This window comes from Syngnathus scovelli, chromosome 1 (assembly GCF_024217435.2).
Source record: "Syngnathus scovelli strain Florida chromosome 1, RoL_Ssco_1.2, whole genome shotgun sequence".
Taxonomy (NCBI): domain Eukaryota; kingdom Metazoa; phylum Chordata; class Actinopteri; order Syngnathiformes; family Syngnathidae; genus Syngnathus; species Syngnathus scovelli.
Window position 1 is genome coordinate 16,017,112 of NC_090847.1, and position 142,602 is coordinate 16,159,713.

Below are 142,602 nucleotides of genomic sequence, written 5' to 3' on the forward strand. Positions count from 1 at the left end.
AGCCACTGTGCATAACCTGGAAATTTGTGCACAACCACTGAAGAAACGTGACTCGTTGAATTCTGAGGGTGGCCGTCCCTAATTCCCAGAGTGTGCAGTTTTCATGAGATGTGAATTTCATGGAGATCCATTTGGAAAATATATCACACTTTAATCGTGAAATTAAGTTGCGTAGTGGATCCGGAGGTTATGCTAATCATCACCAACAATATGTGCACCGCTCATCTAATTCTACTTTGAAGGAGCTTGTTTTAATTTTGCCCTCTGTTTTCAAATAATCCAATAAAAGTAATGTAATCAGAATACCGTGCTTAAGTCTGAACGTATGTTTAGAGCTTGTGTATCAAAAGAAAAGCAAATGCGTGTTGATGAGCGTTCCCCAGATGAGAATATTTGGATATTTTAAGAGGCCATGACCTCTGAACTGTAACATGGACTTGCTAACCAGTTGACTAATGCCATGCCTTTTGCGATTTAAAGGGGAAGTCATGTCAAAAAATTTACTGTACAGGAATATTTTCCATGTGCCACCACAATCAGGGCTCACACGTTTTCTGGGTTCATGTGACGTTCGCAAGCTGAGCCCTTCGGCACTGTGATATCATTTGCAGTCGACAGGAAGTGGCAAAATGCTTAATCCATCGTGATTGTTTTGAGTGTCCCCCTCCCTACTCGTGCAATGGACTATTCCATCGTTTTACCGCACAATTGCAGACTTAAATCAGAAAGAGGTAAGAAAAAAAATGTTTTAGCCTTTTTTACAGTGATGCTGAATATGCATAACAGACTACAAATAAAGGCCAGACGTTCTTGCCAATTGCAGTAGCATTGCTGTCAGTGTCAGCTGAGGAGGATGCAGTAGGGATAAAGAGGAGACTTAGACGAGTGACAGTTTTTATCAGGAAGATTTGAGTATTAAAGTGGCCGAAATGCTCAAAATCACCCCTGTTGAAAAATGGATGTAACGTTCTTACACCATCACATTCCTTCATGTTTGAGCCATCAAAAAAAACGAAACAAAAAAAACCATATACGTATATGTGTGTATATATGTATTTTGAGCACACACATGTGCTTAAAGCTTGAGCTTTACTGGAATATATCACACTGGGTCATCCCGGGACTTTCCATGCCACGACAACAGGCACCAGCCTCCACCTAGCTCTCAAGTCAACAGGCTTCCGGGGTATTTCTTGGCCTGGCGGACGGGCTCATGTGCAGCGTCACCTTCTCTTACTTGGGATTTTAAATAACGTCACCCAGCTGTTGTATAAATTTTTGCATCCAGTGAAAATGCATTGTTGAAGTGTGAGCATAGCTTGCTAGCTAACTGCATGCCGTGGTTGTAGGAATGGGCCTAGTAAATAATTATAAAGTAACTCGCAGTTGCACCACTAAAGCGGACAAAGGCGCTCAAGTGAGTCACTTGGATTGGCACCCCCTGAAAAATAAGGGAGACTGAAATGGTGAAAAACAGTTTCATGTTATATCTTCGCAATTTGTAACCTCATATTTCTCAGTCTGCACAATAATTACCTTTACATGTGTAATGTATCCTAAAACAAATCTCTGAGTTCACATTATTGTACTTATAAATGACAGTGAAAGTGTTGAGAGGATTCACATTAGCCAGATAACAATCATCAATCCTTGCTGTTGATGAGAAATATTCCAAATCTTTGCAATGCCTACATTTGCGCTTCCAAACGACTAGATAATGAACTTCTCATCAGGTGAGCAGTGCATGCAAGTCTGTGCGGTCCACTGTGACGGGATTCCCCCTCCCACGAACATAAACACAGAAACCCACTGAGCTTCAGTCTGTTCCATTCACCTGTAGGGCTCGTGTCCGGCGCTAGGACCCAGGGTGCGCGATTTTCATCTCCAGCTGCTGCAGACCCAAAGCTCGGGCAATAAGCGAAGATCGCGAGGACAAGCATCAACAATAACAACAAAAACATTTTCGGAGGAAATACCACCTCTTTTTATCCTTAGCAGAGAAGCAACCTCGGCGGGACCCCCGCTCGGAACCCCCACCCTCCCCTCGCTCTACACGGACGAAGGCTCGCTTGTTGCGCTGTGCACACGCAGGCTTTGCGGCTGCACACAGCTCAGAGCGCCAAGGTAAGAAGACGGCGCAATAGCGTGCGATTACTAATAACAAAGGCGTTACGGGTAGGGGAGGTGGGCGCACGCTGCACAAGGAGTACGAGGACTAGCCCAAACTCTGCCAAACTTTGACCTGGATGTGTTTTTATTGTCGTCGTCACCCCGGTTTTTATCTTCTCCCTGGCGACGTCTCGCTGCTATCCCGCGGCATTGTGTGGAAGGGCTCTCACACACGAGCAAGTTGGGATGACACGGCGTGTGTCTGCAAAAGCAAATGCATTTGGAGGTACGCGGTTAGGTTAGGGGGCGGGGAGGGGGTACCCAAACTAAACGAGAAGTGATGCATTCAGGTGCCGAATGCATGTCGACGAGCAATGCATTATTAACCCCGGCAAACATCAACATCAAGATCCCTTTATGATGTATTTAATGACTTTAGCCAAAATGGATACCCACATGCCCCGCTCCAGGTGAACTTAGACGGGACATCCTCGTTTGGTGAAGCCATGGCGGCCTAAAATAGTCTCCCAAGAAGGGGGGGGGGGGTGCGTACTTTGAAGGCGAGTGTCTTGTCATTTAAACACAAACAGGCCTTAGCAATAAACACAATTAACGCTGAATGCGTTATTTTTATTTATTTGTTCATTTTTGCACTTCCGACGTCGTTATCCGATGCCAAGTCACAGGTTCGCCTAAGCCCCGGAGTGGGCACGCACTACCGGGAAGAGTGCTGCCGCTTGCCCCGGTCCGTGGCAGCGGAGCTCTCGATCCGTAGTGTGTGTGCGCGCGCGCGTGTTTGCGTGAGTGCTTGTGTGCGCTTGTGTTTGCGTGCGTGCGTGTATGTGTCACTCCCGAGGCTTCCACCGTGCTCCGTTTTTCTGTCCCCGTCGCCCTCTCCCCTTTTCTTTCGTTTCCAAATGCCCCTTCTTGTTTAGTTTTATCATCAAAGCGATGGTTGCCATGTTCACATTGAGCAATCTGTTAGCGATGTGGCCGCCTGTGCGCAGCCATTACTAGGCGAAGGGCATGTCGGAAAGGCTCCCACATGCCGATGATCCACGCAGCCAAATAGTTTCAGGCCGGACCGCTGGCTTGAGCATTGCCTCCCTCCCGCCACCAACTGCACCGCCTGACACCAGGCTGGATGGGAAAAGGAGGCAAGCCCTCGAACATTTACACCGTGTGTATATTTTTCTAGTTCCTCACTAGCACAAGTGTTGAGAAAAGTAGCAAATGCCTTGAAGAAACCGATCCAGCCAGGCCTTTGGTATAATAAGACAAGTGGCCTAATTACAGCGAGGGCTGCTTAACTACCGAGACGAAATGTGATTATGGAGAAAGATGAATGCATGGTCATACATTGTGCTAATGCTTGTGTTCATTATGAGTACAGTATTATTATTATTATTGGTAGGTGTGCAGGGGGAAGGGACACAACCTGCTAGTGCAACTTTTCTCTCCAGGTGTGTGTTGAAGACTTGCTGTCACAAGCAATCGAAAGTTATGCCTTTTCAAAGATGATACTTCCCACTTTACACTTTTTATATAAGAGTAGCACATCTGATACACCGTTTTAGGGTTTGAGGTTTGAATCACTCATTTGGGTTCAAGATCTGGTGCGAATCTGAATTTCAGAGAGAAATCAATTGAAATGATGTTAACAGACGCAGATCGATCAACCCCATTTTGAAATCCCCCACCTTTTAGTGATTCGTAAAACAAAACATGAGTAATTGATGAAATTTTTATTGTCAGCTGTCAAACTATAGGCTACCACAAGTGATTACCCCGAATTATTTTGATGTAATTTGAAACTCATCATACAACACAAACGGATTAAAGGTGGGTTGCTTTTGAAAAAATAAAAATGCACTTCATGTGGTGAAGACTCTCCATAAATTCCAGGAACAACCCAGACAAAACTTAATTGCTCTCTAATGTGCAAAGCTCATTTTTAAGTTGAAAATGGGTGCGTAAATGAAATATCGTATAATATGTCATATTTTGCCCAAGCGTTATAACATTGCCACATTTTACCCAACAAGTGTCGATCCAAAAAAAGGCCTTATTTTGGGAGCTGACTAAATTTGGGATAGGCTGATTAAAAATAGAGCTTTTTCAATCACAGCCAAATCACTTCTGAGATACGCAACATTTCCATAGTTCCTGTTCAGGTGTTTCAATGTGGCATTTTCCCTACATTAGCCCAAAAACATGACACGCGATGCTCAACATAAGGTAAAATTGTAATGTCCATGCATATTCATAATATTAACACTTTCAATGATTATTTCATATTTAGTGTCTTTACACTGCAGTATTTAAGCATTTCAAAAAACATTTCTTCTGTCATTCATTGATCTATTTAACTGGTTAAACAGAAAATCTTTTTGGTAAGACGCAACAATGTGTTGATTGTATTGTATTTATTCGTGACAGTTGGCAGTCTGGTAGAATTGGGCTGCATCATACTGAAGAGATGCTTCTAATGCACAGATACTCACTCAAATAGGGCCACAAATGATTTTTTGCATGAGTCCATATATTGAAGTCGGTCAGGCCATACAAAGTCGCATTTTTAATATCCTTTTTATGTCAAACAGCAAAAACACAAACTACATTAACAGTCCATCTCTTATTTCGCCGTGCCAAACTCATCATAATACCTCACAAATACAATTAGCTGTGTCAGTGGACTCATTTGCAGCAAATCCAAAGCTTTTACTCAGCGAACCACCGAAATATCACTCGTGCATATCGTGCATTCATTTTTAGTCATCACCCCTTGTTAGTAGCCCAAATGCGTGACGCTAATTGTTACCGTTGTTTTGAGGCTTGTGTTCCAACATCTTCTTTGCGCAAAAGGGTGTAAATTAGTGATAAACTGAATTTGTGACTTTATTTCCAAAAGCCCTTTGACAAGCAAGACATTATAATGTATAATATATGTTGGAATTTGAGGTCGGCTCTGGCCTTCCTATGTGGAGTTTGCATGTTCTCCCCGTGCCTGCATGGGTTTACTCCGGGTACTCCGGTTTCTTCCCACACTCCAAAAACATGCATGGTAGGCGGATTGAGCACTCCAAATTGCCCCTAGGTGTGAGTGCGAGTGCAAATGGTTGTTTGTCTATGTGTGCCCTGCGATTGGCTGGCAACCAGTGCAGGGTGTCCCTCGCCTGAAAGTCAGCTGGGATAGGCTCTAGGGCGCCCGTGACCCTCGTGAGGAGAAGTGATTTAGACAATGGATGGATAGATGGAATTTGGGGTCTGTGGCGTTCCACAGCTGAGTTTGATGAACAAACACATCTGAAACACTCGTGGGATTTTTACCCAAACAAACATTTGGAGTAAACTGCTTGAGGTTTGGCAGTGGTGTGTAAAAAGTGGATAGATAGATGCTTGTTTTCAAAGTGTCTTCTTTAAATCCGTGTTTCTTGGACCTTGGGATCCACAACCAAAGCAGGTCCCAGTTGACATGTTTTAGTGTTAATTGTCAAGTTGGGACATGCGTTCCTAATCATGTTATTTCTGTTATTTATTGTAAGGTTATGTGTTAATACACTCGGCATCAACCACGAGATGGCCATGGACCGTTCTCGGTGGAAGAAAGCCATATCAAGAACCCAGTCCAACCCAGCGGTGCCTGGAAAACGGACTTTAAACCGATGATGATGATGACATAAAATAACTCAACCTGCTTTTATGGGATGTGGGATGAAATATGGATGGTGAAAACCCAACACAAGGACAGGGAATGATGCAAACTCCTCACAGGAAGATTCAAACCCAGAACCTCAGAGCTGTGAGGCAGATGTACAAAACAAATCACCATGCTGCTGCATGTAACCAAATTCGTGATTTGAATCCAGAGCTGAAAAAGTATGACAAAAGTACACAACGCAGGTGAATCTGGTTGGATTTCAGTGAATGTAAAGCTGGTGACATCAAGTTACAATTTACGTTTGGAAAGCCATCATAAAACACGCATGTGCTCTTTTCCTTCCCCCCCAAACACACTTGCTTCCTTATCTTCACCAACGAACCTGTCCCACACTTTATTTCCTCGTTTTACTACATTTCCCTTTGGCTTCCTGTCAAAACTCTTAGCTTTTAAATGACAGTTTATGCCTTGGTGACCTGCTCACATAAAGACTTTTCCCCCTTCAGTTATTGACTCGCACCACCAACACCGCCGCCGTTACGCTGTGGTCGCGATCCCCCCTCGTGCCTCCTGAAGCGGCTGTGACGCCGCGGTGCATGCCGGTACCCGTAGTCCTCATCCCTGCCTGCTCCCCCAGCGTCTAATCCTGGGCGTGGATCGCCGAGCACTACATTTCCCATAGGCTTCCCCCCCCCACCTCACTCGCTTTCTCGCTCCCACCAGACTGGAGATACGGAACGGACAGTCTTAACGACCCCCCCTCCCCTTCTCCCTCCCTAAGCACCCCCCCTCCCCGGACTTTGAGAACCGAAAACCGTCGAGGTTAGTGAAGAGACGCGGACCGCCGGAGGCCCGGGAGGCAGCCGCGGAACGGAGCCGTCCTCCATGCAACGTTCACGCACCATCCGGGTGAGCGGGGCTGCTCGTGTCATTGGACATCTTTTATGTGGCGACTAGAAGGGGAGAGAGGAAAAATAAGGTGGAGGGAGGGGGTGGTGCGTGTTGGGAGGGGGGGGGGGGCAGTGGTGCTGGTAGCTGGCGGTTCCGTGGGGTCGGGGTCCACGTACGGAAGCCTCGCAAGTGGCGAGAGAGGACGGGACACCCGCCGCTGCTCCCGTCGCTCCGTGCTAGGTCGGCTGAGGATAAATAACAGCAGCCCGGCTCTGCGTGCGAGCCGGCGGGGGAGCCTCGATCGCAGTCGCCACTGCCCGGCCGCGGAGTTGTCGGGCTCGGTCTTCTCCTCCTTCCTCCGTGACAGCGGTGACCGCTCCGGAACACAAGCTTGCGCATTAACTTGTGTCGCCCACCCCCCGTTTCTGACTTTATCCCCCTTGGCTTTAATATTGATTCTGTGCAGACAGGCGTTTGGGGTATTGAATAGTTTTTTTGTTGTTGCTTTCCTTCATGTGGCATCTAAATGAGCCGTTTTGGAGGAAGTGGATGGGGGGGGGGGGGGGGAGCACGGAACCCCCTTTGCTTCCACCACCCCCGTGTCGTTGCGGTGCTTCTCATCAGACTTGTGACTGATGGTCGCAGCATTAAGACGTTCCGATTGCACTTGCCCGCGCTCACTCGTCCTTCGTGCTGGACAGTGAAAGCCGAAAGTAGGCTGCGAAGCTGCGCGCTGCATTCACAATAAACTGCACCGCTCAGTGTGTGCATCTGTTGGCCCACATAGAGCGAGGAGAACGAATGCACCGTCCAGTGGAGATGGTCTTTTGTGATGTTCTTACTTTATTGGCTCACTCCAATATGTTGTATTTATCCCTCTCACCCCGAAAAAAATTTCCTGCCTTATTCTAGAACTGCTCCCTGAACTCACCCCTACTTGCTGTTTGCTTACTTGTGCTGCTGTTTTGCCAAGTGTCTTCTTATGAATGTTTTCCGACCTTTATTGAAACAAGGCACACATTTTACGTCAGTCAAAATCTTCCAACACACCACCCAAGAAAAATGCCACAAAAAATGACTACTGGGGATAACACATTTTGTGCCATCTAGTGTAAGAACATTCAGGGGGTTTCCTGGCTCAAATTGAGGCAGAGGTTGCACCAGTTGTGGTCATTAGCATGGCTTCAACAAACATTCACACTGAAGTGTTGTTTGCACGTGTACTTCATTGTTCATCGATATTTTGTTTTAATGAAAGAGCTTGTCGCTACCTCGTCTTGAAAAATATTTGGCAATTTTATGATACTTCCTTGTTCAGCCAAAAACATAAGGCATTTAATCCCCCGAGGAATCAGGTGGGCTTAGTTACACAAGCAACAAGATGTATCTGTTTGAAAATGAACAGAATTTTTAGCAGTGACTTCCATGTGTTGTCGGTACATCCGTCGGTGCGATACTATACTACAACTGCAAGTTAAAAATAACATCAAACTAGCACAACTCTGATCGGACAACGTCAGCCGTCATGTCAGAACTTCAAGAGCCAGGGATAGCCCAAAATTATTCGGAGGTGACAACCTCCAAACTATGCAGAAAACATAATAATATTTGATTGTTCTGTCGCTAATGTAGACACATTATTTGCTGTAAATAATGAACACACCTGCACACTCTCCCAAGGCATACATTGTTTGCAGGACACCGGTTAGAAATCGTATTCAAATGTGCTTGTTTGCAATTCTGCTTAACATTCTGACAATCTGCACAAATCTGTTCACTTTCCATGCAAGGCTTCATTCATGCAGAGAGCCTCGAGGCTATCTGTTTGTCAAAATTTAATAGGGGAAGGAAACATACCCAAAAAAAGAGGCTAGTTTTTAAAGCAATTTTCTCCAGCCCTGGCTGGATTCTGAATAATTGTGTATGGCGATATCTCTGTTAGTACGTGGACAAAAAATACGTTCCATTCTCCTTCACAAGTCTAGATGGCTTCAGTACAACATATGTAATGTAAACGAGGAGCGACACTTTGAAAGCGGACTTTTAAACATTCGATTTTGATTTACACGAGGATGGAACAGCACAGAAATGCCTGTTTTGTGTGTAACACTTAAAAGTGGACAAACGTACAGTGTGCTTTTGTCTATTTTAACATACAAGGCTCTCCTTGCTTTTATGCTCAGAAGCAATTTAGTAGAAAGGAAGTTCTCTCATTGTGAATCAAACATTATATATGTGGTCCTGAATTGATTTTCTCCTTGCAGCCTGTCATTGTATTTAAAGAAAATCAGACTGACACAGCGACCCTTTGAAGCATGTTGTGCTAAAGAAACACCTATGCAGGTACGCATTATTTTTATTACGCTGCTATATGGGAGTACCTTATTAAAAAATGGCTGCTGGAACTCTCTCCTCTATTACCTAGGTGGATTCTTCACTAATGAATGTAGGGGATGGAGGCACGGTGAGCAGAGAGACCAATGCTCCAAATAACGCGTCCATGAGCATGGTGGGAAATCCTCCCCAAACGCTGCCCCTCGAGTTTCGAGGCGACGTTACCCTCGGTCAGCAAAACAAGACCACTCCGACAACAGACTGTAAGACAGCGAGAGCCTGCGAGGACACCAGTAATTACAACCACAGCCCGGAGCTTTCTCCACCCCGGCAGCTCAACAATGAACCAATGTCGAGCTCAGCCCCCGCCGGCGCTGAGAAGAGGACAGACAAAAGAGCGGTAGAGGCCGCTAAAATCAAGGCCGACGGCACGGGGGCCTTCCCCGCTCCTCAGCGATCGAGTGGCATAAAAGTCAGCCGGGAGGACTCGGCCAATCCCAGTCACAGCAAGAAATCGCATACGCAAACACCATCTGCTCCACCTGGTTTCCAGTGCTCCTTGTTCAAACCAGCCCAGCCAGTTGCCTTCCTGCCTTCCACTAAATTCTCCGCCCCCCTTTGCAAAATCACTCTCCCACCAGCATTGGGCCAAATCGCGGCTCTGAGAGAAGCCACCGCCAGCCAGGTTCCAAAAGACATTCAACCTCAAACCTCAGGTGTAGCAGGGACGCCCCTCATGCGGCCCTATCACTATCCCTTCTCCGTGGGCCGGACTTCAGCTTCAGAGAAAAAAGCCTCTAAACTTAAGGCCAACCACTCGTCCAACAAGAACGCCAAATCTGTCGGGGAGCATAAGTCCCTGGCCTCGGTGGTGGCTTCGCCGGCCATCGCCCTCCCGCTGCAGCACCCGTTGCTGAAATCTTCGCCACCGACCCACTACACGTTGTCGCCCACTGCTGCCATTTGCTGCGGCTCTGCACTGGCCAGCATCGCCTCGCAGAATCGACTTCTTAACCACGTGGAAAAGAGCCTCAGCTTAGACACGATCGCCATGGGCACTCTGAAAACAGAAGAGCATCGAGTAGCGGGCTCACCGGAGCCGAGGGACCTACCCCTGGATTTGTCAGCCAAATCAAAACGTCCAAAATGCGCAAATGACCCTCCGGTTTCGACAAAGGAGTCTCAAAAGAGCGAGTCAAATAAAACAGACTTTGTGAACTCAAAGAGGACGCATAGCGCAGCTGGGAAACACCCCATTTTACCCAATACACACCGAAACGGATCCCATCAAAAGCAATCCATCCGCCCACCGAATCAACAGGTCTCTGATCTCAAGACGGCATGGAGCAAGGAAACTTCGCAAGAGCCCATTAAAAATATCCCAGGAACATACGTAGGTGTAGCAAGTCCCATACTGGCCTCTACGCTTCGAGGCAAAGATGGAAAAAGGACTTTTGCAGATGAGTTCCAGAGTTTTGCTAAGCAGGAGTTTATATCCATTATCGACCAAGGAGAACAAGTGACGTCGGGAGGAAAGAAGCTCACCCCGCTAAAGCAGAGTGTCAAGCACCCTAAAAACACGAGCCCAGCCATCACCAAGAACTGTCCGGCCAAAGGGGCCCTCATGACAGCCCTGTCAAGCGCCACTAACACACATCTGAGGCCTGGCAAATCAACAGGTCCTTACTCGGCGTGGCAGCAGTCCTCTCATCCTCCCCACCAAGCATCCTCGGCTCAGAGAAAAATCTCACCAGGTTCACCAACACCCAAAGGGAATGTGGAAAGTTCCAAGTCTCAGAGTCCATCCGTTCCTGCGGAGAATTCCTGGGAGAAACCGTCTCCACTCTCTAACCTCGCGTCCATCGTGAAGCAGCAAGACGTCGAAACAAGTGCACCGGCAAGTGATGCTCACCCTGTGTCAAGAAAAGACAATGTTCTGACTCTTCTCAAAGAGACCCCGCCTAAACCGTCCTCTCCATATGAACCCCCAGCATACTGGTCCACCGAAAAGTGGCCTGGAGCCTTGTCTCAAGGGGGCTTAACTCCATCCAGAAAGAAGCTGGAAAGGTTGAAGCCCTCTGAGATCTCTGAGAATAACGCAGAGCACCGCAGCCATCAGGGAGAACACAAACATGCTTTGTCCAAGCCCTTTGGACAGTCTCATAGCCTCAGAAGCAACGCATCAACAAATGGCAACAGGCTGGAGAGCAAACTAGCCCAGGTGTTAGAGGGGGAAGTCCTGAAAAAAGACAGCAAAGAGTCAGATGGTCCCCCGGATGAAAATCTGGGAGGTTTAGTTGCGTCCATTCTGTCGGGCCGAGGTGGCGAGAAAAAAACAAACGGAACCAAAGAGGAGTCGCCAACCAAAGCTGTTAAACAAAAGAAAGTTAGTCCCAAGAAGCTCTCAAGGGAGAAGTCGTTGGCAGAGTCGCCAAAGAAGACGGCAGGAGAAAAAGAAAAAGACGCGGCAGTCGTTTCCCGAAAGGTTAAGTATCTTTATATGTTTGCTTTTCATCATTGTATTACGCTACTCACAAAATGTTTTGGTTCGGGTGAACTCTGAACATGAACCTAAAATGCACCATAACCTTTAAAAGATTGGCTGATGCTGCTCTCATGAAACTCAATTCATTTTGGAAAATGGATCTACATAGCAACACTTTACAATTTTGGCCATGTTCAGAAAATGACCTAGCCAAGGATTTCTTTTAATATCATTTCTTTTGGTGGTTCTGTTTTGGGCCTTGGATCGTTTATTTGTTTTTTGGTTTCTGCTGAGAATTTTTGTTTCGGTGCATCCCCAACGGTGAGGCTTCAAACAGGAATTTGTCAAAGGGAAGTGGTGACTGAATTCAGAGTGTCATCAGCAGGAAGAGTCGCCAAAATGCGTCTAAGTGGATGTCTGTTGAATTTTGGATGGATCTGTGGTGAATTTTGCCTGTTGTGCAGAAATGTACTCAAACATTCAACAGTTGAACACTCGAAACCTACAGCGGGAAGAATAAGTGCATTCTAGGTTCATTCAGAAATTTTGCTTGAACTCCAAAATCTCTAATCATTTGTGGGTAGTGTGTGTCTGTGATAGAATGTATGAAGTTGTCATTTGGATCCACAAATAACATTGATCACGTCCTCTGGGCCCTCCAGCAAATGAAACAAAAAACATCCGAATTGGAGCAACGACTTTGCCCACAAAGTAAAGAGCAGACAAAGACGAAGAAAGATGATGGACTCCACAATAAAACCGGTATGGTCTTTGTTCTGATTTAATTCCACTTAGGTTTGTGTTGGCTTTCATTGAGCTGCTTACTCTTACTCTTCAGGTCAATAAGCTGAGAATGCGAATGTTTCCGATATGTCACCTGCACCTGTATGCACGAGCGCTGGTGGGAGAGTGACGTTCAAATGTGATTTAATCAGTTACAGATGGTGGCAGCAGGCCCAACGGTGAAGAGACCCGTGCCTTGAAGTCCGCTGCGGCCACCAAGGAGGCCTCGGCTAAGGACACTTCCTTTCCGAGGTTGAGGAGAGGACGGCGGCGTGCAGACGAGGCCAGACTGGACCTCTGGGGCTTCGCGACACCGTCGCCCCCTCCGCCGCCCCCGCCACCCCCTCAAAGGGCCCCTTCCCCCTCACCCCCACAGACGCCGGCCCGCCGCCCAAGAGGTAGGCCTCGCTCCAACCGACTATCGGAGCGGGACGTCCGGGACAAGGGCAAGGCAGGCGACGCGGAAGACGATGCTCCAGCACATAAAAAGAGGAGGCACTGCCGTAACAGAAAGTACCAGACAGGGGACTACATCACAGAGAAGGACAAAGTGGAAGAAGAAGAGCACCTTGATGAGTCAGACGGTGGAGTTACAGCCGGTAGGTTTATCATTTTCTTTTAAGAGGAGCATGTTTTGTTACCTGCCACCACATCAATCCCTGAGGTTTAATTTAAGCGTCTATACCAAGGGTGGGCAAACTTATGTGTTCACATTTGACTTTTTACGATGGAGCTAGATCATTCTTGGATGACGTTTTTTTTCAAGGTCAAAATATAGTAGCTGTAAAATACTGCATTTAAACAAAATAATTCACGCTCATTTAAAATTTTTACTTAACACACACTTGTGACCCTAATGAGGACAAACGGTATAGGGCAAGGGTCACCAACCGATATATCATGCAAAATCCATCTGAAGTCGTGGTTCTGCAGGTTCGTCGCTTTCACTGTCCTCTCACTCTGGGTCAGATTCTGGCTCGAAAATGTACAGTTGGATGGACAAGTCTTTTTCTGTTGACATCTTTTAATCAATCAAAAACGTTTGTGCGCTGAAAGATAATTGTATCTCTGCTATCAAACTACAAATATGTCCAACCGCTTACATTGCGGGCTGCAGGGGCGGGGTTTGAAATATCTCATTTGCATTTAAATTGACCGCACCAAGACGACTCGCGCTCTGCCGCTTCTCAGAACGGGTTAAAGAGGGGCCCGTGATACTTTAATAACAAGGAATTCAGACAAACTGAATGATTGAAATAAAAAAAGGAATGATTTATAAACCTATGTTCACTTAAAAAACTGTACGCTAATTATTGGTTACCGATTATTGTGATGGCTACCAGTTTGATACACGCGTATGTATGTACACACGCACGTACGCACGCACGCGTGCACACACACGCGCACGCACACACTCGCACATACACGCACACACACACGCACGCGCACACAAACACACACACACACACACACACTCACACACACACACACACACCTTTAGTTCAAGATGCCCACATAGTTATTTGTCAATGTTTCACCGTCCTTGTCCTGCGTGGGTGACTAAGCGCACCCCTCCCTCCCCCTGAACGCAACTGTTTACAATTTGGCTTCTATGGCTCAATTTACTGACTCAACGGCACATTTGAATAATGGTCTGAGTTCCCGAATAGAACGCGTTAAAGTGCCGTTCGGTTATTCAGAGTGCACCAAAACCAGAGTGCCGGTGCGTGCTGTAGCTGCGCCTCCAAACGACGACACGCTGCGTCAGTGCGTCACGCAGGCCAGATGAAAGTAATTCAAGCATGAGTTGCTGCTGGTAGGAATGGGTGAATATGAGACTTTGTAAAGCTCTTTGAGCATCATGCTGTCAATAAAAGTACAATATGAGTGCGCTCCATTTGCTGTTTACGACTCGTACGCTATAAATAAATAAATAAAACCGTTCCACCTTTTCTTCTCTGTTTTGTGGTCACGGTTTTTGGTTCGATACACTTGGAATTTTGTTCGGTAAGGGTGAAAGAATGACCACATACAGGATTTTAAAAGAATTATTAATAAACATGACTTGTTGATTGTTGAACATTATTTATATATTTTCACGAATCAGAAATGTATCTTTTGTTGTCCATCCATGCCAGCTGCATCTAGAGTCTAGAGCAGTGGTTCTTAACCTTGTTGGAGGTACCGAACCCCACCAGTTTCATATGCGCGTTCACCGAACCCCTCTTTAGTGAAATATAGTATATATATTTTTTTTCAAGACAGAGATGTTTTTACTGGTGCACAAAATGAGCTGTACATGAACATTACCTTGTTCAAAGAATAAAACCAACACAATGCATGAACTCACAACAAACAACATACCTGCAAATCAGTGTGACTTCTGCTGTTACCTTTGCGAGACCAGTTCAGATATGCATCATCACAAATTTACACGATAAATCAGGTGTTCGGACCTTCACAGTGGAGGCTCTGCCGAACCCCTGAGACCGACTCACCGAACCCCTCGGGTTCAATTGAACCCAGGTTAAGAACCACTGGTCTAGAGTCAGTTTAGATTCTCCACTGACAAATTGGGGCACCTTGGAAGAAAATCTCCACTGTAAAGAGTCCCTGGAACCAAAATATTTTAAATGGTAACAAAATACAACCTGATCATTGCAGATTCGCAGAAGACTCAAAGTCCTGCCGCTTCCAGTCCAGAGCCACCATCACGAAGACCCTCCTTCACACGTTCGGGCTCGCTCCGCCATCAGGCTCGGGACACATCGCCCGAGTCCAATGACAAGCCTTCTGGGAAGAGGAAGTTCAAAAGCAAACACTTGTGTGACAGCGACGAGCAAAAGGTGAGCTGCTTTGCTTCTAATTTCAACGAGACCTCGGAAGTTGAGTGGTACTGAAGTTACACTTAGATACCTTTAAAAAAAAAAAAAAAACACACACACACAGCAGCTCAGTACACCAGTGCTTAACACGTGTGCCGTTCGCGGTTTTGAGTCTCGGCTCACGTCATCTTTTAGGACAGGGGTCTCAAACTCAATGTAACTGGGGGCCACTGGAGGTATAGTCAGGGATGAGGTATTGGGTTTTTTTTTAGACTCGGATAAATACTTTCAGTGTTATCAAATGTAAAAAAAATATTTATCAAACAGTAATAAATAAATACAATGATAATAGTGAAAACAATAATAATACAGTAGATATAGAAAGCTGAAGAAACCACATATAGTAGTTGCTGACCTGAGAAATTTATTATTATTATTCCCATGTCTGTATTAACAGTTTTTTAACCTTGGAAGGAACATTGTTCTGAACATGGCTTCTGCCTACTTCTTGCTGCTGGCAGCGCTTCCTCTCGCATAGCTGAGCCACATTTGGCGTGAGGGAGGAAGCAGTTGAGACCCTCAGTAGGGCTTGAAGATGCTCATCAATAAGTCTGGACCTGTACTTGGACTTATTGAAGTTCAAGATAGAAAAGAGCTTTTCACACAAGTATGTGCTCCCAAAAAGATATATTCGAATCAGCACCCCACACAAGCATTCATATAAAAATCGCGGGCCACACTAATTTTAAACTTCCATATTAAGGCGAGGGCCGCAAGTTTGAGACCCCTGCTTTAGGAAGTTTTCATGTTCTCGCTGTACTTGCCTGGGTTTTCTCCGACTTTCTCCCACATTCAAAATGAGGCATGTTAAGTTCATTGAGTTTTCAAAATTGCCCATGGGGGTAAATAGTATGAGTGTGACTGATTGTTCACTATATCAAGCCAATATTTTGCTGTGGTTACCGTGTCTCACCTCTGCAAGTCTACCTGAGGGAAAAAAAGTGTGAGAGAGCTTGGGGGTGGGGGGGGGCTCATTAGTATGTACTGTTAATCAGACGATCTATGCAGTTTAATGGTTAATTCTTTTGTTAAATTGTTGAATGTTTTAGATAGCTTAATGCTAACAGTGTATAACGTGGGACTCCATCGATGGGCTAACAAATCGGCATATATGTTACAGTAATTGTAAAAACTTCAAGAAAATACCACTGTAACGAACATGGACACGTCCAAGTATACCATACATCAAAGTTCATATTCTCTATGCTCTGTAATGCTAACTAGCATGAGATGTGTGTTGAGGACGGTCTCTGTCTCTTCTTCTTGCTGTTAATTATGCTGCATCTCTTCCAGTAAGTTGTTGTTTGTTTCAGCACAGCATGGTACTACATTGAAAACGCAATTTTCAAAATTCTGAATTGTCAAACTAATGAAAAAAAAAACAAAAAACAATTGATTGCTTAAAAATCTGCAATATAGCACTGGTGCAAATGATGAACTTCACTTTAGCGTGGGTTTACTCTATCTGTGAAGAGAAACATTTATTTTTTCTATGGAAACTGAGGAAAGTTAATGCGGGAAAATAAAGGTTGTTTGGTATCAGAAGAAATAAAATTGGATTTTATTATTAATTAGAAAATTACAATTCAGGAATTGGTGAAAACAATTAAGAGTAGTCACATCAAAATGGCGCAAGTCAAATCTATTACCATCACCATCTGATGAATACCAAATCATAACGAGGGCAAATAAAATAAAATGAAATAACATGTAAAACAACAAATAAAATAACATGATTGTTCTTAACATGAGGACCAAAGTTGGTGTTGGAAATATTATTATTGTTGTTATTAAAGTAATTGCCAGGATGGTCCTTGATTACACCAACAATATATTTAAATTGAAGCCAAGTCGCTGCTCTTGCTTGCTTTCATTGCTGACACACATGTACTTAAAAATAAAAGCACCACATCCTTGATATTGTAGTTTGACTTCCCAAAGGCTGCAGGGACGCAGGTCAACTTTGGTTACATTTCAAGTCCCGTTTACGTTTGTATTTCTCAATGCAGCTGTTTGATGAATACGGTATATAATCCAACAGTGCCCCCAGGTGGCTCAATGTCTCTTTTTTTAATCCGTCTATTTCTTTGTTACCTATTGAACGAAATCACAATGCATTCCATTTGACTTGAGTCATCACTCTCGTTTTAGACGAAGACCAAGCGTGGCAGCTTGGGCAAACGCGGCGTCCCCGCAGCTCTGGATGAGGACGCAACCACAGAGAACAGCAGCCCCCCGCCCCTCTCCAAGAGCGTGCCCTCATCTCCGTCTGGCAAAAGGAACTCGTCAGGGAAAAACAGCAGCCTGGAGACTCCTGCCAAACGTCCAATTCCTCCGGAGGTGCGACGGCTGATCGTCAATAAAAACGCTGGGGAAACGTTGCTGCAACGCGCCGCCCGTTTGGGCTATCAGGTAAAAAGCTCTTTCAATTAAACGTTAAGTCATCCAGTAATTTTACCTTCTTTGGGGGGTTGTTTTATCAGGAAGTGGTGCAGTACTGTCTAGACAAAGACATCAGGGAGGTGAATCGGCGAGACAATGCGGGCTACACGGCCCTCCACGAGGCGTCCTCTCGTGGCTGGACTCAGATTGTACAGATGTTGCTCAAACATGGTGCTGATGTTAACTGCAGTGCTCAGGATGGAACACGGTAAGAAAAGGAAATGGACAGTATTCTCCGCATTTAATGGTTCATACCCCATTACTATAAACATATATATAAAAAAAAAACAAAAAAAAAAAAAACACCCTCACATGTTAACATGTCAATTGTATTACACAGCATTCAAGCCTAAATATAAGGCCAGCACATACTGAAGTGACATCACATGTGGGTGAACAAATATGCTCACTAGCATTTTACACAAATTTACACCCAAAAAGAAATGTAATGGAATACAGACGTACTGTAACAACGGCAAAATATTACATTTACTGGTGCAGGAGGAACACGATGCGCTGTCAAAGGGAAACTGAAAGTGAAAGTTAGTTTTTACATCATATCCATTTTTGATTGTTTTCATCCCCGACAGGCCACTTCATGATGCGGTGGCTAGCGACAACCTTCCCATCGTCTGGCTGCTCCTGAACCACGGCGCAGACCCGACTCTGGCCACCTACTCGGGACACACGCCGGTCAAACTGGCACACAGCACCACCATGAAGACCTTCCTCACGGGTGAGTGCCACCAGCCTTCTGCTTCACTCTGATGACATTTCAGGTTTATTAAAGGAATGCACATTTCACCTCATGAAACAGAAGCTAATTGAAGGCTGTTAAAATGTTGGACAGTTGCATATGAAAAATCTGACATTAGCGTCACTGCATCCCACATGAACCTTTTTTAGCCATCTTCTCACAGCAGTATTTTCTGCTGCATCTTGTCATTATTTGCAAAATAATTACTCCTTCCAGATGAACTTCAATTATTTTTCATTTGGAAATTTGCTTGTTTGTGATTGGCAGTCAATGCTGGGTTCTTTCTATAAGGCAGTATATACAAATTTATTGAGCCAAACATAGAATTAACATGTGAAATATCTCGTGTTGCACCACCCAAGAAAATTTTAACAAGGAGCATATCTACTGAAATAATAATGATATCTCTATTTTCATACTCTCAATTTCCAAAAGTACTTGCGCCATAAGAAATCTGACCTTATTTAGTTGAACACAAAACTACTTTAATATTCTGCTCTACAACTGACAACAGCTGCATACATAAATTTGTTGTGCCGTTTGTCATCTTGAGTAAATTGGATATAAGCTGCAAACTATTTTTAGCTAGTTGTTAGCGTCAGGATCTCAACAAGCTGTGTTAGCAAGCGTCAACAACAGCTAATGGGCGGATATTGTATTCAAATGATGGATAGATACTGCTGGATGGACATTGAAAGGGAAAGTGCTGACATTTTTTATCTAGCAAATTAGTTTAGTGCTGTGTTGAAGCTGGCTGTTCATATTGCAGTGTGCCAACTTGAGCCCAATCATCACATGAAGTTACACTATACCGAACAAAACGGCTCATTTTAACCACCGTGACCTGAATGAATTGCATGATTAAATCATGCTTCACAAACCTCTCGTCAGTCATGTGGCCTGCTGTTAGGGTTCACCAACTAATTGCAGGGCATGTCGTATAGACAAACAACCATTCACACTCACATTGACAGCGATGCACAATTTAGTCATCAGTGAACAAAATGTCCGAATTTAGGGATACTAGTTGTTTAGTGTACAGAATACTAACCGTATGTATGTGAGGTAATAGCCATGGTCAAATTAATTTCAAATAACAATTAGTGAGGCTCCAGATTGTCCCATAGTGGTTAGCACGTCTGACTCAGTCTTGAGGTTCAGCGGTTAGAATCTCTGCTCCGACTGCAGTACATTTTGCACTTCATCTCATTTGTCAGCCCCCCCCTCTCGTATCCATACTTGTCTGCTTGCAGAATTCAGTTGGCATGACATCACTGTCGTCACCGTTTTTTTTCGCAGAGTATTTCACCGACCTGGAAGGGCGCGGTGAGCAGGATCCCACCTTGTACTGGGACTTCTACAGCAGCTCCTTGTTCGGTAAGTTCTGTACCAATGTTGAAAAACAGGAAAACGCTCCTGTTTGGCAGTTTGACGCACCTTCATCCTCGAAAACAAGTTGGGGCATGCGGGAGTAGGAATCATGTGCGGGGAATGTAGAGGGAAAGTAATTTTGTCTGTTTTTTGTTTCTGTCTTTTCACAAGTTAGCAAGAAGCACTGCACTAACCACTTTTAATATTTAAAAGAAAAAATCTGAGCTCCAATGACAAAGGTACAACACGATTGCGGCTTGTGTTGCAGATGTGCTTCCTACTTTTTCTGATTCATCAGTGCAACACGACTCAAGCAACCTTTGCAATGTATTTTTCCACACATTTGATTGAATCGAATTCAGGGTGTTCCATCATGTTTTGGGGGAATAACGATTCGAGGCCTCCACCCCACTCCCTGTTTTTTTTTTTTTTTTTTTTTTTTAATCATCATCCAACACTTGTCTCCCACGCAGAGACAGGTGAAGAGCCCTGCTGGGATTTTTTGCTGTCGGAAAAGAGCCAGGAGTCTGCGGAGGGCGAGAGCGTGAATGCCGACGGGGAAACTCACAAAGACAGTCTGGTGTTCGAGTTCTCCTCAGAGCCCCTTTTGCCCTGCTACCATGTGCAGGTGTCTGTAACACAGGGGTGAGTTAACACAGCATGCCAAGGTGCTCTTTTAAAGTGGTTTATGGAAATCAAAGTGAAATAAATATTTTGTTCCTGTGTGTGAATTGACAAAAAATGCAAAAACCTTCTAGTTGAACATGAATAAGTATAGCCATTTTTTGCAAGGAGAGAAATATATTTACTGTGGAAAAAAGAAATTGCCCTGCGCATATTTTTCAACTTTTCATGCTGTCTTGGTTGTCGTCCGTGCAGCTTTTGCAACTGGTTCCTGCTGTCAGATGTGCTGAAACGTCTGAAGATGTCTGCGCGGATCTTCCGTTCCCGCCACCCTCACTTGGAAGTGGCCAGCCTGCCTCGCACCGAGCTCAGCCGGCAAGTTCTCGTCAGTCAGGTGGGCTTGCCTCCGGATTCCCCCATCAAGGACAAAGAGGAGGAGGATGAGGAGGACATGGATGAGGAGGGGGGAAACGAGGAGGAGGATGGGCTGGTGGATTTGGTGCGGTGCGTTCCAGACCTTCAGAGACTGCTGGGCTCCTCCATTCACATCCTACAAGATGATGGCGAAGAGGAGGAGGAAGAGGAGAAGCCGCAAGGTCGGTAGCCCCCCGCAAACGACGAACTCGAACACCTCCGTCCAAGCACTCACTTTTCAGGTTCCTGACTTGTCTCGACACGAGGCTTTTCAAGAGAAGTTGGTGGTCCGCGGAGACAAGACTGCCGCACAATAGCCAGACATTGTTCCCCTGCCCCCTTTTCCCAAATGCCTTTACTCCCCTCTCCTCTTCCTCATTCTCTCTGTGGTGGATGAACCTCAAAGCTGCAATGACACAGCCCCCCAACCTTCCCTCGCGGAATCACTTTTTTTGGGGACTTTTCAGGGGCGGACACGTGCGGCCGTGTTCTTTGGATCCGACGACACCTCGTTTTGTCGTGCTTTATTTAATATTCCTTAATATATTTGACCTCTTGTGTATGTATGAAAAGTTGCTTTGTATGGTCGGTGCTTCACGTACTTATTAGGATCCCTTTATTACACCCGACTTTGGTTTGAGAACAGTATTTGAGCAAGCGAAAGTACAGTTTTATTGTACTGGTGCTATAATAGATTTTTTTTTTTTTTTTTTGTGTATTGACAATCAAGGAAGTTTTGGTTTGGAGTCACAAACTTAATAAAAAAACTAAAAGATAAAAGATATTTAAGAGGCGTAAAGGTGGAGTTGTGTTGAATGGGGAAAAACAAAGAGTGTGTTATGAGAGACTTTAATTTGATTCTTTTATAAGGAATTAAAAATAAAGCATGGTTATAAATCATACTTTTATTTTTTTATGTTTTGTTAAGCAGGTTGGCTCACCAAACTTTTAAACTGCTAAAAAATACTGAATAAAAAAACTGGCCAACAAATGTTCACTAAATCTTTTAATAAGAAATAGAACTAAGCTTTTCTCAGTATTTTTTTTGTGCTGATTCAGAATCTGCTCTCCTTTTTTTCCTCAAGTGAGCTCATCACAGTGTGATAATAAAAACAATAATAATAATAATAATAATTAGACCTTTTTAGATACGCAAAGCCACCTCTGATTACAATTTACTGTTGACAAGTGCAATTTGGAAGTGCAGCATGGTGCTTTAGTGGTTATCACGACCTCCGCCCAGTTCCAATCTCACACTTTGCATGTTCTCCCCATGCTTATGAGGGCTTTTTCTGCGTACTCTGGGTTCCTCCCACATTCCCTAAACATGCATGTTGTTTGAAATCATCCATTGCCTTGAATGTGAGCGTGAATGCCTGTTTGTTTCTATGTACCTGCCGACCGTTTACACCACCTCTCATCAAAAGTCACCTCGGCTCAGCACACCCACGACCCTGAAGATGAGCGCAATTAAAAAAAGAGAAAGTAGAAATAATTGGAAGGGGAAACTTATGAAATTATTTATATGCTATGACAAACAAAAATAAAATAAACTGCAATATATAATGTTTGGGGGGGCGGCTCGGTGGCGCACTGGGTAGCACGTCCGCCTCACAGTTAGGAGGGTGCGGGTTCGATTCCACCTCCGGCCCTCCCTGTGTGGAGTTTGCATGTTCTCCCCGGGCCCGCGTGGGTTTTCCCCGGGCACTCCGGTTTCCTCCCACATTCCAAAATCATGCTTGGTAGGCCGATTGAAGACTCCAAATTGTCCCTAGGTGTGAGTGTGAGTGCGATTGGTTGTCTGTCTCTGTGTGCCCTGCGATTGGCTGGCAACCAGTTCAGGGTGTCCCCCGCCTACTGCCCGATGACGGCTGGGATAGGCTCCAGCACGCCCGCGACCCCCGTGGGGACTAAGCGGTTCAGAAAATGGATGGATGGATATAATGTTTGGATTTAAAATGTTGAAAATGTTAGTTTTTTTTTTAATCTGGTAAAACAATCAAACTAAATGGTATTAAAAGTTCTCATTACATCCAACAGAAATGATGCAAACTGGAACATTTTAAAATGTCTAACTTCATTTTTGAGCACTGATCAATTACTTATATTTTTTAATTCCTTCATTGAAAAGAGAACAATTATTATTCTAGTCTTTGTCATATGGTCTTATGGTGAGAAAGATAGATTAAATAAAAGACAAACAGAAACAAGGAAAAGCAGTTTGAAACTACATTACTTGAGCTCCTAATAAAATACTGTAATCCTAAATGATTTGACTATCATAGGTGGATAACTGCAACAAATTTTGTTTTGCTTAATTTTGTCCACTAGAGTGAGCCAATATCAAAGCTTTTCCCACCACCTTCCCTTCTCGTGGCTAAAATGCATTTTGAGCCTCTAAATTCTTCACAGTGGTTACAATTCGTACAATCTTGGCTATGCTTTAAAAAAAAAGAAAAACGAATGGTTGCATGCAGGCTGGATGTTGCATCATGTGAGATGTTGCAAATGGACTTTTTCTTGCCTGATGAGCAGCTGAGCCAGAAGAGGTTGAGCCACACTGATGAAATACACCACATGGATTGCCCGCTCTTCAACTTTTCTAAGGTGGTAGTGATTTTCAGTTTGACTGCACAACTTGACATGCCAAGGTATTTTCATGTACTACTCAGGTGAGACATTGTTAAAAACGACACAAGAAAAACATTTACAGACTTATTCATCAATTTTGGAATGGGCGAGTACCGACACAAGGTATCATTATCGGCTCAAGATCGGCTTTATTTTAAAGGTATCGGGTACTTGTGGAGGCTGCCGATTCAAGCTACTGATACTCAAGGTAAATAAGAAAATCTGATTAAGTCATCCTAAGAAGTACTTGATGCTGTGCTGTCGCAGTTTAACACATCTTTGAGTTATCTGTATCAGATAGAAAAGTTTTTTCTCATGATCTTTTGTCCTCATGTCAGATAAGTACTCAAAAGAGTGAATACTGTGGTACGGAACATCCCTAGTATACAAGTGTGATTCACCTGCTGAGGCCATCAACTTGTCTTTTAATGCTTCAAGAATGGGTTAGGAAGATGATCACTTTGGAAGCACAGTTTGACCTTTTGGTGTGAAACTGATGTATATAAATATATATTTAAGTGCACTGTACAGATGAGCCATGCCTATCTTGGCTCCATGAAACTCTTGAAACTGAACAAAGATGACATTGGAAAGGTATTGATACAAGGCTCAACATTTTAATCTATTTCTCCAAGCAGAATTTGATGATTTCGGCATATTGAGAAAATGTTGCTTGTGAAAGGAAATTCAAAGCTTTTAAACACAGATACATTTGGCAGCACTACTTATTTAGCCTCTCGGTGACAAAGTATGATGTTGAGATATTTCCGTGCATGGCACGGACGTGACAGACCCGTCTAGCCCCTTCACCGGGCCCCAATGTACAGTTGCGTTTGAGCACACTGTAACCGCATGGACTTCCTCGCACACCGCTCCCCTCACACAAAAGGTTACAGGAGTTCATACACATCTTTATCTTCTCACATTGATAACACGCTGCCCGATTTGAGGTTTATTTTCTGTGTTTGTGTACACGGATACTAGCTCTCGTTTACTCTCCTAAGTTGGGTTAAAAAGATCAACTGTGCATGTGATTTTAATGGAGGTGTTTCGGTAGGGATCTATTCTACTTCTTTGAGCGATAAAGCGTCTCAGGACGATTTGGATTGTCTCCTCGTGCCCATCCTGTAAGTTAAGACCCGATTACATCATACGAGGCCTGCGCCTCCTCCTTGCCGAGCCCCCGCCGGGCCTGGCTGCTCATTGGAGGCCCGCCTCGAGCCGGCAGCCACGTGATTGGCTTAATGTCTGCTCAAGACCTACTAACAGACTGACATAAAGAGGACAGAGAGGTCGCTCTGTTGTTATGGCTTCCTCGTCCTTCTAGGGGCACACCAAGTGGAGGACAAAAGGTTGAGCATATTGGACATACGTTAGAGGTCAAATGTCAAAGTTGACACTCGGGCTGGACCGACATGAATTTATATATACATATTTCCAATTTTTCTTTTATTCTCACTGATGACTCACAGTCGCCAACAAGCAAACTAGAACCTCTCTAGCAACTAGTTGCCTTTTTGGTTGTCTGTATTGGGACTTGAGCCCGTATGTGGAGCCATTTTTTTTTCCTGCTTTGACTTGCGAGCACAAACTTGAGATATGAGCGCCGTATGGTAGCGGTATCATATAAAAAGTGGCATAAAGCTGTTTCTTGCCAGTCAAACTGAACTTAAAAATGAAGAAAATCACACATGTATTTTAAAAACCACATTGCTTAGCCTGCTAGCCTAGACTGCTAGTATAAGGCTTATGCAGACACAAAACGTGCAGTAACAGAAAAATAAGAACACCACTCAGTGAAAAACTGTGTCCTTTATCCTATGCAAAAAAAAAAAAAAGACATTAAAAATGTTTTTGGGTGGTTGAACTTGTAACAAAAGGTCAATTCAATTCACTTCGAACGGGAAAGATGATATGAGATAAGAGTGATTTGAGTTATGCGTGCGGTCTAGCTACTCATATCTCAAGGCACCACAATATACATATTAGTGGCGCAATCAATGCTCTCTACTTGTGTGTTCGTGTGTTGTGTGTGTGTGTGTGTGTGTGTGTGTGTGTGTGTGTGTGTGTGTGTGTGTGTGTGTGTGCGTGTGTGTGCGTGCATGTGTGTTCCCGTGCGTGGAGTTCACAAGGGACATCTGTTAACGGCAATGAGATTGGCTTATGTAACAGCCTGCTCTAGGAAAAAAAAAAAAAAGAAAACGAAAAAAGAAACAGGGGTGGTTCAGTTCCCTTGGCCAGATACATTCTCTTTTCCCTTCTTAAGCTGAGCCTCTGAGCGGAATGTTAAGTTAGTGTCAACAAAACCTTGAATAAAAGAAAAAAAAAACATTTATTGAAAGCATTACTTGCTTTCCAAAGAGCTCTCTTGAGTGCTTCCATTCACATGTTTGCTCTTTGGCAACGTCAGCACGCACTAACGAATCAAACATGTCAGCCTCACCATTAATGCCTTGAGTTTGTGCAATGTCAGCGCATCAAATGGTGTGGAATCTCTCACCGTTTTTGACGCCTGATGTTCACGCCTCTAAATAAATCCCCCGGCACACACAAGACACCCAGTGAGGTGGTGTCATGTCTTGTTGTGCTCCCTGTTACAAGAAGGCGCCTTGACCTTGTACAAACAACACAATAAACACAGTTGGTGCACAGTTAAAATCAAGTCTGAATGGGCTATAATGGAAATACGATGGATTTGTTCCAGGGTCAAATTGTCATCATCAGAAAACATCTATTGACAACTAGTTACATCTTAATGTTAATAATAGGTCCTGGTCAATATATATATTTTTAGGCTGTTTATTTATTTATTCATTCATTCATTTAATCATTTCCTGTTGAGCTGAGCCAGAGGATGTTGAGCCACACTGATGAAACACACCACATGGATCGCCCGCACTTTTTTTCCACAACTTTTCAGATGTGGAAAAGAGATTTCAAGAAGTATTGATCACTTTGACTGCACAATTTTACATGCCAAGGTATGGTTGTGTCCTCGTTGCATCTTGGACTGGTCACCAGCCAATGGCAGATTACATAACAAAATATTGTTTCATGATTTCATCTGTAAGCTACTGATTAAATACGAAGGTGAATCAATGAAGAATCATGATTGTTAATTGTCATTCCAATTTCATATTTTTTTACATGATAGCTCAGCCCACCCAATTTTTGCACATTTTTTTTCCACTCAATGTGAATTTCTCAGTTTAAAGCCAACATTTGGCTACAAGCAGAAAAGTCAAAATGGGTGGGGTTTGTTCAACAAGTCCTTGAACAAAACAGGCCTTGCCATTCATCCACGTGCCCATTCATACACGCACACGCTCGTACACACACACACACAGGCACGCACACAAAGCCGTGCTATTGTTTCCTTGTTGTTGCTGCAGATTAGATTAAAGTGTGCAGCTGCCATGGAGAGGAGACCATTGTCCTGTGGTAAACTTTGTGATGTTGCTCATAAATATCTGATAACATGTGATCACTGAAAGAAGCGCACGCTGGAACAGAATCCAAACTGAACGTGTTCATGCGTGCGTTCCAAAGCCTCCTCTCCCATCTAGCATGTACGCCACGCCCAACATTACATAACCATGTACAATTTTTTACTTCCATTGTCCTGAATGCAATGTACAGAACCCAGGAATTTGAACCTCAGAAAATGAAATGATACTCTTGGGTTTTATTTTCCTCGAATGCCAAACTGATGGTAACAGCGCATGCATACAAGCTAAAAGGCTGCCTTATCTTCCCACCGCAATGCTGGATAGTAGACCGTTAATAGCCCACACAGATCCATCCAAACAGAAACACATACCAGCCACAATGACATTATGTCAAAATAGGAGCGAGCGAGATGGTGTAGTTAGGATTCGCCGTGATGGAGAAGAACACAATGTTCCAGCATTCTCCAGCTGCTGTGAGATGTACACTCGTATGTCATTCTCAGCACAGTAATGACTAATAGAAATCAGATAGTGTTTAGCAGCGGCAGGAAAAAGTACTTGGACCCTTCTAAAATTGTTTTATTTATTGCAATTTAATGTTTGGGATTATCAAACAAATGTAAATATCTGTTATTAAATGATTTGAATTATTATGTGAGAAAACAAAAATGCAAAGCTACCTGACACAGTGTGAACAAGTACTTGCCCCCCTTGGTAAATCGTGAATTTTCCATGCCTAATCACATTTTTTAATCACAATTTTCCATGCCTAATCACATTTTCTGGGACCGCACTCAAGCCTGAGAACCCGCCTATGAAGTTGGATGTCCAAAAGCTGCAACAAAATGTCATGATCCAAGGAAATTCAAGAACCGATGACAAAGTAAGTGTCACGTTTCAATCAGGAAAGGTTTACAAAGCAAATGGAGAAAGTATGGAACAATATATCCAGCCTCGATCACAACAACAACTCATCGAGGAGGTCACAAAAACTGCTGGCCTATTTCGCCTCGGTTAAGGGTCATGACTCAATAATAAGGATGAACAAATGTGGCAGATGTCCACATTCTGCATGAATAACTCCATAAATATAAACACTGGAAATTTATGTTAAAAAAATATCGCAGCAAAATCCTGCAATACAGAAAACAAGGTGCACTATAAATTCAATTAGCACAAACTGTTAAGCAGCGAAGGACTGTAATGGCAATCCACGGATATCATGTAAGCTGCATTCTGCTAACATAAGAGCGATCTGATTGGATGGTTTGTAAGCGCTTTGACTTGATGTCATTGCATTCATGAAGGTTTGCTTCGATCTTTTTACAACAAAGTCAAAAATGTCAGACCTCTCAGCGTCATCCCAAGTGGTATATTAACAAACCACATCCAGCAGAGGGCGTTCCACCTTCAGACTGGTCTTGTACATCCAGCAAGTAAGATTTTTCATCCGATTTTCTGATACTATTTATGGATGTCATTGGATTGTACTTCTAATAAGGTCAAGCGATTCATTAGTCGTTTGGCGCATTGGAATCGAACCTCTCATATTTGAGTGGGAGTGTCAGATGAATTGAGAAGTGTCTGGGGTGACAACCGCAACGTTAACGACATCAGTGCTGGTCTTCGTTACGTCTGCAGCACAAGGCGGCGTATTGTGAGGCCCGGCTGGGCGTGCACAATGACGCGTTCTTCCTCCATGCTATGAGACCATGTGGGTTGAACCATGCTGCTGGCATGCACTGTACTTATTAACACTGGACTGTGAGCTACCTTTGGAATAACTGCTGCACATGCTTTTATATTAAAACACACAGTCGGTCGGGTGTTGTTTACTCAAGCAGCCGGTTACCAGAGTAACTGGCTGGGGCTGGTAAATACAACAAGATAGTCTGCCCGCAATGTAAACCTGACTGCTCCAAAGGTATTGATTATTAGTCACACCTGCAGCAGGTTGACCTGACTTGACTCATAAAGTCATCATGTCTGCCTCATTCCAGTCCAGTCCAAAGCTCGTCACGTGTACACAGTAAGGTTTGACAGTGGCTGTTTTGCTTTTGGGGTTAAAAAAGTACACCAGACACAGAAATCGATGGACCAGCATATTTCACTCCCCTGATTCCTAACAGTCAGTTCTATGGGCCTACTGGAATTTTTTAAGACTAGTGGCAACTGCCGTTTTTCTCACCCACCACTCACTTATTTAGGACCAAGACGGGATATATATGAAGACTGTGTTGCCCTGTTTGACGGACCTCCCATTGCTCCACGAAGAGTAAGGTAGTAGGAGATGGACTTCTCAAAAGTCCTCTGTAAATTGGCCAATTAGAGAACAAGATGCGAAAACAACCTACACTAAAGGGGCAAGCGGTGGAGTGCCCCACCAGAGCCAGCTCTTTCTGGTACAGGAGGTGTCTATCGCTCGACTCTCCCAGTCCTTTCTCTGCTTAGAGTGGCAAGCAACTTGAGTGTGACTGGTGTGTGCTAATATTTTACTGGGCCACGAATTTAACCCAAAGACATTGCAATAGAGCTATTGCAATCTCCACAGAGTGAACTGCAGATGTGAGGAAACATGTCTCCGTTTCCGGCGACTTCACACTGCTGCTGCTGCCGTGTGCTGACTGACTGCTAATGTTTGCCCTCTGGTTTCTCAAGACATGAGCTTGGGAACCTCGTGCATAGAGAATTGGTGTCACGCTACTTGGAGGGCTGTTTTGTCTGGGCATGCAAGGGGATTTATGAGGCATGTTGTTTTTATTCACCAAAAATTTGGTGTGGCTGCAACAACAGGAAAAGAACAATAATATCAAACACGGTTTACCAAACTTAGCGATTCAAAACGGGTCTTCGATATTTTAATGACTGAATGTAATTTCACTGATCATCAAGCAAGCACACAACCTCTTAGCAAAGGACTTTTTAATCGATGTTTATCGTAATAAATGTATGTCTCAATGCTTTACGTAATTGTTAGGATCAGTACAGTCAACATCATTACGTTATTATTTTTGTATCTGGTTCATTGATTACTAAATTATCCAGCGTTTTTCTAAAGTTAGGATTGACGCCAGCCTACCTTTGACCTCAAGGAGAACAAGTGCGATGGACAAACGGACAAATTGAGCCTCTTGTCCATAATGAAAAACTTATTTTGTAACTTTGGCGCCAGATTTTGATGAATGTAAGTACTTCATTTAATAAAGTAGGAAATAGCCAAATTTGTGTTTTGGTTGCTTATTTTAGTTTAGAATACTGCTTTAAAATATAACAAACTCAAATTGTCACGGAACGGATGGATTAGAGCGACCAAGTGCAGCTTGGACCAGGGTTTACTGAAGAAACCAAACTAACAGACTCGGTAAACTTACATAATTTACTAACAAAACCAACAACAGGACTGACCGACAAAGACGTGAAACACAAAGACCTGACGACATTAACAATGATCCGAACGGGAGTGAGGGACAGACCTACATACAATAACACAACCGGGGACGAGTCGTGACACAAATAGTAAATGCACCAGAATTGTTCAGATCCTTGTTGCTATTGCTCTGCACCAAAGGAAATATTCGTAGCTACATGTTCAACTTAGGTCTTTGAAAGACAAATTTGAGGTTATTGACTGACTTTTTAATGAATTAATCCTTTTTACAACTGCTTCTCTGTATTAAATATAAACCGCATCCACGAATGCTGCCTTCCGCTCATAATGCAAAATTTGCTTTGATGAATAACTGTTGTGCCGTTTGTTCAACAGCTTTGACATCAAAGATTTGGTGGATTTACTATAGTTGTGGCTGTTGAACAGAAAATTGGGGAAAAGGCTGCTTTACAATAAAAATGTAAATTTTGAATAAATCCAACAGAATTGCTCAGGTTCTGCATTTTGTTTTGAGGCTCAATTCTTACGGATCAAATGGGAATCAATCCACCCCGACTTTCTGAATAACAAACACATTGTAATTGGTTCTCTCTATTCAAATTATAATATGAACTAGAAAAACGGCATTGTGTGGTGGGATGTTGCCTCCCTGTCTTTAATGCAAAGTTGTCTTATTTTCTTATGTCTGTCATACAGTAACTCTGTTTTGTACATTTGCTGTGAAATGTTGGTGGATTTAATGTTAACCTAGATTAAAATTGCGAAAGAATACAAAAGCTCATCTCTATTCTTGTGCACTGCTGGGCCAGCTGTCCCGAGTCTGGTTGACCCAGTTAACTTGAACAAGGAGGCTTGAGTGGCGCCGCCATTTTGCCTGGCTGTGCACACCAGAAAGACAAAGTGTTGAGAGGACTGCAATAAAGCTAGGCTGCTCCAAAAGGCCGCAGATGTGTTCGTCCTGACTTCCTGCATGCCCTTCATCAGACGGCCGTCATTGTCGCCCTTTCAGAGGGGAAAAGCAGCCCCGTGTGAGCCGATTGGCTGGCTGTGGCAAAGCTGTTGCTAAGGCACTTTGATCACCAAACTTTCTATTTTACCAATCAAACCTGTCATGTTTCATTGTTGAATTTGTATTGATGGTGACAAAGGGCAAGACATTTGTTATTCAAAAAAAATGTCAGGCTGCCTTCAAGAGCTATTAAAGGTCATGTTGATCCCTCCACATGATCAGCATTTATAAACCAATTTATTGCAGCTCCAAAATAAAGCCTTATCAGCGCTGATGTGTGGAGGCATTTCGTCTTTATGACGATTATTTGATCAAGGCGGGGAAAGAACTAAAAGAAATATTTGACTTGAAGCTTTGAAACACAGTACAAACAAGAATACAGCAAAGTCATATAAGGAAATATGCTCAGTCAGTTGGTTACCTTACTATACAACGGTAAACATTAATCTCGTTAAATTTGTCAGTAACAAAAGTAATGTGGCAAAAATGCCGGTTATCCCTGCCCAAAATATTTACAATGTTATGTCTGAAAAAAATCTGACAATTCATTCGTATTTTTAAAAACTAATAACTTTTTAGGTCGTATTTTAATATCAGAGTTGTACGTTTTGTATGTAGTATAGTGAAAAGCACTGCTTTGTTCTTTCACGACTTGGACGACTCATTGTGGTTGATAGAACCATGAATTTGGCTTTTTTTCAACAATCCAGAGGAAGAATGTTTGGCCATTAGTTTGTGTTGCCCAAGCTCAAGTTTACTTTAGATTGTGCAGCAGCGCAATGATCCACAACACACCAACGAGTCAACATTTGAATTGCTTAAAAAGTCCGCTCATGCTTGAAAACCTGTTACTTTAGTTAAATACTGCAAATAGTTGGCCAAAATATCTCAACCGAGATATGATTCATTGCTTCCTTCCCTATTGAAAATATTTCATTTGCTTCTGAGTGCAGTGAGGTTATTTGATTAAAGGGCCTTGTAGGGTTTTTTTTCATCTATTTTTTTAGGTTATAGCTCATATTTACATTTGTTTGATGATCTTTAAGCATTAAATTGGCGAATAAATGCAAATCAAATAAAAGGTAAAGTGACTGGCTTTGAATTTGAGTCAGGTGTACCTAATGTAGAGTCCAAGATCCTGCTCCACTTCTAAGACAACAAGCCAAGTCGTGTTAAGTCAGTATGCTAAATTAAGAGGCATCTTTTCCTGTCTGTAAATCCTCTGTAATTCCCCGATGAGCGCCACACAAAGCTGCTATACCTACCCCACGTAACAGTTTGAAAGCACTTTACACAATAGTCAAATTGCGTGCAAACTTTTTACACCAGCACTACTTTGCGAAAGAAAATACTTAAGTCTGTTATAGGTAGCATGAAAATTCAGTACTGAGCTTATCTAAACCACTTGGTACTTTAAAGCGCTTTCATGTTTTAAAAATATTTTAAGCCACTAACATTATGCAGTTTGAACATTAACTGTGAAAAATAATTTAAAACTAAAACAAGCATTTGATTGTAAGATACAGTACATAAAAAAAATGAATGTTATAAAATAACTTCCAAGTTATATTACTACAACTGAATTAAAAACAATTGTACTGAATAAAAAAAAGCCCCTCTTGTACCACACATTTGTGAACCACCACCACTACAAAGAGGAAGAAAAAGAATGCAAAGAAAAAGGTTCCAATTTATTTATTAGCACAATATAAAATCAATTTCAGGACAAATAAGATGAGCCGCAAGACCTTGAACCACTGAGCAGTTACACTACGGGCAAATGAACGGGGCCAAAAATAGTCAAGGCACGCGAAGTTACAATCACACCGAAGTGAAGAGAGCCCTTAAAGCTCAGCCTTTAAAATAAAATAAATAAAAGAAAAAAAAAAGGAGGGACAGAATAACCAGCATTCAACTTCTCCTACAGTCAAGCATTTTATTCATACACACACGCACGCACACAGAGAAAATGGTGAAATGTGCAGTAGAAATTAAGCAGAACTGCTGTGCTTCATCAGGACAATTAAACCTCCACCAAGCACTGAACATTGGGAGTCCTGCTCAGGCAGGACTGCAACGTGCAGCAGGCGTCACCGGTTTATGTCGGGAGGGGAGGAAACGGGGAGGACGTAGAGTGCCGACAGCCCCGCTCAGTTGCCAAGAGAATTCCCGTGACACATCCCATCACGTCAAGCAGTCCCGAGGGAGAGGAGGAAAAAAAAAAAAAAAAAGGCTTTCTATCTCATGAAGTTTCCACCTCCGATCTCTCGCTTGTATCTGTTGGTGAGGTGGTCCGCCTGCATGGTGAGCTTGGACAAAACCCCGAAGAGTCCACGCAGATGGAAGTGAAACTGGCGCTCCAAGTCGGCATTGTCGTCCACGGGCAGCGCCCCTTTGAGGGGTTTCTGCTGCTGCTCTTGCTTGACGGCCATCTCCAGGAAACTGGAACCGCTGCTAATCTCCCGCTTGAGCGGACCCCACTCCATGTCGTTCTTGATGGACTTGAGGAGCAGGTAGTGCTCGTACATGTCCCTCTGCTGTTTGCTGGGACACTGCACCTCCTCGTCGTCTTGGTGGTGATTGTAATTATTGTTGGCTTCCGTCTGGCTCACAGCCTGCTCCTCCAGGGGCATGTCACGCAGCAGGCTCGGCACCATGATGGTCTCGTCCATGTTGTTGGCCGCCGCGATGAAGCGGTGCATGACGTTAATAAGGGAGTGCTTGTTGGTGGCCGAATCGCTGCTGATCTGCATCATGGCTGAAGGCTTGGTTAGGTTACAGTGGTGTGGCTGGCAGGTGGCGTTTTAAGGCTTGAGCTGCGATCAGACATTCGATGTACGTATTACTTTCAAACGATCATGCTATTAATCCCGTTCAATGTGCGGCATGACCTTGACTTCCTGTATCGTAATAGTATGAATGATTCAACCCGGAAAATATGACTTACCTGAATTTGGAGCCTGCGTGATGAACTGCTGATGGGGGTTAAGAAAATAATCTTGTGACTTTTCGGAGGAGCTCCGGTGTCCACCTGCCTTGAAGGAAAAGTAAGTATTTCCTCGTCGGACAAACGGCTGAATTCCGTTTATATACCTCACAGCCGACGGGTTGCAATGCGGAAAGGCAAATCCTGCCCATCCGTCCGTTTCCGGCAAGCCCATTGGCTGGCGAGCCGGATAAGGGCGGGCCTGGAGAGCGTATGATCCAGTTTGAGCCAATCGTGAGTCAGCAGATGCGGGTCAATCAAAATGTCTTTGTTACGCGCAATTAATCGTCAGCACCTTTGAATATCGAACGCTTTGATACCGATATGCATTTTTCCTCCCCAGTTGTTATTTTGATCATTCGTACTATGGAATGAAAACGCATCTTTGTCACACAGGATGATTGTTGCCCATAATCGCTTTCAAACATTACGTCTCACGGCTTTGTAGGCCTCGAGCGCCACCTGGTGTTTTGCATGATCGTTAAAAGCTTCAAAGCTACGTCCCGTTTAAATTCAATTTACATTTTTGCAAATTACTCAATCTTAATCACAAAATATGAGGCGTGTCGTGTGTTCTGTTCTCGGACAGAACAGTGCAGTACAGTACAGTTGAATGTATTTTGGGGAATTTTGAACGTGGCGAGTCATTGCGTCATTAAAAGCTTAACTCTTTCAAAGTGACTGATACTACTAACTACTCAGAATATATTAGATTAGATTGAGCTCCATAGTAAATTATGTATTTAAAACAAACAGACACTTTCGTCTCTACATAGATAATAATTCTCGGATTTGCATTGGAACCCTTTGGAACCTGTTTTGGACTGCGAGTTGAGTTGATAAGTGTATATACGTATATTCCCTCCGTGTATTTATTTGCAGATAAATTAAAGATGCTGAAGACATGTGACTTCACCTTTTATTTGTTTTTTTCCATCAACATTTTACATGCATCCGCAGAAGAAAAGCATTTAAACTGATGACTGATATGAAAATGTGGGTTATTGTGGCTGGCATTTTATGTATGCCATTCCCCTCACAAGTAACCTCACGCACAATCTGTTGTCAGTTTGTCTTCTTACCTACGCACATTTTATTAAAATTATAAAATAACGCAACAGCATTATTTAAAAGCAAAAAAAAAGACATCAAACGAGTACTGAAGCACAAAATAAAGCGATAATACTGACACAATTACATCTACTCTTAATTATATTTTTTCTATGAAAACAAGAAACAACTTAAAGTTTAGATCAAACTACAATTTCCTTTTGAGGCTCATTTGCAATTTTCCCTTTTGCTCCTCTGCTGTGTCCTGTGAGTGGATAATAATAATTAAAAAAAAAGTGGTGAGGTTGTTTTTTCTAAAAAGTTTAAAAATCACAGGAGCGTCGGTCGTTTAGGTTGGGAGATGCATACTGAGTCACCTGGTAAAACAAAAGAGAAAGAAAGAAACAAACAAAATCCCCAAAATGCTGCTGAAATATTTTTTTGCTTAAACTGGATGTAATATAAATCGCTTTTTACCTGCATGAGGCAGTGGCTGTCTTTACACCATCTCGTACTGGTTGTTGGTTATGTATCGAGACAAGCAGCAGGCCAGGAATATCCCAATGAGCTGAGCACAGTTAAAAACACGCAAAAATACAGGTGTGTTCTATTGTTTTCATAATAAACATGTACTTCTGACAATTTATACCTTGACCTACAAGTTTGTTATGTCAAATCCATTTCCTCATTGAAATGAATTACAATGCCATTTATCTGTACAGCTCTCCCCAAACCCAAATTTTATTTTGTGTGTTTGACCGTTTGTCCTTTTCAATGAAGTGCTGCAAGTACATCAGTGACTGTAGCTCTCCTTCCCCACGTCCCAGGGCATTACAGTACCTTAATTACTCCATGTTATTTGCTAAATTTCCCTGAAGTGTTTGAAATTTGTCTGCAACTCAAATTTTAGCTGATGACAAATAATCAATTCCATCAAACAACGGCTCATAACTTGACAAAAAAAACAAAACAAAAAAAAAACATGTAGGCCAGGGCACTCGTGAGTATAAATACCACTGTACTCATTTTGTGGGGAGTGTCTACCAACTCATTATCATCACATACCTGGAAAAAGGCAATTCCAAAGGAGATCCCAGCAATGATGCCCAGGTTGGATTCCATCACATTAGTCACCAGTAAGAAGCAGCCCTGCACACAAAACAAATAATAAATTTAATCCTTATCCAACACTACCAAGAACGTCACGATTGCTTGGTAAAGCATCCATCGTCCATTATCTACCACTATTGTTTAAAAAGGGAGATTAGGTCCTAAAAATATTCACATCTTAAATCTGTGTTGTTAAAAGTGAAGAAAATTTGCAAGAAACATGAACCCAACCGACATGACTTGCCTTCGCAGGCCACATAAATAAAATGTTGTTGAGAGCTGGATAAAGTCCCCTGGCCTTTATTTTTGAAAGCTGTGATTTAGAGTTTTCAAAGACCCTAACATTAATGTTTTTCAAGACACACAGAGCACCTAGTGGAAGCTCATACATACAAAGATGTGGAGAAAATACAAAGTTTGATACAGGAAGGCTGGCGTGGACAAGTAGAAGAACTATGTGGTGGACATACTAATTTGCTACTCTACCATGCAACCACCAGAGGGCACAAGTGATTCAGGCCTGAATACTGCACAAATCCTTAGGTAAAAAAAATAAAATAAATCTAACTAACATCTTTTTAAGGTACCTCTAATATAGAAATGAACGCAAACAACAAAAAAAATCTATATAAAAAAGTTTGGGAACCTGACGACTGTGCAAACTGACAGAAAGTGAATGGCGTGAGGTTCTGCTTGGCAGTCAATAGTCAGTGTTCCAACGCTCAGTCCGTTGTTCGCTTGTTGGATTAAAACAATGACACAATTTAGTCGAAGCAGAAACTCACAGTGTTGTACACTTCGTTGCGAGCCTTGTCCAGATCCTTGAGGGTCTCCGGAGAGCAGTTGGTGTCAACTTTGCAGCAACTGGCAGGAATGCCCTGGTCTTTGAAGTAGTCGGTTTCTTCCCAGTCCGTATAGTTTTTCACGCCACAACATTGCAACTGTATTTACCCACAAAGCAAACAAGTTACGGTCATTCCAAAATATCATATTTCTATGTTATTTTACATCACTGATTGTGTTCAAACAGGCTCAGTAGTGAAGTCAATGATATCTGTGTAAGAGCCATAGGATCAGTCAAATCATCAATATTTACTACTTGATTTTTTTTGTCACAAAAGACATTTATTTCGATGGGGAGGGAAAATTTTACGGCACACCGCTTAAAACGATACACAAAAAAAGAGGATACACAGGTTATTTATTTACCTACTGTAATCTAGTGGAAGATTTGTTTGGTCTACATTTTACTAAATGTGGTTGGCACATAGTGAATAATGCCCCCCCCCCCCTCACTTTTTTTTAATAGAAAATAATTGTTTATCCAAATAAGTGATATTGGCTGATTTCCATGTCCCAATCTATGTGACTCACTCAATTAGAATCTTGACAATGGAGATGCTTGGTGGGCCAGATTAAAAACTCTACAACTACTTACAGTTCTTTGGATGGCATCCACAGCAGTTCTGCTTGTCTCAGTGCTGTTGTAGGACTTCACAGCACTTTTGTATGCAGTGCCTAATTTTTCCTTTATCTGCAAAAATCCAAACACAAAAAAGTCATTCCATAATTGTCTTGTGCTTTGTTTCATGTTGTGCTTTTGCCACCAATAACTCACCTCATGCCTGAAGATGAAGCCTGATATTCCGGCTACCAGCTCGGCCAGGAAGACCACAGTTAAGAACATGGCATACTGTACAAAGAGAGCGATTATGTGGAACATTAAAAGCAATGTGTTGGTTAGGTTAGGGGTTGGGGGGTTCTCCACTGACCAGTTTGAGCATCCACGGGCTACCCCGGCATGTGGCAAAGCAGCCAAAAAGCCCGAATATGATGATGGCGGCCCCGGTGCCGATGAGAACGTACGGCGCGTTTGTAGTCTCATCGGAGGCTAGTGTGATGTACGCCTCTAGGTTGACCTTCCCCCACACGCCCACCGCCAGCAGGATCATGCCTGTGAACTGAGGAGGAGCAGCAGCAGCCAATCAGCATCACCAAATTTGGATGCACCACTTTTTCCAGATCGAGTCTATGTACTTAATTGCCGATACCAAGACACAATACTTGATTGCCATTACATCTGGCAATTTATAAACGATTTTATCTCTTACATATTGACAGTACACTAAGTAAGTACTTTCTATGTGGGGGAAAAAAAAACTTTGATTCTAATTAATGTTAAGTTTGAAAAGTCTGTTTTAAGAATTATAAGTGTTTTAATCAATATAAATGTTTAAAGTTGTTGGAGATTCTATCTTGAAAATTTTAACCAAATGCTGGTGGGTCTGGAACATGTGATAAAAGAGAATCTACTACATTGAGAAATACTTCCAAAGTGATTCATTCCAAGGCTTCCAACTCGGGCTGAAATGTCATCATTGTTATTGTCCATACATCACGCGTGTGTGGATGCGTGTGTGTGTGTGTGTGTGTGTGTGTGTGTGTGGGATACTGGCTCCCATAAACAGAGAGGACAGATAAAAGCATTTTAGCGTGAACTTTGTGTTGGCTACAAATGGCTGACACAAAGATAAAAAGCAGCAGCAACAGCACTTAATCATTATCTTTAGTGTAAGTATGAGCGCAAAATATTCAAGTAGAGCTCTGAAATGTATGATTGATAGGTCCTGGTATTTTTTTCATATTCAAGTGTCTGTAAAATTATTTTCTTTAAATTGTTTTTAACTTTTCTTCTACTAATGTTAACTAACTGGACTAATTGGGTTAGAAGGGTAGAGCGATACCATCCATCCATTATCTAATGTAATTTAATAGCTTAAAGCACGCTCATATTGAAGTTGCTTTATTTAAAGTCGTTTTATTTAAAGTCGCTTTATTTAAATGTTCTGTATTCATAGCCCAGGCGATGGCACTGATAAAAGAGAAAACTTTATGAAAATTGTTTTGAGAAATGAGCAAGTTATCATTAATCCATCCATTTTCTGTACTGCTTGTCCCCAAGAACACAAAGTGTGGAAACTAAAAGGCCTTAACACTTGAGGACAACAACACTTTCGACTTTTTGGTGTCGCCAATTCATATTGTACCCTCTTGACTATGGCTAAACAATTTTGGTAATAGTGCTAAGCTCCCTCCCACTCCAGATTGCGATTTAAAATACGATTATTTCTTTAAGGTCCTCTTTTCAAGTGTTTGAAACAAACCCGAGATACAAATTAAAATGTAATAAAATACATGATTTTTTTTTAAAAATATGATTATTTTCAATTATTTGAAACTCAATTCTACCAAACAAGTTATACGTGTATAATTTGCTACCAGGTGATTTTCAGATACGCTTTATGAAAGAAAGGGAGGTTATAATTTTCGGGGTAAATTAGATTTAAGATACTTCAGAAAAACCATGAACACATTTTTAAGTTTGTAAAAGAAACAACTTTGTTGCTAAGAACTGCCAAGGTGAAAGATCATGAAAATAATGACATTCATTTGCAGTACATTTGTGATTTTAAGTGCAATTGATGCATACCTGTTTTGGATTTGGAAAAAATATTTTTGTAACTACGAAGGGTTCGGTGAATGTTGGTCTCTTTGATCAATCACTGTGGGTAGTAAGTATCCTTACATTTTTTTATTTGCCTTACACGTTCTACTTGTGATGCCAGCATAAACATTGATATTGAGTTTGAACAAAATAAAAACAGTAGGACTTCGAACGTGTGAGTAGGCAGTGACGTCATTTCAAGTCTTATCTTTGATTAATCACCGGAGACTGTGCTCGCAAATAACGGCAACAAAGTCCCCCGAGTTTATGGACGGGCATTATATAAAAGTTTATTTTCTTAACTTAACAACAACAAAAACGACCTTGTTTTATTTAATTAGTGCGAGTGACCCTCTTTTTTTTTTTTTATCCCATTGTTGGTATTAGCTTTTCGCCCCCACCCCCCCCTTTCTCCACATCGACATGGTCGCAGCTCACCCAGAAAATGAGACTGTAGGAGATGAGGAAAGTCTTCAAGCAGGTAATGACCGGCTTCGTCTGAAGCCGACGTGAAGGCGGCGACATGTCCGACTTCTTTCGTTTGTCTGTGAAGTAAAATGAGAAAAAGCTCACTTCAAAGGACGGCCCAGAGAAGAAAAAGTTGATGGGGGGACGCGGGTTGCGTACGTCCTTGGAGAGCTCAAGAGGGAAGTGACGTCATTGTCCAGATTTACTTTTCCCGTGGGAATCAGCCACAAAAATATAAAGTTAACTATGTTTAAACTTGTAGATCACCGGTACCGCGTTCAGAATAAGATCATTGATTTGAATCATGGCAAACTAGATACATGTCATTTGAATTATAATCATGAAGAAAGTTAGGTAGGAATAACCAAAGAAAAGCGTAGTAAGAAATTCAGCCTAATTTTATTGAGATGATACTGCACTAACTACAACAAGAACAACAGCATGAACAACAAAAACAAAAACTAAAGATTAGCTAAGTGGAAAAGAAATCTTTTTACTTTAGAGAAGTGTCAAATTTTTCTCCTCCTTGACAAAGTGTCAATGAATCGTCATCGTTCATCCTTTTTTATCCGGCGATGCTTTCAAAATAAAGTGATAGGCAAGAGCAATACTAGACAATACAAATGTAGTACAGGTTTATTCATGCGTTGTATTGAGGGATTCCTTAGAAAATGATAAATTCTGAAATCACTTCAGTTGTATTACAATGAAAATATCGCAACAAACATACTGAAAATTAGCAGTCTTTCAGTTTTTTATTATGAAAGTTCTCAAACTTTTTGTTGAATCTTCGCTATAGTTTCGCGCGACTGTCATATAATCACTCAACTGAAACACAGTAATTCCGTAAATTATTGAGAGCAAATGTATATCTGACTATTAACGCACATAGGAGCATTAATTGTTTTAAGAATCACTTTTTGTCTTTTCGACGCACTGGAACGTCATTGAGTGACACGAGACAACAGCCCCCCCTAGTGGATTTGTACTCGTCATTGAAGTAACAAGGAGCTTTTCGGCTGAGCACTCCCGAGAAGACGGAAAAGCTTATTTTTCACCGGAGACAAACCAGTGGGATTTTTTAAAATTCGTTCGAGTGTCACTTGTCAAGGTTTTGCAAAGTTTAACATTGTTGGGAGTTAGACTCCAGCCAACGCGAAGCTGCGCACAACGTTTTTCCTCCCAGCAGTGTCATCCTTTTTCCCGTCCAAAGGTTTGACTATGACTCGACCATTGGTGTTCTTTTTGTTCTCTTTACTTCTCACAGGTGAGTCCGTGAAGCTCTCATGATGATAATAATGGATAGTTTACTTATGTGCCTGTGAATAAGGTCTAGCATTGTCTCCCTGTGATAAGCCAGTCAGCTTTTTTTTTTTTTTTTTTTTTTTGCGGTATTCAGTAATAAGATATGCATTAGATACAGATGTGGTTAAAATTTAGACCTTACTCACACTTCAGGAAAACAACATTTGGGATTCCCCAGCATGTCATAATTAATTATAAATGAACCAGTGAAAATGATTACCCAAAAATGTTTTTTCCCCACTCAAGTATATATCACTCAATTTTTTTTCAATGCGTGAATGCTGTAATGTTAAGCTCCTGCTAAAGGAAGCTTGCTGAGATTCCTCAGTATCATCTTAACTGTTTCTACATCTTTTCCCATTTTAAAGGAGTTTTGTTCGTTTTCTTTATGCGTTTCTTTTTTTCTTGTTCCAGCTGTGTGTGCGACCATAGAGGATGATGGCTATGATGATGTTGCGGAGGAAGAGGATGAGCTTCATCGCTACACCAGTATGTATGGCAATAACGCACAGATGGGCCAGACTTATCTGTAAAGATCAAAATCACAGTGTACCAGTATTATAATACACTAACAAAATACAAGTAGATGTGTTCATTACAAATGTGGGGCTCTTAGTCATTCCTAGAGTTAGGACACACACCCACGGCGACGTGTCTTTCTGGCAGGGCCACAGAGAACGGTAATGTTTTTAAGAGCAGGCTCAAGACCAACCTTTTTAGTTGAGCTTTTAGTGGATACTAATATTTTTTTAATTTTTTATATTTATTTGATATTAATATTATGTATGTTTACATTTTGATCAAGTTTTGTGGCCCTGTGTGGCTCGGCGAGGGTTGGATATTCGCCTACACCTTCTCTGGGTACTATAGCGGCGCCCGGGTGGCTGTGGGTGATGTGCTGCTCTCGGTGCAGATGGCTCTTACGTTTCCTCTCAGTCTGCTCTTTTGACAACCGAGGATCTTCAAACTGCTATGCAAACTAGCTTCAAGTTTCTAGGAATTATTGACATGATAAATGCCCATATAACGCCCAGAAAATACATGATGTAATCTACGTACGTAATCCTGTCCCTGGCCTTTATTACACATACCGTACATACGTTACAAATGTTCTTTCCATCAGGACTTCACTGGTGTCACTCTCCACGTCTCCTCAACGGGGAGCTGTCCTGCCATTCCCCACAAGGTCGCGCATACCGGACCACACAGGGCACCCGCTGCACCATGAGCTGCGATCGAGGCTACCGCCTGATTGGTCGGAGCTCCATCCAGTGCCTCGCCAACCGTCGCTGGTCAGGGGTCGCCCTCTGCCGCAGTGAGTGGAAGTTACTGTTAACAGACGTCACAGTTCGTCTTGGGGGACGACAAGTTAATTGGAGATTGTAGCTCTGCTTTCCCACAGGCGAAGACATTACAGTAATTGAGTATAAAGCAAATGCTCGTCATTCATGATGGAGCCTACAAATAATTGATGCCCCGCCATAAAAGGTGTGGGGTTATAATTGCATACAGATGCTCCAAAATGGTTGCAAAGCACTTAAAAATGGAGATGATCATCAAGCATCAACACCATGTTTATACGCACAGTCCCCTCCAAAACAATTGGAATGCCAAGGCCAGTCCCTTTCTTTTTGTGGCATGCAGAAGACATTTGGGTTCCAGATTTCTGAAATCTTTGCAATGATGTTTCAAAAATAAAAAATGGTGTTATGTCTAGAGGTGTTTTACCCATCTAGATATACTGTAGATGCCTTTTCTTACTGTAAAACAAACTGTCTTCTGTATACAGCAGAAACAAAAGAATTGACCTTCCCTTTCCAATATTATTGGAGGGAACCGTAGAATGGACACAATCATTCCATCCGAGTATCAAGTTGATCTTGATTTTTTTTCCTGCAGAGATGCGATGCGGTGTGTTGCCCCTCATTCCGCACGGCAGATACACGTGCACTCAGGGCTTTGTGGTGGACTCCAGATGCGAATTCACCTGTAAGCCCGGCTATCACATTGAGGGGGAGTACACACGCACGTGTCAGCACGGGGGGATCTGGAGCGGGGAACAGCCCCTTTGCATAGGTACGCTTCAGAGGTGCTCGCACTCTGTGCTTAAGTAGAGGTACATATACTTAGGTAAAAAAAGACTGGTTAGTAAGTGTTGAAGTACTGATTAACCTGTACTTAAGTACAAGCTAAACAGTACAGACACTAAAATTTACTTGAAAGTCTCTTATATAACTTGATCAACGGGAATATTTTGTAAAACAGGAACAATTGAATCAACTTATCCAGTATGCAGGAAGACTTCCATGCTGGGTGTTCTAGTGGAGCAAGTGCGTTCTAGCAACCGAGCACAACTGAGATTTTGGCGACGAAAGACGACTATACTTTAGACCAGCTTGGCACAGGTCTTAGTTGTGGTACAGGTCATTAGGGTAGACAGTTTCTGTGGTGCGCTAATATGTGTGGTGGATGTTATTGTAGTTCACTCATAAATATGAAAATATCATGCATCAAACCCTCAATTAATTGAACACGTAATTTTTACTGTTATCACGTTTTCAGGCACCCGAATTACACAAGTAATTATTATAAGGAAGCAAATTATTTCAAGTTATGTATTCAATTAATCATTTCAGCAGTAAAGACCTTTTCACACTGCACTTGGCAGCGCAGCGCACCATCAACATACTCATTTTTGTGTATGCGATACAAGGCTACGAGGATAGAATTCCTTGCGGTGCACACTGATCAAAACCAAGCTCTAAAAATCTTAAAGGGTCCAGAGTTATTCTAAAATGAAATACAGTACTTAAGTACTGATAACTGAAAATGCTGCTTAAGTACAGTCACCAGAAGTCATACATTGAAAAAACCCGCAGTGATGAAGAATTTCCTTACATTTGATAGCTTCAATCTGCAGCCGTAAAATGGAGCTAAACTCGGCACATCTGCTTTGCTGACTTGCGTGTTTTTTTTTTTCACAAGCACAGCTCTCCCGGGGTTCACTTTCACCAAAGTAAACATATTTTCTCTCATGCTGCTAATGGAATCCAAAGCTGTGGTCTCTTCAGCTTCATGTTTCCTTAAAGTAGTGGTTCTGAAGCCAGGGAGCCTAGACTATTCTAACTAAATAAAGAATAAATACATTTACTCATCACTTGCCCTGTTAAATATAAGAAAAATATGTCCTTGTGTATATAACCGCTGTATTTGTCTACAATGAAAGATCAGTTTTCCATAAAATGTGTTGTGGGTCTCCAACTGATTTCAGATACAGAAGCTCCAAAAATCAGGTGTCCGCTATCCAAAATCAGGGTGGCAGAACCTGGTAAACTGACTGCCAGAGTAACTTGGGATGCACCGGTTGCCACAGACACAGCTGATAAAACACTTGAGTATGTCTCTGATTAATTTGAGGACCATTTTCTTGTTTCAAATGGAAAGACATGTTCGACTTTCTTGTCTTTGTAGTGTGATTCTAGTTGGCCAGCAGCCCGACACCGACTTTAACGAGGGAGCCAATATCATTCGCTACAAAGTGTACGATCAAGCCGGAAACAGAGCTGCCTGCAAATTTATCGTCCGTGTTGAAGGTGAGCAGATACTTGGAGCATGTTCTGCCTGTAATGAATGTGTCATTGAGATAGGTGACCAAAAGATACATTATTTATAGTGAGTTAATAATTTTGGACAAATTAAGTGTAATTGGATCATTTTGGTGACTCAGTGGTTGTGAATCATTGAATAACACCACACTCCTCTTTTTTCCTCCCAGTGAGGAGGTGCTCTGCATTGTCTCCGCCTTTGCACGGTTCCCTCACCTGCTCCTCCGATGCCACCAATTATGGCGCCGTCTGCGAGTACCACTGCGATGGCGGGTACGAGCGCAATGGCGTATCCAGTCGGGTTTGCCAGCAAGACCGCACCTGGAGTGATGAACCTGTGGAGTGCGTTCGTGAGTACGAAATACAAACTAGTGGGAATTATTACATTCAGAAATAGCGTCCAAGTGGTTCCACAAAATCAAATCATCTGGATCGAGATTAGAATTTTTTTGGGGGTAGATTTATAGTCTTCTTAAAAAACTGTTGCTGGAGTCATGATTTTATTTCATGCAACAGCTTGACAAAATAAAATTAAATAAAATTCAATACACCATTTTATTTGTCAATATTAGCCCTGGGTTATGAAATCTCTTAGCCGATGTGGCTAAACATTATATAAATCTCATAGCCACACCCGAGTGTAGTTAGCCACAACCTGCCCGTACTTATCTTTGTAGTAAGTGTTGAATAAAAAAAAAAAAAGACGTTTTAAGTTTTGAATCAACTTATGTTGAAGAATTTTTTTCTGCCAAATATTAGAATCAGGATTGACCCTAATCAATAACAAAGTGACCCCATTTAAATAGATGGGTCATTTAAATAAAGAAATACCCACTGGTAGAAAGCAGACAAAATACGTGTCGTCTCACCGTGGCCACTATCATGGTGACAGTGATTTGTGTGTTGTAGCCATGGAGATCGAGTCAAATGTGAAAACGGCGTCGGCTCTGCTACGTCAATTTTTCCAGAAGAGACGACTTCTCATCCTGTCTGCGCCCGACATAACCGACACAGACTACCAGCTGCAGAACATTATGATACAAGTGAGGAGAACTTTGAACAACTTGAAAGCCCCCCACAAAGGCGGTCAAGAATCTCTCTGCTTTCGTCCCACCCCCAGAAAGCAGACTGCGGATTACAACTGCGCCATGTGATGCTCATCGAGCTGCTGGACTCGCCCCCGCGTGAGATAGGACGCATCAAGGAGCACAACTTGACCTCGCTAGTTGTTGAGGAACTGAGGTGATGTTGAGAGAAATTTTAAGTGATTTCCACCAACTCTTGACTCGGGAAGTGCCTTCACACTCAAACGCTGAGATACAATACAAATAGGTTGTAAATCGTCAAGGTGTCCCAGTCTTGACATTCAACAACTGAACAAAACTCATTGTCAGTGCCCTGCCCGTCCAGTTCAGACATTAGCAAATCACAAATCAACCCATAATTTATTGCACTGAACTTATTTTATCAACATATACATACTATATACAAAGACAGACTTCCTATTAAGTTACATAATTCTGTAACAGAGCAAAAACTATGAACAGAATCACACCAGACAGACACTCAGTCATCTAAGTAGAGGCAACTATATATACATATATTTTCCAACGGGCAGTCCAATTTGTGTAAAGGCTCAGTTTTCCAGACTGGAAAATGCTTTCATTGAGTTCCCTCACAAGTCGCACTCGCACACATGAATCCCACATCTGACTCAGTGCATACTACCACCTAATAGGGGATCTCAACTGGATTTTAACGATTTCCCAAACAGGCTCACATTCCGAATCTCCAGGAAACATTTCAGCATGGTGCTGGTGGACAAGCTCGGGCAGGATCGGGAGCGCTTCATCACCCCCATGGCGTCCGAGGAGCTCTTCTCCTACATTGACAGCTTCTTGCTGGATGAAGAGGAGAGGGAGAAGCTGGAACTCCACAGGGACTTATGCGAGTCATAAAATAAATAATAAACAGAGTGGGAGAGGGACAAGGTGACATAAGGGCCAGGAAAGCCCAGACGGACGCAGGAGGAAAGGTGCACAAACCTCCCACGCTTGAGTGTTTCTGCTGATCACCAGTAGAGCCTACTTGAAAACACAATAGAGCACAAAACACATTGTCATATTGTCACAAGCACACACCGCACACACACGCCACCGCACACACGCACCGCACGCACGCACACACACGCACGTCGTATGTGTTTGTGCTCCATTGTTTTTCCACACAACAGACAAAATATATATACTATATACACACACACTAGAAACATAGTACAGTAAAAGTAACACTACATTTACAGTTACATTCATCAATACTTAGTAGTTTCAATGCAACACAGTTTTTTTTAATTTAGAGCATTTTGTTAAACAGTTTAACATTGAGCTACATTCCTATTGATCTACATTTGCTCATGTTATAGTTGGTCAGAGACTTCGGCCTTGGCCACTGCCGCATAGCGTCATCAATCCGTTAGAACTAACAGGTATTTACGATCACATGCAAAGGCTCTGAGGCTGCGTTTTCAAAGAGAAAATTCCATTAAATGTCATAACTTCGTTAAAAACAAAAGAATTGTGATTTAATTGCTGGTTTAAATAGATGTTCTTCATGCATCGTGGTTGGGTGTGATACGATGGTGTAAAATGAAACAATCTGTAATTTTAAATCAATATTTATTGTCAGAAGAGCATAGGTGAGGCAACTTTGAGGTAACTATGGAAGTAAAAAATGTCATCTGCATCTGCAACAAAGACTTCATAGACCCTCTACGAATACATTTGCTAAGACAGTGACAAAGCTATAAAACATTTCAAAAACAACAATTTGTTGGACATAGATGTATATCTCAATATATTTTGCATCATGACTGACGCTATTTCTGTGCTGTGTAGCTGTGGTTAAAACCAAGTGTGAGTGTTTCTAAATTAACTCCATCATTGGAGCATTTTTTGGCACATTATTCATCAAAAAACATGTCAAAACTTGAGCCATCGCCCTCCAAAAAAGAACCAGGCGTCCTCATTTGCCCTTCTTTTTCATGGTGGTGCGCAATGGAAGGGTGCCCTCTGCCCAAGAGTCTGGGTACTGCATCATTTTCTGCCACAGACTGACCTCTTCTCCAACTGAATCCATCCCAACTTCCTCATTTCCAATTTTGACAGTGCCTAAAAATGGAGCACATTACTGCATTTTAAGACCATACTGAAATGTACTATAAAGTACTGCAGTGTATCTACAGGTGCTTCTCAATAAAGTGAATAATGTAGAAATGTTTTTGCGTGGCGTCAATTCCCATGATACAACAGCGAAAATAAATTGAAATGCTGCCACAGGATGGGAGCAAAGCACCACAGGAAGCGCAACTCACCTGAGCATAGTTACTTGGCACAGAGATGACGCTTGTCAAACACTTAGATCCTCAGTCTTCTTTTCAGATTGAAATGGATTGGTAATGCCCTAATCCCTTCCGATTTCAACTAGCTCCTAAACCGTCAACTATGTTAACTGAGTATGTCAACTGCGTTCTGCACTGTTTGCTAGCATTAAGATAAACGCTTTCCTAAGGCAAAGGTATGTAGTTGTTTGAAACACACAAAGTGTAATTCTCTTTGTTTTATGTTAAGTTCGACAGTAAACATTAACCGGGAGTGCCATTAAACAGCCGGAAGTCTCTTTTTGGAAGAACTGTTTGCTAAAGTGCTACATATTGTGGAGTTAGTGGTCGCATCTCAAGTCTACTGCTTAGAAAATAAAGTCAATAAATAGATATATCTAAAGAAAAATGTCCAGTCATTCATATCTCAAGGTATGACCTAAATGAAGTTATCCACAATATTCCGATTGAGATGCACGTGCACAAAAGTCCATTTAAATTTGTTGTCAGTGTTTTACCTTCACCGGAGCTGAGGCGCACTCCTCCAAGGAATTCATTGCTCAACAGGGGTTCTCTGTCCCACACGGTAAGTTCCAGACACATGGTCCTCAGTTGCTCCAGCGTTAGCTCCTTGTACACAAATGTGTGGCCATAGTGAGGATTCAAGTTCTTCTTCACGACGGGCGTCTTTCTCTTGTTGGTCTTGGACTTGGACGGAAACAAGTAGCTGTGAAATCACGGTGAAAAGGATCTTCAAAAAGAGTTTTAACCATAGAACGCCTTGGAGTTTTGTTTCCTTCCGTCTTACCCTTTCACAAAGCTATCAGACATTCCTCCTCCCTTCATGGCCATCAAATTCTTTGCCTCCTTAATCAGGATGTGGAGCTCCCCACCTTTCACCTCAACTACCTTTTTGCCTGGAGGAAGAGACAGAATTTTTTATTTCACATCAGCAAAGTGCGGCTATAAATCAGATCTCCTCGTACTGTAGCTTTACCTTTGAATTTCTGTAGTGGAGGGCCTTTTGGTGTGACATACTTCAAGGAGATTACCAGCTCTCCTTTGGATTGGGTGAACGCCGATGTTGGTACGCAGCACGGATCCTTGAATGGAGAATGTTAAATGTATTATGTTCATGGTGTGTGGATTTTATTCGTATTTTCAGACACTGGAGATATTTTCAAACTAATACAGTTTGATGAGAAATTTTTAGTTTTAAAAGTTTGTCACACAGAATCAATTGAATGGCCAATGTCTTGCTAGTTCTGGTGTACCTGCCCGGGCCACCTGAGACGGATATACAGGTACTGTTAATTGTGATGTCAAATCCTTTTATCACTGCACTTTTGCACACAGCATCAAATTTGATGGTGATAGAAATGACATGATATAAAATTTCACAAGGTGATAAAATGCTGTTTACTGAAATAATTTACTTTAGTCATGAGGGCCATGCATTCTTCCTGTGGGGAGTCCAGGTCATAGCAGTCCAGAGCGATCTCCACCTCTCCTAAGAAAGGGTTGCTGCCGAGGTGGCCGTGATGCCACACCGATATCAGCATGCTCCGAGTTAACAGCTGATTGCGGCGAATGGAGTACTAAACATGAAGGAGACAATGGGACAAATGAGTACACATCCCCAAAAAACATGCTTGGTAGGCAGACTAGCACTCCAAATTGCCCCTAGGTGTGAGTGCGAGTGCAGATGGTTGTTCGTCTCTGTGTGGCAACCAGTTCAAGGTGTCCCCCGCTTAGTGCCCATGACTGCTGGGATAGGCGACCGCGACCCCCGTGGGGACAAAAGCGGTACAGAAAATGGATGGATAGATGTTTATGTAACTTAAACCAGTTGTGGTTTGCAATAGGCACACTGCACATTTTGGCTTCTTTAATATTATCCAAAAGTTTGGATGTTTTATGTCTTTTATACACTCTTGTCTCCTGACTCATGGTTGTTCCTCTGCAGGTGTGGAAAAATGATCAATACAAAAGACTATTTTAGAGTAAAAAATGCACTATACAAGTACGATTAAAAAAAAAAATCTGACAGATATTGACATATTTCACCAAAGATGGCTGCATTACAGTGTGGGCGCATTATTTAGGCCTTGATAGAGTGGTGCGAGGGAGGTAGCACTTGGGTTATACGTATGGTGCAAATGAAACAGATGCCCCCACTTCCCCCCACCACTGCAAATCAGGAACAGAGTCAACATTGACAAGCGCTACCATAAATCAATAGTCATCCTAAAGGCCTCACTGGGTGTGTTGATGTCGAGTCGCATGCAAGCCAGACCAAGTGTCAATGAAATCTAAAGAACAGGACGTGTTTGTCTCAAGAGTACCTTGAATGTTTCTTCGTAGACCGGGTTACAGGTGTGCCTCTTGATTGTTGTCTTCCTTTTGCTCTGACGAGATTTGTCCGGGAGGAGGTAACATTTGACGTAACTGAAAAAAAAAAATGAAGCAATAACTCTGTTTTCTCCTTGCAAATCTCTCACATGACTCGATTTGTGGATGTGTTTGTTGACATTAAATTTCCCATGCAGCACACAAAGTAGCAAAATGTGTACATAAGAGGGAAGGTGCATACATTCGCAAATATTGAACACAAACAGTACAATGGTCGCGCTCGCGGAGTGAAATGAAAAAGTGATACTTACGGGTTGGAAAACTGCCGTAGGCTATCGCCGCAGGCCAGCTTGCGGCACTCCTTGATTAAAACCTGCAGACTCTGGCTGGAGTCATCGTAGAACATGGAGAAGACCACCTCCCCTCTCACGTCCACGCTGTAACCGTCTCCAGAGTCACTGTAAATACTCGTCATGCTCTGTGAAGAAAAAAATTTATTGGGCAATTTCTGATCAAAACTTTCATGTCTTCAGGCACCAACTACTCATTAATAGTGCAAACTTCAAATATACCACAACATATGATCATGAAACATTGGCAATTGAAACTCATCAAACATTACCATTAAAAATAAAAGGGTAATGGAGGAAAAATGCCCCCAGAGTAAAACCCTAAAAGTAATTTCCAACAACAACTCAGACCAAAGTTAGTTTCTCCTCAACATCCAAAGATGTTAGTTTCTGAGTTCAGATGTATCCCTTCAACATACAGTTGTACCTAGAAGTGCGAGTTTGGGTGAGGTGGGGGTGCTTGACAGCCCAAATGACACTTTACTTCCTGGCAACGATGACTACTCGCGGGACTTTGGCACCATCATACCAAAAGCCCCCAAAAACGTCACAGTTCCTAGCAGAACAGTTCAAAAGCTTACATTAAAATATGAGAAAAAAATTACCGTCGAACTTGCAGAGCTGACCATCGAATTTCTATGAAAGTTAACCAAGCTGTCAATGTCCTCGTCTTCATCATCCTGCAAGTATAAACAACCACATTACTATGCAGATTGAGGTTCATTTTCTTCTTTTACATTTAAACATTAGCGTTTGATGAAAATACTCACTTGCATGTCTAACTCTGGTACAGATTGGCTCCTGTTTCCCATCGGTACGGTCAACATGTCCCGATTCTCACGCAAATCTAGCGTTGATAGGTGTTCTGTCATCAACGCATAGAGCATTACTCATGAACTAACCGACTACAAAAGAGGAAAACTGACAAGAAGATGCTTACCAGGAGGATTTTGAATACGACTGATGCTCTTCTTGAAAAGTTTCTGAACGTCCAACTCTGGGCTGGGAGACACTGGCTTTTTTTCTGGGGCCTATTGCAGCGTACACAGGCAAAAAAGGCAGCGTGAATTGCTGGGCTGGTTAACAAACCACAAGTTGCCAATTACACAAACAGCAGAGGTGATGGAGACCTTAAAAACTGGATGAAGTGCACCAATTTTTCAAAGCCTTGAGGTAGTTTATTTAAAGAATAGAACTAACATATTATTAAAACACCTGGGAACTCTTTCATATTGTGGAAACGCGCACTAAAATGTCACCTACTGTCCGACTTACTTGTGTGTCCAAACTTTGGACAGATTGGCGCTCTACGTCTCTTAGGATTTCAAACGTGTCAGGTTGATCACAAATATCCAGCTCGCATTTGACACTTTCTGTAATAAACATGAATTATGACCAAATTTGCTCTGCGGTGCAGGAATACAAATTACAGGACAACAGGAGGCATACGACGAGAATTCTCATTACTTGTGACGCTCTTCTTGAAGAGCTTGTCACCATCAAGCTCTGGGTTTGAAATGGCACGTTTCATTTCTGGGACCTAAAAGAACATACATGGCCAGTCATGTTCAAGAAAGTGTAAATGGAGAAAGCAGAGACAAAAACGGACCAATGTCTACTTGACCGCTCCATGACAGTTTTATCTCCTGGTTCCCAAAAGAGTGAGGGCCAAACGCGCACACACATTCTTTTCCACTGCATAGTACCAAATCTATGAACACACATTACTGATCTACTTACTTGCTTGCTCAGACCTTGTGCAAGTTGTCTCGGGGCAGGCACGGGGATTGCACGAGAGTCAGGTTGATCACAAACATCCGGCCCATATTTGACACATTCTGTCATGAGCATGAACTACAATCAAATTCTTTTTGCTTTGTGGGGAAAGGCTATGTCAGAACAGTATGGGGCTTACCAGGAGGATTCTCAGTGTTTGTAACGTGCTTCTCCAAAAGGTTCTCAACATCAAACTCTGGGCTTGGACTGACCTGCCTTATTTCTGTGACCTATAAGGACACACAACTAATCATTTTCAAAGAGGAGTAGATAGAATAGTGCTTGAAGTTCTGCCTCTTTTTGGAAAACACAATCACTCACTTGCATTAAAAAGAGAACCTTCCCCTAAAAACAAGGCTGACTTACTTTTATGGTCAAACCTTGAACAAACTGGCTCTGAGTGTCCGCCAGGTTTTGATATAATTGCGATTGGTCATCCAGCTCACAATTGACATGCTCTGTAATTAATACAATAAGTTATAACCAAATACACTCTGCTTTGTGGGAAAACAACAGCAGCACATAAGTGACTAACCAGAAGGATTCTCAGCATTCCTGACGCTCTTCCTGAAGAGCTTGTCAACATCAAAATCTGAGCTTGAACTATCCCGCTTTATTTCTGGGACCTTCAGTACAAGGACAAAAGGCTAGTCAGGCTCGAAGCGAGGTAGATGGAGAAAGCTGAGGCAGAAACAGACACGTCTATTTGACAGCACTTTGACAGTCATAGCTCCGATAAGCGTCACAGAAAAACACCATTCCCAGAATTATCACCAAAACACAAACACCACAACATTGCGTAAACCTGGCTTTTCCATTGAAGAGCACTGCCTCAGTTCAGCAGGCCTTTTCTTGCTTTGGGAGAAGCTGGTTTTCTACTTCAAAATAAAACCAGGAAAAAGTGCAAAAACAATGCAGTTTTCAATGGATCGGTCAGAAGATCAGGCTTTCTTGGCCTTTACTTCTTAAGAGGAGACAGAGGGCAGCAAGCAAATTAATATCAGCAGCAAAATGGACACTGCTCAGAGGCCCCCGCAAATGACATCAGCTCAGGATCCCTAGAAGCACCACTAACCAGGTAGGAGAGACACCTCCTCCTCCGTACCTGCATTAAGAGTGATTAGTCACTTTAAGCAGAATGGCTGGCTACTCAAGTAATGGGAAAGATCTCACCAAAGATAGGATGAATAAAAAAGCATAGTTGAAGCTCCCACCAGTCAATTAAGAAGTAACTTACAGATCTACTTACTTGCATGTCCAAACCATGCACAAATTGTCTTTTGGCAGCGACTGGGACCTCATATGAGTCAGGCTGTTCACAAACATCCAGCCCACGTTTGACACATTCTGTCATGAACATGAGTTACAACCAAACCCTCCCTGCATTGGGGGAAAATACAATGAGGACAATGCGGGGCTTACCAGGAGGACTCTCAATGTGCTTTACGCTCATCCTGTAGATGTTCTCAACACCAAACCCCAGGTTTAAACAGGCCTGCTTTATTTCTGGGACCTAAGGACAAATGGCTAATGATTTTCAAAGAGGAGCAGACGGGATAATAGATGAAGTGCTGGCTTTGAGGAAAAAGATTTAATGGTCTTTATGGGAACTAGCTTTCCCCCAACATTCTGCAATCTTCATGGTCGCGAAAGCAAAACTCGCCATTGGCACGGGAGTATTTGTGGCGGCCGATGTAGATAATTGAGCACTTACATGAGTAAGAGCCGGGGCTTACTTACTTGCATTTCAAAATCTTGTATAAATTGTCTGTCAACTGGGACTTCATAAGAGTCAGGTTGATCACTCACATCCATCCCATATTTGTCACATTCTGTAACGAATATGAGTTACTACCAAATTCTCTCTACTTTGTGTGGGGAGAATAACTTGCAGGACAAAAGGCATACCAGGAGGCTCCTCAATGTGTTTCACACTCATCCTGGAGAAGTTTTCAACATCAAGCCCTGGGTTTAGACTTGCCAGCTTTATTTCAGGGACCTATAAAGGACAAACGACTAATCGTTTTCAAAAAGGAAAACATGGAGAAGTGCATGAAGTGCTGCCTTCAAGGATATTTTTAAGGTGCTTCATGGGCACCAGTTTCCCCCAACATTCTGTGACTGACATGGAAGCATAACTCGCCATTGACATGGGAGTTTTTATGTGGCTTAAAGAAGAACGAGCCACCGCTCCCCAATAAGGGCTTACTTACTTCCGCTTCCAAACCTCGGGAAAGTTGTCTCTTGACACCCATTGGGACCTCATGCAAGTCAGCTTGTTCACTAACATCCAGCGGATATTTGTCAAATTCTGTAACGAACATGAGTTGCAACTAAATTCTATTTGTATTGTGGGGGGTAAAAAAAATAAAAAAAAAAAAATTAAAAAAAAATCGCAGGACAGCAAAACGCATACCAGGAGGATTCTCAATAGGTTTTACACTCTTCTTGAAGAGTTCATCAACATCAAACTCTGGGCTTGGACTGGCTTGCTTTTGTTCTGGGACCTAAAAGGACAAACGGCTAAGCATGTAGATGGCTTAATGCTCGAAGTTCAGCTTCTCAATCTAAAATACTTTAATGTCCTTGAGGGATGGACACTTGCTTTTTTCACTGAAATTCTGGGCTCTTTATGAAAATGCAAACAGGATTCACCACTGACCCAAATGTATATGGGGGGACAAGGTTGCTCATCTGGATGAGAACGAGCCAGTATCTGAAGGTGGGGCTTACTTACTTGTGTGTCCAAACCTTGGACAAATTGTCTTTCGATGTCCAACAGGGTCTCATATAAGTGATATTCATCACAAACATCCACCTCATTATTGACACATTCTGTAATTAACATGATGAGTTATGACCAAATTCTCTTTGTAGTGAGGGAAAACAACAGCACAACAATAACAGACTAACCAGGAGGATTGTCAATGTTTTTCTTGAAGAGGTCATCAACATCAAACTCTGGGTTTGGGTTGGCCTGCTTTATTTCTGGTAACTTTAATACAAGGAAAAAAGGCTTATGTTCAAAAAGTAGATGGGAAAAGCTGAGGTAGAAATAAAGCCTATAAAGCCTCTGTGACAATATCGTAACTGTGTTAGCTCCTTATAAGCAGTAGCGTGAGAAGGAAAACATTATTCCCAGTTCTATTGTCAGCACACTGGTTTTCTATTTCAAAACAGTACAAGTAAAATCTTAAAAAATGTCTTAAATGTCACATTGAAGGCATCTGTCAAAATAAGACAAGGATTTCCTGCATTCTCTACTCAAGGAGGCACCTTTAGTTACGAGTTAAAAATGGACAACACCAGCAAAGCGATCACAGCACGGATCACCCAAATGACATCAGCTGCGCACACCCAGAAGTCCGCCTGACTATGTATACAAAATGGTATACCATATTTTGCCAATTGAAAAGCATCAATAGCAAGGTGACCTGCTTTGAGCACAATTTTACTAATGCTGTGGAACATGTTCCTTTGAGTTCCAAAGTAAACATTTGAAGCTTTTACTAGACAATCTATGTGATAATATCAACGCTAATGAAGTACATCACTGTTCTACTTACATGCGTGTCCAAATCTTGGACAAATTGGCTCTTGAAGTCCTCCAGGCTCTCATATAAGTGAAATTGATCATAAACACCCAGCTCATCTTTGACACATTCTGTCATAAACATGAATTACAACCAAATTCTTACTGCATTGTGGTATAGCAATATCAGGGCAATATTGGGCTTACCAGGAGTATTCTCAATGTGTTTTACACTCTTCTCCAAATGTTTCTCAAGATCAAACTCAGGGTTTGGACTAGCCTGCTTTATTTCTGGGACCTATAAGCAGAAACGGCTAATCATGTTTAAAAGAGGACTAGCTGGAATAGTGTATGAGGTGCTGCCCCCTTGTATTTATGGGAGCTTTCTGTTGTTCCCCTTCATGTGCTGGTCTTGTCATGGTAACTAAAGTACAACAACATTGGCCCAGCATTAAATGTGATGAAAAGTGTGACAAAGTGTTGGCCCCTAAAAACAGGTTGATTCAGTAAAACAAGAACTAGAGCATGAAAACGGCACTATAACTAGAGTTATTTTGATGAAAGCATGTTGTACACAGTTCCCAAGTGTTTTAATGATGTTTTAAATTGTGGAAGTAAAAAAGATCATAAAATGTCTCCTTAAGCCAGTGCTTCTCAAATGTCTTTTATGCCACCCCACCCGGAAGAAGAAAAAATCCTGCACCCCACTACTCTCCGATACATACCATTTGTCTACACAATTGTAATAAGTACACCGAACATTGTATCCTAATTTAAATATCCGAACGTGCACGCAGTTTGAAGTGACAGTGGCAGTGAGACCAGAATTATATATATTGTATTTAAATGCATATCTAAAGCTTCTAGTGTTATTTTCATAGATGACACAAATGTTTTCTGCTCTGGAGAGACTCTCCACCAGCTAATAAAAGTAATTTCAACTGAGTTGGTCGAATTGAAATTGTGGTTTGACATAAATAAATCATCTTTGAATCTTAAAAAAACAAAAATTATAATTTTGGGAAATTGGTAAATCCCGGCATCTATAGAATTGAAAATAGACACCACAAACCTGGAAAGGGTATAAGAGAATAAATTCTTAGGAATCATTATTGACTAAGGTTTGCTGGAAACCACAAGTAAATTACATTAAATGGACTTGGGTCTTTCGAATAAAGAAATCAAATCTAATTACCGTGTTCCCTGGAGTCACACACTCAGTGGAGTCATACACACTCAGTGTCCGCCCCACCATTTGCGAAGCACTGCCTTAAGTGCTAATGAAACACATAACTACTGTACTTACTTGAGAGTCCAAACCTTGTACAAACTGGCTCTTAACTTCCCCTGGGACCTCATCCGAGTCAGGCTGCTCGCAAACATCCAGCCCATCGTTGACACCGACTGTAATAAACATGATGACTTATAACTAAATTCACTCTGGTTATGGGAAAACAAAAAGAGTCTTACCAGGTGGAGTCACGCTGGAATCATGGGATTGGTTGTAATGAGGTGGGAGAATCGCTCTTCTGGATGACACAATAAATCCATCACTTTGAAATGTTTCCAAATACACACAACTTAATATAGTCCGAGTTTATCTGACATTCCAACATCAGCACCACCAGCAGTGACTTTACCTAGGCAGGTCTGGGGATACACGACCAGAGTCGGTGCCTGTTTTGCCGCTCGTGAGGCTGGCTACTTCTGCCGACTCAGTGTCACTCTGCAATGACTTCAACAGGGCATCAATTCCTTTTCTTTCGTAGGACACCGTTGAAGCAACAGAGCCAGAGTACTCGCTGGAAGGACGATGATGGAAAAATTCATCCCCTTTGGTTTCCGAAGACGCCGTCGAAATGATTGAGCCTGAGTTCTCACTGGAGACAAGACAAAAAATTGAAATAATCTTTTGCAATTGTAACAGTTTGTTTGTACAATTGTATTATACACCACTCAAAAAGTTAGCGATATTTTGCTTTTTGCATTTGGGTGAATATTTACAGGGTTCATACACATTTGAATTTTAAAATGTTCTTTATTTCCCACACCCCAATTTCAAATTTTTCTGATTAAAAAGAAAAAACAAACAAACCATTGATTAACTAGATGCACTATTCAGATTCTTTGTATACCTTGTGGCCAAATGATTGTGATTTGGTGAAATTCATTAATCCTGAGTGTCCACAAATAGATTTGCTAGTTTGACGTTAAATAACCACTGCTTGTATTTTCACTTATGTTCGATATATTTCCAGTATGTGACGGGTGACGCAAGCTCTCAGGCTGGCACCACTGTACTTTGTCGGTCTTTGTTGACTCGAAGGCAAGTATGCAGCTTCTGCAGAGCCTTTTTCTTCTCACTTCCTATTCAGCATCCCAGTCATCAAAAGGTGTTGTAATTACCCCAAAATTATTGGATGAAATTTTCTTTTAATTATTACTGTTTTTTTATTAACATGATTAATACTGCTTGTGAAACATGAGTTTAGTGGCACTAAAATGGCCACTACCTGAAATGGATAAATATGGGTGAACTTTGCTAATTCATGTTGTACAAACGCAATATTAATAGGAAAGCAGAGCTTACATTAATGAGGTTGTATACAACATATTATTGTTAGGGACATTTTTGGGGTGACCTCCCCTTTAAGTTCACCTGTATACGTAGGTTATATTGCAATTAGGTTTACACTCAAGTTTCACCGGAAACCTTGATATCCTTAACTGTTTGTGCATAGTATACTTTATGTATAGGAGGAGATAGTTTTGCACCTTATGTTAGTGGTATCGACTTTCTGCCGGGGGACAGGAACGGGAGGACCTCGGGTCGATTCCGAATGTTTTAGTAGAACATCTCCCATCGTTACATACTTTTTTGCTTAAAAAAAAAAAAGAAAAAGAGTGAGTAAATCACACACAGAGCCATTTCCTCTTTTACTGTTTGATTAGGACAGCATTCCAGTTACTTTTGGCATCCCGGGCTTGGTGCGCTGTTTACATTCCTTGTCAAACAGTCAGAACTCACTTCCTCTTCCTGTACTCACCCGTGGGCCTCTTTCTGAGGCTGCTTCTCACCACCTCATGGCCAGGCATAGTGGAGAATCGGTTGACCCTCAGATTGTAGAACCAGTCACCTGTAGTCTTCCTTAGGTCGCTAAAAAGACATTGCAGTCGCACTTTTGTAAATAGTTTATCAGCCTAACAGATCTGTCAGCTTTTAATGCTGCCTACTCTTACTAGAAAGAAATGTTTTAAATGAGGGTAATTAAAAACATTCCCTTACGACTCTTTGATGCACACTCTGCACAGCCAGGAGCCATCGGGATGGCTGGCTCTGCATTTGCTGCACACAAGGTGATGGCAGCGTTGACAGTGGTCAGAATTGAACACCAGCAAACTCATAGAGCCATGGCATCGGGCGCAACTCCGCTGACTGTATCTCCTGCTGCCTCGTTTGGCCCCTTTCCTCTTAATTTCTAGCAACTCTGCCTTCAGCTTCCTGCGACACAACATGGCGAACAAAATGCAATCTAGTTGAAAGTATGATGGGGCAGCAAAAAACAAAACAAAAGCAATGTAAAATCATCATCAACAGGAGTACTGCATGCTGCTTTCTACTGCCCCCAAGTGGCCTAGGTGCACACGAGAATAAGTAGCACAATGTGCATCGAATTGAATGAGGGTGTGACAAAAACTGCTTAATTACCTTTCATTCAATTTAATTATGTCCTTACTTTATTTTTCTATGCTGCATAATGTTAGAGGTGCTATTTTTTCAAATTAGTAATAAATACAAAACGTTTGGTAGCTGCTTTATGGGGGGCTGGAACAGACAAATGGGATTTCCATCCATTTCAATAAGCAAACATTATCGAGCTAAGATCTTTTAGAGCTACAAGCACGGTCGAGGAACAAATTATACTCGTACCGCAAGGCACTACTGTGTTTGTATAGTGTCAAGTAGCAATTTGTGAGTAGCAATTATAATAGTAATTATTAATATTAAAGCTGAGTTTCAACATCTAAAAAATAATTTTAAAAAAATCAGAGCGTTATTATACATAGACGTTTGCCATTCAAAGCAGGGTTAAGGCTCTATCCCTACTCCACAGTCTCCACTTTACTGCAGGGTTCCATTTTTATTACCACCCTTTGTCCACTCTGAAATAAAATCAGTGCTCCAACTGCATCCAACAGTAAACACAGCAAATTCTCATTCTCCTCAATTGTTTGGTGTTTCTCCCTCAGACTTGATGCATTCGTTGTGCCATTGTCGTCATAGTTTCCGCTGTGCTGATTTTAGTGGAAAACAGGCTGCCCTAAAGTGACAGGAGCAGGGCCAGTACTTGGTGGTGTGGGAAAGGCACATAAACATGATAAAGAAACTTCTCACCGAATGCGCTGCTCCTCGGCCTGCCGGAGCTCCTCATCCCGCCGCAGCACCTCCAGGATCAAATCCCGCTCGGTGTCGGAGAGGAAGTCCAGGTCAATATTGTCAATTGAGTGAGGCATGGTGGCTGTTGCTCGGTCAACAAGATCAGTCACATCCAGTTAGCTTGATACTGGGAAAAAAAAATACAGGGAACTAGTATATGCCTTTGTACAATGGCACAATGGCAATTGAATTATGAAATATGAGTCATTTTGGTAGTGAAGGAATGAGGTCGAAATACAAAAAGTCCTGCCTCGCTACAAAAACAGATATGCTCAAACCTCATTGAATAAAGTACATAAGCAGACAAGTATATTCACATATTAAATAAATAAAAGAAACTTTTTAAGCATATAATTATACCTACACACCAAATCAATAACGAAGACATAACTAGACATTTTTGATAAGTGGTGATGAGAAAGGTTTTTATAACTTTATGATCTGATATATTTCTGAGGACTTTGAAATAACAAATGACTTTTGATATATTGCCTAAATAGCTTAATGACCCTTAAGGAACTGTGGAATGCATGCCTGATGTTTTTTCTCTGAATCATGGACACGGCCAGAGTCGTCTTGATTGTATCTTATGTTTTGACTAATGCTAGACGCCAGTTTTTGATTACTACTGAACGCTCTGCACAGAGGGAAATAGTTTGCCTAACAAAGAAAAGATACGGTTGAATGAGGTACGACAGTGTATGTCCGAGATTGGAGAAGAATGTTCACAGGAAGGTCACGTGGAGATAAAACCAGCAGGTGCCAGAAGGAGCCACCCGAGAACTCGGCCAAAGATGATCGCCAAGGCCGAAAGACGGGAGGGAAGACAACAGCCCCCACCCGAGAACTCGGCCAAAGATGATCGCCAAGGCCGAGACGGGATGGAAGACAACAGCCCCCTCCACACACACACACACCAACAGCCCCCCACCTACACACCGAATCGCCCATAACCAGCACCACTCCCATAGAAGCAGACTCTCCTTCGAACTTGCCCCACCCCGAAGACTCATCGCCCATGTTGCATGTTGCAAAGGTATGGGGAAACGTTTGCTAATTTGTTTGATGCACCAATATCATAACAGCTGCATGTGAAGGAGTTCAGGTTGCAGGGACAGCTTCTCTGAGAAACCTGCCGTGTGTTTAGTTTGCAGGGGTACTCCGGAGTGGCTCTTAATTTTGTGATGTCACAAAGTGAGGAGCCAGTTGTTCTCTTGGATCGGGCGGGGCTACTCGCTTGGATAAGAGGTATGAGCAAAAATGCTCTGGAATGAGTGAATGGAGGAAAACATCATTTTGTGGTGTTTTGACAAGGAAATAGTATAATAAGATGGCTAAAAACACAAAAAACATTGTTTTAGCGTGATAATAGTCCTTGAAGGGATGGATTAAAACAGGTAATGAGACATTGAAACCTTAGGTACCAAAAAAAAAAAGAAGACAGGTTCTTTAGGGTGGTGTTGTGGCATCATTTGACAAATAGCTATAGTACTTTAAGTATTGGTATTTGATTAATTCTATTCCATTGATAACAAGGAGAGGCTTCTTCAGTGTCATGTGACCAGGATTCAGGATGCAACAGTACAACATTCTGGTTTAACTAGCATTACTTAAAATGACAAATGATTTAAAAAGGAAGTAAACCAGGATGTGATATTTTGCACTGCCATGCTGAAAGGTTGTTTGGCACAGGGCAGGCAAAAATAACATCAACTTGGCTTTCAGTTTGGGTTCCCACCCTCTCAAGATACGGGGATCAGCAGCCATTTAAAACAAACAAGTTTTCAGCCTAAAATGCAAGGGCCCATTTAAATTGCCTCAAAATGAGCTACTTTTACAAGGCATGTATAAAATAGTTTGAAAGCCTAGGGAAAGGCAAAGAGGACATCAGGTAGAAGTAGAACAATACCTGCAGGGCAACTTGTCGACCCAGGAAGGAACGAAACTGCGCATACGCAGTTCCCTACCTTCCAAAAAACTACAAATTCCTTTTCCATCCTTCCAAAGTAGATTATCGTTGTTGCAAGGTGCGAGAGACATATTACGTTTAGTAGATAATTAAAAATGAGATAAGCAACCACTGTTTAACTTAAATAAAAAACGAATTAATTAATGACCAAATAAATAAATAAATAAAATAAAAAATAAACAAACAGCCACTGATGCAGACTCCGACATGGTCACGTTACTTCTAACTAGTTAGTCATTAAACTGGAATTTATACAAACAAAGACGTGGTTGCTTAATGTTTAAAACACCGTAGGAGAACTGGTTTCGCTCGGATTAATTATACGTAATTGTGCACGCACCTGTTGCCGAAAAGTCAAGTTTACGCCATCACAGTTTAGTTTACAGTCAAAGTTTTTATCCTCCTCGAAAGAAAATTGAGAATAATATATATTTTTTAAATGTACCTTGGAATAGTTTTTATAGCTCTGCTCCTAAGAGTAGTGCAGATCCACAGCCTTCGCTTTCCTCCACCTCAAGTGAGAAGAACCGCAGTGCAGAGTGCTGCGTAGAAAGTGAACAAACAGGAAGATTGGACACTTGACGCCTCTGTCCGCCTTTCCATTGCACGTTCATTCCACTGCCAACCGGAAGCACTGTAGTGACTTATTAACACACATAAGTGATTCGCACACTGTCAAAACGAAGTATCGGAACACTTCAATTAAAAAAGAAAAGGAAAAAAAAGAACAGAAATAGCCCAAGTGTTCAACAACAACGAGAGAAATCTTTCACCCGAAAAAGTAAACTGTAAAAACATATTTAATATTGCAGCCCTAATCCACTATAATTTAATGCAGGATTTGAACATTAACACTGGTTTTATGTAAAAGAAAATGAAGAACATTATGTGTCAATCAGACTTCAGTGCACATAAAAGTAAAAAAAAAAAAAGCTAAACTGCAATTAACTATCGTTACATATTATAGTATTAAAAAGTTACATACAGCAACCACTCATTTATCACAGGCTTACCTTTCAGACCACCCCGTAACGGACGAATATTTTGTTTAATATTCATAAACATTTCATCCAAATAAATATGCGCATGTGAGGTGCATTATTGTTTTATCCACTTGAGGTCGCCATTCTCATGTTCTTCGTAATATCTGTGTCCATCCCTTTCCCAGGGGTGTGAGTTTATGTTAAATGTGAGGTCATCAGTCATAAATAATAAATAGGTCATAAATCACATCTTACCCAATTGGCCTTCCCCATTTGCCATCTTTGTTTAATAATATAATTTGTGTTCATTACAAAACTGCACCATTATGACCTTCTTCTTCTTTTTACATGCATTGGCTCACAGAAAAGTCACCCCTATATTTTCACTCATGCATCATGGGAAATGTTGCATAGGCCATACAAGGCCAGAGCCTAGATTTTAAACATGAACTGCAGAATTGCAAGGTAGACAGACAAAATAACCACAAGTCCATCCTGCTGTCCTCCAACACTATCATGAAAAAACAGAAAAGTGAGAAATGTTTAGTCAAGGACCTGTAGCTCTGGGGAATTAGAGAAAATAAGCTTTTAGGCTGTTCGGAATCACTCACAAGCTATTATTTACGACGGTGCCTTGAGTTTAGTGGTCTGAAAATGAATCGACTGACAACTAATGAATTATCAAACTCAATTAAAACTATTCTGAGTGGATTAATCACCTTTGTTTACCCATTTAAATGAGTAGAATGCCCAAGAATCTGAAAAACACCTCAAAAACAACCAACAAAAATGTGTGAAGTTTATTTATGATAAAAATAGCAGTGCATATTGTACTTACAGTATAAAACCATACAACCTTTACATAAAAATAACAAAGCCGTTTTCATCACACTTTTATCATTTGAATGGGCATTGTGCTGCTGCCCACATAGGCCACCTAGAAGCAGTCCGATAGACTGAATTAACATATATGGACGGCAGTGCTGTAATGGAACATCAGAATACGTTTAAGGTCACAGACTAACTTGTTTTCAATACAGTGTGAAATTCTCCAAATTTCATTTAGGTTGATGATAAACTTCGACTGGGAGCGGCATTCAAGAGCTTGAAGCCTACTTTTTAGAATTGGTTCCTATTTGCTTAAGTGCTGCTTAATGAGAGATTAATTGATTTCACTGACACCAGACAACACTCATATTTCAAGTTTAAAAGCAAAAAATAGGACCAATGACAGCTGGTCTCTAAAAAAACTTAAGGCAACTCAATTGTATCTTGAAGCACCATACAACATAGTGCCCTGAATTGTGAGTATGCCAAATTGTAGTGACATTAAAATGTGTATAAGTAGAAGCTATGCCCTATATACACCAAACCAATCTGTTTCCAATGATGAAGTCAACTCAAATGAAACTGCTCATTGTCTCTTGAATGACACTAAACCTAAGTGCCAGGATTCAGTGTGTCTGTACATATCTATAATATCGTGCTGCCTGTAATGATTATGATCATCATTCAGACTGGTCTGCACTCCAAGTCCAGCACAACATGATGCACATGAGGTGCGTATGACTTTACGTGTTTAATGTGTTGGATGTTTGCTCTCCATGTCATAGTCGTGAGTTTCTTCAAAAGACACACAATGCGGTTTGCGGTGGCAGTAGCCCAGGCCTGCCACGCCTCTCTGTCCGCTCTCTTCCCGGACGCGCTGTAGTCGGCATCATTCTCTTCATGCCAGGCCATGGCATTTGCTGATGTAACGTTTTGATGAATGTGCAGGATACCACCAGTTGTTTTCTTCAGCAGGCGACAAGCGACTGGCCATCCGTCCTCAGAGCTCGGAATGAGGCCCAGGTTTATCCGGTCTGCAATGTCACACAGTTGGACCTGAACAAAACAAAAAGGATCCTAGTACTTTGAACCAAAATATACAGTTCCTTGAATATGGTAGACCCATCTGTTGACCGTAGCATTTATTACTGTTAGGTTCCAACCTTTCCTAATGTCAAACTTTCCTATAAGTCTCCATCCTGACACAGTTGGAAAGGCTTTTCACTAAAGTGCTTGTAGTTTCTGCATAATATTAAGCCTTTTTTCTCTATCATTCTGTCCCTCATAGGTTAGATAGCATTATCTATTAACACCTCGGAATAACACCGTGTACCTCCACTACTCCTCAGTATACTGTGGTACACTGTTGGTGAACTTAATGCTGTGTCAGGTGCGTGTTCAGGTATATTAAGGCTGAAGAGCACATACAAAATACATTACTTTTCGATTATCCCCTGGGTGAACCGTGCAGCGGTCATGTACTCGGTTGATGACTAGGTTTTTACGCAGTGCCTCAACCGCATGTGGGTTCCACTCGCAGGCGTGGACATGTGCCGCACCCGCATGGACCAGATACGGAAGCGTGAAGTATCCTATACCTAATAGCATAAAAATGAACAAAAGTAATTTCAATGATGCATGTTGTTTTCTTGCCGTGGACTGCATACTACTACTAAAAACTATGCTGCGCATAAACAAAACAGTTAGGAAAGATATTAACAGTGACTTCCTGTTTAATGGAAACCCAAACTACACAGACCATACAATTTGCTTACCTGCATATAAATCAACCACGGTCTCGCCCCTGCAGTCAAATCCAGCAACCCGCAGCTTCTCTGTTATATTTCCAGCAGAAAACATACATTTGGTGACATCAAACTCATACCTGCAATTAGACAGACAGACATTTAGAGCAATAATCTCCCCAAAAATGTCACACAGCTGCATTGTTTTTCTGGCTTCATTCATTTATTATGAAAAAATGCATAATAATGTGGTGTGCCTAATGTTCTGTGTGTGTTGAGCGTATGTATGGCCTACTAGTAAACAATAGGAGTAAATGAAATGATCCACACACACTGCGAAGGACTCACGTAATGCCATTGTCCACATGTTTGACCCAGCTTTGCTCTCCCAGCAGAACAGTCACTTGCGGTGATCGGAAACCATCACTGGATATTCGATTCATCGTTGCCAGTCGTTTTGCTCCAAGGCCTTTGGCTACAGTGTGCCATAGCTGTTGATCTAAAATAAAAAGAAAGAGAAAAACGTTTGTAAACCAACTGATGTTTGCTTAAACCAATAAGCACACTGGAATCTGGCAATATTACCAAATTTCTTCCATACAGGTAGGGAGAAACAGTTGTTCCCCAGCAGGACTAAATCTCCATGCCGCTGGAAGCTGCGAGGGAGATCGTCCCTCACCTCCTTTGTCCAACTTTCTCCATGAGATTTCAGCAACTCCTGGAGGAGATCTTCAAGCGTATCACCCCTCCTCCTGCATCTCTGCTTCTTGGACAGCGCAGAAGCCTGTGGATGATGTGAAGGCAAGTTGGAGCGGCATTTTAAAGTGAATTTCTTTAATTCAATACGTGTTCGTCACCTGGCACCAAACAACTGTCACATCTTTGAGAAAGTTTTGCTCAAGGTGTTGTAAACATGGAGGTAAAATGGGTATAAGGACAGTCCCAGTAGGCTCTTTCACAATACATACATTTCGGTCCAGGAAATCTTGGGACTGCAAGTGTTCTCTGTGTATTACAGACACAACAGTGACTTTTACATTACGACAAGCCAAGTAGATAAACAACACTAGATACAAACAATCGCTCATGTCCTCACTAGCAATGCTAACCACTAATAATTTAAAGATTATTTTGCTGGCGATTACCTTAATTTCTGTGCATGGCAATGAGGCACACGGAGACAAGGCACCCCTTCCATTAAGAATAAATAATAAACAAAATTTACCTTGAGAACATAAAACAAATGTCAACACAGAAAAATGCAAACGCGTAACGCGGACCACTGAGACCAAGGATTTGTTTCCAGCGGACGGTTAAGATCAACGGACTAGCTGGACGGAGAACTCTAAGGGCGATATTAATTGAAAATATTACATGTGTAAGGTTAATATGTGTATGTCTGTTTAATCACTATCAAGTAATTGCCGATTAATTAATTAGCTAAAAAAACAACAACCCCAAAACATTGAAAAAACATTGAACTAGTTGCGCATGATTGCCGATAGAGGCCGCAAAATTGCTCAGTGATGCTGGGAAACTTCGACATAATGGGCTTTCTACTCGTTGCGGAATATGAATAAATAAATAATAATAATAAAAAAAGAAAAATCCACCATATTTTATTTATCTTATAGATATAATTATTAAGCAGAACATAACAGTACTACTACTACTACTATTACTACTACTGCAACTGCTACTACTACTACTACTACTACTACTACTACTACTACTAATAATAATAATATAATAATGATGATGATAATAATAGTTAAATTGACTACATTTGTTATTTCAAAGATGTGTATCAAACTGGTAGGCCTTTGTGAGAATTAAACATTAGTCCAGTATCTTAATGCCTTTAGTCCACTAGGTTATAGTGCTGTAGCTGACACATACTGGGAAACACACAAAAAGCATTCTGGTAACTGATATATTATTTAAACATTGAATTCAACCGTATTCATAGTCATATTTTCTTTTTATATTCTTAGTTTATCCTCTGCAAGGAGTTGAGGGGAGTTGAGATGGATGGATGGATGGATGGATGGATGGATGGATGGATGGATGGATGGATGGATGGATGGATGGATGGATGGATGGATGGATTGTCTGCTTTCTATTTGCTCATATAGTTGGTTGAGGGGCTTATAGTGTAATATTTTTCACATGTCTGCATTCAAGTCAAGGTCTGCATTCAAGTCAAGGCCTGCGTTCTACTATATCGTTAATATTAGAAAACAAAAGCTGTGTTAAGCTGTCTGCAGTTTGAGCTTTCATTAGGAAAATAACACAGAAAAATCTTCAGTGTTGTTTTGCAAGAGAATGATTTGTCACATCCACCCTGCGTCGTTTAATATATCCACACGCTCTCATGCATTTAGTGAGAAAGCATTTATGGCTATTTGACTGAGCTAAACAAATATTGAACTTTCATTGGATCACTATTAAAGTCACTGTAGCTGTAACAGTAAATAATGCAGGCTCTGCAGCTACGAAAAATGACACATCGCACTGCTGTTAAACGCTTTTCAGTCTTTCCTAATTTTTCAAGTATACGTACATATTTGCTTTGTGTTATGCTGACCACGCCTAATGCCAACACTGCATAAGTAAATTTGGGGGTAAATTGAGACAAAATCAGCCTTATTTCAGTTTATGAAAAAAATCTGACAACTGTTTCTTCAATTTTTGTTCATATTAGACACCTGGTATAGTTAAGGACACATTTCTTTGAACAAATATAACAATGACATCAAAATATGGCTTGCGATTTAAATGCTGATATACCTATTTTCAATAATTTTGTTGATAATGACCAAAATCACTTTAGTTCTTCATCTTCACTAAGTTCATTGATATGGCCAAAACAGTAGTTTCAGGCATCAATGTTTTAGTTTCAATCTGTTTGTCCCCTGTGACACCTTTAGTGGTATCAGGAATTAAAATGAACAAGAAATTGAAGAAAACACGATGCTGCTATAATCATTTGAAAAGAACAAACTATCTATTAATTTTTTTTTCACAATGCGAGTAGCAGGGTTGCATAGGTTTGAGTGACACCCCATACTGGCCGAAAACATTGAAATATAATGAAAAGAAGAAGTGAGGACTTAACATCAGCTGTGATTTCTGCCGAGTTGCGTAACTCACTTTTTTTTTTCTTCCTATAGATTCACAAAGTGTGGTGCATGTACCACATGTAGTCCGATGGTATGTGAAATAAAAAAAAGAAAGAAAAAAAACCTGTGCATCATTTTTGATGGACATGACATAACTGTATTTTAATACTGGTCATAATGGTGGGAACTGGTAAAACTTTTAGAACCGCTCCTTCTGATGGCTAAAAAGGTTTTATAGGAACAGCATTGCCATTTCCAGACACACAAATGACTATAATTCAGAATATGCCTGTGATATAATTAATCAGGTCAACAGATCATCAAAATAGCACACCAAAAAGCTGATTTAAAAGCACATTCAATATGTGAATTGTGCAACAAGAGAAACAAGAGAAAAAATCATTCAATAATATTAAGGAATTACTGCAGCTACAATTACATTTTGTCTCAGGGAAACAGTTATTTAGACAACATGTGCATGTTCATTTTGTGCACGGATTATATCAAATGTCCTCCAATTCTGGAATGACCCACCTTTGGGGCATTTTTTCATTTTGTTTGATAAGAACATGAAACGAATGCCACGTTAGAATACCTGATGCAGGTGTACCTAATAATACGGCCCGCTTGTGGTCTTTGTTCCTTGTTGCTGTATATTACCTGTGCTGTCCCTTTAAGGAGAGACACTTCAATCTAGGCGTGTTTCCTGCTGCCATTGACTCAAACAGTGAATCTGGCATCCTGCGGGTAGAGGAGCAGCACACCAAAGCAGCTATTTTCCGCTTCCCCATCGGTCCAGTTGAATTATTTAATCTTAGATTTTTTTATTAGAAGATATCGAGCGTTTATTTGTGATTGAGGTGCATCTATTTTTCTGTTTTAAATTTTTATTATTTTTGTTCTCATTAAATCAATGGGAAGCTGCTTGCCCGATCAAGCGTTGACGAGTCGGCCGGGTCAAGGTTCGCTCCTGCACGGGTGGATTTATTATTTGTCGAGAGGCGGGGGAAACATCTGCAGCGAGCGCCCGTGGATGATTGTCTGATTTCTTCCAGCAAGGGCGTGAAGGAGCCGAGGTTGTTCTTCGCGTCGTCGTGGGAATGAGTTGCCGCAGAAAAAGACCGCAAAGTGGAAATCAACACTGCTGATGACAATGTGAGTGCAAGCCTCTTTCTCTCTCTGTGTCACGTTGCCCACTGAGTAACATCTGCATTTTTTTATTTTATTTTATATATATAGCTAAAGTGCAATCGTCATGTCGGCGGTGATGATAAGCAGGAAGGTGCGGAAATGGGAGAAGCTGCCGGGCAAGAACACTTTCTGCTGCGATGGACGGGTGATGATGGCCCGGCAGAAGGGAGTCTTCTATCTGACCCTATTCCTCATCATAGGGACCTGCGCTCTTTTCTTCGGCTTCGAGTGAGTCGCATGCCATTTTTAATATTATACAATATTATATAGACTATTATACAATATTCCAGTCAATGCTGAATTGAGAGGAATTCAAAGTTTAATGTTCTAAGAAACAATTTTTTACACATTTTAATTTAATCCAGGCACCTAATTAACCACTTTGGTGACTACTTTTTGGATTTTTTCTGACAAATCGCCAAAACACCCAAGCAATTACATTTGGCCTCCTACACAAACAAGCAATTATAGGGTTCATTTAGATAAGCAAATGTTTCCTATATTACACCCAAAATAGACCATTATTTTACTAACAAATTCCTTCAGCTCGTCACGCAAGTACACACATATTCTTCTGACACTTGGTTCTAAATTTAGCATTTTACCTGCCTTCTGATGAAAGTTAGTAAATTGTCTCCCCCTACCCCATCTGCTTGGAAAATATTCTGGGTTGAAACTCATAAATGTTAAATCTGTTCAAGATTGTTTGAATAGGTCACAGAAAGATTATCCTGAGGCAGTATTCTGTGATGTGGGGTGTGTCAACAGTATTTTTCCCCTCACTGAACTGCTTGGCCAACAATTGTCCATGAGTGATTGAAACTGTTAAAAAATATTAGAATCTATCTCTCAAACAATATCCTGAGCAATTCATCCTATGCTGTGAGGTGTGTTTTAAGTGACACTGAACAGCTGCCAGCAAGGTTCTGTTTGATATTGATGCAAAGTACTACATCCAAAATCTAATGTGAGCATTGTTGTGTTAAATGGGCACACCCAGATCAATGTCGGCGCCGTATTTCAGCCTCCTTTGCAGGCCAGCAAAGGCTCAATTCTTGTATATATCTGAATGATCATCTTGATTAATTACATTGTGGTGTGGGTTGTTTTAAGATTTTTTTTTCCTCGACGATCTGCTCAAACTGTTGAGGGTGACAATCGTAAGTGATGATGAACCTGTTCAATAGTTGAAATAAAAATGAAAAAAAAATATTCTGAGCAATTATCTAGTGGAATCGGGTGTGTTTAATGTGATTTTATTATTATTATATTAGTCCCTGGTCTGCTTGGAGAACAGTTTGAGCAGTTATATATGTTAAACTGATGGCAAATCTTGGTTGTTTTTGTCATATTCACTCTAGGTTGGACTTTTTTGCTCATTGCAGTTATGTTACATTTTTTTTAATGTACAATATTTCTCGGGGTTCTTTTTTCTTGTCAACAAAAGATAAGTGATGAGCTAGTAGTGGATTTGCTGTTCATGTCCACCAAATTCAGCCTCTCTGAAGGTTTATGCCTGACCACTCACTTTGTGTTAAATATTTAATCGCTTCCCAGTGAGACAGAAAGTCTGGCTTTTATTTGAATATTCTATCTTCATTCCAAGACAGTGAACTGATATTCCTCAAGCATAGCAGAATGCAAACTCTGCCATGTTGTCTTTAAAAAGATGAAGGAATCGAGTTATTAGATTCCCTCCCCCCAAGAAAAAGAAAGAATGAGACAAAATATGTATCTAAGTTGTTTAAACCAGAGACTCGTCAAATTGTTTTTGAAAACAAGACTAATGATCCAACAGTACTGTTAATTCCATAAACAAATCATTATCTTGTCAGGAGGTTTTGGAAAACAATAGCAGTGTCTAATATGGCTTCTTAAATTCCACAAACATCAGTTCAGATGGTGTCTGTAACTCAGACGTGATGGGATTATTTATTGAACAGAAGACCATAATCTCAACTGCATTCTTGGATTTCACTCACATAGCGAATTGTTTCAGATGCAGTATATGAAACCAATACCAATGAAGCGATGTAAATGTAATGCAAATATGGCTAATCGGTTCAAACGGAAGCTAAACGGTGTTAGCATTGATTTTCTATAGGAGAAAATTTTTTGATTGGATTTGTAAATTCAACAAAGGTGGACAATAGGGTCGTATTCTGCTCGTAAACTTGAGCCCCGTCAGGCAGCAAAGTCACAGTTGGACTCTTCTGTACCACAAAAATGGCCTACCGAGTCTTTAATGAATGCATGCTTTGCGAGCTTGGGATCTGCCCTGCTCATTCTGCTCTGCTCTGTAGTGGCCCCATGCCTTTTTTTTTAAATTTTATTTATTTTTATTGTGGACATCTGGATTTGTTGTGTGCAAAGGAGCAAGATGGTAAGGATTATGTTGCTCGCTCAGACTGGGCAAGGCTCTGCAAAGACTGATAGCTGCAGAGTTGTTTGCGTGCTGCGTTCATATGCCCAGTACAATCATCTTTGATGGAGGCATAGAGACTTAGGTGGGTGTAATTTTACAAAGTCATCAGTTTACTGTGTGCATAGACATTGGTGTGAAAACACCTCAAGGCAACTTACAGTGGCAAGGATTTGTTAGTTCCACACACTCAAATCCTAAATCGCCATTCCCATATGAAATGAGTGAAAATGCCATTAATCTGTTCCTCCCTAAAAAACAACACACCTTCTTGTGAAGTGTTATTTTGATGAAGAATAAATAAAGTGGTTCAAGTTATGAATGGATAACTCGCACTGTGCAACAGCCATCCGTCCATCCAATTAAATAGAATGAAAAGCATTTTTGGTGACACTTTGCATCAATTGAAAGTCAATTGTGCTGCTCCTGCCTGCCTTGGCCCTCTTGTGGCAGTATAAGATAGACAGATATACTGTACAAGGATATTTGTACAGTATAAACGTGCCAACTCCCCCTGAACTCCTTGCAGGGGATAAACAATATATGACTATTAGTAAAGGTAAATTGAATGTTCAAATATCAATTGTGAAAAGGCTTTTTTATGCGTTTCCCATTTTATAACCCAGTGGACTAAAGGCATTAAGATACTGGACTAATGTGTAATTCTCATAGTGCTGTGTTTAGTTTGACAGTTGAATTAAACATCCTAAAGCCACTTTTTTGAAGAAGAAGAATTGTTCACTATATGCTCATTGTGAGTTCACTTCTGTTCTTTGGAACTGATATCTCAAGTTTACGCTCGCACATCATAGTAAAAATATCAGCCGAATTATGCGTCATAGTTGCTTTTCTCGACCAATACAAGTGTCATAGAGTTCATCGATGTCTTGCAATTCAAAATGATCATATCAAGCCAGGAGCCCCACTGGGTCAAGGACAGTAGAACAGAGCAGACAGTGTCCTCCTGACTGGCTTTGATCCAATTGCAGGCGAGCCGACATCTATCAGCAGCTGGGCCCTGCTTGTAGGGAACCTCCTTTTAGTTAGTGTTAAATTGTGAAAACAAAAGGCTGGTTACAGAAGCTGATTTGAGCTATTTGCAACGGCTGAACACAAAAAGATGCGTCAAGGTTGTTTGCTTTCTGGGATGAATCGATTTCTTTGCAGAACTTGTGAGCTTAAACTGTTAGTTTTATATCCTCTGGCATCATGTTGAGCCTGAAGAGTAGTGATGCTATGTTCCAAGCAACTGGGATAGTCTCAAATTTCTGATCTCCGATTTAGAAAAATGCAGTTCGAACTTGCAAAATGGATTGACCTCAAATTTGCCATTCAAATGACACCGCTGTACTTTGCTGAAAACACCTCTACTTTTATTTACACTCGCGCCTTTTCACCAAAACTTCAGCAAAACGACGAATGGCATTTCCATTCATTTCAATGGGGAAAGGCAAGACAAAAATTTCTACCATGGAACGATTGAAACTCGTAATTCAAGGCACCACTGTATGTGCTCGCCATAAGTCTCAGATCTTTCAAGCAGTTCCCGAACTTCTCTGGCAAAAACTAGACAAGTCGAGCCCCTACTAATGAATTTCAAGCAATTTGAATCAAGAAATTGAAAAACTTGTGTTAAGCAAGTCATGAATCAGGTCACATAATCTTGCTCAGTAGTCGCATATTAATCACGGCACTTTTCTATCTGCGCTTAATTTTTCGTTATCTCGAAGAAGGACACTCTTTCCTTACAAATGCACTTGCTTTGGCAGCTGACGCGTTGACGTGAGACTTTAATGTCCTTCATGAGCATGTGTGTGTTGTGTTTGTGCGTGCGCGCAAATCATGTTGATGATCACATACAGCTCATGGCAGAAGGATCAAGCAACGGGTGCATGAGGACTGCATCATATGTTTGTCCGCCCCAGCACGTTAGAGCATATGCGAGGGTACTCATTTAGTGCGCATGTCACTGGGCGGAAACTCTCGCTGTGTCCGGCTGTCCACTCAGGGCGTGTTGCATGAGGAAGAGTGAAGAAGAGGAGGGGGAGGATGCATTCATAGCTGAGCCCGCAGAGAGGCTGCAGATCTTGTAACCGACACCAAAGCTTCCCTCAGCATCCAGCCCCACCCTGTCTCTCGGTCGGCCAATAGGAAAGTGGCGGTTGGGCTCGGCTAATTTAGCAATACTGTAACTTGATTTATCCCCCCATCAGAGTCCATGCTCTATTTATCTGACACACATCTACAGGCTTTGTCAGTGGTTGCCTTTGGAGATTTCAGGATAGTCAGATTTTTCAGTGAACCTGTATTGCTCGGTTGATTGGTTGATCGATTTATTTATTTTTTTTGATGGATGCCAGACAAATCGAGCGCATCTTTCCTCACTGAAAAGAACACATTCTTTTTTTCCATTGTGGGTTATATTAGCTGATCATTATTCTTATGATGCAACCACTCTAATCCTATATTTAATGCTAGTAAAATGCCAATGACCCTGCCTTGCAACGTATTATCACTCTCATATGGTATTTAAATGTTACATAACCAGCAAGACGGATTTAAACTGGGAGAACAGATTGTATCCTCTCTATCTACAGACTACCCACTTTCATATACCGTGGATTAGGTTTTCAAAGAGTTTTGAAGGGCACCTTCGGACGAAGATACTTACTTGATGGATAAAGTTTCAAGTTCAGGTTATTATTTTGTTCATCACTTGTGCTATTTTAACACTTGAGCTCACAAGAAGCATGACTAGAAATCTAATGAAAACAGTGTTATCATTTCATAAGCCTGACCGCTTTTATGGAGGTATTTCCGCAGTCTTTGAATAGTTCCAAAGAGCCATGAATACGAAAGGCACCACTTTAAAATAGAAGCGATGCATGCTGCAAGACAATACTCTGTTTTGAGGCGGTGCATTTAAACGCTAGAGATTGGTACAGTAATCGATTGATAAAGTTCTGATTAATTGGGGGCATTGACTCTTAATTCAATGTCTTGAATCATTTGAGGCACAATGGAGTGCACTATTTTAAATCAGAGGTCCCCAACCGGCGGTTAAAAAAAAAGAGACAATTAAATACTAGCTAGGATCAATCAAGGAAATGTATCGTTGACTGTCAATTCTAATTCTTTATTTTTGTTTCTATAAGGCAGTGAAACAGTGTCTGTTTGCAGTTGCGTTTCTGTGGAACCTATTCTCAACCGTTTCCGGAAAACTCTCACAAGATGCCACCAAAGCCCCAACTAATAGGAAAGTGGTGTCAAGGGAGTATTTTATTTTATAGCGAGATTTCGGTATATCAGGAAGAAGTTAAATTTAACCTGCCTTGTTAGATGACGGTAGTCTTTGCTGCATGTTTTTGGTCAGCTGAGTGACTATTAGTGTTCAAGCTAACAAATGATGAATGTCTCATTATCGCTTCATAATTGGTATTTGTACAGGTTTTAAGGTGACGTTCAAATGAATGAGCAAACATTGAGAGGTTTTAACTGCTGTTGTCTGCTCTCATGCCACTATCATGAAAATGATAGCTGAGCTCTTTGCCCGTCCCCCCAATTCTATTCTAGCCTCTACCCCAGAAACAAAAGAGGCCGTAAGAGTTTACAGATGTTTCCATGACACTGTTGGGCATGTTCCATCAAAGCCAGTTGCTTGCAATGGTGAAATAATAATGAAGGTTGATGAGCCACTGACAATATGATTTAAACCTTGGTTCAGTGAGTGGTCATAATTTCTTCTTTTGTGGGTTTATGTTTTGTTTGCAGGGAGAATGGTGTGATCAAAGTCCTTGGTAGACACACCCTAAAACACAAACAAACAAAGGAAGGAGCATAGAGGTGTCCATAATGGCTTTAATGGCTGCAATATAAACAGTTGGTTGCAGGATTTTCAGCTGAGTGGTGTCCATTACCTAACAGTAAAGTATTATGTCAGACGAACCATGCACAATGTTAGATAGCTAGACATGTGGACAAAAACTCCTGTACTATGCTTTCAAGTAAGCAGCATTAGCTTCACGTTAGCATGTAAGCCAAGCAAAGTATTAAGTGGCAAGTCAAAGCAATAAAACACCCAAAGATTTTAATTTTACATAATAAGAAACTTGAGTGCCTTTGTTCGAATCATTGGTTGTCCGGCGCAATTGCAGCGTGCCGTTGCGAAGGGGCTTCTGGCAGGTGTGGCAGCTCTAGAGCGCCTCATTGTTATATTCCGGCGAGTAGGCATTAGAATGCTGCTAGACAAAAGTAGCATCAATTTTTCCAGGCCTTAGAAGTGGTATTTCATCAACATTTGAGTGGGGTGTGGTTTCAGCGTATTCATGCCTACAGCATTTGAGACCAGAGACAATGACGTGTCATGATTTTGAAGCCTTGTGTTATAGGGCTGCATTTTATTTTAAATATTCAAATTTGGCAGGATTTTTAAGAGTACTCATCTCTGCGGTGTGTCTAATTTCAAGACATATTTATTTTCACTTGACAGTGACTCTAATGATGTTAAAACGACAGGTGAGGCACATTTGTGATGTGAATCGGCTTACAAATTTCACCGTGACGCTTAACTTGTGTTCGACCTTATATGTCAAAATGACTCATCTATAGTCATTTTCAGTATTGATCTGCCACTAAAGACATAGAATATGCTCTGAGCACGCAGTTTAATAAATTGATGGTTTGTGCCTCCTGGCTTTGCGCAGGAGGCACAAACAAAGCCTTAGTAAGCTGAGTGAGGAAGACGCTTCACTGGTGATCAGATCAATAAGCCTTGCAGATGAAATCATTCCCCCTCGGGTATCGAGCGAGTGATTAAGTTCAGTTTTCTTCCTCTCCCTCAGTGAGTGATGATGACCTCGCAGTGTCACTGTCCGTAGCATCATCAGCCTGCTCCTTCGCTGCCCAGGAAGCGCTTGCGTCCGTCCACGCAGGAAAAGCTGGCCTGATTGGAATCGATGATTACGTGCGACTCGAATGGCCACCAGTCAACCACTGGCTTTATGCTTCATCAATGGGCTACTCTGACAAATGGTCCATGGGCCATCTAGATGCTTGGTCCTTTGGAAATGACTTGCCATTAGTTTGAACAATGCTTCTTGTTTCCTATTATGGCAAAATAGAGACAGAGCAGACCTGTTCTGCAGGTGTGTGTACCGTATGCAAGACTTACTTGTTAGTCAGCACAAACAGGTGGCATTTTTGGTTTGCTGACTTAAGAGGGACATTGCTGTGTTCCTTTTAAAGTGCCGTTGATTAACCCCAATAAAGCTAGTGGGCTTTTTCTCAATTTTTTTTTTCTTCTTTTGCCGTCAGTCAGAAGCCTAAAATGTTTTGCGCTAATACAGACTGTGTTTTGCAAATGTTCACTTTGTCGAAGACCCCAGCTCCAGTTGAAGACAAATTAATTGGAACATAAAACAAATAACTGGAACACAGGCATCAAGATTTCTTATGTCCACAGAAGAGAGACTGTATAATTTATTACCCCTTCCACACACTCTAAACACATCGTTCCTGTATTTAAACGCACACACACAATTGCAAGCATAAAATGCTTGTGTTTTACTGTTCTCCCAGTGAAGGGCTAAAAGGTGCGACTGTATTAAACTTACCGCCCAAACCATTCAGTACACCAATTCAATACATTTTTATCAAAATATCTTAACAAAAATATAATCCTGTATTCGACCAGCGATATGTTAGTATGGTTCTAGCTTGCAGTGGCTGAACAAACTACACTGAACCATAAATGTATTATTAGCAACACTTTTAATTATGGCACAGTGTAATAAACATTGTTACAAATATTTACACAACCCGATGTGATAGGATAGCATTATTACACACAAATGCACCCTGTTTAATTAATCTCATGATAATGGTCAAGCGTGGATAGTGATGGTACAGCAAATTACAATGGTTTTATGGTTTGTCATGAAAACGTTAACTGTAACATGAGAAAATGTTTTTAAGAACATGAGAATTAGAAGTCAGTCAAACGGGAGTGTTTACATAGACTACATTTTTAATAGGTATACAAATACGATAAATGAATAAAGCGTTTATTTTGAATATGATAGTATACAGTGAAACAAACAAATCAATGTTGATAAGCAAAAAAAAAAAAAAAACGTAGCTTATTTTATTGTATCTATCAAAAATTCTGAATATATTTCACAGAATTTCTGTAACGTAACTTTCGAGTTTTTTAAAGTCCCACATTGATGCATCTTTTTGTGCTGCATATATATTTTATGACTTTTTTTTTATTTTAAACTCACTAGTCTAGCCAGATATTCACTTGTGTGATCATTAAATTTTCTCATATTCTTCTCCCCAGGTTGTCACGAGCACATAATGTTTAGCTCCTTGATGATTCTGCACAAAGCAACCTGTGCAGGATGTGGCAAAATAACTTGAAATGCAATAATAATTTGATAAATGATTCCAGCTACTTGGGAGGGAGCTGCTGTTCTTGGCATAGTAGCTGCTACCACAAGTGCAGATCTTTGTATAACAAGACTGGGGAAAAGCAGAAGTACTGATTCAACTCCACTTGCTATCAAAACAATTTGTTCCCAGTACGTGTACTTGCCACCACTTCGAAGATCAACTTTGTCAATTTTTTGCTATTTATTTTTTTGTGATGCTGTCATGTTGGTGAACTTGTTTTCAAAGTATTGCAGCTCCAAACACATTTGCATTACGCCATCATTATTCATAAGAGACATATTCTTTTCATAATTTAAGAGTTCCCATGTGTTTTAATTAACCTGTCTGTGCAATCATTACGTTTCTCAAAAGATCCCTGTCTCATGCTTACCAGAAGTTAACACTAATTTGACATAATAGCAGTTTTGTCACACGAGGATTTCTCTGCATGATATGTTATGTGACTACAAAGATTATTTTAGGTTTTGAGTATTATTGTTTGTGTGGTTACAGTCCAAGCATTCATGATATGTACTGTACACTCAAGGCTATTAGAAAAAAAAAAAAAAAAGGTGAAAAGGGGGCGTTCACAATATTAGCAGTATCTGCTGTTAATGTTGACATTACGGACTGAAAACTATTACTATGTCCAAACCGCTTTTCTTGGCAATCCTGTGAATCACTAAACTAGTATTGAGTTGTATAACCACAGAGGAATGGAGTCAAACAATTTGTGGCACCTTTCCGCTGCATATCATGAATGCTTGGTCTTGTTGGATTTGGGAGAATCTACAGAATCTTCTGTTCACTTGTTCTCTATGTAACAAGAAAAAAAATATTTGGAAAACCTCGGTTAATCTCTGTAGTCATTCTATCTACTATCATTCGGAACACTACTGTATATTAGCCCCATCACATTATGGAAACGTTTCCAATGGCTTGCTCGCAGATTTCTTCAAAACTAAGCAGATGAAGGAATAATACTTAGTTGTTTACTTTCACACTTGGTGTGTGTGGGCAGGTACTCCGGAGACATCTCTATTTCTACAGACATTTTTAAATAGTCAATTCTCCATAATAAGGGCCCTTTTTGCTTTTTGTCTTTTCTTTGTATTGACAGTAGTTTACTTTGTTACACAATTAAGAGCGTTAAATCAGGTGACCAGCATTGTGGAATGCTTTGTGTTTATTCATAGAGGTTCCACTACCTGGTGAATTATGCTAATATGTCTCCAGTCCTCCAGATTGTGAGGGCAGTGTGGCATGATGTTATTTAATAACAGCTCTGACTTTACATTGACATTTCATGACCCCATGTCCAGAACAGCATTTGACGATATGCACGATGTTGTGGTGTTCTTTTTACGGTTCATATTCATGGATGGGAAGAAAAGGTCTAATGCACCTCTGCTGCTCTTTCCTCCTGTAGGTGTCCGTACCTGGCTGTTCACCTGTCTGCCGCCATCCCAGTCTTCGCCGCTGTGCTTTTCCTCTTTGTTATGGCCATGCTACTGAGGACCAGCTTCAGTGACCCGGGGGTCCTTCCTCGCGCTCTGCCAGAGGAGGCCACATTCATCGAAATGGAGATTGGTGAGTTTATCTGGATTTGAAACACCACTATACGTTGGCCACAGGAGGCATTAGTGTCTTTAGCAGCTTCATAGTGAAAGAGACACAGCCAAGAGATGCTGCACCCATGATAGGCAGCACAAATTGGCTAAAAAATGCAGATATCCTTAACAGTCAATCCAGGCTTGTACGCAGTCGCATGTGTAAACGGACATTCCGTTGGCGATAAGACATTTCTTTGTCCTCTGCCACTACTGATATGCGTTTTTTTTTTTCAAATTTATCTAAGATATTTTAATCATTGTTCTTTATTTCCAGACAATGTTTAATATTTTTGAAAACTAAAAAATGGATAGTTATTTTGCTCAAATATATTTTTTAATGGGATTAAAAACAACATCAACGATACTATCATTTATCGTGATAGTTTCAGGGAAAATATATCTTAAAAAATGGGTTGTCGCAACAGGCCAAGTAATATAAACAAATGCTCGACAAATAATTCTAAGCCCCATGTCTCCCAGCAATTCTATTGCCCACTCCCTCGACTGCTCTTTATGATCAAGGAAGTAAACTACAGCGCCGTATTTCTGCAGCAGTCCTTATTGGTTTCCCCCACCCTTGCATGTGAGGTAGCTCAGCCTTTGTCTGTGTTAAAGATTCACAGCGTTATCCTTCAACAGCCATCTCGCTTCACAAAAGCGGTCGTGGATGGAGACTCGTGATAGGGGATGTCTGTTCAAGGCAAGGCTGAGCCACTTTGCTCCTCTGAGAGGGGGCAGCTGCCAATTGACGCTCCCCTCTCTCATCAGCACAGTGACTCATTCAACTCTTTGCATGGCAAGAAAAACAGTGAGCTCCTGTTTGGCCATTTTAAGAAACTGAGTCGAACATAATGTGAGTGTCAATTTATGTCAGTGAAATTTCCTTTTTCTGTATTTTATTTTGGTTTGGTTTGTACTCATTTCTACTGTAGAAATAACGTGCGGTATTCGATAATGTGAACTAGAAAAAAAATGGCTACCATTATTCTTTGGACATTTTCCCAAATTTAAAATAAGGTGATTTCACTTATAGAAGAAAATATTAAAGAGGAATAATTAAGAGCAGGAATGTGAGCTTATTTGTATGAAACCTAAATAGAATAGATCTGTACGTATCAGTCCTATGTCTAATTGGCTGTTTTGAATAGTATCATTAAAATGGTTACGAACCATGGAAAGAGGGTTCTTCAGTCACCACACCCTTTTCAGTAATACAGTACACCATCTAATGGGAACATATTCAAATGATTACAATTTGACTTTGCAAAGACCCTGCAATTCAGAAATGCCAAGCCGCAAGCAGCCACATCATCAGAATTGCAGGTAAATCTGCAGACTTGGTGCTTTGTCAGTGTGATAGCACTTGAGCTCCAGGGCGATGGCTAATATGGAGTATTGGAGTAGCATCCTCTTGGAATATGTGAGGCCACTCGCAGACTGAGCTGTGCTGCCTCGAGGGAGTGGCGCACTTCCTGTGACTGAATCGCTTAATGTATTCTCAACTGGTTTGTCCTCACTGCTACTGTACACTACACCACTGTAACAGACTCAAGATGGATAATTGCCTGAGCTCTGGGAGTGGAGAATGCCCGTTATGAATAGATAGGGCAAAAACACACAGAATGTCCACAATGTCACTTTTCAAAGTATGCTATAAGCACACGATTTTTGCCAGTTACCTTGAAAAAGTAGCTATACTGATTACTTGATTTGATTACTTCCTTCATTTTACAAGTTACTCAAATTAAGTTACTTTCTCAATTCGGTACAGCAAATACTGTCAACACTACTTTACATAAAAACGGCAACTGTTTTATTCCAATTCTTAATAGAAAGCAATATTCCCTCTAATTTTCCATGCTGCTGAGCATTCACACAAACTCCCTGACCATTCCTTAGACCACGGCGGGCCACATTCGACATGTATCATACCTGTCCAAAACCTGACATCATAATAAGTTGCACCATGTTGGGAAAATAAATCAAAACAGAAACTAGCAAAAGTAGCATGCTAGTAATTACTGCAACAAGAGCGTTACTGGCATCACTGATTATGAGCACCACCAATTAAATATATGGAATACAAACAAACATATAAGAGCAAAGCTTATTAGTGTGATGTTTTTTGGGGGAGTGGGACGAATTAATGGAATTTCAATTCGTTTTGATGGGAAACATTTACTTGATATACTGTACAACTAAAGTGAGTGACAAGCTTCACAGAACACATTAATCTTGCAAGTCAGTTCCAAATGCAAGTGGAACATCAGTCTCAATTGTAGATATTTTTGTTCCCCAGAGGCTGCCAACGGCAACGTCCCCAGTGGGCAGCGACCGCCTCCTCGAATCCGCAACGTTGAAATCAACAATCAAATCGTCAAGCTCAAGTACTGCTACACGTGCAAGATCTTCAGGCCGCCGCGAGCGTCCCACTGCAGCATCTGCGACAACTGCGTTGGTAAGTGTCAGCTGAGCCGCTTCATTGAAGTGGTTTATTTTTGTTGTTGAGGAGTTTGATGCTTTTGATTAACGTGGCAAGACAAAAATAGCCAGCGGTGATCTTGGTGTTCTTTTTGCTTTCCTGGTAGTGGCTTCAATTGACAGATTCATAAAAAGATTTACAAAAACTCACACAAGCTCTAACTTTCATCCAAATACCACAAAATTGTGCTTTTGTTCATTTCTTGAATCATGAGTGCCTTTTGTAAACCCGCAAACACAGATTGCTTTTGTATCCAAGCCTAACCAATCTCGATTTTCATGCCGTCAATTTTATTGTGCATTCAGTGTGTGTTCATATGAGACAAAGTCTATTTCTTGCTCTATATTCTTAGCACGCTAACAATCATCTTCAGAAATCTGTTTACAAAGTGTCTATTTGCTATATTTAAATGTTCTCTTGAGGAAATATTTGCCAACATACAACTCAAGTTAACGTATTCTAAAGAGGAAGAAGGCCAAGCAGTTTATTGAAAAAATGATGCATACAATTATTGACCATTTTAGGAAATAGTGAAAATAGAATTGATATGTTCCAGGGTCAAACTTTCACCATCATAAAACTACAGGCAGAATAAAGAGGTAACAGCGGGCGCAAATGACCCACAGACCTTAATGTGGACATCTCTGATTTAATTCATGTATACATTTTTGACCCTGTCACAAAATAAAATGGGAATTGACAATAAGTTGGAACCAGAATTGAAAAGAGGGACAACAAATTTAAACAATGGTTTAGAAGACTCTACCGTCATTGACAGGAAGTTACTAAACTCACCTTAAGTGACATCATCACTTGTTATCAAAATGAAGTAGTTTATTTTATTCATTTTTTCTCTCACATTGGACTTGCCTGCACGGTTAATAAGGAAGGCTAAAAGAAACATTTGACGCATCTTGTGTCATTCGCCTGCCTTGTTCTACACACTTACTTTCTACACTGGGTGCCAAGCCACGAGAAAAAAAAACGTCATCACACAGAATTCAGTATTAGGTGACGCCAAGCTCAGTTTATCCCCTGGTTTAAATAAGGACCTAACCAGGAACCCCTCTTTTTATTAACTTCGCTATGAATTTCTCACAGAGAATTATCTACTAATATCAAACCCCCGAAATTGAATTCAAATTTTGTGAATGCCTGGTGCTGCGGGTGTTCAAAAAACAAAAAAAACAGATGTGCTGACGTTATTGCATGACGGCATTTCAAAGTTGGCATATGTGACTTAAAGACGTAGATCTTGAAAATTTGTACACCCTCCTCTCAACTTTTCTACTTAAAGTCCAAATTACCTTCATAATTACCCTTCCACATTACTAAGTTAGTAATACTAACACCATAAATTGACCTGACCTATGAATCAAAATGTCAACATTAATAATAAGCGTAATAATCAGAACAAGTGTTCTCTTCATTATCAATTTCTCTGCATACAGTCAAGCCCTCCATGGAGTTTCATTTTAGTCAGCCTCATAGCTTTGATGCAATAAAAGCCTTCTTGGCAGAGGAATCAAAGGCCATCATCCTCTGCTCTAAAGTCATCATGGGTGTCAACACCCGCTGAAACCCGAGCGTCTGTAAATGAAGCTTATCTCCAACAAGCTGCAGTGACTGGTACCGTCTCCTCGCTACACTAACCTTGTCTCATACCTCGGGTGCACTATTTGATTTTGTGTTTGCCACCAATTGTTTTGAGAGTCTAGCAGGAATGTTTGGGCAATGAGCAATGCTGGTTTTATGATTTCGACCCAGACAATAGATTTGAAACCAAACAAAGATACGATTGAAATGTAGACTTTCTGGAAAAAGGACTTAAGATTTTTTTACGTCTGAGCCGTCGGTTGGACAATTTTATTTGCTTGATTTGTGAACAACTATTTGAGATTTTAGGCTTTTGCAAAAGAAAACAAGGGAACCATGAAATAATATGAAAGAGCTCATCTTTTAAAATAATCTTTTGCAATCTTATAGGTGTGACGTAACATAATTCAGTAGTCACATTACATCAATAGCGCGAATAAACGTGACTTATCACTTCAACTTTTGTGTTTCCGGAAACAATGTTATGAAAACATGATGATTGCACTTCCAAGCATTGAATTTATGGACACATTGTAAATAAACAAACAAAATATACATATACTGTATACAAAAATAAAGCCTACCGACTGACTGAATTAAAGCAAAGCTCCCCATAAATTGCCTTTGCAATTTAAAAATTGGATTCTACCTTATTGCGATGTTGATTTAAATTCAAGTAATTGTTCAGCCCTAATTCTAATGAGGAAAAGTAGTACTCCGTGATATTGTACTTTATAGCATGCAGTGCATTTTCATCTCTAGTCCATTTCGCCTTGTATCTCTCTTCCTAATCATACAAGAGTAGAGGAAAAAGGAAATGAACGCTAAACATAGCCCGCCGGTTTACAGAAAGCTCTGCACAAGCACAAGGCAATCTTTGAAGGAGCGGCTGATTTGGATGTACGGTATTTTTAAAACACTGTGTCCTTTGATTGCCCCAAAACTGGCTGACGCGCATTTCACATTTTCACCGTTGTTTTGATCTGTGTCCCTTCAGATCGTTTTGATCACCACTGTCCGTGGGTGGGCAACTGCGTGGGCAAGAGGAACTACCGCTACTTCTACTTGTTCACACTCTCTCTCTCGCTGCTCACCATTTACATCTTCACCTTTGACATCGTCCATGTAGTCATGCGTGAGTATCCCACTGTGAAGGAGGAGGAGGCGGCATATTAATGTAGGAAGGAATGTGACAAGACTAGATGGGCAAGGTTTACCGACAAACACATGCGCTATGACCTAAATAAGATCTTCTAAGGCAGGGCCCGGGGCATAGCATGATGTGCATGTGACAGATTTCCACACACCCCACAGCGATGATACATGAGGACATATTTGTTTTTCTCCTCATTATAGTAGTTCGAGTTGACCTAAGAAAATCAGCACTGTTTAGTGCATACAAAGTTTCACTTCTGTGTGTTGCTCTCTTCACAGGTTCAGTGGACGATGGCTTTTTGAGTGCTTTGAAGGAAACCCCCGGAACATATCCTTTTGTCACTATTGCGGAGAAAATACTGTCGAGCCAAGGACATGACATGGGGCCATTTTTGAAATTATTTTTTAAATTGTGTCTATACAATACAGTGGTGACTTGAGATATGAGTGACTCAACTCAACAAATAATCTGTTAGCATTTCCTTGACTCAAAGTCCTCACGGTGCTGGAGGTGCTGGTGTGTTTCTTCACGCTGTGGTCGGTGGTCGGCCTTACCGGCTTCCACACCTACCTGATCTCGCTAAACCAGACCACCAATGAGGATGTAAGTCTCAAAAACTCACTGCACAACTCAACTGTTGCTCTGTTGCTCTTCTCCAGTACATTCCAGTTAAACCACCTCTGACTACACATTCACAGTGTGAGACTGTACTTTACACCTTTATTTACATTTCACAGAAAGCATGCAATTTTGCACTCTGTGTGCTTCTTGGATCATTTGCCTTACATACCGTGGTTATGTATTACTTCAAATAGTTCATCCTGCCAATGAACTCCATGTCTGTGAGTTACGGTATACATGATCCAACTATGTCAAAACAGGCCTCTGTTTCCAAATGACTATTTTGTTTTTCCTGGATTTACCCATTAATTGCCTAATCCATATAATGTTAGCTACATGATTAACTTTATCCTGGAACCAAAAACCTCCTTTTAATTATTTTGCAAAAAATGCATCCCATACCAAAAATGCAATTACCTTAATATTTTTTTTCTGTATTTTCTTTATCTCTTCAAATTTTAACTATCACCTTATTGTTCAATTAATATCTATTTGTTTGACCTTATTGGAACCCGACTGACATATGCTCAGGTTGTGCAATTGAACAATGCCTGATGAAGATTCTGGTCCACCACCAGAATTACTAGTTTTTGGGCTGTCATACATTTTTTATGTGTGTGTGATCTTTCAGTGTTTCAACATTTAAAATGAAATTTATAAAGTGGCCTCACATGCCTGGAAGGATAAGAACTGATGAGGCTTAAATGCAGCCATTGCGCTTGTTACCATGACGACAGCACTGCCTCTTTCAGAAGAGAAGGACAAAGGGTTGGCAAAGTGTAGCTTGTTAAACATCAATTAATAACACGAAATAAAAAAAGAAGTGTAGAAATAAGAACTTAAATCTAAAGTGAGCATGGTTAATACTTTCAAACAAATTGTTTAGATTTGAATCATTTGTCTTCCACTATCTTTGTGACCTTTAATGAAGCAATAATGTGCACTTAAATAGTTCATTTTGTAAGCCCCTTTAATTTGTCCCACCCTGTGCACTTAATTCACACAGAGACCATGAATGTTTTCATGAAAGAGATTGCTAGTGCAGCAGCTGAGTCACGTGACAAATTGGCTGCAAAGCACATTGGAAGCTAAAAACAGCCCGAAACAGAGACCAGACACGACCTGGCAATAGAAGCATCTTCTCCTCTTGTTGAAGTACAACCGAGCTGACGAGACAAATAAATGCACACCCATCTGACTAATGACACTTAGAAGAAGCCTGTGAGAAGAAAATGTGATTTATTGATCGATAGAGTTGGGGTGGGACGAATGATCAATACAGCTAAGTGTGTCTTATCTGCTTGTTATACATTATTGATAGACTGCAGTTAAATATGCAACAAATATTTTTCTATATGGCGGTCAAAACATCACGGATCCTTGAGGTGGTGATCGTCCACTACAGAATGGTAAATGTGTAGTACATCCTTATTTTAGGGTTGTATGCAGCATTATTTTTCCAGGTGATTTATTTTACATTGGTAAAATTTGTTTATAGTTAGAAAATAACTTCTGTGAATGAAGGTCTACATACTCGTGTTAAAATATTAAAATAAAAGGTTTTGTTCTAAAAAATGAGACAAGATTAATCATTCTGAAACTTTTTTCCACATTTAATGAAACCTTTAAACTAAAATGATAATTTTATTTGCTCACTTTTTGAAAGGGGCACACTCTTACATTTCAATTTAACCAATGTATAAAAAATGAGACAAGATTGATCTTTCTGAAACTTTTTTCCACATTTAATGAGACTTTTAAACTAAAATGATAATTTTATTTGCTCACTTTTTGAAAGGTGCAGACTCTTATATTTCAATTTAACCAATCCCGTTCAACTTAACGTTAAATGGGAGTCTGCGCACACCCGCCACAATTTAAAATGCCTTTGCTTGCTCTCAAATTAAGCTCAGTTGGTTCTAGAAAGCCAGTCTTTTTTTTTTTTTCTTTCTAGCTGACTGTGGAAGGTTTTTGTGTTAAGACTGACTGCTACTTCAAACTGTAATTCTCTCGACCTTGACTAATGCCCTGCTCCAAAAAATTGGGAAGTTGGATTAGTCCCACTCTGATTGTACCATTTGCGTTCCCGGCGAATGTCAAGATTGCTGAACGTGATAAATTATTTTTTGTTTTTTTCCTCTGAAACACATTTTGACCTCCAGAAAATGTACAGTACCTTCATAAAATAATATTTTAAAATCTAACCTTGTCTATGATGCGTTTCCATTCGCAATCTGTCTCCATGATGGTCGCTATTGTCAAGTGATGACAGATTGCAGCAGCTCTGTAAAATCAGAGTAGATATTTTTTCTCTCAGACTTTGCTCCAAGTTTTGATGGTGCTCCAGTGCACTTTTCCTGATCAAAGGTCAGAAAACTCTGATGTTTCACTTTTCCTGGAATGTAACATAATGCCCCATTTCCAGCTGAAAAAAAAAACAGCTCTGGAGCATGAAGCTACCGCCATCATGCTTCACTATATAGTTTTTTTTTTTTTGCCCGTCGGGTAATAGCATATAAAGTTGCATATTGTATTTACAGTAAATAAAATTATATTGTTTTATTGTCAGCCCAAATCGCTAATTACTCCCTCTTTGGGTCTCACCCTGATGACCGAGTCACCGATGACACTTGACACATAAAGATGCTACAAAGCAGTGGTGGATGTTGTGGGTTCTTCAATTGAATCTACATTAATTCACCTTTGTGTGAATACAATTCAAGCAAAAGCAACATTGCATTTGTGGGCTGCATCGATGTTGGGCGAGGCTGAAAAGCAAGAGAGTGCACTCATACATTTGATCCTTTCGGCTTTAATGTTTAATTCATACTTCCACTCTACATTGCAATGGCTGGCCTCATTTTTTCACTATTTAATGAGGAATGAAGCTGCGTAATTTGCACCTACGGTGTGCATGTGGTGTTGCTCCAAGAGTTGTAACAATGGCCCAGCTGTGTGTCCTTTTTCAATTTCCATAGCTGAAATTAGCCCAATAATAGATGCATTGATACCTGCAGGGTAAGGGATGAAAAAAGATTCACTCTGGTGGTGGGGGGGATGGGTGTGTGTGTCTTCACTGATAGATAGGAGTGACAGATGAAACGAAAGTAGAAAAGATTGAGTTTAAAAACTGATGTATATGCATAAATCCTTGACTTTTACTATTGGGTAAATAATATTTTGCCCCTCTCATACTGAGTAGTTTCAAAGCAACCAAAATACAGCTGTTGTTTGGCTGATTTGTTTATTTTTGTTGCTTTGAATTGTGACAAAGCAAATCACTTCACAACAATCAGCAGTTTGGTAGATAGTGAATTTCCAAGGTTTTTGTTGCCACGTTGTTGAATTTTATCGTCAAATGTACATATGTGTGGTTGTACGTTTACAGCCACGTGGGTTTGCCTTATGACAGTCTATTTAGCCTAACGCTAACAAAACGCTCTAAAAAGGTTTACAAATAACCTCGGCATTCCGATTTTAATCCCTCAATGAATGAGGAACACATAGATGGACAATATAACTACAATCGCAGCTATCCAATCTTTGTCTTTTGCAAAAGAAAAGAAGACTATTACTGCAGTTTACCAAGTCAGTTGCAAAACTCTACTGCGACCTTCACACTGCAGCTCAATTCTGATTTTATTTCTTGCCACGTTTGAATTATTATTTTTTTAAAGACCCTACGAAGGAGACCCGTGACGCAGCGATGTTGACAGCCATCTTGGCTCTTCACTATAACGCAGCATTTTCTTGGTCAGGTTTTGAAAAGTCCGATTACAATGTTGCATTTTTATGGTCGGATTATGTTGAATCCCAGTCCCTCATAATTTTACAGCGTCAATATTGAGGGAAGATAAATAAGCAGGCAGACCTCTTGGCTTGCCTTCTTTTTTAGGGCACCTAATTAGGGCCACCTCGCGATTAGAACAAATTTAGAAAAGAGATTTCCAGCTATAGCTAAGCAATCTGTCGTATCACTCAATAGCAAGTGGTGGGTGCAAGGGATGGCCTACTCAACGACTTGACGTCAGATGCGTTCCCAACATGGCGCCGCGCTTTAAAATAAATCGGTGTCATTATTTTGGCAAATACAAGACTAGACACAAAAAAAGGAGAATTTAACTTCATAATATTTCTCTCTTTCTTTATCAAGGCCTCAATATAGGAGTTGTGGAGGTACACTTTAAACAACTCTAAGGATGAGAAGTTGATATACACATCATTAAGTTACAATTCACTATCAAATTCTCTTAGACAAGGCTATGGATGGCCCCAAATGTCCCCAAATGCTACAAGATGGCCCAACAAATTTTCAATTTGATGTGCCTTGGGTCTGAGCACAACAGCAAATGTCAGACCGAAATATGTGGTGGTTCACTCTACACCATTTCGGACTACTACTTTCTATTAAGTATAAGATAAACTTAGAGGAACACCACCATTTTGTGAGATATTGCAGTATTACTGCCAGATACAACTGTCTGGAAAAAGTTATGATTGAGTCACTGTTCACCCATTCATCAATTTTCCAAACCACTTATCCTTAATATGCTCTATCGAATACTGTATAAAATTTATTTTGTAAAAATAAAGTAAAGCAGCGACACCTACTGGACACTGTAACTTTATTGCTGGATAAACGCTCAATATGATTTTATTATACCTGTACATGTTGTAAAATTACAATTGCGTCACATGACTCCATATCAAATATTGAATACATTGAATAAAAAGTAAATTAAAATACAATCTGATAGGACACTGCAGCATTACCACTTCGATCCACTTCAAAAATATCACTGACATTTAAACAATTCATTCTTAAGGGAAGTTTGGGGATCACAATCGGGTCACAATTCTGTATAAAATATTAGAAAGAAAAATAACGCATACAAACCGTGTACATCTCAATCAATTGTATAGGCGTATGTACGTATCGTTGCAATTTCTCCTGAGTTTGTACTGTAAAATAATTGCGAGAATAGTGTTTACTAATCCACAAAAAAGACAAAAGCCTTCCGTAGTACTGGACAACATCGTCTCAAATTTCCAAATGAATTAGTGAATTGGTGTGTGCTTTGTTTTGCAAATGTTGTAGCTTTAAAGCAACAGTCATTAAATCCTTGATGAAATCCTTTTTAGTAGGTCAAAGCCCAGCCTCTGGGAACAACATCTAAAAATAGAGCTCTGCTTTTGAATAAGGTATAAGCTCGGGGAAAATGTTTTGAAACTTGCAGCTGTGCGCCACTCTCTGTTTTATCGAGGAGTCACAGATCGCCAGTAAATGTTCTAGGTTGATTGATAGGCTTTGTGTTCACAGTCACCACCCTTGTGTTTACTCATTTATCAATCATTTATCAATAAGCTTCAATGATATTAGTCTTTTCCATGGAGATTTCACAGAGAATAAAGAATACTATGCATGTGAGTCATATGATATTGTTCGTGTTGCTCCATTATTTACGTTCAAATATCCATTCCTTAAAGGGTTCCAAAACTGTAATTGAACACAGAATTTGTCAGTGTATAGCTCGTATAATAGTGTAAATTTACTGTTCTGTCAAAAAAACTTAACGCACAGCCATTAATGCCTAAATTACTGGCAACAAAAGTGAGCGTTCCTCGAAGTGGAAATATCCACATTAGGCCCAAGTTGCCCAGTTTCCCTTCCCGGTGTCATTTGAATCATTAGGCCTTTACAATGTGAATGCGAATTAGTAGGTAATTGAAACGATACAACTCTCTGGTAATGTTTTTTTTCCCAGTAGACCTCAGTGCCACCCATTGGGGCCATAAACAATAAGTCACAATACAGAGTGGAGGAGCTAATGCACAATTGTTATTTTGTTAATATGTTCTGACAGATTAAAGGATCCTGGTCGGGGAAGAATCGAGTGCAGAACCCCTACAGTCATAAGAACATCTTTAAAAACTGCTGTGAGGTGCTGTGTGGGCCCACGTACCCAAGGTATCGCCGAGACAATACATGCTGCCTCACACGTCATCTTCATGTTATGCCATTAAATGGCTTTGTTTTATTCCTGTGGCCATGCCGGTGATATTCCGACACAAATGAGTGACTCATGAGGACTGACTCTCTTGACATTTATTTTATGGCTCAACATATGTCTTCGTCTTAAAAATAAATAAATAAATAAATAAATAATAAATAAATAAATAAAGTAGGCGTATTGGGACTTCACATCCACCATAGAGCATAGTTGTCCAAGTAATTTTTAATTTACTACCACAATCTAATATTACAATATATTGCATTTTGGAAAAATATTCGCAATGATATAATCTTCTGCTAGTTCTACTTTTACAGGAATAAAACCAGTGTTTTGAGAATTTCTTCCGTTTTGGTAAAACTACAACTTCACTCGTTATCGCATTAGTTTTTTTTTTTTTTTCTCTCAAAAGTACACAATTTTCTCTGTTATTAGTTTTGTTTCGTTGAAAAATCTATAGTATTGTTGGTGTACATTTGTTGCTCCACCAATTGTGTTCAAATATCCTCTGCTGCAACTATCGATGCTTATTGATTGCCATTATGTCAACAGCTTTTTGTTCATTTGTTTACAGTGAACTGAAAGGCAAACCGCTAAACTACGTTTAGCATGACTATATTTTGAATGAAGACATTTTTGTATGCGTTTATCTATTCTACAATGGTGTGCAGGTCTGACATGTAATTAGGCATGTAGCATCAGTCTCGGTTCTACACCCAGGTTCCGTCTACTGACTGAATGCTTTGTGATGCTCTTTAGCGTCTTGGACAGGAGGGGCTTGACGCACGAAGATTCACTCGTTTCTGCATCGCCTGCTGCACCATCCTCCTCCTCCTCTTTATCCTTTTCCAACAACAGCAAGCCAGTGCCGCCAACCACTGTGAGCATAACACACGCACACGCTTACCCTCCCCCACTCACACATCTCCCCGAGTAACCTGCCTGAATAGAGAATGCAACATAAAACGGATTCCAAAGCAATGACGGGAATATTTCAAGGGGAGACCGAGAGAGGGAAGAAAAACCTACAATGTGTGGCCATCACTTTTCCAACCGCATTGATGTGACCTGCTAATGCATTTTGGAGCATGAGAATTTGCAGCCATTTTGTGCCTTTTGTCATTCCCATGCTTCTTTTTGTAAATGAACAACGCAATTCTGTTTGGAATTACTGTTTGCGCTCAAGTCATGCGAGGATGAAGCCTCCTGTGAGAATTTAGTAGCTCTATGTGCAAAATGTTCAATGACTTGAAATTTTCCACTTTTAACTCGAATTGAATACTTTTGGAAAAATAATTTGTGAAATCAGTCAAAATGTTTATGGGGTGTAACAAAAACTGTATTAAATTGTAAAATCTCTTCTGATTTAAAAAATGTGAGCGTCTACCAACAAGCAGTGCATGCTGACACATACAGTTGTGCTCATAAATTTACATATTCGTATCCCTGCTCTCCCCCAAAAAACAAAATTATGCAAAAAGTTTTTGAAAAAAAAAAAAGACTGTATATGTTGAGAAATCTTGCATTATTAATGATGGTAGCACAGAAAGTCCCATGAGTGAAGGAGATTGTGTTTGCTATCATGTATTGTTTTTGCGGATCCGATCAATGATGTCATTGATCGCTCTGCAAATTATGACATGACAACCAATGACCAATTATCGTGCGTGCGTGCGTGTGTGTGTGCGCGTGTATCAGACTTTATTGTGCTGTGTGCAAAACTTGTTAATTTGTCTAAACTTTAGATGTATCGGAGGAGATGATTTTAGTTCGAGTTATTAGTAGAAGTTATGGAAAGTCTTTGCTGCATGCGGTTAAGCAACTACACATGACATTTCTTTTTAAGGGTAATGTTGTATCTTTGATGACTTGATGTCCTTTGCTTCCAGAAAACTACAGCGCCGCTCATTCCAAACGAGCACACGCCCGACGAGGCCAAGCCGAGCATCGACGTCTCGGCGGAGCAGTGCTGCTCCCTTGAAGATGATCTTCCCCCTTCTTCCTTCATCCCACCTTTAGCTTCTCCTGAGACTGACGCTGAGGCCTCCGTCCCCAAGGACAAGAACCACTAACTGCGTTCCTTTGAGTCCTGACCAACCAGGAACTCTCATAATACCCCAAACCCGACTGCGCTGGTGACTCAGTTCCTCTGCTTCCCCACGTGAGTGACGCATCTGATCTAATGGAAGGTCAGCGTCTTCCCGTCTCCTGAACACATGGCTTGGCAAGTCTCACCGAGGGAGGGAAAAAAAAAAAACGTGTGCATGACATGATGAGCTCCACTCGGATGACTTTTTTTCCAAAACTTGTATTGACTTTAAATGTGGGCGGCCGATATAGTCCAAGCAAGTGGCCGGCTGACACCGACATTGTTGCTTCTCTCCGCGTGTAAATTGTCATTCATTCCTTTTTCTGTTGTGCATATGTTACATGCTCTATGCAAAGGCAAGGCTGGACAAGCGGTGTTTGTGTGTAGCTGACGGTGTATTGGCTCTGTACAGGCAAGTTAAACATCTACCTTGTATTCTGTGATCTGCTGCATTCAGTACTGTTACTATAGCAATGGAAACGCCTGGAAACGCTTCCTTCTTTCCCCTCTTTTAATACATAATTGTTCAAGGCGTGTATATAATTCTGTGACACTCGAAATATCTTTATCGGGAGGAATCCCACCATTTGTGTGTGACTGCGTGTGTATGCGGGCGTGTGTGGCTTTTGATGTTCTTAGATCCTGGTAGCAATCGTGCCTTATAATGGACGCAACAGACGTCTGTCAACAATGACACCCCCAGTTAAATACAAAATGCCAACATTCTAACGTTAGATGGCATACATACGCTACTCGCAAAAAGTTAGGGATATGGCGGTTCTTTGAGATTTGGATGTTTTTTATTTTATTTTTTGAGAGACGAGCGCTGTATGGTCACTTCAACTCAATTAACAATAACCGGCAGTGTGAATAATTAATAAAAAAGATAGGCTGCAAGATAAACATCAAACTATGAGAATTACACAGCTTGTATTTAAGACAACCAAACAGTGTCGGGTTAAGTACGTCCCTCTAGCTTAATGCTAACATGTAATTGAAATGCCATTGACATGATTGTCGCCGTTTTAGACACCTCAAAGCCACCGACATTTGAACACAAATGGTGGAGTAACAATTGTAGGCAAATAATACAACAATATTCACAGGCATATATTCTTTATCTTCTATGAAAAATAAAAAAAAACTATTACAGAATCTTCCTGTGTTGCTTACAGTAGCAGTAGAAAAGGAAGGACTATTCTTCCTTATTCATGGCGGTATGACTACTATACTGCCTGCCGGTGGCTTAGGCGGGTACAACAGATACGGAAGCAGCACAATAAAATTAAACGTAGCATTAAATCATGATGCACAAATGGTTGAAATCTTGATGTTTTCTTTAACTATGGTATGACTGTTTTTTGAGTAGAATTTTATAGACAATACTTTCCTTTTCATAAAATGTTTGTAGAAGTCAGCCTGGAACAGGTTAAGGGCATTTTCATTTTTCATTCATCTCAATGGGGAAAGATGATTTGAGACATGTTTTGAGTTATGAGAGCAATCAAAGGATGAATTAAATTAACATCCCAAAGCATCACAGGAGAGTTTATTGGTACAGAGAGAATAACAAAAAAACTGAACATGTATACATTTCCCCCAAAAGCAGAATACCCCTAATTTTTTGTGAGTGGATATATATTAGGATTAATATTTATTTTCTTGCTGAGAGTACATGAGGATTAAAACTCACATCTTCCAATTGGTAACAACAGTTAGCATACATTTGTGGAATAGTGATTAGCGATTAGTCGACTTTAAACATTGATGCGGGGATATAAAGTTGGCTCATCGACTAATCAATTCAACCCCTAGTGTGTACCTCGCTTTAAAACGACTTGGCCAAGAGTAACAGAATCAATCCTCCTCAACCCCTTAGTAAGAGAACTGCACTGTATTATGCATTTTCATGTTCTAGTTTTGCTTGTCCTTTCAGGGAAAAAGTTCAATCTTCCAAATTGTAATGAGGAATGAAAACTGTTGATTTGGACATAAGTTAGTAAGAAGCAAAGAAACGACAACAACAAGCCAAGCCATTGTCGAATTGTACATATATTTGAAAATGTGGATGTAGTGAAATAGACAGATAGGCAGTACGTTTGACTTCTTTCAAGTGTTCCCAAGCGACATCATACTCGAGCCAATCATCTCCCAGTCGTCCACTCTCTAAGAAAAAAAAAAGGCAGCTCAGTAACATCTTTTCATTGGTATCATTCAAGCGGAGGTTGGCTGTCTTTAATGCAGGAAATATAAAGTGAAGTAGGCGAGTGAGCGCAAGAGATGAGGTGAGGGTCACAAGAGGAAAAATGTGATGAAAAGTCAAGCAAATTTTTTTGGTGTTTATATTGATGTTAGCGAGTTTGTGATTGTGTGCTATTGTGTCAAATGCGAGAGAGAACAAGTGTTTGTGAACTATACGTGTCTAAAAGTGATGAGTATCGGAGGCTGCCAGCAGATGTGGCCAAAACAGTCAATTTCTAGCGAATTAGTTATATCAGTTGATTTTTTATTATAGCCAAAGTGGAGAATGAATTGCTAATACGGAAGATTTGGTCATTCCTGGCAGCTCTTTTTCTTTGTGATGTGATGTGAACACATTAAGGAATGAGGACAGCTATTGGAGGCTTTTCATGAACCCCAAATTATGTTTCTTTTTACTGCATAAGGGAAAAGGAAGTGATTTGGAAAAGGGTGATTGTATGCAACTTATATTTATCAGTATCCAAGCAGATTACTTCTTTTCAATATTTGTATGTTTTTTTTTTCTTTAAGTGATACATTTGCCATGATCAGATCTGAATGCTCTCATAATAGACAATATATATATCTATGACATCATGTGTACGGATACAGTATTACAGCATTTATGTTCACTTTGTTTGGTCTTAACACTGTGATTCTATGTATTTGGTTTCAATTACTTCACTTCTTTATACATGAACAATATGTCTGGTAAATAAACCATATTGTATTATTATTTTGTCTTTTGCAGTGGACATTTTAAAAGTCAACTTTATTTTGTAAAGCACTAAACCACACATGGAACACAGTACTGTCCACGTATAAATATTGAACGTAATCTATAATACAATTTGAATATAAAACAATTGCAACAACATTATGAGTGAAAAACAATAAATAGTCCATTTGCACACGCTGGTCAAGAGATCACCAATATAGTAAATCAGTAGTGACCCTCGTGACCCCCTCAGAACCTTCTTACGTGAACAAAATGTGAGCTTGGCAACAAAAGTGGCGTTAGGCCACAGTGCAGTAACAGCATCATCCGGGTGTCATATCAGACTGAAAGAACTGACTGACCACCATTTTTTAAAATGTTATTAAGAATTAGACTGGTTGTTATTAGGATACAAAAATGAGAGAGATATTTTTTAACATTCTCAGGCTTTATTCATAAACTATTTACAGCGTGGACTAAACACATTACAGAGAACAAACAACAAATGCAATTCTCACAAAATAAGATAATGCCAATTTGAAAAGGCCGTTTTCTAGGAAACAGTTTGTGTTTACAAAAGTACAGCAGATTTACATTGTGAGTCGAATGTGTTTTTTTTTTTTCACAACAGAAAGCTCCCACTGCTTCTGGCCCAAAACTCCTGGACGACCAAAAGATTTTTTGCATGATGCTGAAGGCTTCCTTCAACATTCTTCTTGCACACTCAGCTCTTGCATGTATCGTTGGACATCTTTAATGGTCTTCTGCTCCGTCTCCTTGCTTGTTTTTGACAGCTCATCCTTTTCATCCATTTTAGCTTCTTTAGGTCTCACATCCAGCTGCTCTAAGCTCTCAAAGCAACCAGAGTCCCTCGGCTCCTTGATGTCCTCCTTGGGTCCTTCCGCCACCTGCTCTTCTTCCTTCTCCTGCAGACTGGATTCATCCTCAGCTGCAAATTATTTTCATGGTTAGTATAGGATGTCGAAACATGTTTTTAAGTTTTGTTTTGGTAATCTTAAAAAGAAAGGCGACAAATGATTAATTAGCCGCACGCACGCACATGCACACACACATGCACACTCACGCACACACACAAAGCTTTTATTTTACTACTGTTTAATTTTAATGTTGAAACTTTTTTATATGAATATTATGACTTTATTGTTGTAACCTTTTTTGTAATATTAGGGCATAATGATTTTTTTTATCATAACTGTAAGTTTATTGGAATAATATTCATCTTATTTATTCTTCCAACTGTAAAATACTATTATCATTTAACTGTAACAGAGTTTTTCTGTCAATATCACGATTAATTTTTCTGAGATTACAACTTCATTCTTATGATATTACATTAATCTCATTACATTACGGCATTGTTTTAACATTAAGACTTTAATACTTTCCGGGTGGATGTTGATTTAGTCACCGTTTTTTGTCATAATTAATTCACACATTTAAGATGTATAAAACAAAGAGGGTTATTATTTAGGGGATATCATTTAGTAGTTAGTTATTATAAAGGACACTATTTAACATTAAACTCTTCACACAGATTTGACCACTCCCCACCACATACTGGATTTGATCCATCTTTTCAAGTGTTTTTTTTTTTTTTTTTATGAGTTGCTGCAGTTCATTTCATTTCACAGTCACCTCGGGGTTTGTGTGGAGAAAATGAAAAAGTGTGTGGAGATGAGATCAGCTCAAATATCAAGATGTCTGACAAGACTGAACACAAGAGTGCGTTTAAGGCTGCGTATAGTGAGCAATCAAACATGTTTAACTATGTCGCTGAGGCACAGAAGCGGGATGGTGGCATAAGAATCCATTCAGGCACACGTTGGAATACTTTATGACTTTCTGACTGACAGGGCGGACTTTCTCAAAGATATGGTGGAACATAAACGAGAGACGTAACAGAGGGTCACTAAACCTACAGTCGTGTAGCAGGTCAGCGGCGCTCAGGATCTTTTCGCGTTGATCCGGGTCGGTGATGTTCAGCTCATTGAGGTGACACTCCCTCAGACCCGTGAAGTCTTCCAGGTTCTGAAATCCATGCATAGACAGCAAGGAAGACAACTCCTGGAACAGGATGAATGTCATATGTCAAATGTGCGGTACTTGTTAAACACTTGTATCAGGCAACAAATCATTCACTGACACTGTTTCAGAAATAAAATCAGCTGATCATTTGAATCAGGTTTGGTGGAACATTAAAAAGGCTGGACTATTGTTTTGATTAGCTAGTGGCTAACGATTATAATCTATGAGGTGGCCAATAGATTGTACCATGAGGGATAGGAATGGACAAAAGCAAAACAAAATAGTAGGCATCGCACCATCAGACCGATGCGGTCCAGTACTTCTTCCAGAGTGGATGGTTTGGACTTGTTTGTCTTGGTCTTGCTGTCACAACGTCTTCGCCTTGCAGGGGGGCTCTCGTCGGGCAGGAGATTAACGTAGATGAATTTAAAGGATCCCACCTTGTGGTTGAGTTTTCCCGTCCAGGTGCCCACAGGAGGCTTCTCGATGATGTGGATGATGTCTCCTCTCTGAGGGAGGCGGGAAACACAATCATATGTCTTCTAACCTAACCTAACCTAACCTAACCTAACCTAACCTAACCTAACCTAACCTAACCTAACCTAACCTAACCTAACAACAAACCCCGATAAATCCAAGTTATTGTTCATATTGTGTCATTGCTGATTTAATCATCTTTTGTGACACATCGATATGGAAAGAAACCACCATTCCCACCTTTCTAGTCAGTGGCCTCACCTAATTCCTGAATGACGTAATGGACCTCTACAGAAACCAACACTCCAAATAACATGCAATTGCATTTCACTCATTTGCATGTATGCTTCTCATTGTATAAGAAGATTTTGTGGTTCACAATCAGCTCATCTATGTGCATTCAGCACATGTGGATCAGACTCGCCGGCTTGGTTCATTTTAATTTATCACTGTCACATTACTGACTGTAAATGTATATTTCTTTATCACGGGGTGCCTCGATACTAAATGTATCACTATTTTTGGATACAAAACAACACAAAGCGGATGATTTCAGAATGATGTCATCATGTCGACTCACTTGGAGCTTCAGAGACTCCACATCGTAAGGACTGGGAGTGAAGTCAGTGTGCACCACGGCGCGGCCACAAAAGGGTCCATTGAATGGGACCACATTCTCCTCCAGTCTTATGCTGTCCCTCTGACCGTAACCGCTGTCCAGGCTCTGTCTATCGCTGTCTAAAGAAGGACACATTTGAACCCGGATGCTCGGCAGCAAAGAGGATCAATGGACAGGAAGTCTTACTGCCAGAAAATGGGCAGGAGACAGGACTGGAAGCCGTGTCTTCTGAGCCTGTGGAGCACGTTGATATCCTCTGGTCGCCCCAGTCGGGGGAGACGGGATACTGTTCCTCACAGCCCTCCCCCTGAAAAGACTAAGTCCGACATTGTGTCAGGGTTATTATTGTTATTTACACTTTTCTATTTTAAAGCTTTAACAACACATCGTAATGCAAAACCCTCATATCTGAGATTGAAATGGATAAAATGTGGACTTGTTTTTTTTATCATGTAAAATAGTGCTCTATAATTTTGTACTTCAAAACATAGAGTACTAAAACAGATTTATACCAATCAGAATTTTTATATTTCTAATACTTGATTATAACTAAAGTAGTCATAGTATATATTTTTAAACATTTATATTTTCACACATTCTTTTACTAATTACATTTTTTATGTTTTTTTGTAATTATAATGCAATCATAATATACATATTGTTCATTTTGTTTCAAAATGTTGTAGATGTAATTTATTTTTTACATTTGTTTTGAAAGTGGAATGAATTTATGCATGGCGTACATATATTTGACCAGTGGACGCTACATTGCTCAAGTCGCCCGAGTAACTCCTTTCACCTCCAATACATTGTAGTGAGACGCGGTGTATTATTAGTGTACACTGTTTCAAATGAATATATACCCCTTCCTCAGCCAGAACCTTCTGCACCATCTTGGAGGTCTTGCGTGTCATTGTGCGGGAGATGACATTCCGCCACTTTTTGCCAAGTTTGCCTGTGCGTTTCTCTCCATCCGTGACACTCCCTTCCACCTGAGGACACATCCGTTTAATTTAACTTTCTCCCCACACTGTAACTTCATATACACAGCAGATCAACATGATGATGACATTTGTGCATTATGTAAACTTTGAGTGTCTTGCTGAAACTGAACTCTTGAAGTTGATTGCAAGAGAGTGAGATAAAATCTGGAGGTTTTGCACTTATACATTTGAATTGCCTCAAAGAAAAACACTGGAAAACTGGAATTGAAAAACACATTTTTTGTGCAATTGCGGTCTATGTCCAAACATCAGGCAGCTCTATCAATATCTTATGAAAGATGATAAATTATGTTCATTTATATGAATATGGGGCGAGGGTGGGGGTCGGGGGGCATAGGTGACCCCAGGGGAATGCTTAATTAAGATAGTTATGCATACTCAATTTTACAGATAAATATTTATAGTCTTTATAGTCACTGAGGAGAATTGGGGTGGCATGAGATATTTTCTTTTTCCTGGGGGAGGGGGCATGGATAATAATAATTGAGATAATAATTGAACAATTGAGATAATAATTGAGAAGCACATACTGAGTTAGATTAACATATTAAGTTGCACTGTCACACCAAGCTACTTTCCGAGTCTTCAATCCATTTGTGAGCCTCATTATCTGGGATGTTTTTGTCAAGTTTCATAGGAGTGGAAATTAAATTTAGCACAATGTGGCTCTGATGAATCAGGATTAGTGTTGAGTCCAAATTTAGAACCGTCCAAAATTAGACCTAAACATCGATTTATATCAGGACTAATTTTAAAGATACTATGCATTTTCTTCATTCCATTCTACATTTGAAAAAACATCAAACCCAAATTGGTTTATTTGCACTGACAATATGCACAACAGGGAGTGAACATACAGTGTATACTGTAAGTGCTTAACAGGAAAGTGAAACGACTGTGGACTGTTTGTGAGGCAGACAGTTGCGGCTCTCTTCCTGACTGCCTCTCACCATGCAAAGGATATCCTGTCTGCACTTTATGCCCAAAAACACTTGATTGCAGTAAAGTCATTAATATGTACTTCCAATCAAGTGCAGGGAGTTTTGCACTTCTACAACACTTTAAGACCTGAACGCACAGTTCCTCTTTCAACCCAAGTAAGTGCACCTGCAAAACCCAATGCAGGGCAAGGCAAAGTGTCACTGAGCACTTCTGGTGTGATACAAATGATGACTACTACTTTAGGTAATATATTTTTAAAAAGCACTCTGCAACAACCTACTCCAAATTAAATGTTAATATAATAAATGTAGGTTGTGTCTGTCCTTGATGTTGTCAGTTTCTCTTTACTTTGCCATCTTTATTTTGTCATTATTAGTTTGTATTTATTGGGCATGGCCTGATGTCTCTCAGTATTTCTAATCAAGTGGCTCAGGGACACTTTACGTCAAGCTTTCCAAGCCTGCTCTCTGTTGTTTCTCGCTATTTTTGTATATAAAGACTCTTTGTTTGTCATGTTTGCTTCCGGGTCCAGATTTGGTTCCCCATGTGACAGTTTTACTATAGAAAACAAACAAAAAAGTCTCATAAATATCATGCTTGTTTTTTGATTATTCAAGTGTGGCTCTTAAGCACAAAAGCTTGCTCCTTCATTCTGATTTTATGGAATGCACTATTAAATATTTCTGTGGAAACTCCTCAGGTCATAAAAACAAAACAAAAAGGAAACTCCCCGTCCTGGACTTCTGATTGTGTGCCATGCCGACTCACAGTCTCATCTAGGACGAACTCCTTGTCCGGTGTGACGGGTGAAGTGACTTTGGGCTTCATGAAGTCCTTGAAGCTGCTCGATCTTTGCAGTGTGAGCTGCAAACACACACATTTTTCTTTTTACCCACACAATCCATTACAGTAATACATTACTGAAATCAAGATTAAAGGCTTACAAATACACGCACGCACGCACACACACGCACACACACACACACACACACACACGCACACACACACACACACACACACACACACACACACACACACACACACACACACACACACACACACACACACACACACACACACACACACACACACGCACACACACACACACACACACACACACACACACACACACACACACACACACACACACATGCACACGCACACACAAGCACTCACGCACACACACACACAACACACTTATAATCTCCCCAAATGTGTGAAGACAAGGTTTCTCCAAAGTGATGACTTGAATGTGACCCTTTCTGCTGTTTCCTGCTAAAGGTGTTGAAAATATCCAAACAACTTATGCAACACTGCTATAAAAACAGACCAAAAAATAGATTTAAAGAAAAACAACCTCTCCTACACGCTTTAAACACATTTGAACTGACACAAAATACTTTTAAACCGTGTACTGCAGTGGTGGCAAAGGCGGACACACCAAATGGCACAGCATAATGAGTTAGATGGCTGCATTAATCTTAAAGCACATATACAACATGTTGTTAAAATATCAGAATAATAACTTGGGAGGGGCATAATGTGGACAATATAGTGCTAAGAGTTTTAATTAAATGCCAAAATTAGAAAGATTAAATGGATGTGTTGTTCCAAATCCAGTCTACTGGACAGCTGCATTGATGACAAGGGCACAACATGAAGCACTGCTGAAATCTTTTGTTTTGTTTCTAAACTCAAAGCACTTCTGCCCTACAAGAATAGAGGAACTAGATCTTCCCTCACGTTAACAACTTCAAGTGGTTATTTAAACTATGCATATGTGTGTGGGTATGTGTGCACGCATTGGTTAGCTCAGCCTAACCACAGGTTTGTTCTGTTATACACACTTCCTTTGAAACAAAGTGCTTTGAAAAGTATAAGTGTTTAAACTTCAAATGTGATCGTACAGTTTATTTCAAGTATGTTTCTGTTATTAGCCAAGAAAATACTTCTGCTTACGCCATCTCACATTTCAAAGCAATATTACAATAAAAAGGCTTTGCTCACCTTCTTCTTCTGCACCTGCTCTTTCTCTGAGGCATTGGATGGCTTTCGCCTTAACATTTTGTCGTCGTTGGCGTGCAGGCAATTTGGATCAAATAAAGAAATGTTGGGTAATATTTTCTGCCCTTGTCTCTGGGTTGAGAGGACAGATATGAAAAGAGATGAGACAGAAGAGGTGGCCTTCCCCGCTGCTGAAAAAAGAGCGCACGCAAAGGGGAAGTCACATGACCTCATGGTAACGAACACACTACTGCACACTTCAGCCTTCTCTCAGCTGTTTAAAACAACGTAAAACTGTTTTAGACTTGTAAGTACAAGTGCAATGAGAAACAAGTTCAATTTGTTCATTGACTATGCTCAAAACACAATATATTTTCCCTTTGAAATGAATAGAAATACCATGAATCCATTCCAGCCTCCCCAAAAAGCAAACCTCAAAACAAAGTTATAAAAACATATAGTTATGACTTGACTTAGATTTACAAAGAATTTAACAGCTTTTGTCGCTCTGTTTCCTTCAGTGCATGCTGTACTGCTCATTCGGGTTTGCACACCTTGGCCCCTGGGGGCAGTATTAAACAGACATACCGATATACTGTGTTGGAGCCTCAGCCTGGCATCCCAATACGGCACAAATATTTGGCGTTCTTCATTGAGAATCAAGAATACACGCCAGTGAGTATTTTTCTCTCTCCCTTTTCTGTCTACATGTGTTGCTGCACCATTTGAACACCACCACCACATCAATTTCGGCCCATGGGGTTTCACAATGTATGTTTGTATTTAGGTAACAGGATCTTTGCGGCTGCTTTTAATACACAATGTATAATTCTCTTTGTTTGATGTTTAGTTTAACAGTAACTTTCAACCGAGAATTTTATTAATTATACGTATATGCCAAAGTGCTGCTTGCTGTGACGTGAGTTGAGTCAGATGCCACCACACAGCACTCTTGTTTTGAATTTGTGTTTGCATCTCAGGGTACCACTGTATAGTCATTTTTCTCAACCAACAACATAAAAGTGTTGCGTTTTCTTCAGTAGAGTGCACTTCATGACGTCTACTGTTGCCACGTTTTTTCCTTCATCAGCACATTGTGAATGAATCACGCCAGGTCTTTTTAAAACTGTTGCGCATGTCTCCACAGTGTGCTTTTCCTTTTTCATCAGCTGTGACTATTTGTCTGCACATCCAAAGGAGTGTCCCATTTCACAAAGCAACAGTGGAGCACCAAACACAAACCAGGACATCTAGATTGTTCCAAATTTGTATGCATACATTTTGGGACTAAACCACAACTTTTCTACCCAACAAAACTACATTATTTGTTCCGTACACAGAAATCAGAACTTGCAGTGAGAAAAAAAAACCCATCAAAATTTTGTTTTTGCCCTTTGTGGCAGATGTAAGCCAAGGCGACCTTGTTATTTTAGTGTGCACGCAAACCACATGAAGAGAGGATGCGCTATCTCAGCTTCCTCTCACGGCACTTCAGCTCGCTGTAGAACCAAGTTCACATTTCGTTGGCACGTCATGGAAATAGCTGCCAGTTATAATCACTCAATACAATGTCAACAGTTGGCACACTATTATGTAGAGTACACCTGCACAATATGAGATCCAACACAAGAGTGAAATTATTGCAGGGGTTAGGTTCTAGAGAAACCTGACATAGATCAAATCTGTGAAGTAGCAACCAAATTAGTTTTATTATTTACATATAGTTTACAGCACTATTTATGCGTGTTAGGCGTAGGTATAATTTTTGTAAGTATTATTTTTCTACGCTTGGGGGCGCCATTCTTAAGTACTGTATACTAATTCCTGTGATTGAATGTGTGTGAAAGGTGAAGGTATGATTTTTGTCTACTTGGGATAAATACTCAGTTCTGCAGTATCTGTGCCTGTGAGTCAATGAAATTTGCCTGGTTGTGAAACCAAATCGCAAGTCACTACTATGCTTAGCTTGACAGTGCACTTTAACTGGGAGTGGCAATAAAAAGCTGAGAGCCTCTTTTTTTGAGGAACTGCTCACTATATTTGCCACACTGCTGCTTGTTGTGAGGTTGGTTGATTTTGCTGCCACTATCTAGCGCTCTTATTTTCCTCACAAGTCACAAAAAATAGTCACTCATATGTCAAGGCACCACTGTACTCCTGCTCAGTAGAATCATTAAGAATAAATTCAATTGCAACTGAAACACGTTCTAATTTAATTGAAGGATCTACACTTTCAAATAACATAACATAGTGGGGTACAAATAATATATGTAAGGATATTGATGTTGTAGAATCTACAATGTAGATGTATAAAAAAATCTCATTGCTCAAATGCTGCATTTGAATGACTTAACACAAGTGGGACAAGTTTGCTTGCCAAATGTACAGTATATTTCAAACATGGCAACAAATCAAATAAATTATGCAGTTTGATTACATAAATAGTGTAAAGAGCATCAAAATTATACAAAAGATCATTTTCAAACTTGGAACAAAAATATGTTTGCACAAATTCAGTGTTTCTCTTGCCCAATATGCTTAAGTATTAATGGCCATAATGTTTAGAGTGCAACATTATACAACACAGCCACAACCAAAGTGACCAGGGTGGGCGAAGAGGATTGGAGAGATGAAGAAGATCCCGACTCCACAAAGGGTTCTGTGTGTCTCAGCATCCAGCTCTTCTCCTCATGGAGCCCCTGGCGGTCCAGCTCAGGACCCATCAGCCTCCGGATGGTCTCATAATATTTGTTCAACCACTGCAGCTGGATCAAGAGTAGAAAAAGAAAAGCTAATTACTACTTAAGTGGCATATGGTGTTCCACAGGGATGTTTACTAGAACCACTTTTGAATATTTGCTTTTAACCGTATACACAAAACACACATTTTTTCTACAATTAATATCATACATTAATACTCACTTGCTCACTTGTGGAATGTTTCAAACCCGTGTTTTGTGACCATCAAAACAAACAAACAAACAAACAAATCCCAATAATGTTTCTCTGTTTAAACATAAATATCTTGTCTTTTGTTGAAATGAATATAAGCTGAAAACGATTTTCATTCCATTGCATTTTTCTTTTACTCAAAGTCCAAGTGGAATTGGAATTTGTATATCAAAAGTCTTTGGATTCTTGTATTTCGTCGTATTACATTACTTTGGCATTTTCTGTATTTTGCACATATGCTTGTTGTATATTTGTATATTTTGCTGCCCTGCATACTGTAGTTATTGCACAGTTGTTTTTGCACTTTACAAGACGTTATACAGTTTAGTTTAAAAATGACATAGGAGAAGCTTTGTTTTGTTTTGACAAAAAACACTTTAGTTTTGTTAGTTGGAGAGAAAAAAATTAGGGAGGGGTTCAAGAGGAAACCAGCACTCTTACTGCAAGGGAAAGGAAACATCTTAGACATAAGATAAGTTCTTTACACCTTTGAAACAGGAAACTGATGAGATATTGACAAAAAGCTCGTTACATATTACTGTAACATAATATCACTGTAAACTAATGACCTTTCTAGGATTTTAGGACATTGTCTTTCATTATCATTTCAATTACCTGGACTGGGCTCAGAAGAGAGATGTCAATCAACTTCCTGTCATACGGTACCAAGGACACAGTGTCAAAGGTCAAGTAGTTATGACCATACTGTAAGTCAAAAACAGAGCCAATTACCATACACCGCTTATTAATAATAACTGACTAAATGATCAGTGAGTACCTTTGTATGGATGGGCACAACCACTACAACATCTTCAATGCGAATCCCAAAGTCATTATCTTTGTAATATCCAGGTTCTGTGAAAAAAATCAGGCGCACCCCCCCAGCATACTGTGAATTAAATTTTCATTAAAATGTACAAATGATGTATTTTTAAAATGAAAAGTCTCACCTATCGACGTGAACATGCCTTCTCTAAAGGGAATGTTGTTACCCTGGAAACCAACAGGCCCTAAACAAAAACAGGAGGGTACATTAGTACTATTTACTGTATCAATTGTATTATTCATAATGTAAAAACATTTATTATGTTTTTTCTGAAGAATGAAAATAATTCAGTGGAATAAAACAATCAAACTCGAAATAATAATCATAATAATAATAATCAAACAACTTACAAAACAGAAAACTACATAAAGATAATCGGTTATAATAGTATTTGGAATTTATAATAGTATTTGTTAAGTGTATTATTCACAATAGTTATAATAGTATTTGGACGTTATAATAGTATTTGTTAAGTATATTATTCACCAAAAAACATTAAGTAGAAAAATACTAAGAATATTCAAAAATAAAATGATTACTTGCAGAGAATATAAAGTATAAAACTAGTAAATAACAGTAAAGTATAATAGTATTAATTAAGTCTAGAATGGAATCTATGATCAAAACAATAACCATTAAACTAAAAAATGGTAAATAAAAAAACTTGCAAATATAGTACATTACAAGTAAGGAATCCTACAAAAATAGCAGAAATACAGAAATAATTTAATTTAGTTAGTGTGTTAGTCATTATAAAAATAAGTATTTAAAAATAATATGCACATAAGAATAAAAATTTAAAATTCAAGTAAAAAACAATACAAGTAAAAATTTAATAAAATAAATAATTTTTAAAACGTTAAGTATTTTAACAACAACAACAACAACAACAACAACAACAACAACAACAACAACAACAACAACAACAACGACAAAACAACACATTACTACAAATAGTATTTATAGTATTTGGGCCGAATGCAGTTTTGGTTTGAGGTTCTTCTCAATTGATTTCCAAAGTATTATTTTATATAGCTGTATTTATTTTTTTGTACAATATATTTGATCTTTAAGAGATGTTTATTTTAAAATGTTTATTTGTAAACAATTTTCATTTAACTTTTGACTTATTTAAGTATCGTTGAAAATATGTATAGCCCTGAGTCAATGGCCAATGTTACTTAGACTAAAAGGCTTAAGAAGTACTGTTTAAACATATTCTATGTGAGTAAATATGAGACAAAAGAGGCGGCGTACACTCGTGAACACCAAAATAGTTGCCAACTCCGTGTCCTGTGCCGTGGCCATAGTTGAGGCCCACTTCCCACAGTGCTCTGCGGCCAAGCATCTCCAAGTTTACACCTGGGGGCAGACCACAAGCTTACACAATCACACATCCTGCTGCAACCTCAGCAACCGTCCAATGTTACCATCTAGTGGTTACTTGATACACTAAGATTTTAGCTACTGATGAAAGAAAATTCCCCACCTCTGGTCCCTGAAGGGAATATGGTTCTAGATATTTCAATATTTCCAATGAGCACTCTGGTGTAGGCCTCCTAGTTAACAACAATATAATTCAACTTTAGTTTATTTCAGACTACAAAAACGTCAACATAGAAGCAAATTTCTTATAGTGTTGCCCTGAGAGACGACAAATTAGTATGACTATGATGCGTAGTCTTACCTTTTGCATAGCAGTGGGGGTCCCCCAGTGGACTGTCCTAGTGATGTCCGTGGTCCCGTCTCTGATGTGGTGGAGAGAAATCATGACACCAAAGTGACACACGTACTTTATGTGTGTGTGCGTGTGTGTGTGTGTTGTTACTCACAGGTACTGACCACCAGAGTCCACCAGGTACATCTCCTCCACTGTCAGGTGCCTGTTACTTTCGACTGTTGGGCTGCAGCATGAAAAGGGCAATTTAACAATGACCAAGTTATTTGCGGTGCGTTTTGGTCTATTTAGATTGATTAAATAAACATACTATCCATCCATCCATCCAAATTGCATTCATTCATTATTCAATGGGAAAAGAGGATTTGAGTGTGATCATGGAATGAATGAAACCCGTATCTCAAGGCACCACTCAGGACGCTTACCTGTAATGTGCCAGTGCCGCATTAGGTCCACTTGCAGAAATAGTCTCAAAGCTCGGACCCCTGTTATCCTTCTGTTTGCTGAAAAATATTTTTTGTTGTTACTTAATATATTCAAGTGTTCAGGTTGTCTTGTGATTTGTATGTGCAGTATTGAGACTGACCTGCGACAGCGATTGACATACGCTGAGGCGCTCAGCTCCGTCTCCTTTCCCGTCGGCACCACCTTCTCCAACCACATGAGAAGCTGCATGACAGCCACGGCATCTCTCACCTGGAAGGAAGCAACAATAATCCAGTGAGCAATAGTAGGATAATGAAAAAAAATACTAAGAATACTAATAAGGTGTAATATAATAAACAAGAAATGACAAGAACATCTTAATAATAATAATAATAATAATAATAATAATAATAATAATAATAATAATAATAATAATAATAATAATAAATACAAGGGCGGCTCGGTGGCGCACTGGGTAGCACGTCCGCCTCACAGTTAGGAGGGTGCGGGTTCGATTCCACCTCCGGCCCTCCCTGTGCGGAGTTTGCATGTTCTCCCCGAGCCCGCGTGGGTTTTCTCCGGGCACTCCGGTTTCCTCCCACATCCCAAAAACATGCTTGGTAGGCCGATTGATCACTCCAAATTGTCCCTAGGTGTGAGTGCGAGTGCGAATGGTTGTTTGTCTCTGTGTGCCCTGCGATTGGCTGGCAACCGGTTCAGGGTGTCCCCCGCCTACTGCCCGATGACGGCTGGGATAGGCTCCAGCACGCCCGCGACCCCCGTGGGGACTAAGCGGTTCAGAAAATGGATGGATGGATAATAAATACAGTGAGTCCCACATATTTGCGATTTGGCACCTACGGATTCGCCATTTTACTTATTGTTTAAAAATATTTTTTGTAACACCGTGCCATGTTGGAGGAGAAAACCCTCGTTTTTTTGTGGAGAACACTTTTTTTCCCTCAATTTGTTTCTTCCAAAAATTTGTTTAAAAAAACCAACGTAAGCATTTACTTTTTCACTCAATTTTGTTTAAAAAACAAATGTATAAGCATTTACTGTATATGGGTGTCAATTAAAGACGCAATTCAACATTTTGCTAATTGCAGGTCAGCCTGGACCCTATACCCCTGAGTACTAATAAAGATAAATAGTACTACTAATAGTCCTCCTACTACTAGCAGTATTAATATTAGTATTAATAATAACAGTAAATTAGTGCGTGGATGACATACGTGAGCATCCCTCAAGATGCGCTGCTCAGTGTCATCTTTCACAGCTTTGGTGGTCAGTACAGGAGAATAGGAGGTGCTCATGACTTTGTCCTACAAGATGCAAGTCAGTAAAAATGCAGCAAGAAAAATCTAATCACACAGGGAAGTATATAAGACAAATGCTTTGGGACATAAAAATTCATTACTCAATGAGGAGTCCGATTAGTCTGCTTCCGTAATCTTAATTCTTCAGCCTAACAAGACATTTTGGACAACGGGGGGAGCATTTCACTTATTGTGAGCACTTTCTGTTGGTACCCAAATTCAAAACCAGAATCTGCGAGACAAATGTGCAAACATGCTAGTCTCTCAAGTGCAATTTCCACAGACACACTCAACCGTCTCTTCAGCTTGTTTCCCCAGGTGTCCAAATACTTCTTTTCATTTCGTATATTATGTATAATAGTCATCACAAATACAAATCAGTAGACTATGAGTATCATACCTCTGTTTTTATGATCTCATAAAGTGCGTAATTGGTGTACTCGGTGCCGATCCACACTTTGACGTCCGGCCGGCTGCTCACGTACTCCTTGAGGTGATCCAAGATTGTGTCGTAGCTTTTCAGCTGCACACAGAACGGCCCACTGCATGAGGCGTTCAGGTACGTCCTCAGCTCTTCTGTCACCCTTTCTCTGTGCAAAAAGAGCCTGATAGACATGTCGTGAGGAAAGATGCTCAACAAAGCAATCACATGCTTACACAGGAGGGGCCAGAAGAGATATCATTCAGGATGACCTCACAGGCAATGGAAATGCTTCCACAGACACTGCCGAGACATCACACACTACCAACATGCAGATTTGAGAATATTAAACGAAAGCATTTCAGGTTATTATAGTTTAGCATTCCAGTATGACAGTACGAGTTAGCACTTTTCAGGAAATGATGAGACTATTAGGTAATCCTGAATTATGTCCTTGCTGGCCTCTCGACGGGATCAAGAGAAAATGTACCAGATCTCATCCATGGTCAGCAGTGTGTATGAGTAGAAAAAAGGGTTGTAAGGGATGTCATTGCCACGCATATTGAACAGCCCTTGAAAATGAGAAATACAGTACACATCACGGATATCAAAAAGTTTGTTGTGTGTATGTAATGTAATGTTCGTTTTAAAGTGACTTACATGCTGTCTCATCAAGCGCTGACAGCAGGAGAGCGGTGGGCTCATAAGGATTCTCCTTCATATGATTTCGGATTTGCTCCACTTTCATTTGCCAAGGCCTTTCTGTGGATGACATTAACTTATGTTTGTCACTCATTACAATGTGCATGTATAACACTTTTATCTTGCATCCATCCTCTTGAGTTAGAGCCTATCTCAGCTAAATGAAACAAATACCGCAAGGCACTTACAGTATAAACAAATACAAGCATTCATAATCATTAACAAAAAAGAGCTGATCTTTGGCGTAATCTACATTGAATGGATTGTCACACAATCCTTGTACATGTCCTCCTATTAATACTAATTAGGGTATTTCTTTTTCTCTACCACGACAAGGCTTGGTCCTGGTATGATACTTGAGCAGTGAAACCTCCATTAGGGAAACCATTAAGCAGGGCACTGCCTTTACTTAGACAATCTTACACAAAGACCTGATAACAAAGAATATAAATTGGAAAGTTGGCCTTAACTGCATGATGCTTCTGTGATATTATGTGTAAATTTACACAGGCATTAAAATCCCAGCAACAACGTTTCACATCTCGGATTGAGTGTCCTTATCCAGACACGCTGTCAAATGCATGCACAAATATTAGATTTATGATGCTCTCCATTTGTTCCATTTGCCTACTGTGTGACCTTAAAGGCTAATGAACCTATGAGCCCAATGGATAGTAGAATAACTTCCTTCCTTGTTCATTCCCCCAAAGTTAGCATTCAATCTGTCAACCATAAAAACATCACTAAGCTGTTAATGGTGAGGCCGCATCAGTATTTATCAGCACCCAGGAACAGGAAGGAAAAGGCACACACGTATGACTCTGTCTGGCAGGCGTATGAGGCTATCAGGCGAGATGGGAGGTCTCTCTTTCCACACTTGGTCCACCAGGTTGCCAGGCATCGACTTGAGGCTCCGGTTGCTCGACTCCAGACTCATTCCGTAGGCTTCCTGCGTTTCTGATGGAGGAAATGGCAGACTATTAAGCACTCTGGAGCCAATCAATCATGTGGGAGCTGTCTGTGGTCTCTGCGGCCTCTGGAGTTGTTAACGAAGACTGATGGGAGCGGTGATAAAGACTCACTGAGAGAGAAGAGGAATGGATCAAAGCCGATGTTGCCGCCATGCGGTACCTCTGAGATGAGCCACTCCGCTATGCTGCCTATGGACACTGTGAAATGACAGATGACATGACACCGTAATTACTGATCCACAGCACTTCGCAATCAATTTCAAGGTCCAATTGCCCATTCATAATAGTTGGCGACTTACAACACGACAATAATTCTCAAAAGTATCAAGAAACTCTCTTGAAAGTGTTGTTCGTTTAGGACAGGGGTGTCAAACTCATTTTTTTTGCGGGCCGCATTGTAGTCATAGCTTCTTTCGGAGGGCCATTATGACTGTCATCCCAAATAAATGTATGAGCACCTCATATTATATACAGTAAAAGCTACAAAACAAACTGACAAATAACTCGTTTTCAAATCAGACGAGTAAAAACTGGTCAAATATATAAAAAAAAAAGATATGATTAAAAGTGATGACAATTTGCAATTCTAGTAATGACACATGAATTTGATGCACAATTTGTCTTTGCGGGCCACATAAAATGATGTGGCGGGCCGTATCTGGCCCCCGGGGCTTGAGTTTGACACCTGTGGTTTAGGATTTCTCAATTAGCTTCTCACAAATTCACCTTTTCATGCTCAGGTGTCAATGAACTGTGTTGAAGTGAGAGAAAGCCCTTCATTTTGAAGGCCATAGCCTTCTCGAATAGAAAAGTAGCAACTTGCCAACGTCTTGTGGCATCTATAGGCAACTATGAAGAGGGGCGTCAGTTCTGTGAGGATTTGAGTACTTTTGGACATAGTTGGGACCGTTGAACACTAAATTGATTTAACACTGAAGCAACTTGGATTGGGGCCTTCATAATCAGTCATGGCTTGTTTTCATAACCACTAACAGTAAAACAACAAACACAATACTAGCATTATTCAATTGGAGGACCCACGACCTGTGGCTGATGCAAAGAATGACACATTTTGCTCCAAAATGCTTTCAAAGTCATGAGACACTGTCACGGATGTAGCGAAGCAACCCTGGCTGACACTGAGCAGCTGCTTCAGGGTGTGTACACATTTTACTGTCCCCTACAGCAGTATTTTTCAAGCTTTATTAAGCCAAGGAACATTGGGAAAAAAATCCTGATGATCTCTCACGACACACTAATGTGCCACAGCAGAATCACTGCCCTCCCTACAGGGACAAGACAACCTGTGGTGCATGAAGCTAAGGAGCCCCAGAATATAACTAAGCCACCTCCATTTTTCGCACCAATTTGCCAAACTGCATGAGGGGCTGGTTTGCTATATCCGACACAGTGGAGCCAACATTTGGCACCTGTCTAAAATGCAGCTTGAGCTCAGTTGCAGGTCAAAGATCTTCCAGCGACATTGTGGTCAGGCCTACCGTCTTTTTGCAGCTCCCAATTGCAGTCCATCTGTCTCTCCGCTTGGACCCAGTAGCGGCTGTCCGTCCACAGCGCCGCTTTGCCCGGCGTGACCACGGCTGTGCCTGTAGCCAGGCAGGAGCATTAAATTACACATGGCTGTGAATGCACCACAATCCTCGGCTAATGTATACAAGAAAGGACACGGGAAAGTTAAAGTAATCTAATAAAGTGCGACTTCACTGTTGCCATCTTTTATCTGACTACTCCATATGGAAGGATAAAGTAAGTTTGCTGAAGCTGTGGGATAATTAATACTGAGTAAACTATCTTTTTTAATTTAGTGAGGGGGAGGTTATTAAGAGGAGGATAAAAGCAGCTCAGATGTGGGATGTTGAGTCACTGGAAGGAGGAAGAAAAAGAAAAGTAGGAAAATGTTACCTGTGGAGCCCGTAAAGCCCGTCATGAACGCCAGCCTTGCATCACGTGGTGCGATGTATTCACTCTGACACACAGTATTACCGTTAATGATCACACACATGGGAACAGGAAATGCATTTTAAGATGAGTGACAGCTGCGGTACCAAGTGGGCATCCGTGCCTGGGATAATGTAGGCTGAGATGCCGGAGAGGAGCATTCGTTCTCGCAATTCCTGCAACCGGAGACTGCTGTTCACAGCTGTGCTGGGGAGGAACTGATGTGCACGCACGCACGCACGCACGCACACACACACGCACACGCACGCATGCAGTGAAAGACAGATTTGATAACATGAATAACTGCTGCCTTATCCTTTCCTGTATCTTTCATTGTAATCATTAACTGTGAGCAGCAACCAAAGCTATGTGTCACAATAACAACAATAGTACATAAGCTTTCTGAGCATGTATTGACTTAAAGGTTATGATTAAAAAAATCTTTAGTTTATGAACATTTGAAATGAAAATAGTTTTAATATCTGGGAATATATCTTTAAAATGCTACACAGGAAGGATAGAGCCCAGATTTTGACCCACGACGAATTGTCAGGCAGATATGGTAAACACTCTTCCACTGTGCTGCCATTTCAAGACAACAAATAACAATTTTTAAAAAAAAATGTAAGTTATAAAATGTAATTAATCAATCTTTCTTGAGCTGTACTTTGAACAAATTCCACGTTATTGTAAAAAACAAGAGCAAAAATATTTCTTTAAAAATACTCATTCAAAAAAGACATGCAAAAAATATTTAAAAAAAAGGTAAAATGTTTCTTATAAATACTTGATAAAACATGCATATAAGAAATTACAGATTTATTTACGAAATTAAATTGTCATTCTGAGCTTTACTTTTATGGCTCGAAAATGTCCATCATGCATGTGTGGGCATCAAACACAGCTCTGCAACATACACGTTATTCAAAAAATATATATCCTAAAAGTATTCTAAAATATAATTAAAATATATTTTATTTATTCATTAAAAACATCAACAGTATTGAAAAAATAGAATAAATTAGTTTTTGTAATATGAAAAAAAAAAAAAGAAGTCATTTGTGTCATGTAGAGCTCACCGGTGGGGACAGGGAACAGTTCCTCTCGGTGGCCTCCAACAATGCGACACCGCTGACGTTTCCTGAAATGAGAAGAGACCTTGAAAAGTGACACAAAGCATTATGTCAGCAGTTTTTTATAGTACCAAGTTGGCTTCTCCTTGAACACCAACACTGAACCTCTTATACAATCAAAGCAGTAGTGAGCCAATAAATCACAATGTGTTGTCTAATTCAATAAAGTACTTTTGTGAACGCATTTATATGCACTGAAATGGAATTGGAGAGCAGGTAATGAATTCCACTTTGCAGGATGAGCTTCCTTTACTGTAAACTGAGCATAATATAAAACAGGGACATTGAACTTTCAGACTTCAACAACAGCTCTCATTGTGTCTCGAATGTGAGGTAACAAGCAGAATCACATTCATGAAGACAAAGAACTTTTAGATTGCTCAAATTTCAAATACCTTGCAGGGCCAACAGAAGAAGAGCCAAAATGGAGAGCATCTTGCCCCAAAAGCACATCCACACGCTGCGTGGGCTGAGGTGGGTCGGGCCTGACTGGAGCAGGTGCACCGTTGAACGCTCGGTCAATGTGGATTGGTAGTGAGAAATGGACCTACTTCCCTTGCTCTCTCTCTCTCTCTCTCTCTCTCTCTCTCTCTCTCTCTCTCTCTCTCTCTCTCTCTCTCTCTCCTTATCTATCCCTTCCAACTCCTCTTCCTCCCGCTGGCTCAATTCAGCAATCATGTGATCTTGGTGCATTCTTTTTCTTTTTATTGCTTTCTGTTCTAAAAATATTGTAATAAAATATCTGATGCCACCTTCATGCCTTCTTAAATTCATAAAGTTGCTTGACTTCAACCCGTGTTTTTTTTTTTTTCACAAATGACCACGAGTTACATTTTATACTCTCTATGAACATACAGTATAGGATTGGTGAATTACTTTTATGATCCACATTTAAAAAAATAATAATTGTAAATACATTTCAAATCAAAATTGACTTATTTGGAATATATATGTGAACGTGCATGTGTTCATGTCACATCATTGGGAATTCAGCAATGATGCTTGATGACATATGTCATGTTTTTAACGTAATCATCAAAATAGATATTCAGGATTTGGGAAAAGAGTTCACATATGAACAAGTGTGTTTCGTGTCATCTCATTGCAGCTATGATGCTTTGAGACAGATGCCAAATTTAGACTTGAATAGGAACACATGTCCTATTATGAACACGGCATACACTTGGTGCAGTTTGTGGATGGGGACTTAAGTTGGCAAGCAAGGGTACACATTCTGTAAATCATAACAGGAAGTGAAGGCAGCTGTGTCCGGTTTACCCCTGGAACAAAAGGAGCTAGAACGCACATTTGTTGGAAGAAATCATTCCACGTTTTGAAGGCGAGTAGGGCCTTAGGCTGGTGCATAAAAAATGAAGGAAAATCAGCAATGTTACTCTGAAAATATAATTGATGCTGCATTTGTTCGTCATTACACAGAGAGAAAAATCATAACAAATTTAATCCCACAACACCAAATATTAACACACGCTATAATTTACAGTAATATTACAAGGAAATTTGGGGTTTTGGGAAATAAAACTACTCCGGTGGGTCAATCGAGGCCAACCAATATGCTGTAGGTGGCGGTACAAAAAGGTTCCGAACGATTATTGTTGATACAATAATGAGACAGATGCTATTTTATAATAATTTAATAAATTACACCAATTTCTCTCATGAATTAATAAGTTCTTCTGATTTGTTATCATACAGTTGGCCCGTTATGAAGTATGGATAATATTGTACAGTACTTATGCCTAAACTAAACATATCACCTGACATTCAAATGAGTTAATATGACTAAAGTATCAAATGATAAAAACCCTGAGTAAATCATCATTATCATCGGTATCATTTGTTAATTTAGGTTTATCTAAAATAACATCTGCCTATCCACTTCTGTCACAAAACAGCAAAGTGCTATAAATCCATGATGATCAGAATCATCAGAATCTAACTCAGACCTGCAAATATACAACTGTTATGTTTGTCCTCTGAACACCGCACTGGAAAACGCAATTGTGGTTGAGTTAGTTTTGATTGCTGTTTTTAACAGTTTATAAATAAATAAATAAATAAATAAATAAATAAATAAATAAATAAATAAATAACACTTTGCAATTAAATAGTTACAAGCTGTAAAAATCAAAACAACAATAACACCATAACACTAAATTAAACTTACAATGCTATGCCAATGGTTGCAAGGATAAGAAAAAAAGCCATCACTAATGCTCTTGATTCCAAAAATGCTATCTTTCTGTTGCAACTTATGAATAGTACTAACCTGTTGGGAGCTGCACACCCCTCTCACTGCACTGACTCAATTATGACTACACAAACAACTTGCCATGTCGATGTAGCTGATCTGATCATAATAAGCTGGCAAGGTTCGCTACAGCTAGTCAGTGAAATTTTGCTTATCTGGTAAGATGTAGAGAATTTAAATTAACACGCTAGAAAAAAAAAGGCCTGCAGTTTTGCAATCACCCTTCAGTTTTAATTATCATAAAAATCTAATTCAACTGCCGCCCACCCCAAATTGATACATTGCTAGACAGAAGCAATAATCCATTGATGAAAGCGAGTGTTAAGTAGTTTGAGTGCATGTGTTCATCATCATTTAGTTATGAATAGTGTGCATGATTTGGTTGCTGTCCTGTAAGTGTTTTGGGGTCACACAAAATCTCTTTTAAGGGCCAGGAAAATCCTAGGACCGACCCTACTGGAATATTCCAATTTTATGACTGAGCACTATGAACTTTGAACAAATAAATACATGCTAAAACCAGGATGATTATTAGCTCCAATAATAAAGATGGTACAATAAAATAAGCAACAAACCCACTACTGAGTAGGTTTCTTGGCATCAAGCTGGTATCAAGCCATTGCTTTTACTGGGGTTGCATCTCAGAAGAGATAATATGCTTTTATTCCATCCAATTTGTTTAGTGAGCATAATCCATTGCTAACACGATGAAAGAGGATAGACATTTAAACGCTTTTCATTGTTCCTGAGATAACAATAAAGTTCTATTCTATTCATAACAATCAACACAATGCTGTGCATTCTTGTTTCATTTTGTGGTTTTATTTGAATTGGTGGACTCAAACTGATACCAGATTATTTTATAAACTGCATATTATTAGTACTATTTTATACTCTATATGCGCTTGTGTTCTCACCATATGCATACAATGTACAATAAATTAGTGCTATTATTAGTATCATAGAACCCTTCATTGTCTACGTCACAATGACGTTACGAGGTTGAATGGAGGCAAAACAAACAGATGCTGGAGATAATTGAACTGAAGCCAGGGTTAGACTGCTATTTTTATGTAGAAAAATGTTGTCTTGTTTTTGCTGACCAAAACCACCTCCCAAAAAATTCAAGTTGTAGTTTTTGGGAGGTGGTTTCTATTCTATTCTATTCTATTCTATTCTATTCTATTCTATTCTATTCTATTCTATTCTATTGCATCCCAGCCTCTGACAGTCAGAGAAATTGCCAACGGCTGACCTTTTTTTTTTTCCCCCTACAATCACACTGTGTTGAAATAAGTGCACTGGATGTTTTTGTCTTCAGTTAAGCCGCGCCTCTTAGATGGTATCACATTGTTTACAAACTTTGAAATGGCATCAGATTCGGAATATTTTAGGTTAAAAATCCTTCAAATAATTCTATTAACTTGTTACAATTTATTATAATGATTTTTATTATTGTAATGATGATTTTGATGACCTTGACTTGACGATTTTATTATTACGAGCGTGATTTTATACCCTCCCCCTTCTCAGTAATGTAATGAATAGTGATTGTCCATAGGTGTGATTGTGTGTGTGTGTGTGAATGCTTGTTCATCTGTTTGTCTGCGTTTGCCCTGCAATTGGCTTGCGACATGTGATACGCTCCAGCACCCCAGCAATCTTTGTGAGGATAAGCGCCTCAGATAATGGATAGGTGCAATTTAGACACAACTATCACGATTACTATAATTCCTAACATTATGTTAATAATTTGCAAATTTTCTCAGAATTGTTTGATTGCACTAAATATGCTAGTTGGTACTGAAGCTGCTTCTAAACTGTGTGTAAGTCTCTATGTCACCACAAGGGATCACTGTTGCCAAAGTAATTTCTACTCCAACAGCCACAAAAAATTGCTTCAAAACCAAACCTCACAATCAGCTGGACCCTGAGCCTTATGTAAGTGCGCGTGCGTCCATGTGTGTGATGGTGGTGAGGGATTCTGTGTGCGTGTGTGAGAGGCAGTGTCACACGCACACTCTGTGATGAGGCACAAAGTTAAAGATCAATATTAATAAACGGTAGCCTTGGCAACGGGGTAGAAGAGTGCATGAGTCAGAGCTCAGTCAGAGGGGAAGGAAAGGCACCAAGGAACCAACACGGGCACTCTCTGAAGAAAAAGGAGGCCGATTAGACTATTAGATTTTTAAAAAATGTGAGTGCTCAAGTCAAGAGTAAAGCTGACCCCCTCGAAAAAAAGGCGAAAGTTCATAAATGTGCACTAAGAGTTAATTTATAGCAGATGGGACACTGGTATCAAAGCTTTGGTGACCTTCCTAGATAGCGCACGGCTGAGTAAACAGTGTGGGGTCGCTCACTCGCAAACATCAGTTTGTGAAAAGCTGATACACATTGTAGAAGATCTATAGTTTGTCGTGTTAACACCTCTACTGGTAAAGTGTTATATGAAACATAATGTGAAATAATGTTACTGGGAATACAGGATTTTTTTTTTTTTCATGGAATTGTGGGGAACTCAAGTCACATGAAAGTTGGCAATTTTAGGACTTGCGATTTGCTTGACTCAAGTTTAGGAATGATGATGGTTTGATCCAGGGGTGACTCTAGGATCAGAGGTTGAAGGGTGAGCTCTTTTCAATTTTCATTGTTTTGCACATTTTAATGCAATTACAAGAAGGGGGCTAGAAACACCCATGGTCTGATCTTGCTTGAGTAAATTTAGACCAAACAAAGTGAGATTCTGGTATTTTTTTTCTCATTCCATCAGAAGATGATAAATGAGGGCCAGTGTGATATTAGGCTGGGGGAGATACATAATCGACTTGAAAGTGGGAATGCGGCCAACATTGATTGCGGCCGGTAGCCGATGATGGAGTCTTGAGTGTGACTGCGAGGACGAATGAGTGTAAGAGCTTTGATGCGGGTGGCAGGTCATGCATGTGTGGGATGATGACAGCACAGATAGGGACATTGACTAAGATTATTGCAAGGTTGGGAGCTGTCGGTAGAGATTGATGCAAGACTTTTACCCTGGACGCGCACTTAGCCCACTTTGCAGTATGGTTTGGAATGCAGTTGTTTGTTGGGAGCTCCTTTTACCAGCACTCAATGCAGACATCTACAATCAGCTGTCTACCTAATACAATCATTACCTTTCAATTTGATCATTATTCAAGTCTTTGTGATCTTCCTAGCTTATAAATTAGATAATTATATAGATTAATCAAAACAAAAAAGCTTGCTTAGACCATCACACCATCTATGCTGTCTCCATGGCAACTTGGGGAACAGGGATCACTGCGTCATGCAGCAGAGAAGGGACAGGGAGAAACAGGAGGAGCACAGACACTCTCTGGGAAATTAGGAAATTAATTATGAGAGAAATTCACCAAACCATAAAGCTTCCATATGCCTCTATGCTATCCCTGAAACTTAGTGTAGAAAGCTGCTATGATGAATTACAACTCTGTATTAAATATAAAATACATGCAGATCCATTAACTGCGGTGGTTCCCCTAATTCAGCTTTGCCACTGTGTACGCCCCATGTAGACTGAAACAGATGTGTACGCATACTGCATCAGCATGCGTTCACACACTCCGACACAAATTGCTTACTGGGCCAAGCTCCAATCAGCAGGATTAATGCAGCCATATCACATTTTACTGTAAAACACCGGCATGGAGGCCTTTGGGGAACAAATGAGTCTGCAATCCCTCAAAGCCTGCATTCAATAACTGAATGAACTTTTGAGGCTATGGGAGGAATTGAAGAAATTCTCAAAATTTTGCAGTATTATTATGTGCCTATCGATGTTCATTCCATGCTTTCCCTCTCCAAAACACACACAAAAAAAACTTTCAAGGGGAATAGCAAATTGATGGGCATGTGGATATCTTTGCTTTTGCTCGCAAAGCAATTAGTGTAGAAATATGTGAAACAGAAAATTAAGTGTTGGATTCAAACTTCTCAAACAGCCTTGGAACCGCAGAAACAACCTGAAAGACCTCAATGATAAAATGATGGATCAAGTCCAGAGAAAACATTTTAGGATAGTTCAGTGGTCCACTGCATCATCAGATGACTGTCTTGTGAAACAAGATTAGTTCTAATCAGAGGCAGACTGTACTTTTAAAGGATACATCCAAAAGTCTAGCGCTTTAGTGGAAAACCTTTTTTCTTTTGCGTATTTGAAAGCCTCTGTTTTGTGTCGTTCATTCCACTTAAGGCAGCAGGTTTGATGAACCTTATATTTGCTTATATTTGGGCGCATCTTATAGTCCAGAAATTACGGTAGATTTTGTTCTCTTACCAGTACCAGTACTTCAGTGTAAAAGAACATTGAGGGGTGACAACCAAATTTAAAACCACAATTCAACTGGGCTGAAGAACCTGTACACTGTGCCACACAGACATTCCAAACTCTAAGGGTCCCTCATCTTGGGCTTGTTTCAAATGGCTAACTATTCTATTTCTAACAATGATCATCACAGAACTTTAAGGAGTAACAGCCTTGATTTGAACCAGATTCTACTGGGTTGAAAAAGCTGTCCACCATGTCACAAAGCTGCTTCATCTTTGCTGTCTATCACAGAGTTGTTACCAGTCCCAAGAGTCCCCAAGCATTCCACTTTTGACATCAGTTGTGAAACTTTAAGGAGTAATGACACAAATTTTGACCAGAGTCTATTGGGTTGGAAAAAACATTTACTCTCCCACACGGGTGAGGATGAAGTCTGGGTTGCAATGATGGGGTCTCTGAGATGTCCACATTTGGCCTATATCTGAATCTGAAATATCTGAAAAATATACTCATCACCGCTACCAAAATAATCTCTATAACATGTTAATTGTAAGGTATTTCAGTCATTGCAACGGGTGGTGATGATCATGTTTGGCCCAAAGCCCAAAAATGTGCACAGTGTGACTCCTGGCTGTGAGCTAACACTCTTGTTCCAATGCTATGGTGCTCGGGACACTCACCGCGCCAGGGTGACTTGTCGCACTCCTTTGAATTCCAAAGGGCTGAGGGAATCTGGTGGCTTGAGGTATCAGCGGAGAACATGTTAGACAGAGGTGTCTGTAGGCTTGATAAATTCTGGAGTGAGTGTAAGTTAAAGTGAACAGATCAGTTCTACGCAAGATAGTGTAATCTCACGCTATCAAGTTATCAAAGTGTTCGTCTTGACTTAGAATGAAAGCAGCTTTGCTATTGTGTGAGTTAAAAGAGTGCGCATTTGTGTGGGATTTTGCAGTCTGGGGCTTTACGGTGTTTCTGATAACACATGTTGAGAGCACACAGCATTAGCGCTGTGGAATATTTGCAGATTGCTGCCAATTTTATGCAGGAAAAATATAATGAAATGAAATGCAATCATCTCCTATACACTCCTTGGTAAGTCTGTTTCTTCTGAAACGATTACTGGATTCAAGTTACAAAAAGCCAAACCAAATCTTGCATACCGTCATGCACAGCGACGGTTCCAAATGAATGGAAATGTAAAGGAAACCATTAAGCAATGGATTGTTTGTATACATATGGTACAATATACTTCAACTGAGTCCAGAAATAGACAAAACCTGAAATGAGCTCAGCTCCCAAACAATGCTTTGTCCAGGGAGTTCGTCCGACTTCCTTTCATGTCCAGAAAAGAGCGGTGTGCTACACAGGAAGTTGTTGACTGGAGGGACCCAAAGAAAACACCCAAATAAGGAGGTCAGTAAACAGGAAAGGCACCTGGCTTAGGAGTGTGTCTTCAGGGACCTGGGACACACACCAAAAGCTCACGCTGTGTTGTTTCCTAAGTTTTCATAAGGTTTTCTCATTTGGTTTTCTTGCGTGCGTGTGTGTGTGTTTGGGTGTGTGTCTGAGTGAATCTGACATTGTCTCCGCTTGTTTGTACAATGATATATCGAAAAATAGTATCATTGATTGTACCGAGGAATTCACTACAATAGAATGAGGAAATGTGTATGTGTGTAGGAATGCTTTGTGTCCACTGACCTTCACCGTGGTTCTACTTATTGCACTTCACACACATACACCCACCCACACACACACACACACACACTCTCCTGGGTTTGAAAAGATACAACATGGCTTCAATCCCAACGCTTGATTAGTCCAAGAAATTCAATCATTTCTCAACTTGCAAAGAATAAATATTTTTTGGGTGAAATGGTGTGAGGGGGGAAAAAAAGTGATGCAGAAATCCCCAGAAGCAACTGCTGTCTGCCAGATCATTTTCATCAGCTAGAAGCAGTTTCTTATGAGTTATGCCAATATATATTTATACATACAGTATATAAACTAGAGGTGTGCACGAACGTGGGTGGTAGTTCGTTCGCTCGTTCGAGTGGGCATGGGAAATTATCGGATCAGATGATGTATGTGAGGTCACCGGAACCGGCATTTTGGTAACAAGGTATCTGTTATTGCGAGTCCACTCCGAGCCCGTACACATGAAATCATACTTGATGTTGTTATGAATTATTTTGGAAACCCAATAGCGTGTAGTGTTATCTTCCTCTCTACTTGAAATATGAGTAAATGCTGCAATCCTCTCAACTCTTTGGCGCACTGTTTTGCATCAACAACATTTTTACATTGCTTAATCTACACAGATGATTTATACAGCCAAATTTTAAAGCCATCCGTCCAACTTTCCCCTAGTGGAACTTCCGTTCCTAAGTGAACACAGGCCTCTTAAAAACCAAAGTTCAAGTCCTCCTTGAACAGCTTCACACTCAGACGAAAAGTTGCAACTTGTGAGTGTTTGGTTGAATAGACAAATAAAGAAGTAAAATTCTAACACGGATTCCCAATTGGTGAGGATGCAAGGGACGCTTTGTTTGGTTTAGGTCTGCAAGTGTTATGCGCACATTCAGGAGAATGAGAGGTGGATTAGTGCCTAACTTGACCTTCTGGCCTTTCAAAACAACCCAGTGAAGAAAAAAGGGTAGTCACCTCTAACTTGTAGAAGCAAATTCCTCTTTGCCTCTGACACTTATAAACCGTTCACCTCATGACAAGGGGAGCAGTACATGTCAAAGGCGACCAGTCAGCTTGGGCCATTAGAACACACCGGTCAGAGGGAGGTTAAGCCAAAAGCCGGAAAACAGTGAAACTGAGTCCGAAGTCCTTGTCAGGCAGGACGTTAAATCCATGAGCTGCTTTGACGACTCAGATATGGTTCCAGGTTTAAAACATTGGGGGAGGGGGGATACTTAGCAGTGCTGCCACTTCTGAAATTTTCTTTGTTGATGAAGCCGTCATAACTGCTAAACATGAGACAGTAAAGCTTACCCACATAGTACTAGTAATTGGGTGCAATTTCAGCATTTGTCCTCTCTTCTTAAATTTATTACTGTCCTTGATCGGTTTATTAGTTATACTTTCAGCAGTCCGATGATTCTGCTTAACATGAAAATGACTGTTTTTGCCAGTATTTAAGTGTGTGTTTGAGGATAATGATTTTATTAAAAAAATAAATCATAATTGTTTTTACAGGATTTCATGAACCATAAATGGACTACTTTTTTTAATAGTGTTTCTCAATTTCACTAACAATAAATAAATGTACTATATATCGTCACAGAGTTTGTTTACACGAAGTCAATAACCATTTTAAAATCCGAATATTGGCAGGATTCAGGTTTTTAAAGTCTATGTAAACGTATTCCACCGTATATTGCTATAGCACACTTACATCAACATTATACCACCTAAAAAAAATACATAATATACGAAGAAAATGATAATGATATAGCATTGATTAGAATAGGACAAAGATGAAAACATTGCTATGGATATTATAACATTCTCAGTCAAACTCATCAAAAGTAAGCCCAATTTTATAAGGTGACCGTGTAAGGTCACACTAATCTAAATTAACAGCAATTCTCCTTGATTTTACAAGAAAAAAACCACACGGATCTGGCAGACATTATATGCACTTAAAAAAAAGCCACAATCGTATATAGAGCACATTAATGTGCTAAATCATGTTACTTCAATTTGTAGATAAAAAGGATTTATGGCAAATTCTGCTCATATAACATCTTCTGGGCTCGAATTTCAAGACGTTCCTGAGGAGAAAGCAGAGGAACAAAGCTTGAGACTCTTCCAAAGTCATGCTATGTCATCCAGTCTGCCTGTTAGCAACACTTTCTTTAGATTATTGCTATTTTTGGACATTATTTTATTATACTTGAGACACTGTATATCTTTCAGTGCGCCCTAATCTAATATTTAAAAACAATTTAAGCGGCCCGCATCTGTCAAGCGTTGACAGGCCAAACGTACTATGATTGCATGTAATGCCAAAAAGAAACAAAGAAAGGAATGGCTTGTTTCAAGATATGTTGAAATGATGCTGGACCGGCATATAAATGTGTTTATAATTATACATGACAGATTTGTTGGCTGTATGTAGAAAAGTTGCAGAGGTTATCCATATGCATTTCTGAATATAAGTCATGGTAAAGCCATTACTATTTGCGTTCAAAAAGTCTCATGTCTCAAGCATTATTTTCTTTTCCTTTTTTTATTGCTATTTAATGCCGATTCTCTTGTGTGGATCATTGTGGGGTCTTTCCATGGGAAATTTAGTTTGTAACAAGAATTTATAGGAAATTAACAGACGTTTATGGTAACTACTAGTTTTAGTAGGAAGGTAGTGAAGCTGTTCAAATGTAAAAAAATCTCACAAAATATATTTTTAATGAAGTGCTCAGTGCTTGGTGCTCAGGTATGAAGTGTAATAATATGAAACATTGGAGAAGACGATGAACAATAACAAAAGGGTGTGAACTAACTTTATTTATTCAGAGCACATGTATTTTTTATTTCAATTTTCAAATGTTATATTTCATTTTACTTTATTTATATTTTATTAATTTTTATAGATTTTCAGGAGAGTTTAATTTTACAGGCCTATCCAGCCATTCATTATCATCCTCCCAGGCAAGCAGAACAACCAAAATTCATGAATTCATCAGTGTTCCTTGGATGCAGGCTGGGGTACCTGCGGTAACTTTTTTTTGGGTTGCAGTGAAAGATCACGGTGAAACAAAAGGGAAAAGCAGGACAAAGTGATGAAACAGCAAGAATTGGATGACATGCTGAGCTGCTGCAACCCAGCATGGGAAATATTTGAGTTGTACACGTAACCTTTGCGCTACCTGCTCACGTTAAGAAATTATTAGCTTGAATGTGATGGAAAGACACATTCAAGCAAAGGACCTCTGAAATTACACTAAAGTAGTGGTATCAGTACTTGCTATCAGTAACAACTCAAATGTTGAGACTCATACTGCTATCGGTCTGGAACAAGGTGGCATCCAACATTCCTATCCACCAAGTATAAACAAAAAGTTGAGTTATGGCCTGTTTAAAGATTTCTAAGTTGGGTCAATGTATCACTGTAATTGCCAATAGGGGCCACAAGATGATGTAAAAGTACACTTTTCTATTAGACAAAGCTAACCAAATGAAGATCCTTTATTCAGTTAATATATATCTTGTTTACCAAAACAACATAGGTGCTGGTGTTTGGAAATAACAACATAACAACCGACTGGCCTTTGCCCCAACACTCAACAAAACAGTCTATGAATATATTAGGTCTGCAGGTGCGCAATATGAGCAAAGAGAGAGTTGAAAAAGACAAACAATGGCCGCATTCTTGGCTGCCCTAATGGATGTGGATGCGCCGCTCAAGTTCTCGACCGTTTCCTCGACGCACGCTGCGCAGCCTTCAAGGCCTCGAGCCACCCGCATTGTTTCCAGGTGGCACATCCGACATCAACACTTCACCCACAGAGAATCCGATAGCAGCAGGTGTGAGGTGTGCGTGGTGATGGACTTTCCAAGGATGTAAAGTCAGTGGAAGACACACACATTTCCTTATGGCTGTAAACAAAAGCATTGGAATGCAGGAAGATGACTGTTCACATTTTAGATGAAGCAGATACACTCGTCTGAATGGAATCTGAGCAGCGCTCAGAGAGAGAAGCTGAACAATGGTGTGCAACACCAAGCTTTTTACAGAAGGACTTCCATGATAAACAATACAATTGCAAGCCACAGGATGAAAAAAACTCAAAATAATTTGAGGCATTCAAGTGGACGATATCAAAGTCATCGGCTCGTAACGGTTTTTCCATTAGACAATGAAGTTAAGCAAAACCACAATTAAATTGGGACTCTGGGAAGGACACATTTGTGCTCCAGAAAACATAGGGCTGTTATCACAAAAGGGAACATATTAGAGTCACACGCTGGACAGACAGGAAATGCTAAGCACATTCAAAATATTGTCATGGTGATTGAGTGAAGATGGGCTGGAGTTCTGAAATTGGCACATAATTGCCTTGTCTGAGCCTCAGCGGCTCATGAAAGAAAAAAAGCAGAAGACATTTGAATGAACCAGCAAAACAGCAGGTGGTGGTCCAGCTACATCATTATGTATATACACCTTAATCTCCATTTTACTCTCTGCGATCCTACGCTACTTTCTGTCTAACGCGGTTTGGTCATGGTCCCCAATTTTTTTTTGTCATAAATATATTTTCAAGTAGTATTTATAATGGGATATAAGGACTGTACGGAGCTAAATGACTAGTGATTTGATGAATTTCCGTGACCAATTTAAAGGCGTTACTTAGATAATAAGAAAATGGGCTGTTTGATCTTTATGACTGATTTATCACAGTGTTACTCAATAACAAAGCACCCCTTCTCTTCGGCTGCCTAAAAACATGCCTTTCCAAAAAAGCAAGACTTTCTATACAATGCACTTTCGGGGTTAACACGATTCTCAAATTCTGAACGTGCAAACGTCGACCTGGTGTCTGGCTGCTGAGGCTACTGCAGCGGCCTCAGCTGGGTTGTCAAAGTGACCTAATAGGGCCAATTGATGGATGACTCCATTACTGTATAGCTCCGCATGCTGCGTCACCCTCGAGCCTGCACGTGACGCCGCCAAATTTAGCCAGGAAGCAGTGCTGTGAGGAAATGCGAACATGTAAACGCAAAGTCACAAACAAACGTGGGGTATCTCCTGCAGAAGGACATCCTGATGATGATAAGTGCTTGATTCCAGTTAGCAAAACGGAGATAATTTGACAGCGAGAGTGACAAGTACACTTCCTGCAAGAGCCCTTGTTGTCACGCACCATTGTTGGGGTGGGCTAACTTTTCTGCTCATGGAATACAGTGGATTTTTTTTAAAAGGACATATGAGCAGGTCATTCTTCAATGTTGTTGAAAATGAGAAAAAGTCATAGCTCATGCTTAAATGTAATTGTAAAATAATAAATTACCTTAAAAAAATGGGCAGTCATATTTTACCCCCCCCACCCAAATGTCCTAAACATTTGACAGTTGTGCTTACATTCACCGGTTTATTCAACTACCCCTTAATGAAGTTATTTATAAATATAATATAACCATTATTGAGTTCATTTTTTTCCTGTTTCCTGACAAAGGTGAATATTTCGGGAAAGTGACAATATGTAAGTTCATTTCATTCGCTGCTCTTATTAATTTAGAATTATTTAGCGGGTTTTTTGCTAAATGCTTTTTTAATTACTTCTTCTGCTTGAACTGTTTCCATAAGACTGCACTCTGTTTTGGTGCCCTCTGAATAACCGATTGGCACATTTCAACAACGCTCCAAACGCGTATTTCTGAATGCCCCATAGAGCATATCTTCCCCAAAATTTGTTCGGAAATACACTCCGAGTGGGCTGCTTGACTGTTCAAATGTGGCGTTAACTTAATCAGAAAGCCCCCAATATTATAAGGAAGTAAACCGCTGTGTTAAAAAAATGAATATGAGCAGAACGCGGTCTACATGCCGGCAGCGCACGAGGACGAAATAGCGTCTAATAACTTAACGCAACAGTAGTCATGGCAACTAACTTTGGTTTGCACAATGATAAGGATATATTAGGGTCATTAATCCAGCAGGATTGTACCTTTGGCTACAATGCAATGCAAGATTCTAGGTTAAGGTGCTAGTGTATGTGAGTTGTCACTTGTTGAAAGATCTTGAAGCCCCCTTTTGGCCTCGGGTCTCCTTGAACCATAATATCAAAGTGTGTGTACACTAGTGGTTTTTTCTTTTGTGCTTGCGTTTGCAAAATAATCCTCTCTGACAGATCAAGACACCTCCACTTTAGACAATGAAAACGTGTCAAATCGTTCACAAACAAAAACATACAGTATGCCAGTCAGCAAAAAACACGTTCATGTGAAATCTATCAACTCTTTACACTTACTTCTGATTAAAAAAAGGGTGAGGGGTGCGGTGGAGGGGTATATCTTCAATTTACTCTTCAGACAAAGAAAACAGCACATTAGTTGAACTTCCTGAACAGATTGGCAGTGAAGTGAAAAATGAAGCGTGAACCAATGAATGTGGGTCAGGAGACTCATGCATCACACCTTGCTACACTGCTCGCATGCCTAAAACAACACTTTTAATTCATTCCTTTACGCTAATTTAACAACATAAACATGTAAATTAAGATGAGATCACCCTGGAAGATATGCACTTCACATTTGCTGGTAGAGGCTTTTGTACAAACTTTGTTAAAGCAACATTAAGTAATAATTGTTGGCTAAAGGGCTCACCATTAAACTAGTATACTGAAACTATATTGTGAGCATGCTAGATCTTTTTGGCTCCAGCTAAGCCACGCCCCCCAAATAATGCGACATTGTTGACAAACTCTAAAAGGGTCAATTGAATGGCTTAAATTTTACCCCAGTGCACTACTCTTCATAACTTTTCTAATAAATGTTTAAGTGGATTTTGTAGTTTTTGATAAGACAATCTAGCATCACATTGATTTTAAAGTTGTCATTTAAGAGAGAAGTCACTAACCTCATTCACACACAAATGGGTCTGTGGGGGTGCAAGGAAAAGGAAATACACATTTGCTACAATCCTCTTAAGTTTCACAAGCATGGAATGTGTCGCATTTACGCTCTGTTACACTCTGCTTGCGTGAGGATATTTCAGTCACAGACTAAAATTTGTGAGAAACCTAACCTTGTTGCCAGGCACCTGTTTTCTGCTCTGCATCTAACCTGTGGTGGCCAGTCGTGCCCTATATAACCACGATACATGAAATCTCAAAGGCTTGAGGCCCCTCTTGAGACAAATCCACAGAGAGGGGCTTATTCCCAACCTGCGTGGGGACTGGCGACACAGATGGGGGTCCACCCAGACCTGTGATGGCTTCCATATGTCACCGGGCCCTTGAGAGCTTGTGCAATTTTTTCAAACTGTTTTTCTTTCAATCTCTCATCTCTCGCTCTGTTTAGCTCTTTAAACAGCTTCGAGCTGGATGGGGAGGGGACCGGAGGAGTTGAATGCTGGCGAGGTTGGCGTGGGTCAAATGTGAAGGCAATTAATCGCAGCAAAGAAATTCTGCCTCAGCCGGATGCTCACACCTTTTCTCTGAATGATTGTTAGGAGGTTAAAGATGAGCCATGATTTACAGGCAGAAAGATGACAGGAGATAATTTGTATATTTTCTAAGCGGAGTGACCAGCAGAGAGAAGAAACCAGCAACAAACCTAATGACTTTTTGTGGCATTATTAGAGGCTTGGAAACCTGGATCTGTTTTCCAGGCTGCAATTGCATGGTGCTCATGTATTTTTGTCTTCAGAAACAGCCAAAACACTGCTGTTGTGTAAAAACAATGGCCAAACAGAAACTGTGGGCCCCTATGACACGACTCGGTGTTAAACCAGCCAGTCGGAAGCAGGGAAAGCTCACTTTGAAATGACACATTTGCCCTTGTCTTGAGTGACACACGAGAGCGCTAATATTCCCCGCCTGATTATAATCCCTGCGGTGGAGCTCATTAGCCAGGCATCCCCGTTGAACCCTGGCTGAGTCGGTCGGGTCTGGGAGCTGAGCTGTCACTCAACACCTTTTTCTTCAAACGAGAGGGCATCAGGGAGAAATAATCCTGCTCACTCTTTTTTTCTGGAGTTTACGAGGCACCATTTTTTTTTAGGTTTGTGCAGAGATATATGCATGGAAACACATCCACGGCGTGTCTAATTGTTGTTTGTTTTATGTTTAGTTTGGATATAAACCTTGACTGAAAGAAGCTCTGAACAGCTTGAATATCACTTTGAGTTTATTTTCATGCATTGGTCACATTTGCCAAACTGCTGGTCATGTAGCGTGAGTAGAGTTGAGTTCGCTATCTCCAAGAATTTGGAGACCACCATTTGGAGGTTAAGGTGCTTCTGATGAGGTAAAAGGGCCTCATAGGGAGGGCATACAGCCCTACCTGATTAGCTTACAATTTTATTTCATTTAGTCTTCTTCCACTAAAATGACTACTTCTTATCTTCTTCCTCCTACTACTACTCAGATGTGGGCATTCCGGACCAAGGACAAGGGACGAGAAAGTGTAAAAACAGTACAAACTGAGGACGGACGACAGAAGTGTTTTTTCGTCCGTCCATGTAATTCTCCTTACCCGGGTCAAGTGCTGACTAACCTCTCAGTGACGGATGTCCATTTGACTGACGACTGACGGAAACGGAAACATGCTCCTTTGTCTTGAGTGTGTAGTGAGCAAAAACACAGGAGTGAGAGTGACTTCACTAACTACGGGTTGCTGATGGCTGTATTTTTTTTCAATAACTGTATTTGACTGTGAACACAGCAGAAGAGAAGAAAGATTAGAAGAAGACCAAGAAAAAAGGAGAGGGAGAAGGTGAAAGTTCATGTTCGATTATAGGCACATGTTATAATCATAATAATTTCATAAAATCATAAAAGATGCAGGATCAGGGAGGCCATCAATTGCTTGTGATAGATTTGATAGTGATATTAGTTGAACGAGTACTAATACCAGCTTCTTAACCAGCAGACCAGAAGCATAGAATGAATGGATCAGAGCAAGCACACTTATGCCAGCATGTCGGTTGGTGAGTGTGACTCTGCAGCTGGAGGGGACTGATGTTAAGGACCAGAAAAATGCAGAGACACCGTACTCCACCATTTCAAACAAGGTTTTTTTTTTTTTTTTTTTTTTGCGGGGTGCAGAATGATCGATTGACAGAGTGACAGAAGCGATGACGGTCAAGGAAGCCTTTTTTAAAGTAACGGTATATTATGAATAAAGACAGATTAACAATGATGGAAGGGTGCCCCGGTCAAGGACAAAGAATGAATTACAGACGAAAACGGACCAGTAAGAACACTTGCCAACGGGTCCTCACAGAAACTCCAACATTGCATACAAAACATTTCTTTCAAAGTACAATGAGGTCTACAAAAAAAGCCTCTACTTTCCATTCGAAAAATATTAGATGGATTCGGCAAGGTACAGCCGCTGAAAAATGGCTGAACAGATACCCCTCAATAACCACGGGCTGTGTTTTTGTCACCCCATCGATCCCCTTCGCCAAGCTCAAGCCTCAACATTTAAAGTGCTATGATTTTCAGAAGCCTCATGGTTACGGAGCAGCGCGCACAAAAAAAGCCTATAAAATGACACTGGCTGCTTGTAAGCACAGAGCTGCCAAGGTGATTTACGGCATGCCGGCCTTTCCTGAGGGTGACAGCAGAGACAGCGAGGAAGAGTGATTCGCCCCCTTTGTGGGGTCCTCTCATAAAAAAGGTTGAGTGATGAGACCCCACTGATCTTATAACATTCCTTTGTTGTTTGCCTAACAAAGACAAATAGAAAACGATCCGCCGCTTGTGCTAACTCGCCAGTGTGACCAAAACACTCACCCTGCTCTACGTCCCGTCTGTCTTTAGTAACTTTTTCATGGGAAAAGTTAAAAAGCAAACAAATAAAAGTCAATTACATTTTGTTTTGTAATTTAAAACAATGTTCAGTCATTTGACCTTAAAATAACAGCTTCTGCTTAGAATAATAATAGCATCTAGGTTGTTGTCGTGGTGGACCCCCCCTCCCCCCAACACACACACACACATATTGACCCGAACTTGAGATGCAAACGCAAAGAACTGTGAGGTGGATGTCCAGCTGGCTGTGCTGCCCCAAAACATGACATACAGTAGTCCCACACTATTCACGGAGGATGAGGACCTTCGCTCCCTCCCGTAACACAAAGCTTATCCCTCTGTCAAGATCACGTCAATTCTTGAGGCATGCACCGAGGAGCCAGCAGAGGTTTTCATCACCGTCTTTAACCTCTCGCTACTTAAATCACCGTTGTCCCGGCACATAAAGAACACAGTGAGCTGCCTGAACGGCTACCTCAATGCTTTTTGTGGATTTCAGCTCTGCAATTAACATATCTGTAATCCATAAACCGGTTACAAAGGTGAGCAACCTGGACATCGGCAGCTCATAGTGCACCAGAATACTGGAATTTCTCTCCAACAGACCGATGACGATTTCATGATAGGAAAGAACATCTCCATTCTCATCGTGAACTTGAGGACACCTCAGAGATGCGTCCTGAGTTTCCTTCTTACTCCCGCTTTACACATGACTGGTTCCTCTTTCACCCCATCAAACCCACCGTCAGATATTCTGGCGACACTACCCTTGTAGAACTCATCTGGGACAACAATGAGTCAGCCTAAAAGAAGGAAATCCGGAATCTCAAGCGATGGTGTAAATTAACAATCTTGACCTGAATCCAACCAAGAATAAGTAGATGACCATGGACTTCAGGAGTACTGAGCAAACCACCCTAGAATTCAAGTTCCAGCTCAATCCTGGGAGTCCACATCATAGTAGACCTCACCTGGTCCACAGGTGGTGCTCATACTTCCTCAGAAAAGACTAGCCTCTCCAACACCAGCTTTTATTTCTCTCCAGATCTAGCATGCGAAACCTCCAGAGTGGAGAACACATATGTTCAGGTTAATGAACAAGATTTTATTGTCTGGTCAAAAAAAAATCTATCCAATTTAAATAATTTCACTCCTGCCATACAAATAATATCGACATTCTCCCAATTGTCCATTGACAACAAATCTCATCTAACAACAGGTAAATGAATTCAAACCCATCATAAACAAATCAGAGTACGTGCAGTGTTCAAGTGCGTGCCGCCAGGGAAACAGATGGTAGCTACTAACAACGACACCCACCCTGAACACCGAGATCCCGGACCGGGCCTCGGCCAAGCACTGCTAGCTCGCAGCACCTCTCAAATCCCCAACAACTGATCCTCTCCACAGCCATCAGGATGATTAGGGGACACACATGAGTGAAACTGGCTGGACAGCTGAGCCTCATTATCCGTCCTCTTTGACTACCAGTCCATTTGCACTCAGTGGATGTTTTGGGTTCGGGACAATGGGACAGATGACGGGGGAGACGGCCCCCATGAGAGCCCTTCAGGAGCTAAAACTAAGGGAGGCCCACTTATTCACTGTCTGGATTCAAACAATTAGACAATTAACCGGTTAAGAGGGATCAATTAGCTGTTGGATTAAAGCCAATCGGAAATGCCGATTGGCTTCAGATTAAGTAAAGATTACAAAAGAATGAACATAATGTTCTCAAACAGATTGCATCCTTACATTTGAAAGCAAATTAACGGTGTGCAAAAATAACATTAAGGATATGGGTTAGGTTGTGTGAATTATTTTTTTCTTTTAACTTTATTGAAAGTATTGCAAGATTTTGCAAGTATCTTTAACAGCTCAAGATCTCAAAGGAAAAAAGTTATAGTACTTTATAAGGGAACTTCAAAAGGTTGGTAATTAAGTACAGTAAAAACAAAATTCAAGAAAACAGAAAACAGCAAAATACCGTCCTACTTTGGCAGGGCAAAATGTGCAAAATAGTTTGTCCCATCTAAAGTTACCCTTCTCCCCCGATAGCAAACCCTAAAAGAGGCCGATGTCAAGAAAAATTGTGCCCAGGAGCCATTCCTTCAAGCAAAATCTAATTAAAAGGAAAAATAAAGGTCATGTTAGGTCCAACAGTGCGAGCTGAGGGCTATATCAATAAAAAATAGATAAACAACCCACCTGGCCCATGCTCTCATAGGAACCAGAGGCGACCGCCAGGTTTTTTCCATCTAAAACAGGTAAGAATTAATTATGGCCCGTCAAGTGTTAAGCTCAATTGGAGAAATTTATACTACAGAACAATGGAGTGATTCATTCACCCTTTTCCAGCCACAGATAAAATTCTGTGGGATCTGGACTTCATCAGAGGACTGAAGACAATTGAGTGTGAAAAAGTACTTTTTTCCCCCTAAAGAATACTTTTGAACAATTACATAAAAGTTTAAAAGATTATAAAACTTTCAAAGGTTAATATATGCTGATTAGTAATGTAAAAGTTAAATGGCCAAATGCCAAGTTGAAATAATGCGTTTTTAAAAACCTGCACCGGCTGATAAGACCCAGAAACGGTCCATGTGCTAACATGATCTTGAGGTCTGATAACACCAACATCTCCATTCCTCAGCCAAGAGCAGTTACAGATTGTTGAACAGTCAAAAATAATACAACTTCAAATAGGTCTCAAAATATTGAAATAAGATTAAGTTAAAAATCGACACTACAGCTGCTTCTTCATTTAGAATGCAACAAATTTACAAAAAGCCCAAGGAAAATAATAATGCACAGGCTGAACTGAGGTGTTGTGACTTGTGAAGTACAAAGATATCAATTTCCCCTCTCAAAAGAATGCTACTTAAAATGGTTTCCTATTGGTATCATGACATGCACTGAAGTTTCACGTTTTCAAAAATGTGTGGTGTAGTCCTCGTCGAAGAAATGGAAAAAGACGTTTTAGTGGGTGTGGGGGTCATTGTTGGGAAATGATGGGAAATTACCGTCAACCTGGAGAGGGAAAGATCTACTCAAAACCATGAGGTGCAAAATTCGAAATCCTCCATAAACTCTCATGTAACATTTATTAGCATAGCGCCATGTAATGTCTCTTTTATTAACCTCCCGCCGAGATGATTGATTCAGACACTTGTTTTTCTTTTATTTTGTGTGTGTGTGTGTGTGTGTGTGTGTGTGTGTGTGTGGAGGGGGGGGGGGGGGGGGGTTCAAGTAAACAGTACAAAATTACAGAAGTTTAATCGTATTGTAATTTTGGAGTTAGGCAGTTTCTCACTGGTGATAATAACGTCACCAATTTATTAACCTCTCGCTCAGACACTTATTCACAAAAGCAAGCACTTGATGCATTTGATCACTTATCTTAGTGGGGCTAATAACGGAGTCAGAGTATTTGTCCCCCAAATTTTCATCAAGTTATGCATCATACGACTTTATGGGTGTTGTACTGAGAGTGTATGAGACCTGGGGTGGGCTGGTGTCCTCTATGAGGCCCCATCTAGTTCAACAAGCACTTAAATGAGGCATGTCATGACACTTCTGTGACAGCACCAGACAGACGGTCTCTGCTGCTTCCCGTGCATGGATTTTAATATTTCCCATCTTTCACATCATCAGCACTTTTCATCCAACTGGCAGGAAGTCACGTGACACAGTTTAAAGCATCTGAAAATCAAATAGATTTTTGGACCTGAGGAAACAACCTCCACCCCAACAATCCTCCAACAAAACCTCATGAGGAATATAAATCAATTTTCCTCACTCAAACTTGAATGCAATTGTGAGGGGAAACAATCACTTTGATAATCAAACTATAGTCAAACAGAAAAGCCTCTGTTAAGGCACATTCTGAAAAGCGCTTTATTATATTTAACTCTGTTAATCCTCTGTTCTACCGGAAATCCTGTTTAGTGAAAATGGCCCATTATGCTTTCTGGAAGTTTGGTTGATTAATACTTTACACTTGATTGTATGACCAGCTAATGCCACTAGTCCTTTTCTGGTTCAGTTAATCCAAATTTGCCTGAATTATCCTTTTAAAGAAATAACCAATGAGGTTGGTCATCCCAAAAATAAACAGGTAGTGATAAAAAGAATGATGCTCCAACCAGAAGGGCATTTGGAGAGCATATTGTTCTGTTGAGGCCAGTAAAATAAGAAATAGAAAGAAAGAAAACTACTTCAAAATGTACTTTTCCCTGGCTGCACTCCCATCCAGCTCTGCCAAAACAAGCATTTCTTTTTTTCCCCTGGAGTTAGACAGCCTAGTTGGTAAAACGAGCATGAAAATCCATCAGCTCTTTTTCATAATGTCAACCAACCAGACATCAGGCCGTCCCTTCAAATTAATTGTGCTACTACATATCTTTCTCGACATTTGACTGGTCTTTAATGGGTAAGTCTGATTAGATATGCACCAAATCATTCTAAAAATATTAGGAAAATTTTTGAATATCTATGGTATCTATTGTTACGTCCCGAGATTTTTTTCCTTGTATTAAACGCAAGCTAAACATTTTTCAACCATTCTCACTTTTTGGGAGTTCCACCGGTAACGAAAACACAGGTCAAAAAAAGTGACCTCCAAATTTGGCCGAGGTAAACAGGAGCCTAACATACTCATCAGCAGTCTGCATAAATTTTGCATGTGTGCGTTAACATGAGTAATTCATATTCATAGCTGCCACTTTCACTTCTCACTTGAAGCTTGAAACTTCTCAGACTGGCTTGGTGCGGTGCAAATATCAAAAAAGCCCTGAGTGGCATTTTACTTTCCTCTGGACCTTGAGTGGAGTCCCTGCAGCGTCTAATGTTTCTGCACGTTAAGTGTCATGCCACCCGCGAGCACCGTCTCTCCACAAAACCATCAGCAGACCACCAAAGGTGACCTTGGCAACTAGAATATCACTCATGGATCACAAAGAACGATGAATAAAATACAATGGTGGGTGGTCGGGGACATCAAGGCCTTCTTTGCTGGCTTTCACACTATCAGAAGTACTGACCTTAATTAACAAACTTAAGTTCTTGGTTCAATCAAATAGTCTTACCTCCAGCTACTCATTTCATAGGGTTTCTCTTGGCTCCAATGCTTCCAGTAAATGTGCTTATTAGACTTTTTGTCCGGTCACATTTTATCCTCTGCTGCAATGTCAATCTAATCTACCCAGAGCTTTTAGGATCAATAGAGTTGTCTGATATAAATGGACTGTTTCAGTTGGTAGCATCAAGACTTGTTTTAGCCAAGTTTTGATGGCAAAACACATCTGCACACATGAATAATTTAATAAACAACATCTCTGGTGAGTATTTAACTGTTGTATATTTAAGTCATGTTTATATACTGTTTTGAACTTCTCCAAGTGAGTGCTGTTAAATTGTTTCTTCTGCAATGTGATGGTGGCTTAAGTCAGGTACTAAGGCCCAGGTACCAAACACACAACATCATTCTAGAAGAGGCAAGCCAGCAATGAGCGTTGGTGACCTCTGACCATCATCATCTATGTGCAAGCGCAAGCTTCTAAATGTTGCAATCCATGTTCCATTGTACAACACATCCAGGCCACAAGGGACAAAACTTGTGTGCACGTTGCAGCCAAGACTAAAAGATAAATAGATCAGGCGTTGCATTGCAAGGAATTGCGTCCAAACGTATCCTTCACAGGCATATCATAAAGCACTCTCCTGCAAAAAATGAAACTTGTCAGGAAGACACATGCACCGTAAGATGACAAATGACTCATCAAAGTGTCAGCACATCTGTTGAGAGTCAAGCACTCAAACACAATAAAATATGTTGTCTGTTAATGGATTGAACAGGAAAACGCCGCCCTATAAACTCAAAAGATAGCTGTTTTAGTGATTTTTATTACTATGGGAAATATACAGGATTATAAAAATATTGATTATATGCAATATTTCCCCCTATCTTTTTATATTAAACGCTTAAAAACTGCATCTTTTGTGAAATGTTTTGATAAATAAGAAGGTGCATGTGATTATTTGTTTTTGGCATACAGAAATAACATTTACTGACATTTATTTTCTAGTTTTGCTGTTTGAGGTACAATGGAATTGTTCATTGTGGCTTCCTGGCTGACTGCAAGACAGGCCCTCATGACAAACAAATCAAATAGTGAAAATACAGTGCATCATAGAGAACTTGATTTTTTCTTCCCTCCCCCAACTTGAATCACGAGAGAATAGCTGACCTCAACCAAAAATGGTACAGTCATAATGGACACAATTCGCTCACTTTTGTTCGAGGGATTTTCTGCAATTTGTGCCACGATTTCCTGTCAAACAAATGTTTGTCATGGGTTGCATTGTAGTCATAGTTTCCTTTGGAGAGCCATTATCACTGCCAGCGCCTTATATTATATACAGTATATGCTACATAACAAACTGATGAATAACTACAGAGACAAGTAAAAACAGCTTAACTATTTTAAAAAGATGAATGCTAAAATTTGAAGACAATTTGTAATTTTTGTATTGACACATGAAGTCGATGCACAATTTGTCTTCGCGGGCCACATAAAATGATTTGGCGGGCCATATCTGGCCCCCAGGCCTTGAGTTTGACACCTGTGCCCTAGCATGACCATTGTAAGTAGTCTTTTTGTCTTAAATCTTCCACGCCTACACATTGTACTGAATGCCATTATGTTTTGTATCTTGTCATGGAGAGCATTAGAGTGTGCAACTGTACCTAATG

General features: G+C 40.5%; 9 protein-coding genes across 18 annotated transcripts; 3 read left to right on the forward strand and 6 right to left on the reverse strand.

The window, feature by feature from the left end:
* Window positions 1-1,851: 1,851 nt before the first annotated feature.
* bcorl1 (BCL6 corepressor-like 1) lies at window positions 1,852-21,658 on the forward strand. 3 transcript variants are annotated; one of them, XM_049738353.1, is made up of 12 exons: window positions 1,852-2,124; window positions 8,926-9,004; window positions 9,087-11,480; window positions 12,143-12,242; window positions 12,416-12,862; window positions 14,928-15,109; window positions 17,300-17,560; window positions 17,632-17,798; window positions 18,181-18,326; window positions 19,647-19,724; window positions 20,192-20,363; window positions 20,598-21,658. In XM_049738353.1, exons 2-12 carry the CDS (start codon window positions 8,999-9,001, stop codon window positions 20,944-20,946), a joined length of 4,302 nt encoding a protein of 1,433 aa, XP_049594310.1. In that variant the 5' UTR covers window positions 1,852-2,124; window positions 8,926-8,998; the 3' UTR covers window positions 20,947-21,658. The 3 variants fall into 3 exon arrangements, with proteins under 3 accessions (XP_049594310.1, XP_049594301.1, XP_049594292.1); XM_049738344.2 differs by lacking the exon at window positions 1,852-2,124 and adding an exon at window positions 5,210-6,679 and having other exon boundaries at window positions 12,422-12,862; XM_049738335.2 differs by lacking the exon at window positions 1,852-2,124 and adding an exon at window positions 5,213-6,679.
* Window positions 21,659-32,913: 11,255 nt separating this feature from the next.
* mid1ip1l (MID1 interacting protein 1, like) lies at window positions 32,914-34,350 on the reverse strand. Its single transcript, XM_049739842.1, has 2 exons — window positions 34,181-34,350; window positions 32,914-34,049 (listed from the first exon to the last, which is right to left on the reverse strand). The coding sequence occupies exon 2, from the start codon at window positions 33,987-33,989 to the stop codon at window positions 33,471-33,473; it is 519 nt and encodes a 172-aa protein (XP_049595799.1). The 5' UTR covers window positions 33,990-34,049; window positions 34,181-34,350; the 3' UTR covers window positions 32,914-33,470.
* Window positions 34,351-35,124: 774 nt separating this feature from the next.
* tspan6 (tetraspanin 6) lies at window positions 35,125-40,549 on the reverse strand. Its single transcript, XM_049739830.1, has 8 exons — window positions 40,323-40,549; window positions 38,152-38,340; window positions 37,998-38,072; window positions 37,818-37,913; window positions 37,165-37,320; window positions 36,335-36,418; window positions 35,747-35,837; window positions 35,125-35,646 (listed from the first exon to the last, which is right to left on the reverse strand). The coding sequence occupies exons 1-7, from the start codon at window positions 40,407-40,409 to the stop codon at window positions 35,769-35,771; spliced, it is 756 nt and encodes a 251-aa protein (XP_049595787.1). The 5' UTR covers window positions 40,410-40,549; the 3' UTR covers window positions 35,125-35,646; window positions 35,747-35,768.
* Window positions 40,550-41,227: 678 nt separating this feature from the next.
* Window positions 41,228-48,534, forward strand: srpx2 (sushi-repeat containing protein X-linked 2). The gene is made up of 10 exons (XM_049735569.2): window positions 41,228-41,619; window positions 42,072-42,146; window positions 42,781-42,972; window positions 43,557-43,733; window positions 44,929-45,052; window positions 45,129-45,250; window positions 45,433-45,612; window positions 46,172-46,305; window positions 46,383-46,504; window positions 47,037-48,534. The coding sequence occupies exons 1-10, from the start codon at window positions 41,574-41,576 to the stop codon at window positions 47,218-47,220; spliced, it is 1,356 nt and encodes a 451-aa protein (XP_049591526.1). The 5' UTR covers window positions 41,228-41,573; the 3' UTR covers window positions 47,221-48,534.
* Window positions 47,921-63,670, reverse strand: LOC125978281 (synaptotagmin-like protein 4). 6 transcript variants are annotated; one of them, XM_049735494.1, is made up of 34 exons: window positions 63,501-63,670; window positions 61,045-61,213; window positions 59,935-60,150; window positions 59,696-59,805; window positions 59,424-59,529; window positions 58,289-58,528; window positions 58,119-58,177; window positions 57,955-58,052; window positions 56,856-56,946; window positions 56,683-56,780; window positions 56,030-56,111; window positions 55,854-55,951; window positions 55,533-55,623; window positions 55,330-55,427; window positions 55,025-55,115; window positions 54,857-54,948; window positions 54,539-54,629; window positions 54,366-54,463; window positions 53,652-53,742; window positions 53,483-53,574; window positions 53,256-53,346; window positions 53,081-53,178; window positions 52,808-52,880; window positions 52,616-52,713; window positions 52,281-52,371; window positions 52,111-52,205; window positions 51,946-52,020; window positions 51,302-51,468; window positions 50,984-51,086; window positions 50,075-50,236; window positions 49,636-49,741; window positions 49,447-49,555; window positions 49,157-49,365; window positions 47,921-48,429 (listed from the first exon to the last, which is right to left on the reverse strand). In XM_049735494.1, the coding sequence occupies exons 2-34, from the start codon at window positions 61,161-61,163 to the stop codon at window positions 48,284-48,286; spliced, it is 3,684 nt and encodes a 1,227-aa protein (XP_049591451.1). In that variant the 5' UTR covers window positions 61,164-61,213; window positions 63,501-63,670; the 3' UTR covers window positions 47,921-48,283. The 6 variants fall into 6 exon arrangements, with proteins under 6 accessions (XP_049591451.1, XP_049591440.1, XP_049591435.1 ...); XM_049735483.1 differs by having other exon boundaries at window positions 52,111-52,187; window positions 58,119-58,201; XM_049735478.1 differs by having other exon boundaries at window positions 58,119-58,201.
* Window positions 63,671-64,823: 1,153 nt separating this feature from the next.
* On the reverse strand, window positions 64,824-67,941 carry trmt12 (tRNA methyltransferase 12 homolog). Of its 2 annotated transcripts, none has more exons than XM_049735591.2 (7): window positions 67,757-67,941; window positions 67,580-67,616; window positions 67,197-67,395; window positions 66,960-67,110; window positions 66,642-66,751; window positions 66,307-66,464; window positions 64,824-65,922 (listed from the first exon to the last, which is right to left on the reverse strand). In XM_049735591.2, exons 1-7 carry the CDS (start codon window positions 67,807-67,809, stop codon window positions 65,551-65,553), a joined length of 1,080 nt encoding a protein of 359 aa, XP_049591548.1. In that variant the 5' UTR covers window positions 67,810-67,941; the 3' UTR covers window positions 64,824-65,550. The 2 variants fall into 2 exon arrangements, with proteins under 2 accessions (XP_049591548.1, XP_049591540.1); XM_049735583.2 differs by having other exon boundaries at window positions 67,469-67,616.
* Window positions 67,942-70,442: 2,501 nt separating this feature from the next.
* zdhhc9 (zinc finger DHHC-type palmitoyltransferase 9) lies at window positions 70,443-98,323 on the forward strand. 2 transcript variants are annotated; one of them, XM_049762445.2, is made up of 11 exons: window positions 70,443-70,695; window positions 70,789-70,888; window positions 70,973-71,152; window positions 81,208-81,368; window positions 83,691-83,849; window positions 86,467-86,604; window positions 86,904-86,950; window positions 87,124-87,228; window positions 93,111-93,214; window positions 94,017-94,137; window positions 95,147-98,323. In XM_049762445.2, the coding sequence occupies exons 3-11, from the start codon at window positions 70,989-70,991 to the stop codon at window positions 95,327-95,329; spliced, it is 1,182 nt and encodes a 393-aa protein (XP_049618402.1). In that variant the 5' UTR covers window positions 70,443-70,695; window positions 70,789-70,888; window positions 70,973-70,988; the 3' UTR covers window positions 95,330-98,323. The 2 variants fall into 2 exon arrangements, with proteins under 2 accessions (XP_049618402.1, XP_049618321.1); XM_049762364.2 differs by having other exon boundaries at window positions 70,443-70,888.
* Window positions 98,324-98,734: 411 nt separating this feature from the next.
* Window positions 98,735-105,593, reverse strand: sash3 (SAM and SH3 domain containing 3). The gene is made up of 8 exons (XM_049762559.2): window positions 105,401-105,593; window positions 104,162-104,257; window positions 102,311-102,439; window positions 101,634-101,763; window positions 101,409-101,566; window positions 100,648-100,860; window positions 100,246-100,390; window positions 98,735-99,254 (listed from the first exon to the last, which is right to left on the reverse strand). The coding sequence occupies exons 1-8, from the start codon at window positions 105,455-105,457 to the stop codon at window positions 99,010-99,012; spliced, it is 1,173 nt and encodes a 390-aa protein (XP_049618516.1). The 5' UTR covers window positions 105,458-105,593; the 3' UTR covers window positions 98,735-99,009.
* A 1,993-nt stretch (window positions 105,594-107,586) lies between these two features.
* xpnpep2 (X-prolyl aminopeptidase (aminopeptidase P) 2, membrane-bound) lies at window positions 107,587-118,333 on the reverse strand. The gene is made up of 21 exons (XM_049762274.2): window positions 118,177-118,333; window positions 117,728-117,789; window positions 116,756-116,866; window positions 116,613-116,676; window positions 116,192-116,296; window positions 114,804-114,890; window positions 114,535-114,678; window positions 113,680-113,781; window positions 113,510-113,591; window positions 112,999-113,203; window positions 112,515-112,604; window positions 111,440-111,549; window positions 111,279-111,356; window positions 111,008-111,079; window positions 110,863-110,923; window positions 110,665-110,734; window positions 110,433-110,537; window positions 109,300-109,359; window positions 109,128-109,204; window positions 108,965-109,054; window positions 107,587-108,162 (listed from the first exon to the last, which is right to left on the reverse strand). Exons 1-21 carry the CDS (start codon window positions 118,232-118,234, stop codon window positions 107,959-107,961), a joined length of 2,037 nt encoding a protein of 678 aa, XP_049618231.1. The 5' UTR covers window positions 118,235-118,333; the 3' UTR covers window positions 107,587-107,958.
* Between the last annotated feature and the right edge of the window lie 24,269 nt (window positions 118,334-142,602).

What these genes read in the sequence shown, in the direction of transcription:
- tspan6 (XM_049739830.1), bottom strand. Translation starts at nt 40,409, where the DNA reads ATGTCGCCGCCTTCACGTCGGCTTCAGACGAAGCCGGTCATTACCTGC. An exon ending in GCAACGAAGTGTACAACACT is followed by an intron (nt 36,419 to 37,164) that starts GTGAGTTTCTGC and finishes TTTTGTGTGCAG; the next exon opens with GGCTGCTTCTTACTGGTGAC. An exon ending in TTGGAATTGCCTTTTTCCAG is followed by an intron (nt 35,838 to 36,334) that starts GTATGTGATGAT and finishes AACTGTGCTCAG; the next exon opens with CTCATTGGGATATTCCTGGC.
- bcorl1 (XM_049738353.1), top strand. An exon ending in GTGACAGCGACGAGCAAAAG is followed by an intron (nt 15,110 to 17,299) that starts GTGAGCTGCTTT and finishes CTCTCGTTTTAG; the next exon opens with ACGAAGACCAAGCGTGGCAG. An exon ending in CCGCCCGTTTGGGCTATCAG is followed by an intron (nt 17,561 to 17,631) that starts GTAAAAAGCTCT and finishes TTGTTTTATCAG; the next exon opens with GAAGTGGTGCAGTACTGTCT.
- xpnpep2 (XM_049762274.2), bottom strand. Translation starts at nt 118,234, where the DNA reads ATGTGCTTTTGGGGCAAGATGCTCTCCATTTTGGCTCTTCTTCTGTTG. An exon ending in GCATCTTGAGGGATGCTCAC is followed by an intron (nt 111,550 to 112,514) that starts GTATGTCATCCA and finishes GCTTCCTTCCAG; the next exon opens with GTGAGAGATGCCGTGGCTGT. An exon ending in AGGCATGTTCACGTCGATAG is followed by an intron (nt 109,205 to 109,299) that starts GTGAGACTTTTC and finishes TTTTTTTCACAG; the next exon opens with AACCTGGATATTACAAAGAT.
- zdhhc9 (XM_049762364.2), top strand. Translation starts at nt 70,989, where the DNA reads ATGTCGGCGGTGATGATAAGCAGGAAGGTGCGGAAATGGGAGAAGCTG. An exon ending in CATCGTCCATGTAGTCATGC is followed by an intron (nt 86,605 to 86,903) that starts GTGAGTATCCCA and finishes CTCTCTTCACAG; the next exon opens with GTTCAGTGGACGATGGCTTT. An exon ending in TGTGGGCCCACGTACCCAAG is followed by an intron (nt 93,215 to 94,016) that starts GTATCGCCGAGA and finishes GATGCTCTTTAG; the next exon opens with CGTCTTGGACAGGAGGGGCT.
- srpx2 (XM_049735569.2), top strand. Translation starts at nt 41,574, where the DNA reads ATGACTCGACCATTGGTGTTCTTTTTGTTCTCTTTACTTCTCACAG. An exon ending in AGGGGTCGCCCTCTGCCGCA is followed by an intron (nt 42,973 to 43,556) that starts GTGAGTGGAAGT and finishes TTTTTCCTGCAG; the next exon opens with AGATGCGATGCGGTGTGTTG. An exon ending in CTAGTTGTTGAGGAACTGAG is followed by an intron (nt 46,505 to 47,036) that starts GTGATGTTGAGA and finishes TTTCCCAAACAG; the next exon opens with GCTCACATTCCGAATCTCCA.
- sash3 (XM_049762559.2), bottom strand. Translation starts at nt 105,457, where the DNA reads ATGTTAAGGCGAAAGCCATCCAATGCCTCAGAGAAAGAGCAGGTGCAG. An exon ending in CTCCTGCCCATTTTCTGGCA is followed by an intron (nt 101,567 to 101,633) that starts GTAAGACTTCCT and finishes GTCCTTCTTTAG; the next exon opens with ACAGCGATAGACAGAGCCTG. An exon ending in TGGAGTCTCTGAAGCTCCAA is followed by an intron (nt 100,861 to 101,408) that starts GTGAGTCGACAT and finishes CGCCTCCCTCAG; the next exon opens with AGAGGAGACATCATCCACAT.
- trmt12 (XM_049735583.2), bottom strand. Translation starts at nt 67,809, where the DNA reads ATGGAAGGGGTGCCTTGTCTCCGTGTGCCTCATTGCCATGCACAGAAA. An exon ending in TGCCATGCACAGAAATTAAG is followed by an intron (nt 67,617 to 67,756) that starts GTAATCGCCAGC and finishes TGTAATACACAG; the next exon opens with AGAACACTTGCAGTCCCAAG. An exon ending in ACCCAGGGGATAATCGAAAA is followed by an intron (nt 65,923 to 66,306) that starts GTAATGTATTTT and finishes TGTTTTGTTCAG; the next exon opens with GTCCAACTGTGTGACATTGC.
- LOC125978281 (XM_049735478.1), bottom strand. Translation starts at nt 61,163, where the DNA reads ATGCCTCACTCAATTGACAATATTGACCTGGACTTCCTCTCCGACACC. An exon ending in ACACATTGAGGAGCCTCCTG is followed by an intron (nt 54,949 to 55,024) that starts GTATGCCTTTTG and finishes TATTCGTTACAG; the next exon opens with AATGTGACAAATATGGGATG. An exon ending in TTCAAGGTTTGACCATAAAA is followed by an intron (nt 53,347 to 53,482) that starts GTAAGTCAGCCT and finishes GTGTCCTTATAG; the next exon opens with GTCACAGAAATAAGGCAGGT.
- mid1ip1l (XM_049739842.1), bottom strand. Translation starts at nt 33,989, where the DNA reads ATGATGCAGATCAGCAGCGATTCGGCCACCAACAAGCACTCCCTTATT.